The 135,136-nt window shown below is 43.7% G+C and overlaps 2 protein-coding genes across 2 annotated transcripts; one reads left to right on the top strand and one right to left on the bottom strand.

Annotated features, from left to right (window-relative positions):
* The first annotated feature begins 13,635 nt into the window (after positions 1-13,635).
* Positions 13,636-73,074, top strand: VOPP1 (VOPP1 WW domain binding protein). Its single transcript, XM_084283122.1, has 5 exons — positions 13,636-13,807; positions 51,087-51,145; positions 66,558-66,635; positions 68,772-68,908; positions 72,624-73,074. The coding sequence occupies exons 1-5, from the start codon at positions 13,757-13,759 to the stop codon at positions 72,803-72,805; spliced, it is 507 nt and encodes a 168-aa protein (XP_084139248.1). The 5' UTR covers positions 13,636-13,756; the 3' UTR covers positions 72,806-73,074.
* A 6,385-nt stretch (positions 73,075-79,459) lies between these two features.
* On the bottom strand, positions 79,460-109,306 carry LANCL2 (LanC like glutathione S-transferase 2). Its single transcript, XM_084282792.1, has 9 exons — positions 108,936-109,306; positions 99,994-100,111; positions 96,994-97,201; positions 94,716-94,863; positions 93,969-94,115; positions 90,093-90,275; positions 87,591-87,767; positions 84,428-84,500; positions 79,460-82,619 (listed from the first exon to the last, which is right to left on the bottom strand). Exons 1-9 carry the CDS (start codon positions 109,107-109,109, stop codon positions 82,504-82,506), a joined length of 1,344 nt encoding a protein of 447 aa, XP_084138918.1. The 5' UTR covers positions 109,110-109,306; the 3' UTR covers positions 79,460-82,503.
* Positions 109,307-135,136: the final 25,830 nt, after the last annotated feature.

The raw sequence follows: 135,136 nt of genomic DNA, 5'->3' as shown, positions 1-135,136 counted from the left end.
AACACAGCAGCCTTTGAAAGGGGGAAAACTCTGCCAAGAAGCAGGTTTAGGCTAATTCCTGAATACAAATTGAAGCAAATGAAACTTCATAATGCTCTGCTAAGGACAGAAATGGGTCAAACCAGCTCTGTCATTTATGCATCCACAGAAATAAGCAGAGTTGTGAACTGAAAACCATTAAGAAATGGCCACAGTAGCTCTTCTTACAAGTCCTAAACACAGAGCATACAATTAGGTGCCATTACGGTTGATATGGAGGATTTGCCAAAGCTCCAGGTAGGGCCATTCTCCCTAAATGTGTAAAGCACATTACTTACATCATACAATTCAAATCATTGGTTATTCTCACCCCAAATCAAATCCCCTTGAGGTACGCATCAGAATTCCCCATCCTTCTGCATTACCCACCAAGTGCACCCAGGTCCTTGAGCAAAAGCAATTCCACAAATGGGTTTGCCTTTGCCTGAGGCAGGAATAACTGGAACGGGATCTCCAGGGAAATAGTCATAGCACCAGGCCTGAGTCCAAGAACTGTTTGGACAACACTCTCAGATGTATGGTCTGATTTTTGGGTGGTCCTGGGAGGCAGGAGCTGGACAGGAGCCTTGTGTGTTCCTTCCAACTCAAGATATTCTATGATTCTACTCTACAGTGACTTTCCTAACAAGCAAACATTGAGTAATGACTTTGCACAGGCTGTTTTAATTACTAATTTTTCTTTGGTTTTCAACAGAATTTGATTACTGGAAATGTGGTTTTGGTAAATTTATGGTGAAATTTATGTCCAGAGACATGCACGGAGCTTGTTAAACTTCTTTTCCAGGCCAAAACAAAAGTATAAATCAAGACTCTTTATGCAGCAGAAACTTGAGGGGCTGGGAAAATATAGGCTTTAGGCTAAAAGTAGAATAACCTGAAGCTGCTCGAGGCTGAGGATGGGTGGCTGCAGGTGAATGTGTTGGAGCATGAAGCACGAGGAAGGCATGACCTTAAGGGAGAGCAGACTCAGTGTTGCTGCAGTGATAATCAGTTACTACTCAGATTACTCTACAGGCAGCAATCTCTTCTACTTATGCTCAGGAAGCAGTCTTTGTGTACAGCACTGTAATAAGATGAGACTATATGGAGAATTCATCTGCTTGGTTTCATGCAGAAACTTCATCCTTCAGGGAACATCCCTGTAAGGCCCTGAATGGCTAACCACATTCAGGTGAAAAGAGACATCAGTGTTTTTTCATGTATACCTAGACAGTAAAACCATCTCTCTTTGATGACTTTGTTTCCTTGTTAGAGATGAATATTTAACAAGCACAGCGAATACTGTGTGTGGACACTGGGACAAACAGGAATTTTCCCTGAGGTGCACTCATGGGGTTTCTGCATCTTTTCCCTTGAATAATTTGTGTCCCTTGCAAAGACAGGACTACTGCAGGAAATGAATGAATTTTGAAGGTTCACCAGAGCACTGAGCATCTTTCTAATTACTTCACTGCATACAGAATAATTACAGAAAAATAAGGATGAAAGCCCTAGCGAGGCAGAGAGGCCCTTGAGAAATGCCACCAGGCCAAACACCACTGCCATCTCCTCCTTTTTTTCTTATTGACTCTCCTTTCATCTCAGCATTAAGTGCCCTCTTCCTTTAAAGAGCATTTTATCCTAACCCACTCTCCTAATTCTCAGAGCTGCTTGGACTTGTTTATTTTTTGTTGACTGCCTGTAACAGAAGGCTTTAATGCTTCGTTCCTTGTAACCGAGAGCGCTTCATTGAATCTGCTTGCATTGCTGCAAGCAGGTAGGCAATGGTCATCTGGCCCCAAAATGCTAACCTGGCTTCTTCAGCCAGAAGCAAAATAGACTCCACGAGTGAGGGGAGTAAGGTGAAGGAGGAAATGTAAATAAGACATGGTCTGCAGGGGAGAGCTCCTATCTTGCAGTAAACACAAGTGGGAAGAATTCTGCTTCATTTATCTGCAGATTGAGGAAACTTTTTGATATTCTTCTTCCCTGGCAGAAAATGACAGCGCACAAAGCAATCATGTTATTAATTCAGATGAATAGCAGAACACATCCCTGTGTTATATAATTATTTCATTAAAGTGAAGGATCAGTTTAAAACTTCATTAAAATCTAACCAGTAGAAAATAATATGATTCCACTGACATTTGATTTAATTAAAATCTGTAAGTTAGGAATATTAAAATGTGTATGAGCTCTTGAAGGTCTTTGAAAGCAGCATCACCCGGTACCTTGCTCCTGCATGCACCCTGCTTCTTGGACAGCTGCAGGTAGCACACGGGCACGAGGCCTTCTTGGGGTCCCGAGGAAAGCTCAGTGACACCAGCAGTAAAGGTGGCATGCATGCAGTCATTCAAAACATACTTGAATTAGTCAAGCAGGGCTCCGCATTATCAGAATAAGTATTATTTGTTCAATTCAGTCTCGAGAGTCTAAGAACCAAATTGATTCTATGAACTGTGAGAAACAATGGCTGTGAGCCAAAGCCCACTGAAACCAAGAAAAAGATCCCCTGCTGGCTTCAATAGCTTGCTGGATCTCACCCAAAGCGAGTAAATGACATTTTTCTAAAGTGAGTTTCTTTTTCCTGTGGCAGCTTCGCACAATATTTTCTATTGTGGCTACCTTCTTTTGTACACTGCTGTTCTTGTACATGCAATTTCAGACTCTTATTGTTCCCAATACTTTATAATTTTGCGTTGTCAGGATAGTTTTCTCTGTGGTTTCATAGGGTGAATTGACCTAGTTAAAATTAAAGGTTGCCAGCATAAATTAGATTAGGTTGGTCTAGTGATCTGAAAAAGCACTTTAACATGCTGCGTTTGTCTTTATTTCTATGAGTAAGAATGGGTGGATGAAAAGACAGCTATTAGAGCTACTTGGTTTACACCGTTAAAATTACAGGTCTGATAGTATCCTATTAGGATGCAACAAGACAAAGTGATTGGTTATTTCGATTAGAAACACAATAATTTCGCTGTTTTATTTTCAGCTATAATATTTCACATGCCATTTGAAGTGCATGTGAATCAAGTTAGTAATAAAGGAGTACCATTTACTGACAGCAAGCATATCTCTGCATTCTTAAGACCATCTACATTGTAAACCATAAGGTCTGAGATAGAGAGTATCTTATGGCAAAGTTGTTTTTTTTTTTTTTTTTTTTTTTTTTTTTTTTTTTTTTTCTTTCAGAAGGTGGATCTCTTTCTCTCCAAATGTCAGCACGGGTTCTCTCATTCATGAAGTGTGAATACCGCTGACTGGGACGGACTACGCATGTTACCAGCCTCACCTACCAAACAAATATCTCAAGTTTTATTCTTTGTACCCACAGTGTTAATACGTTGAGGATGAGCTGCAATGATGTCTGGCTCAGTGTTTTTACCCTTCCCCTCAAACCTGTTTTTTTTTTTTTTTTTTTTTTTTACAGTAAAAAGTTAGACTACCATCTCCTTTATGAAGAATATTTTCTCCTGTCAGTCCTATTGTTCATGTAAATACCACTCACCACCACTAAAAAGGGAGAAGAGGATAATGGATATTCATCCTGAATGGAGTCCAGAAGCACTTCACCTTGGGAAATGCATCACTCTTTGCAAGCAGAATCCCTGCAAGCATCGAAGAGAACTCTATTAATAGTAATAAATAGATAATAATTAGTAAATAATTGATGCTGACATTGCCACTTACTGCTGTGTATAGCTCTGCTGTGTGCAGAACAAACTGAATGGTAAGCTTCACTGGGAAAAGCTTCAGTGCTTTTTGGCTTCTTGATACCTGGCTGTCTGTCACTCCACTGTCTAATGCGTGGATGTCTGATGGAGCTGTAGGATACCAACACGTCTATATGTAGAAGCAATTCTCTGCAACTCTGTCTGTATCAGAGCATAACTCTCCCTTCTCAAGCAAATTTTTAACACAGCTGCATTGCAAAGTGGCTCTCCTTTGGATCTATTGTTCAGTGTCTGCCATCCCCAGAAAACATTCTTGTTTTAAATCTGTTTTTGGTCCTTTTGTATGCCTTGCTGTTTGCTGCTAAGAATTCAGTCTGTCTGCTAAAAAAATACACCTTGGAATGCTTCTTGGATCAACTGCACGATAGTTTTATTATTTTGGAGGGGCTATGGCTGCAACTATATGTTCTTAAAGATATTGGGACACTTCAAATCTGCTGTTTTCTTCCTTCCTTGTGCATAGTCAGTTGCTGTTTTGGAATGAGAGGGGGTAGAAACAGATGGGATGATTGAGGCTGGAGAGACTTGGGGTGACGAACAGGGAAACATTTTTCTCTGTTTCTTTTCTCTTGAAGGATCTGATGTTTATACCATTCCTGAGTGGCTTTCAGTTTCTCCTCCTCCATGGGGTCTGCACCTTCTTAGGTTTCTACCTCAAATGCTCCACCACTTTATGCTTCTGGGAGGTCTGAATGCCATGCAGCCCCTGCTATCAGACAGAAGCACTGATGAGATACCTGCCCATCATAGCATAGACCATTGGTTAACAGTGGTTGCTACAGAGGGCCATGTTAGCTTACCAACTCTTTGGTGGGACTGGTTTAGTTCCATCCTGGTGTCCCAGCAGTGTTATCCTCCTCTGCCACATCCTGGCCCCTGTGTCCAAAAACCAGCTTTATGTCTGAAGCTGGGCACACATTGCCTGTTCTACATCAGCAACTCTAGAAAATCCATGTCTTCTTTCCTATAATTCAAGGATGCCCTGGAGCGTGTTCATAGCTGGTTTCTCAAGGCTGGGCCAGCTGGAGCAGAGAGCATTACAAGAAATGGGCATGGGAATACGAACACAGATTTTAATGATAGGACTTGAAACTGACTGAGGGCAAGGCAAATACACGCTAACATAAGACAAGTTGCACTGATAAAATCTATTCTAGCTGAAAACAGAGCTGCCTGAAAGTTATTTAACAATGCACAGCACACTGCAGTAGTTTTAGGAGTGCTGGCAAAAAGCATCTTGGATAATAATACCTGTAGTGCAGTTTAGGTAGGTGTGAGATGTTGGCCATGCTGAACAGTATTAGCAGCTTCTTAAGGCCAAGTGAATAATAAATCACTGACTTCAACAGACTTTACTGTTTACCAAGTCCTCACATTTATATTTACACAATGAACTGTACTGACAGAATGCGTCTTGAGTTAGTAGAGCAAACTCCTCTGCTGAAGGAGTTATCTTGATTTTCATGACAAGCAGTATGCACACTTAAAGAAAACCAAGATAGTTTGCTCATGCAGGGCCCTACATGCTTCAGTGCTTGCATGTATACTTGCCTGAGTACTAGTGCCAGGGAGAAATTCTTAGCTCTGGTCTTCAGATTTCCTGAAGAAGGTAGGCCTGACAGTTAGAGATATTCCTTTTAAGGGAAAACAAAGCAAACCAAAACAAAGCAAACAAAAACAAACAAACAAACTGCTATTTGAGCAAACCTAAAACTTTCTTGTCCACAGCCTCTCAGGATCCACTTAGGTAGAAAAAGTGCTGTGTTACATTGTCCTCGAGTGTTGTTTTCATGCTATAAAACTCTGAGACAAGCGTTTGGAAACCCTGCCCAATGGACAAAACCCCCATCCTACATGCTGTATTCTCCATTGACCTTCCTTGACTCATCATCTCTCTTGGAAACTTCCTTACCTATATGACTATACCTCACACAAGCATATGGTAGACCACCCTGTCCAGGGTTTAAACACCAAATCATGACTCTGTTACACCTCCTGCTGTCCATGCCAGCCAGCTTTGCAGATATACCTGCCCTGTATTTTTACCAAAGCTGTGTATCCGGACAACCTTGGCTGGTAGGTAGACATTTTATTACTTGTAGAGCGTCACACATGTGAGAAGGAATGGTTGGTTAATCATCTATCACCATTAACCTTCTGCACCCTGCTGTTGCCCCCGCTGGATTTTCAGGAAGCCAGGAGAGATGCTTGACCCCCTCTTTTGGCTTTGCATGCAACACAGGAGTAGTAGTGGGAAAACATGGGAGGACAGGTGGATAGAGATGCTACTGGGGGTACCACTGAGGCAAATATTCCCTGACTAACAGGGTTGTGTGTGTGAACATATGCAGAGACAGCACATCTCAAAGAAGGTTGATTAAAGGTTAAATAATTTTCCTTTTCATAATGGACCCCATGAGACGCTCAACAGGCCAAGTGAAGAGCATCATTGCTGTTCTTTTTGCAGCCCTACATATTTTCCATTATTAAAACTGTTTTGTTTTACAGATCAGATGCCCCATTAGTATTGTGATGATTTCTTGTCATTCTGACAGCAGTTGCATTTTATCCCTTGTGATTTCTAGAATACATCTAGTGCTGATTTCATTTTTTCAGTCCAGCAACATCATAATTTTCTTTCTATCTGATAGTAATATGAGAAAATTGAGATTGCTGGGGGGATATTAGTTAATAAACACACTGTCTGTAGTTCCCAGACAATTTATACAGTTTTCCATCTGTATGTAATGGGATGTTATTTCTCACATTGAAATAACCAGGCTATCAGGGTAAAGGAGTTCTCAGTGTGCTACATATAGATTCACACTGGGGATAAAAACAAAAACAAAACAAAACAAAAACAAACAAACAAAAAACACAGGAAATTACTACTATTTTAAACGGAGAAGGAAACCCCCTATTTGGCAACTTGATCTTGTTCTTTGACTTAAAGCTGAGATCTAAAACCTGATTCTCCACTTGCATGGGTTTTATATTTATCCCATAGACTTCAGTGGAATTAATCCTAATTTACATTGGTATGAGAGGAATCAAACAAGCAGAGCCTCGTTATTCCCAGCTGTAACCAATGACCTGATAGAGCTTTTTATTCTTTGTCTATGAGGATGCTGTAAGGGTTTAAAGGCTGTGGCACGGACAAAAAGACAAGATAAAGCAAAAATTACATGCTCCAGACTTCTTCACTCCAAGGGGCTTGTCCTCCCCAGCCACAGGGGATAGCTTTGCATTTCCACCCTGCCACTGGGTGCTTGGTATTATTTCCCCTAGGCATCTTCTCTAGTGTGTAGAGAGCTCCCTGAGCGTGTCTGGATATCCAACATGCTCCACACAATGATCAGTTCTAGTTTTCAGTCTTTGTCATCATCCCTTTCTTTGTCCCTGTTTTTTTTTTTAACACATAGGGTGAATAATTATGTTTATAAATCATGTAGTTGCTCTGCAGAAGAACTTAGTGGTGGGCAAAGCAGAGAGCAAGTAGGCACTGACAGTGTCCTTTCTCCATTTGCAGTTTACTGTACTACTTAATAAAGACTCTGGAACAAAATGTGGTTTGTAATATTACATATTTATATTTAAATTACAGCTGGGTTACTAAACAAAAAGTGATGGCTGGCAGAAGCAGTTGGTTCAATACTTGGCTGTAAGGGGAAAAGGGCTCCACCTCTCCTTCTCCTACCTTGCCTCTGTATCACGGGCTTTCACTGTCCCATGGGATAACACAAAATGTGTTTATCTGCCCCATGTCACTACCACTCCACAGCTTGCAGGCCACTAGCAGTATGTGGGTAGACCTCTAAGTACCCACGGAAATTAGTAGCAGGAACATGGAGCCTAAATGTTTCATTGGCCAAGTTTTGTTCCTGTAACAATGCTCTGAGTGAACTTATCCTTCCTTACTCCTTCCACCGAGCAAACATTTGACCTTTTACCATGGACCATAAACAAAGAGTTTGCATTTATAAATGATCCATCTTTCAGGAAACATATATTCCCCTTGAGATCCTGAGTTCCCTAACACAGAGCATTAGTATTTTTGCTGAGAGGATAAACTTCATTCTTCATTGAGAAAACTGAAGAAAAAAGCATTTGATTTGATTGATACCACTCTTCTGGTTGCATTTTATAGTATATTTAATCAATAAACTTCATCCTCCTGAATATTAATGATTATCTTATACTTGGTGCTCCTCAAGATACTGTTTGTTATAGAACTATTTGCTTAATACGATGGACAAATACCCGACTCCACCAAGAGTCTAAAAATCACAGAACGTGAGCAGCTGGACTGCTTTTCTGGAGCCTAGGCATCACAATTTGTACACAATCAGTCACAGAATCACAGAATCACAGAATTTCTAGGTTGGAAGAGACCTCAAGATCATCGAGTCCAACCTCTGACCTAACGCTAACAGTCCCCACTAAACCATATCCCTAAGCTCTACATCTAAACGTCTTTTGAAGACTTCCAGGGATGCTGACTCCACCACTTCCCTGGGCAGCCTGTTCCAATGCCTCACAACCCTTTCAGTGAAGAAGTTCTTCCTAACATCTAACCTAAAACTCCCCTGGCGCAACTTAAGCCCATTCCCCCTCATCCTGTCACCAGGCACGTGGGAGAACAGACCAACCCCCACCTCGCTACAGCCTCCCTTGAGGTACCTAAAAAGAGCGATAAGGTCACCCCTGAGCCTCCTCTTCTCCAGGCTGAACAAGCCCAGCTCCCTCAGCCGCTCCTCGTAGGACTTGTTCTCCAGGCCCCTCACCAGCTTCGTCGCCCTTCTCTGCACCCACTCAAGCACCTTGATGTCCTTCTTGTAGCGAGGGGCCCAAAACTGAACACAGTACTTGAGCTGCGGCCTCACCAGAGCTGAGTACAGGGGGACAATCACCTCCCTAGCCCTGCTGGCCACACTGTTTCTGATACAAGCCAGGATGCTGTTGGCCTTCTTGGCCACCTGAGCACACTGCTGGCTCATATTCAGCTGACTATCCACCATCACTCCCAGGTCCTTCTTTGCCAGGCTGATTTCCAACCACTCATCTCCCAGCCTGTAGCTCTGCTTGGGGTTATTGCACCCCAGGTGCAGGACCCGGCACTTGGCCTTGTTGAACTTCATGCAGTTGACCTCAGCCCATCGGTGCAGCCTATCCAGATCCTCCTGCAGAGCCTTCCTACCCTCAAGCAGATCGACACATGCACCTAACTTGGTGTCATCTGCAAACTTACTGAGGGTGCACTCGATCCCCTCATCCAGATTATTGATAAAGATATTAAAGAGGACCGGCCTCAGCACCAAGCCCTGGGGAATGCCACTAGTGACCGGCCTCCAACTGGACTTGGCTCCATTCACCACGACTCTTTGGGCCCGGCTATCCAGCCAGTTTCTAACCCAATGAAGCGTGCGCCAGTCCAAGCCAAGAGCAGCCAGTTTCATGAGGAGAATGGTGTGGGAGACGGTGTCAAAAGCCTTGCTGAAGTCAAGGTAGACCACATCCACAGCCTTTCCCTCGTCCACCCAGCGTGTCATTTGTCACAGATCAGGTTCGTCAAGCAGGACCTGCTTGATGAACGCAGTCCAGTAGGAAGTCATTTTCTTTCAGTTTATCATTTTTTTTTAATTTCACTAGTTATGGAAAACTGTAGGAATTCTGACCTTTCATGTGCTTTGCAGATGTGAATGACATTGCTGACATTGAATTAAAAAATATACATATTATCTGTGTGTATTGGAACAATAAGATACAAATCAGGTATCTTTTTGTCTGGTGCTGATCAGCTCAGTAATATCTCTCCATATTAAAACTAAGTTGTAGGATGTATAAATATTTGCATTTCAATTTCAAGAAAGGCAGGAATGTCTCCAAAACTCCATGGACTCTTCCTAAAGATGTAAGTATTGAAGATGCAGGCACTGAGGATAACATGTTACCGAATTTGGAGCAGGTTGTTAAAACTTAAACAAGTCCCTGAGTCAGATTTCCTTTTGATTTTCATTTAAAGTTAATCATGATGGGCATTCACTGGTGAAAGTAATTTAAAAAAAAAAAAAAAAAAAAAAAAAGTCTTGATTCTGGGAAGTTGGATTATAATTTAACTAATATTTTGCCAAGAGACTACACCTTTGTGTGAGCTTCTCCCTCTGCTAGACAGTTAGAAAGGCACTTTTTTTTTTTTTCAGAAAATGTCTCACATCTTATAAGATGCATAGGATATTAAAAAAAAATACATAGGTAAACAAAGTGCTTTGAACAAGATATAGAAGCTGCATAAATATGACATGTTTGCCTTGGCGAGTTATTGCTGTATTCATGAATACAATATTTTTTTTCTATCTGTTTTCAAATGAATAACGATAATGCAGTTTCTCAAAAGGAATAAGTGACAATTTAGGAAGGCTGAGACATTTACTGAATATTTTATGTAATTAAAAAGGGCTTTCTTTTACTGAAAAGATAAAGGCTATTTCCATTTAGATAATTGTAAAAGAGAATCTCAAAATATATATGAGGTTTTTCTACACTTAAGTCACAGAGTTTGGAAAACGGACAATAATTTGACTAATTTTAATAGCACATGTGGAGCAGATAATATCAATAGTGGTAATGGTAATACATTCAAAATCATAGATATAAATAATTATTTACAGTTCATGGAAAGAATGAGAATACTGAATTTCTTTATAATAAAATTGTTACCTGCTTCACACACAGCCCTCGTGGAATCAAATATTTCTCAATAGTATTAGGAACAACTGTCCCAAGATGAATGAGAAAATGCTCAATAAAGAACAGTTTATAAGCACCATGTGCTTTAATAATATTCAGTAGTGTTGTTTCAGAAGAAATAAGGTCTAGAAGATACATTCATGCATATGTATTGCAAGTCCACCCTAGTAATTTCTGTACCTGCTATTTTATTTGAAAAAAAAAAAAAGGGAGAGGAGTGACAATCTTAAATATATCATATTCTTTCAAGTTTCAGGAAATACAGACGGCTGAGTAAAAGAAATATGTTAATATTGGTACCTCCACTGAAAGAAGGATGGCAATATTATTAAGGAACACCTAGGAATCCATGGAGGAAAGGGATGTTGTGAATATTCCAGCTGCAGCACAAGCCTTGATCAGATAAAATAAAGCCTCATTAAATTGTCTGCTCATGGAACTAGATTTTGTTTTTATTTTTAAATATTTGTTTCTATGCATAGTTCCTGGGCGCTCAGGAATATTAAGCTGTTTGAACACTGTACCTGAAAAAAGACTGGAAGCAGAATGGGAAATAAGGGGCTGTTTTTCACCCAGGGACCTTGCCTCCAACAAAAGACTTATCTCATTTTCCTGTTCTGTCAAACTGGCACAGCGCACACACCCTGCCTGCCTTGCTGACGAGCTGTAGCGTGGTGGATAGAAAGTGTTCATTAGAGCCCAGACAAGCTCTAAGGGGCTCTGCTGCAACTTGCACTTTTGCTGAGAAAATGCCACATGCTGGGCTAAGTTCATTTGTACTCTAACTCCATTAAAGCTAATGGGCTTTCCCCAGGGATGAAGATGGTTCCTTGAATCTAGGCGGAAATGAAAGAAGACATCACTTAAGGGAGCCAAGATATGACCGAAATGAAATCTGAAACCATTTATGCCTGGGTCAGGAGCTGCTCTTCTTTTTTTCGGTTTATCTCTTGGCCTGGAAAGAATTTTATAGCTTATGATATTCATACCCTTATCTAGGATGGATAATATATGCACAGGGAAGCATATGCTTCCAGACTATGAGGCTTCTTCTTCCTCCAGCCTGCTGCCTCTATCTTACTCTTGCTAATCTTCTCATTGGAAAAAAAAAGAAGAAAGAAAAAAAAACAACCACAGTGTTAATCTTTTTATTTTCTTTCTTGCCCCAGCTGAAACCTTGTTTTTCTAGAAAAAAAAAAAAAAAAAAAAAAAGAATCTCAAGTTTTCTTGGTTATATGTGTTCATAATTAACTGACGTGTACCTAATAGCTGGCTCTTCCCTAGGCATACTTGGTACAGGGCCATCAGCTGAAAGTCCAGGCAGAGCTGGCCTCTTAAGACCATGGTGTCTTAGGGGGCAAAATTCCAGATTCCTCTCCTACCTTTTCTTCATGCCTTTGTGTTTCCAGGGACGTGCTAGAATTTTTGCCAGCAGCAGCAGCATAGGCTCTGTGCACAGCCCCATGTTCAGATTCATCTGGTATCCCTAAATGGGGCAGACTGGTTTCCACATGAAGAGTCGTCCCGAATTGGTGGGTCTCTAGAAGACTTGCCTTATGGGTCATGCAACACAGAATTTAGAGCTGGGAAGGGAGTTTAGCATTAAAGTCTATGCCAGGATAGGGCTCTGAAAACAAGCAATGAACTGTTAGATCTCAGACAGCTGTGTATGTCCTTTTCAAACTTCATACACTGAAATCTTTCTGAAGTGATTCCGGACTTTGTATTTTTATGTTGAGGCAACATGAGCTGACTTACCCTAGATGATACCTAAAACACATTGTTTCTTTCTCTATACCCCAGGTTAAATAAAGTGGGACTTTTAAACTCGACTTTTATAGGGATTTGTGCGTATAGCTCAGCAGTTACCTCATCCAGCCTTTATTGTTGGACAAAGTGATGGCTGTCACATCTCCTTAGGCATCTTCTAGCAAATTCAGTTAGAGATGTGTGTGTTCATCTGAAAAATACCTCGCAGCTTTGGACTGGTTGGCATCAAATAGAGACAAATAAACATCTCAACGGAGATGTGAAAATCAGTGGTCATTCAGGTAAAACTTGTACAGGCTACCTCTGAGTACATAATGTCATACAGTGTGTGGAAATCCCTTAGTGTATATCAGATACCTGTCATACAGACTGTATGACCTGGGCCATGAGAGGACATATGATTAACAGTGCCAGCTGGAAGCCTCGGTGAAGAAGCCTTGCCCCAAAGTTCACTGTATGGAATTAATAACCACCTGATGACATTTCACTGAGCAACTCGGCATCGGGAGGCAGCAAGTTTCCTCCTTGAAGGCTGTGACAATGGGGAAGCGCAGAACGAGATGTGCGTTGCAAGGATGTGCTAATCATTTTTAATGCGCTAGCCCACAACAGGATCGTGGGAGTGTACACCTCCTTCAGAAATGCTGCTGAGAAAGGTCTGCTATTCAGATGGCAGCAGGAGAAGGTGAAGAGTTCCTCCTTCATATCCAGTTTGATATTCTCCCAGGGATTGAGCTAGCTTTCATGTAATGAAGAACCCCTCCGTAAACTCCAGTCCCACCTAAATCTGAAGGACAGCTGCCCCTCCCTGAAGCAGCACCAGGTCTAGCTGTGTAAGGTGCAGAAGGGCTGGGAAAAGGAGGCTCTGAGCACCATGACAAGGTGGCGGTGAAGGAAACATCCAGGACATAATCACCCCGGCCATCTGTCACAGGGTCTGCTGTGGGTGTCAGGGTGCGCCTCAGCTCAAGGCAAGTCCTGAGACCTTTCAGACAAGGTGGCCGGGGGCTGTTGGTAATTAATACAGCGTGTGAATGACCACGACGGGCGCACAGCCCCAAGGCACACCCGCAGGGGCGAAGCCCACCCTCGCAGCTCCGGCTCCCCACCCGCAGGGCAGCGCTGCCCCTTCCTCCTCCTCTTCCTCGGGGACTCTGCCTCGGGGGCTCGGGCTGCTCGCCGGGAGCTGCCCCGCGGGGAAGGGGGCGCCGCCATTTCGCGCTCCGGTCGCCGCCACCCTTCACCGGGGAGGCAGGGGCGAGGGCGAGGGCGGCCACCGCCTCCTCCCGGCCGGGCAGCGGAGCGGAGCGGGGCGGTCCCGGGGCGGGCACCGCCTCTCCCCGCCTCTCCCAGCCCTCAGCCGCCGTGGTGGTGGTGGCGGTGGCGGTGCGGGGCTCCTTTGTGCCGCCCGCCCCTTCCCCGGGCGCCGGGCATGGCGCTGCCCGGGCGTGTGTGAGGCGGCGGGGGCGCGGCGGGGACGGGGCGCCATGAGGCGCCTGCAGCCGGGGGTCGCGCTGCTGCTGTCGCTGCTGTGGGAGGTGAGGCCGGGCAGGGGGCGGCCGCGATGGGCTCCGCGACCCCCGCGGTCCGGGGAGGGAGGCGAGGAGCTTCGCCGGGTGTCGCCGCCGGCAGCGACCTGCCTCCTTCCCGCTGCCGTCTGTGTTTTTGTGGGGTCACCGCGGGGTGGTTCGCCGAGAGCTGGGCTCGGGCAGGGAGCTGCGGGCAGGGGGACGGGGCTGGGGGGTGCTGGCAGCGGTGATCGGGGGCTGGCCCTGCGAGCTGGTGTGTTTCAGGAGGGGTGAGAGTGGAAGGTGGCTTCTTCTTTCTTTCTTTCGTTTTTTATTTTATTTTTTATTTTTTGGAGTGTCATTTTGTGGGCAGAAGGTAGGTGGGAAGGCAGGCACGCAGCGGCGTCGCCTCGGCGTGAGGAGCAGCGTGCGAAACTTCTGGGAGAGCCTTGGCAGCGCGGCTTCGGCGCTTACGGCGAGGAAAACAGCAGCTCACGTTGATCCGAGAGGGGATTTGTGCCACCTAGTTATGTCACAGGGCTGGAAAACTCTTCCCTTTTTTAGCAGGGAGATCCACGGCTGCCCGCTGGCCGGGCGGGGAGCTGGCTCTCCTCCTGCCTTCGAAGCTCAGGCACGCTACCGAGGGCACCGCTGCCCACCCTCGGTCCCCACGGTGGGTTTGCCATCCTGCTCCTGCTGCTGGTCCCTGGCTCCTCCACTTGTTGAGATGGCTCTGGCGATGCTCCTGGGCTTATCCGAGACATGCTCGCAGCTTTATAAAGCCCTCAGTGCTCGCAGGCTGGCCGGCTGCAGGTCTGGGAGGTGCAGCAAGCTGTGTTGCCTCTATGGGGTTTAGGCACAAAATGAATTAATACTTTTAAAAAAAAATCCGAACAAACCCATACATAGAAGCTGGAGTGCTGGCTTGTATAATTACTGTTTTCGGTAATGAATATAATTCATGAATACGGTGTTTACTATATGTTTATGCCACCTACACAGATGAACGATTCCTGGTACGTTGCCCACTATGTCATCCATTATCATCGCATTAAAACGCTCTGATCAGAATTGCCATTTAATGTAAACACACGCAACTCTTTTGAAGTTAATTGGGCTGCATCTCATTACCCCGGCTGTAAACCTGGCCCAGGGCCTGGCCTGCGATCGCTCCTTGACTCTGCCAGAGCTCTTCAGAAAGTACAAATGGCAAAATGTCGATTAATGAAATGGGCGATGGAGTCCCCCAGGGGGGATTATTCATCTCTGCGTGGCCAGGATCAGCGTGATCAGGTGTCTCCACTCGGTGATGTGTGTTCTGTTGAAAAAGATCCTGCCTGCCTGAAAAAGTAATTTGCATAAATCTTCTTTGGATGTAGCCCATGGTGCTGTTATTTAGGCTTTTATACTGATTTTAATGGTGGATTGTTGGTGTTGTGGTTTTTTTTTTTTTATTATTTTTCCCTTTTGATCTAGAATGTTTGTTTTGCCATCTGGCTCTGTGGATTATTTTTTTTTGGAAGTACTTAAGATACCTTTTTAAATGAGATGTAAATAAGAAGTAATACAAATTGTTTTAAGTTGTGCTCTACAGGGGGGAAAAAAAAAGCCCAGAAACAGAACACGGAGAGTTTAAATAACTAATCAGAGACATCTGGCTCTTTAGAAGGTTTCTGGTATTTGAAACTTTTGCTGTGCTCTGTGCTAACTTCTGTATGGGCGATTATCTGAGATTGCACTGTTACTTTTTTTTTTTTTTTTTTTTTTTTAAGTCTATTTGCACCTTCCGCATGATCTTAATTAGTATTTTAGTGTGAGTATATTTTCCGTTCAGCATTTTACAAATGGCTTTCACTATTATCTGAATAATGGGGGGAAAAAGCCACTGAGCTCTTCAGAGCAGCTTGCAGTAGTTTGCTGATGTTTAAAGTTCTCCTTGCTTAAAATACGCAAAATACTCATAAGATGTGCGTGTATTTTCTGTCCAAACGGGTGCTAAAGGCTGCTGTTTCTGCCGGTGAGAGGGTTGAGCTCCTTCAGCAGGAGGTGTACATCCAATTCAGGGCGTGTGGAGAGCTTCTTTGTGACTTGCAGGTTGGACTCCAGCCATGGCGCTGCGCTCCCCTGGGAGGTCATGTTTTGTTTGCTGCTCCTAATTTAAGGGAGAAGACGAGAAAGGGGGGTTGAGGGGAAGGTGCTGGCACACGCTGGTGGCTGATCGCACCAAGGCAACTGAAGGCATCGTTATCAGAGCAGGATTTACGTGTAAGAAACTGCTGGCGCTTGATGCTAGGACACTCGTCCTTCCTCTAGAAGAGCTTGAAATACAGTAATTACGGAAACACACGGACTGCTGTGTTGGCAGGAAAGAGGAATTAATCCAGAGTTTTCTTGTTTTACAACTGTTTTCTACTATAACTACAAAGCCTTTTACAATGCTATTCCTATTTCTCCCCCACCCTCTACAATGGGAGAAATATCCCTAACTCCAAGACCCAGATAACTATGCTCTGAGAAGACGATGCTGTGAGGAGGGAAACCAAAGATGCCATAAGTTTTGCTCACAACTTTGTCATCGTTGTCTGGTTGAATGTGTAAGCTAAAACGAGGAACTCTTGAGATGGATGACTAGATAGGTAATTTCGGTTCTTGCAGGAAGAAATGAATGCTGTTAAATATTCATCCATCTTTCTTCTTCAAATTAATTCAGCTACCTGGAGGTAGCAGTGTGTTACTAACCACAGTTGCCTGAAACTCTGTGTTTCACCAAGAGGCTGGATTTTTGGCAGACCCATAGTGTGTTCAGCATTTGCTGGGACGCTTGCTCAGCCAGCAGTCCTGCTAACTAGTGCAGCATGTAGTTCTTCCTCTGTCAGGACTGTATTTTGTCTCAACTTTGTGTGGGTAGATGGCTCTCAATTTAATGGAGTGATTTGAGGAGTGCCTTCATGACGTCTGTTTGGTAGGCTGGGGGCGTATATCAAGACTTTCTGATTTTATTTCTTCAGACAACCCAAGGCTTGCTCGCATTTGGCTTTAATGAGTGGCATTGTCTTTGGGATGAGAAAAAATAAAACTAAACCAGCCTCTTCCCTCCCCGTATGATTAAACGAGCTTGCTTTCAGCCTGAATGTGGGCACCGTGCTATTTCCTGGTGGGTTGCTTCTCAGAACAAGCGCTTTTTGTTCCTCTCCTGCAGCTGCAGGTGTGCCAGGCTGAGCTGGGAGGCTGACACTGAGCTTGTGGATGGGAAGCTGGGCTGAGCCTTTGAAGCCCAGCAGAGGATGCTGCTGGTGGTAGTCCAGGAGGAGCTGTCGAGTGACTTGTGCTGAGGGCAGCTCGGTTTGTAGCTTGCTGGGTAGCCTTGCTCTTGAGAACTGTCAAATAATTTTAGCCGCCTAAGCTTCTGGTTGGCCTCTGTGGTGTGTCCAAAGCAACCCTGGAACTAGTTTCTGCACGCTCAGCTTCTCATTACTAGAAATTATAACGTGTATGCTGATAGAAATATTGATAATTGGATGGTTGGAAAAAAAATGGCGAGTGTAATTATTATCTTGTTAATTTGTCAGATGGGAGATACTACAAATGAGTCAAGCGCCTTTTTTCCTTAAAGAGCAGAAGAACAGACATGTAATGTGAACAGCAAAATGTTTTAACTTTAAATAACATTCAAGTGCTTGTGACAGTCTGTCGTGTAAGATTTATCCAAGTAAAAAGCAAAGTTGGCCAGCTTCTTCCCAGTTGGGTAACTGCTGTGTGAAGCTTTTTATTATTTTTGTAAGTGGATTTCAACAGGAGAGGTTCTACCATATAAGATAAGCCAAAAGTCTTTGGCTCTTCTGAAGCTTTTTGCCCACCAAGTTTGGATGATGATAAGCACAGCCAGAGCTCTGGAAGTTGTGGGCATCTTCCCAATAATCCTAGCAGGTTCTGATATATACATATAGGTGTTTGTTTGTTTGTTTGTTTGTTTTACATTACCTGTCAGGGCTTCCTTTATGTATGTGCTCCAGGAATGTGTGTACCCCTGCACACCGAGGTTCTCTCTCTGGTGTCCCTCTCCGTGAAAGCCCACTGACGTCGTCCTGCTGATGGAGTGCAGAAGTTTTTAACTCTTATGGGCTTTGGATAAGCAGAAGTGGTGAGAAGCACGATCCTTTCCTCAACCTGTGATGGGAAGAGGCTGCACTAGAGTTTCTGGGGGGGAGTTAGCGTGGACATGCCCGCGTACTCCCTGCTGCTTGCTAGTTTTATTACACAGGGGCTTAGCAGCTTAGGCAATCTTTTATTTTTCCGACTGTCTTGCTGCTGGATGGGAAGTAGCTATTGCTTTGCTGAGTGAAGGCAGGAGAGAATTTAGGATTAATCGTTTCGTGATCCAACTGGTGCTGGCAAGTCTTCCCTGCCTCTTGACAGCAGTGAGATGGGCTGTGGCTTCCAGGCAGGAGGACTGAGCTCTCGGCCCTTTCTCACTTTGCTCCGGCTGCTGAGGAGAAGGATTCGTGTTAGCTGCGGGAAGGGAAGGGAAAGGCAAGGTGTCCGAGTGCCATCTGCATCCTGTAAGGGAAGGCGTGAATAGTTGTGCAGGGGGTTTTTTGGTGCTTTCCTCTCCCCATCAGAAAAAGCATCTATAAAACCGATTTACTTTTTTTTTTTTTTTTCTTTTTTTCTTTTAAAGCAGTCAGAAATGCTTAGCACCTTCTGTCATGCTTTCTCTATAAAAAGAAAGTCCTCTGACGCTCTTGACCGTGGTACTTCCCGCCCAGCTAATGCAGGTGTCTGGACGGATGTGTTAAACTTGACCCAAGCATGCCTTCAGGCTTCAGCTGCTCTTTTAAAACGGTCTTAGCTAAAATCAGTGGAGGGAAAAAAAAAAAAAAAAGGCTTCAAGGAAAAACTCTTGGTTTAATGCAAATTTATTTTGGGTTGCTGCAGTAGGACTGGGTTAGGAAGAACTGGAATAAGTGTGCCCAAATGCAAGTTTGCCCTTCTCATCTGTGTAGGCTGAATGTAGGGACAGGAGCAGAGTGATGCTTGAGCTGATGGTACTGAATTTAAAAAAATAAACCTGATTTCTGGGTCAGCCAAGGTAGCTGCCTGTGTACTCCTAATCTGTCGTGATATCAAGTAAAATCCATCTCAGTCAGACACACTTCAGAAAGCAGTGGCCAGCCTCGTTTTTGAAGGTGCCCCATGGGTTTGTGTCCTCAGCAGCGTACCTGTATCCACAGTGAGTGCCTTTTGCTGAAGGCTTTGTTGAAATCCCATTAGTATTTGTTATGGCAAATAAAAACTCTGTTCTGACTAGCAAGTGGTAAGAATAAAAAACCTATCTAAAAGGATCGTTTTTTTCTTTCCTTGAGTAGTGTCTTTTGGGCAACAAATCTCTGTCTGGAGGCTGGGGTCACAACCCGGAGCTGTAGGTGTGAAAGAGCACATGCAAGACAAGAGAAAGATAAGGTCTCAAACCGTGGATATTGTCACTTCCCTGCCATTTGTGAAGGACTACAAAAGGCGTAGAAGTGTGTATTTTAATGAGAATGATGTGCCTTGACAGGCTTCTTGCATATTAAGTGGAAAAGTTTGCGCTGGGAAGTTAAAAATGTCTTTCTTCTCAAGTGTGCCTTCAGCTTTGTGCTAAATAGGCGCTAACTAAACCTGCCTTTTAAATAACTCGACGAAAAAATCTCTTCCTCTTTCTGTCTGACTCAGCTTTCAGTCTGGCAGAGCTGTCGGGGAGGAATTAGCAAGAAGTGGTTTCTGATCTGTACCTGATGCAGGCTGCGTGTGGCGAGGGCACTTCCCAACCCCGCCACCAGCTGCCTGCTCCTGCCGGGCTGCTTATCAGGCGGCTGGGCTGTGGGGAAATCGCATCAGGAGCTGCAGTCACCAAAAAGAGGATGAGGAAAAATGGAGGTAGTTTTCCTTCGGGCCGGCAGAGGTTTGTGCAGCAGTAGCCATCGCTTGCAAAGTGTTCATTGGAGCTGAAGTGCTCGACCTGGAGCTGATGACCTCCCGGCCCTTTCTGTTCAGCTGAGGGGTTGTGGCTCTAGAGCGTGGCCACGGAAGGTCCCTTGGTCCCTTCTGCTGCAGCAGAAGCTGTGGTTCTGGAGCCCAGCTGGTGAGCGATGGCCAACCCGGCGTTCCTCTGGTGCTCCTTCTCCATCCGATGGGGCTCTCTCATTTGGAGCATCAATTAAAAGCAGGTCTGAAAGAGAAAACCTCGGCTGCGTCCCTTTTACTGATGATGGTGTGATCTGGCCTTAGGATCAAAGTTTAATGACCGTGGAGAAGAGCCGTCCTCTGAGCGTGGTGAAGCATGGCACCAGGCGTGTACCCTGCCCAGGGCCAGGCTGGCTCCAGCCCTGGCTGCTCTCTTGCCCTCTGTAAGCAGTTTTGTTGTTTGTTTTTCCTGCTCATGTAGGAAAGCAGCTCTGTTTACGAATTTTTGCACACCGCCGCTTGTCTGATTTGACAGCCTGTGTGTCCTTGGGAACAATCCCATTTGTTACCTTTCCTGATTGAATCTTTTCCTACTCCCGTGCTGTGGGTAAGAACGAGACAAAAACAAACAAACAACCCCCAGAGGTCTCCTGCCTCTGATGTTGATGGTGTCGCGCAACTTAATAGCTGGCAAGAGTTTTGAGGGTGAATCCGTCCTTCTCAGGTCTCGTGCTGGTGGCATTAGAGGTTAGGACCATACACATCCATACGTGCAGCCCATGCCTGTGTGAGTCTGGCCTTCAGGTATGTCAGGTTAAGGTGAGCACATTTAGCATCATTCGATGCCTCTCTAGTTAGGTGTATTCCTGAAGGAGATGCAAACAGACAGAGAAGGAAGAACTAGATGGTCTTTAAGGTCCCTTCCAACCCACGCCATTGTGTGAACCCTGAAAAGAAAATACTAAGTGAGAGGAATGTAAGTGTGTGGAAGGGTGGCAGGGGTCTCGGTGCTGGCTTTGTCTGGGTGTGTGTATTGGGTGGGAAGACAATGAGACAAAGGCGTGTTTAAGTTGCTTCTAACTTGTGTATTATTTTTTTTCCTGGCATTATTGTCTTAGGTAGGCCAACAAAATTCTCTTGTGTATCCTGGCCTGAGCCTGTATTTCTGCCTTCCTTGATAGGAGAGACTGCTCACCTGAACAGAGGAGTGTAGCAGTTCGTGCCACGCTGCGTGGCGTGCAGTCCGCTCAGTGTGAGCACAGCAGCTTGCAGTTACGGTGCTTGTACTGCTCGGCGACTCCTCGCGGGGAATGACAGTGCAATAGAGCACGTGGTATAATGGTCTCCACCAGAGGAATTGTCCAGGTGGAACTGTTTTTTATTTAATTTGCGATATTTCTGTAAATGAGGAAAGTCAGCACAGGCGCTCCTCGCGGGTGGCTCTAAGCACACTGCTATCTGTCGATGTGAGAACTGGGTAAGGATGAGTCAGGCAAGTGTTTTCTTTCCTTTGTGCTCCTCGAGGGGGAAAATGTATTGCTCATCGCTAAAGATAATTATCTCAGGGCTGGTGCAAGTGAGATCCAGAAATTCACTGTTGGCTGCCTTACAGTCCGAGCTCCCAGCTCAGGGCTGCGCTTCCCCGCTATGTTTGGAGCCAAAGGTTCAAACCAGCACAGGGAAGGTCTAAAACTCCACCTTAATCTGTTCAGTGCCACTAAGTTTGGGGAGATTTCAGTCCAAAGCAGGGGAGGAAACATTCCACTCCGAAAATGATGCTTTCAAGTGGCCAGACAGCTGTCTAGCCTGAAGAGGGGGAGGAAAAGTGGGAGAACAGAGGTGTGAGGAGTCTTAAATCTGCTTCTCTAGGGCTTGCTTTTCTTTTTGAAGCTGACGTGAGCTGTTCCCGTCTCGAGTGCTGTCTTGTCTATCCCAGGCAAATGTCATATCCCTAACAAGAGCCGTGATTTTCAGGGGTTTGAGAAGTGAAGCAGCAGTGCCGAGGACAGCGGCTTGTCCGGAGGTAGCAGCAGCACTGACACGGCAGGCAAACGCGTGTCAGCACCGCCTTGTGTGGGGGACCCGGAGTTTCCCCTGCTCTGCTTTTTGACTACAACAATTCACATCTCCCGTCTGTAACACAGAAGGAATAATAGCATCTGGGATTGAGTAAACCCTCAGAACTGGGTCACCCCTGATTTCGAGGTGGTGTAGGATGACATTAAGCTGCTCCATTCGTTGTCGTAACTCAAACAATGGCACTCTATATTCCCAAGCTTGTGCCCGTGACCCTGCCTAAACCAGCAGCATGTGCCAGGCTGGGGCCAGGAGGTTGCCTACGTGTTGTTTGGGATGGTCTGCGTTTTTGCTAGGGAAACCAGAGAGCAGAGGAGGCAGTTAAGTGCTAAATAATAGCCAAATACCGCTAGTTTCCTAACCCTGAGAAAATGCCAAGGCAGAGACCTTTGGATTTGAGCGTCACTCGAAGGAGGTGAGCTGAGATCAAAGCCTTGATTCTGTTCTGTCTTCTGTTTTCTGTCCCTTTGGTGCTTAGAGAAAGAGGACTTTGTTTTTAGCAGTGCATATACCCTGTTGTCCTGGGGGTTCACAGTTCTGTTTCTGCCCCCAGTGGCAGCAGTCCACAGCTGTAACTACACTCTGACCAATGCCCAGCGCTATGCGCGGTAATGGTAAAATATCCTAGGACCTGGAGATGTGAGATCTGGAGATTGCAACTTGTATTTCATGAAACACCCCATGTTTTCAGCGTGCAGGGCTTAAATGGGCATCTCACTGAAGGTAGCACTTCTGATGCTGGTTCCTTGAAGCACTGGGCAAACATTGGTATATTGGGTCTTGTTGTACCCAATACATGACGACGGTGTGTGTGGATGTCCTGTGTTAGCTAGAAGGCATTGGAGTACTGAAAATGCACCAGGAGATGCGCTGGAGCGTGCCCCAAAGATCTGGGGAGGTGAAGCTGTCCCCGGTGCCCGCCGTGACGCACGCTGTGAGCTCTGTGTGGCAGCAGCCAGCCCGGGTTTTCCTGCCGGCATGGCCGTGGTATAAATCCAAGGGCATTTGGATTAAGTTTATTTTAATTCTGTGGTAATCTTGACCTCCTATTTTTACTAAAGGCCTAATCCTGGGCCCCATCCAAAGCCCATTAAAAGTCAGCGGAGCCGCCCTGCCTGATGGCAGCGAGCGCTCAGCGCCGTGCCACGTCCCCTTGGCCCCGGCATCCTGACAGGCCTGGGATGTGGGCAGGCCCTGCTCCGAGTGTTTTTGGGATCAGTGCGAGCTTGGTGGGTGATACTTGTGCCTTCCCCAGGCCGAGGGCAGGCGTTTGTCCCCTGTTGCCTCTGAAAAGCTCCGTCGACTCGAGTTGGCCCCCGCTGCCGGGGCTCTGCCAGCCGGCTGCCTGCTCCTGCTCCCCGCGCCCGGCTCGCGTTGCGTAAGTGCAGAGCCTGGTACCGATTATATAAAAGAGATTATGTAACCCCGTGGCTCCGCGATCGCTTCTCCGGTGAGCCTAAGAATAGCTGGCGAAGGAGCCTGCCTTCCCTCGCTACCCAGCCGCTGGACAGAGGAGCCCCAAGCGGGCTCCTTGTGGGTGGGAGCAGGCCCGGCAAGGCTGCCTTGGTGTGCAGGCTCCCCAGCTTAGCACTGTCCCGTGCTTCCCAGGCTGTATTATATTTTTTTTTTTTCGTGCTGGTGTCCCCCGTGAGGTATCTGGCACACCAAGGCCTGGCCCGTGCCCAGCTCCCGGTGAGGAGCAAGAAGTCTCCTGGGCTGCTTTGAGGCGACTGAGAGAGCTGCGTGCGCTCCTGCCTGCCTCCCCTGCGCAGGGGGAGGTGACTCACAAAAAAAATCAGATGCAGCCAAGGCTTGGAGAGAGCTCACGTACAGCTAACTGAAATCTAAGGAGGGGGGGACACACAGCTCTTGGGGGGAAAAAGGATGCCGCTCCTTAAAAATCTCTCAGCCCTGAGAAAAGCGCGCGGGGGTAAGCCAAGGATAGCTCAGGAGAAGGCGGCAGGGGGGCGAGAGACTCTGGTGGGGAGAGGAAACGAGCAAAAGGAGTTTTCTTAGCACCAGTGATTCATCTCAGAGCACGGATCCCAGCCCTTAAGATGTTGCCGCAGCTCTTAGCTCGACTGCTGGAGTCTGGGTGGCTGCCCGTTTTATTTCTGGCTTCCCCTACTCTTGGTTTTCTGTGTGTGATTTATTTTTTTTCCCCTGTTCCTCCAGTACACTCTCCTGATGGCATCGTTGTCACCTTTCCTTGTTGCTGCAGCCACATCATCTCTACCTTGAGTTGCTTTATGGGTGCTGTGTCTCCAGCTTGAGCTTCAGGCAGCAGTTTGTCTTCACGCTGCCACGTACACCTATCTCCACCTGCAGTTCTGACCCCATTTCTTTCTCCTTCCAGGCTTGCTCTGGATATTTGTTCCACTCCTCTTGGCTTTGGGTGGCTTCCTTCTCTCCTTGTGCATTACTGATTTCATGATTCTGATGCTGCCAGCAAGCACTTCTACTTTCTTGGCTGCTGAGTCCCCATTTCCTTTTTAAAATTCATCCCCTAGATGTTTTCTCTGCTTTCCCCCTCTTTCTTTTCTAGGATTTCTTCTGTCCCAGCTATGATTCAGCCCTGGCACAACCATGTCCCGTGTGGACTTTGCTTCTCCCACCATTTCTTCACATTCCTCTGCCTGCAGAGGCCTTCTCCCAAGGGTGTACCATCTGCACTTAAGTGCCCCATAAATCCATTTTCAGTGTGCTGCAATTAGGCATTGGATACAGATAGGAAAAAATACTCCTTTCTGCTTGAAAGAAATGTGTATTTCCATCCAGCCCGCTTTGCCTGAATATCTGTTTCTGTGCTTTTTTTTTATATGTTAGTGTCAAGATTTCAGGGTTCAGCGTGATTTCTATCCCTATAATTTTCCTCACAGCACTGGTGACCTCATTACAGAGGGTTGCCCTGTGTGCAGACCCTTTTTCCTTCCTATTTATGCCTCCTCTCTTCAGGAGGGTGTCAGCTGTGGAATATACAGCTGTTGCTGCCATGGCAAAAGAGCATTAGGGGAACGTTGTTAATAAGCATCTGGCTGTTGCATAACGAAGATGGTAACGAGGAAGAGGAGACGGCACGTGCTGCTCGTAAGCTTTCTGTGAACCCCTGCAAAGAACATGACAGACCTGCAGGATTTTTTTTTGCCATGGGTAATAGAAAATTACGTGTGTCAATTCCCAGAATTTGAATGGATTTATCTTCTCTTATCTCAAACTACACCTCTAGGAAAAGATGGCAGTTGGAGAGGTTTTGTGCAAGCGCACGTGAAGGTGTGGGAGAGCTGTTGGAGGAGCTCCTTAAGATGAGAGCTGGTTAACGTGCAGCTGTGCCAACACAGCAAGAACAATCCTAATGGGCTGATACGCAAATGAGGGGTGGTGAGAAGAGGAGGAAGACCAAATTTGCCCACTGGATTAATTCTTTAACACCAGCGAAGCTCTGAAGTTGCTGGAAATTGCATCATATTTATGAGGTACGTCTGTAAAATGCCTGCCTAGGATCAAAGAAAAATGTTATATCCTAGTTACAGTTGAATACAAGGGCTAAAAATATATAAATGCAGCGCGTGCAGGTAGGAAGTGCAGCGTTTGGAGCTGGAGTGAAAGCCGTGCACAAGCTTTTCTTGCCAAACTGTCTGCACTGGCAATGTCAGATCCGGTGTATGTAATGTGATTAATTTTAGTCTGAGCATATGTTCCCCTGTATTCTGGGATTCCAGATGCAGCTCTGATAACGCAGGTCGCTGGTCCTCAGCGGAAAACATGGAAGTGAGCTGGAATGTACCAACCTCAGTGAATCCGGTGGCAGCGCTCTGTGGTGGGGGGAGGATTATTAGTTACTTGGTTTTGGGGATTTCAGCTCTGGTCCTAATCTGCGATGTGTAAACTTCCAAGAAAATCAGCTGGAAAGACATTAAACATCTGAAGGAGGGTCGGTTAAATAGATTGAGTTAACGTTCAGTTAAATAGATTTCCAAAAGCAGGTCCTGCGAAGATGAAAATTAGTAGTGTCTGCAAATATCCCGCTGTCTGGAAGTGCCTGATGGAGCCAAATTAATAACTTGTAAAGAGCTTCCTTTTGAAATGCTCCTGCAGCAAGCTTTTAATAGAATCTAGAGAGGCAGGGAAACAGGGATCCTTTGTAAAAAAAAAAAAAAAAAAAAAGGCTTTCCTTCAAGCAGGAACACTTACAACCTTGCTTCTCCATCCTTAAAGGGACAATTAATGCTGGGTTTTCTGATGCTGCTTAGGGAGAGCTCCACAGCCTTGTTCACAGCAGTAGGAAGGGCACTTGTCATTTCGTTGTCAGCGTGTGCAAATGTTATTCGAGCAGCAGTAATGAGTCCCTGGACATCTCCACGAAGGTGACTGCCTCCCTCATAAGGACTCATAAGGACGTGGGTCTGGAGGAAGGATTGAGACCTAACTGTGAGGCCATCCGTATGAGCAGCCGTGTCTGGGACTGCGTTTGGATCAGCTTGGCATAAAGTGCCTGTGGATCTGTCGTGATGCTCGCAGCTGGTGAGGTGAGGCTGGTGTCCTGCTGGTGTGCAGCTGTGGGGACAGAGGTGGTGCTCCAGCCCCAATGCCTGTTCCTAGGACACAAACCGAAGGTAGCAAAATGAAACCTGTAGCCCTGTATCTGATTTTAATAACCGCAAAAAAAAACCACCACGCTCGCACACAAACACCAAAGCGACATTCCTGTCTCTCTCAGCGCTGTACATTGCTCTGCAGGAGTTATTCTTCATGATTTGGTAGGCTTTTCTGTCAGCTGTATTCATGGTAACTGCTTCTCCAAATACCCATCTTCCAAATGAGATTAAACCTATTTGTAATTTAGGGTATTTCTTCATGCTCTATTCAAATACAAATAATCAAATTAAGAATAAATCGGGCTGTTACGCTTCAGAGGTCTCTGACAGCTAGCATTTAGATTCTGGTTTCCCATAAAAACCTCGCAACTACTTGTAATGACAATAAGTGTGCTTCTTAGGCACCTCTCGCAGGAGGACTTCGTGGCACTCCTGAAACGTGAAATGTGCCGTGTCCTGCCCCAGTCACATCCAGCCAGGTGCGTAGCTGTTGAGCAGGTGGGTGAGTGGGCTGCAAGCAGTGAAAGTGTCACGTGCAGTGTTAGTGGCACAATTAGTAACTTCATATTTTTGACTGCTGGTTTCTGAGCCCAGTGCAGCGTGCGGGAACTTCTTTCACTTCACAGTAAACGCTTGATTTGGGCTGGGTGTAAGCACAGGCTTTGCAGTGCAGAAGGACAGTTTAGCACTTCCTTTTCATGGTCCATTAAACACGGGCAGTTCTGCAAGTCCCCTGCTAGACAGCCTGTAGATGGGATGAATCCTTCCAGGCACTTGAATGGTCTGGAGGAAAACTTCTTGGAATGGGGCTCTTCGCTTTGTGCGAATGCTGAATTGTCACCCTGGTGTTCGTTCAGTGCATCCTGCTAGTACTGAATCTAAGATGAGTAAATGCATCCCATGCATTTTAACCTAGTCTTTTGATTCCAGGATGCCCCATCCCTGTGCATTAGACAGAATTAGATGATCTCTAAGGTTCCTCCCAATCCAAACCACTCTATAACCCTCTGATTTATGTGTCTGGATATTTACCACTGCACTGTACTTGTGTTGTGGTTGTACCTACACTTGACTTAATGATTTTCTGTTGATCTAATCTAGTCTAGACTAGACTATTTGGGTAGAATAAGAACTGGCAAAAAGTCTTCACCTGCATTCCACTTCTTTGGATCTGTGACTAAATGGAGTGAACTTGTCTTTGTAGTGTTGCGTTCGTACACGCTGAAATACCGCAAGAGCTGATGCTCGGGTTTGAGGATTTTTGTTCTTGTGGATTTTTGCTTTTTGTTTTTCATTGCTCTCTGAAAAAAAGCAGTCCCAGGACAAGGCTTTGCAAAATGGGTCAGTGCAGCTGAGAAGTTTCAGTCAAAATGGAAACAACAGCTCATTGAAACAGTTTCAGCTCTTAAAAGGTCAGAATTTGTTTATGTACTTCCGAAAGCTAAGGAATTGAAAGTGTAGGTTTACAGAATGTGGCCAGAGGAGAGTGGAACCCTTTTTCTGAGAAACTTGGCGTTTACCCAGCCTGTGGGAGGTCAGTTGTATTTCTTTTATGTCCTCGGGATGATCTGAATGTTTATCACTCATCTCCTGGAAGAGCTCCTGGCCTGCAGGAGATGGGGTATACTGGAATTAAACTCCTGTTGTTGCCCCTCTTCTCCATGGTATAAAATACAAAGGAAATGCACGTCAAGGCAGGTGTAAAGCTGCTCAGAGGTTTGGATGTCCCCTCAAAGAGGGAGAGCTGTGTTTGCAGTGCTTGCTCCAGTTGCACCATTTCAGAAGTGGGGGTACGTGCAAGTTAAAGGCGGCCACCCAGGGACAGATGTTCGTGGTCAGTGTTAGGTCTTTTGGTTGCTGTTAAACAGCTCTGACTTGAGAAGTGCCTCGGTGGGGGACTTGCAGGTGCTGCTTGGGTCTGTCGGGGCAGGAGGTAATTCTGTCCTTGCTCGTTTTTCTGTGGGATGTCCCACATTTTTTGCTGCTCTCTGTTGGTGGAGATTGGATGCTGGTGCAGATGGGCACGTGGTGCTGCATTTATGGATTTCATGCAAGCATAAATACTGCCAGCAGAAAAACCAGAGATTTCTCCTCAGTTTTCCTGTAACCCGATGGCTCATTCACTTCAAGGAAAGAGAGAGAAGCTCAGGTCTCTCTGGGTGCACGTGTGACCTGAACACAGATTTGTCTCATCCTGGCAGAGCGTGCTGACCAGCTTCGCTGAAAGGGGACAGGCACTACCTCCTTCTTTCTCTTACCTCTGTGTTCTGCAGATGCATCCTTTGGGATGCTTAACAGATGCCAAAACCCCAAAGTTTTCTTTAGAGTAAATAACTAAATTAGGAATGCAAGAAATAATTAGTTTGAGAACCAAAAAATGCAATCATATGCCCAACCCCCTGATACGGGTGGGTTCCTCAGAAGATTCTGTGAAGGTTTCAGATCAAGCTGGCACCATCTGGAGTTTACCTGTCACTACATAATAACTAATTCATATGCTGATATGAAATACTTATATTTACTTAATAGCTCATAAAAAAAAATCTCTCTCCCCTCCTCTTTTTAAGCCAAGAGTGTCTCGCGGTAGGGTTATGGATGCAGTGCGCATCCAGGCAATACTGGAAAGACGGGGAATGTGGTTCAGCGGGGACAGCAGAGAAGGCAGCACCCAGGTTACCTTACCCATCCCTAAAGACCACTCTGAAATGGATCCGTGTAACACCTGGGCGTAGTGTGCTGGTTGGTGGCTTTTCAGTGTGCCAGGTTGCTGCTGGGCTGTTGCGTTCCTGACCTTACTGTGCTCAGTTCCTTCCTGAGGCAGGGACTTTGCGCTGAGAACGGGTTTTGGGCTGTCCTTCCCAAATCAGGATTGATTTAGCACTGACAGCCTGTTGTCAACAGAGGATTAAAGGATTCTCTGTGATGAAATTAATAGCACACACAAAAAAAAAAAAAAAAAAAAAAAAAGAATTTTCAGATGAAACCATGTGCATTAGCAGCATCAAACCAGGCTGAGAAGTTCCTTGTACCAACGCGTAGAATTGGCTCTGCGGGCTTCTTGATGCACACTGCATTTAGGCTCAGAGGAGCCCTTGCATTTTTATTACCCGTAGCCTCCCAGCTTCATGCACATAAATAGCGCTGGGTTGTACAACATCCCTGAAGGCTCCTCTGCTCCACCATCAAGCAGGCGCAGTGCAGGGAGTGTTGAAGCAAGCTTCCTACACATGTGCCTTATGTGTGTGCCTCAAACCTGACCTGGATTGAACAAATCCCAAGTGCAAATGCAGCCCATGCTTCTCACCTCCCCAGCGCCCTGTCCCTCGGTTGAGGCTGTTGGCAAAGCCCATAATGAATCCTGGTGGTGGCGGTCGCTTCTTCTGTTGCACGCAGAAGAGCCCAGTACAGAGATATTTTCCTCTTTTGTTGTATTACAGAACTTCAATGCATCATTTTGCAAGAAAAGAAGCGAGCTTCTCCCATTTAAATCCATGCAGTTCTGATTTGTGATTTTTTTCAAGGAATTTCACTGATATTTTTTTCAAATGAACTCTTACTCAAAGCAAAGTTGAGTGTGATCTCAAAGTCATGAGTTCCCCGTGGTTTTCCAGGTGCTTTCCAAGCTTGTCAGAAGATATTTTAAGTGGAAAAGGCCTCCCAGAGGTTTTGATCTATTTTAAAGCCTGAAATCCTTTTTGTGACTTTATCATGGTGCTTTCATGAAAAGCACCCTCAAATTTCCACTCGGGCTCATCCGTGTGCTCCTCGGGGTGTGCTGCTGTTTGGGACGTGTTGGTTAAAATTAGAGACCTCTGTGAAGCTTCATCGAGCCAGATGAAGTTCACATTAAGTTCTGTGGAGCTCTTGCATGGGAGGGAAGAGCTGCTCCTCCTCGAAGAGCTGTTGTGCTGAATCCTGTGGTCCACGTCTTGCAGGCGCAAGCTCATCCTGGGCTGTTCATGGATTTTAAATCCTCAGGATCACGCGTTATGGGTTCTTCCACTGCAACCATGTAGGGAAAATATGAATGTTTAATGGGGCCGTGTATGGACCTGCCGAAGATGTTTTTGATAGATGAGTTGGTTTGTGCCTCAAACTCTCCATAGGGCCAGAGAGCGTGTATCTGAAATGTTTTGCCTTGTGTGGGTTTTGGGTAATTAATGCTTTATGCTTGCCCCTGAGATATGTGGTTAAAGCTCAATAAAACGGTGATTACGCAGTGATTATACTGAATAGTGAATGTTTCATTTATTTTGTTTGAAATAGGAAATAAAAGGTTACTGCCACGCTGGTTTTATTTTAAAAGACTTTGTCAAGACTGGCACATTCAAAATATTTCCTGTCTTTTAGACTTAATCTGTTGGAAGAATCCCGGTGTTTCTTTGAGCCTTTTTTTTGAGGTGGGTGAGATGTGTGCCTGGCCGTGGTGCTGTGACTTCCTCAGGTGTTGGAGGTGCAGGAAGAGCTACCAGGGGGAGATTTCTCACAAGCGTCTGCTGAAAAGTTGGGATTGCCCTGCGGCTCAAAGCAATGGTTAAAATAAAGCTAATTTTAACCTCCAAGCTTGTGAGGAACTGTAACCAAATAATTGGCCTGAGTCGGGTTCCAGTAGTGCTACTGAGTGTTGGTTGTGACTTTCTCTGCATGTGGTTATTAGCGGCGTAAAGGGCTTTTCAGCGCAGAGCTAAAGACCTGAAACCTTCCTTGCAAAGGCTGTGTTGACTCATGCCTCATAAAGCTTCACTGCTTTTGATAGGCCCGGACAGGAGGTAAAACAGTACGTGTTCACCGCGGAGACTGGGCAGGAGAGGAGCCAGCCTAGCGTCGCTTCCCAAACTCAATGCTCAGAGACCTGCTCGGGTGTGCCTGCAGGGAGAGACGGCCAGGTTTTAGCCTGGAGGACTGGGGATGAGCTCGGCTGCCAGGAGGCAGTCGGCATCCACACACGCTTCTCCAGCAGATGCTCGGCTCACTTCTGTGGGGTGAGCAGCAGAGGGAAGGCTGCTGGTCAGCAGCTGACTCAGAAGAGCTGCACCATGTAAATGTGTGCTTCCTGGCAAAGGCATCTGTACCAAGATGTTGTCCGCCTCGTGGTACAGCACCTCTGAACTGTGCTCTGCTTGCGTGAAGGCATCTGAAGATGCCCTTGAAGTCACAGGCAAATTTGACTGCTTGGTGCTTTTGAGCCTTAATTTGGTGAGCTGAATACAAGAGAGAACCGAGTTAAGTAACTGGAATATATGTTTTTATCTGTGTTATACCAAACAGTCAGACTCCATAGCTTTGCTGTTCTTAACAACCAATGCTTCTGTTACTGTATTTTACATTATGAAATCAAAATTTCTCTGCTGAGGAGCCCGCGTGATGAGTTTTTTTCTAGATGAGCTCTAGGTGTGGGCCTGTAGTAAGTTAGTTCATCAGTATAGAGTTTTTGATAAAAATGCCCAAGATTTAATGTTCCTTGTGGAAAAGCACATGAAGTTGTGTGTTGCTCAGAGGGATGCTGCTTCCCCTGTTTGCCCCTTCTTGTTAACACCAGATATAGGCAGTCTGTTTAGCAAAGCCTTTTGAGATTTGATTTGCCCTTATTTTGCTGGTGAATGACTTCTTTTGTTTGTTTTAAGGAGTACTGTCTTAAGCATATCTGATACCAAGATTCAGAGATCTGTGATTCCTGTCATATAAATTAAAAGCTGATTTATTACCGTAGTTTAGACCTGAGATGGTTGATTGGAAGACGGGAAATGCAAGCATAGAAATCGTGGTTTGAACTTTAGGTCAAATTCCTCTGAGGGTTTGGGTCACAGATATACTTGCTACTTTTCTTTGCATTGAATTGGGAAGCAGCAATCCTCTACTTAGTTTCAACTTCTTTTAAAATTTTTTTCAGTAAATTCAAGAACATCACTTCATAAGGGTTTAAAAAAAAATGAAAGAGAGAAGAGATTAATTGACAGCCTAATGCCAAAATAAAGCCTTGTCTGATGCCATTGGGCCAGAAGATCAGGTAGCAAACCTGTCGGCACAGATGGGATTGCAAAATCACTCTTTCTGGAAGAACACTGTTGGTGAGGACGTGTTGAGATCTACATCCCAAATAAAAATATTTGTGGGCTCGGTAGGCTGATGTGCTTGCTGTGGGCACTCGGTGTTTGATGCTGTGCTTCGAGGCAGGCTTGCAGAAGCAGAGGGGTGTGAATGGTAGCGTTAAGTCTGGATTTAGTGCTAGAAAATAACGTGGTGGCTCATTCCTTATTGCTCCCTGATGTTCGCTCCTTGACGTTGTTACAAGACCTTCCTACTTTGCTGCTAGTTAGGTGAAAACATCAACAGGGGCATTGGAGTGAGACTTTTTGGGTATAGGCCCCGTGCTGCTGTTCTGGTCCTTGATCTTCCTAGTCCAATCTAATCTTCAAATAAATGTGTGACGTCCTCAGTAAGCCTCCTTCGTGTTGCCTGTTTCCCTTACCATTGGGAAAGGCTCTCAGGAAACACTCGCAATCTCCTCCTTGTGCGGGTCCTGCCGTGGGCTCTGTGACGTGAACACAGAACTCGACAGCTGTTGGGCGGATGTCTGGAGACCGTTCACTGCCACGACAAAGGCATATTGCTTCAGTGGTTGCTTTTACGCTTTCTTTCATCTTGCTTTCTGGTCCTTTTTTTGTTTGTGTTGTACTCGGGTAGTCCCTGCTCCAGTTTTGTGTAGCGATTGTGCAACAGAGTCCTGGTTCCTGGTTAGGGCTTCTAGATGCAACAGACGATAAATACGGAATAGTAATTATCCTGACATACTTCTGGTGAATTTATTTCCTTCTGCAGTGCTAAGCACAGTGAGCAGCTGCCTCTACCAGCAGAAACTCCGGAGAACTGACTTCCCCCCGTTCATTTTCCCTTCAGCCCATATGGATTTCTCCTTAGACCTAGGGACAGATGTACTGTACCTGTATAGTTGTGTAACGAGCTGTTGCTTGCTTTTCTACCCTGAATGAATAATGAAATATCCTAAATGATTATAAAAGCTTTAGCACCAGCTTCATTTCATTTTAATAGACCAATAAAAGCAACCGGTGTGCGTGCCGCTGGCTCCAGTACTCCTGCATAAACCATTAGCAAAACAACATTACTGGCTCTGGACAAAGAAAAACAGCGGTGACAAAAACAAGAGTTGGCTCCAAAAAGAAGTCAGCTTAGTGCCAGCGAATCCAGGGACCCACTCTTATGCGTGCTGGCTGCTGTGAACTCTTTGTTTGAGGTTGAGAAGTCAGTGCTTTCTCATAATTCGCTTTAGATTCTGGCTTTTTCCTTTGTCTTCTGTAAATATCCTTTGCAATGTTTCCAGCAATGCTGGCAGCTTCCCAGGAGCCCGAGGAGCTTTTCCAGTTAACTTGCGTGCACGGAGACCTGACAGGTTTCGCATTTTATGCATGAGACCAGCCGATCTGGCCTCTTCTTCTGCTCTGTCCCGCAGTGCTAGCAGCACATCAGGCACAGCGGGCTGGCTTTGGAGGTCGTGAGTCTCCCCACAAGGCCCAAAGGAGACCCAGGCTTTCCCAAAGCCTGTGGTTACCTGTGCCGGTGTCGTGACACCCAGCACTTGAAGCCTTCAGTACTGGGGAACGACAAACACAATCCTGGGAGCATGCTGTTTACCTAAGGTTTGGTAAGTGTGCCTATACAATTGCTATATTGTGTATTCCAAAGCGTACAGAAACTGTAAAGCTACCAATTAACCCTCATCAGGTACAAACTAATGCCATCTGCTTATATATTACCCTCTGGTGTTTTGCTGTGTTTAAGAAACAAAAGCAGGGCTCAGGCTTCGGTACCCGCGTAGTGAGATGCGGGCTGCCTGCCGGCGTGGCTGCACCCCAGGTGCTCTCCTGTGAAGAGTTATATCCTCTTGAATTCAGCAGGTATAATTAAAAGATGTGATTGCTCTTCCCAGGAAAAGCTTTCGGCATTTCAAGCTGCCCTAAGACATGCACAGAGTACGAGCATTCCCAGAAATGGCTGGTCAGCTGGAGCACTTCAAAAATGCAGCATCAGCTCAGACAGGACAGATGCTGGAAGAGAGATGCAGATGACCTCAGGGAGAGCGTGGGGTAGGAGAGAGGATGAAATTACCTCCAAAGAGAGACTTAATAATAATAATAATAATAATAATAATAATAATAATAATAATAATAATAATAATAATTTGCCTCTATCATGTGGTATGTTTTAATTTAGTTGGTTGTGTGTCAGGCACATATGAGGGAATTCAGATTTCTACCTGTCTGTATAACCTGGAAAAGCATTCAGTGCATTAGTGTAGGGTCTTGTCTTTTGTCTCTTCACTTTCACAGAACTGTGTGAGCAGCACGTGTATCATCACCTTGCCTTCTGGTCCAGGTCTTGTTTCTCTGTTAAGATGTTTTGCTGTCCATATGGAACATCTGCTAATCATCTAGTTGGCCGTGGTTGCACGTGTTCTTAAATTCACATTATTCTGTTTTACGTATCTTCAGCAGTAGCTCTTGTTTGGCAGCAGTCTAAGAGTTCAGGATCTGACATCCTGGTTCTTTGTGCTTCCTTTCCTTACGTCTTTTGGCTTACCTTTGTAGTTGTGATCCTTTGAAGAATGCTCGTTCTTTTGTTTCCTATCTCCTGATGTGTGCTGGCTTTAAAGGAGATGTTTCTAGCATATTAAGAATGCCATTACTGCGTTAGCTTGATTTTTGAAGTGGCAGGGTTGTGTGTGTTTTTTTGTTTTGTTTTGTTTTGTTTTTGTAGCGCTGTTTTTGAAATAAGACAGGAATTTCCAAATGATCATCCTTAAACTTTTGGTGCACTGTGGAACTGTTATTTTCAGTAATCTTTGCCATTTAGCTGTCAGTCTCGTGCTGGCTGATCTCCCTGCCAGGATGAGCTGCTGGAGTCAAGGGCTTCTGATCACTTCCATGAACAAGCAGGGACCTTTGTAGCCTGGTGGTTACAAGCAAAACACTCCTTGAAGAGAATTATTAAAAAGTCAACACAGAAACACACCGTGTAAAGCATTCCAACAGTGTCTTGTCCTGCTGCAAAATCCTACTAATGTCAGTAAGTATTTGGGTTCAGAACTGGAGAATTTCTCCTGATGACGTTTCCTTTCTTTTAATTTAAATGAATATATGCATCATGTGTGTTACTGTGGTGATTTTTTTCCCAAAGTACTCTGAGCATGGAGCCATGGTAAAACAGCTGTATGGTGTGGTAGTTTGTATCTTCTTTTTTGTCTTCCCACTCGGAAAAGGAAAACGTAATTAGCCCTTTAGTTGCAATAGCTGGTGTAATGCTATAGTTGCAAGCCCTGCTGGGCTGGGATTGAGGTGTGAAGGAAGCATTCCTGCATCAAGGTTGCCCTTGATCAAGGCTGCTGAGTCCCACTGATGGCACGTGGGCTGGTTCAGACGGGTGCAGAGGCTGCTCGTGCTTGTGCAGGATCTGTTCACATCTGTGTAATGCCGGGTAAGTTCTCATTCTGAAAGCTGTAGCAAGGGGATCATTGGAGCCTGGTGATGGCTGGGTGTACATCTCCTGGTGTGAGATTCTCTGTTTGTGGAGATGTTTTCTATTTTTGCAGCTGATTAGAGGTGCAGGAGGGTGCATACATTAATCACATCTCTAGTATGAAACACAGAAGCTGAAAAAAAATTTACTTTTGTGGTCTAGTCTCCTTCTTTGGCGAAATGTTGAGGTATCTCATATCTTCTCAGGCAGGGATGCACCATGTGGATCCTGTCTGAGTGCAGAGCAGCAGCCCTGGATGGTCAAACCATGGATGCCTGGTCCCTTATCATGGGGGGCTGCAGCCCCAGTGGGTGTGTTGCTTGTTATATGTATTGCCCTGTGATGGGACCAAACGGGCACCGGCCGTGTCTGGAACCATTCTTTATGACTGTTTTTCAGTCTGAACCACATCTCCTTTGCCACCTTAATTATGCCTTGTGCAGTGATGTGTTTGGTGTTACAGAGAGCTCCAAAGCAGCCTCTCCGCTGCGTGCAGTGAGTAGCAGAGCCCTCGCTCACAGAGCGACAGCACCGCTTGCCTTGGCTGGTCAGGAGGAGCCTCACCAGAGGGTTGCTTGTGGAGTTGGGTTGCTTTTCTTTCCCGTCAAAGATCAGAGCTGTCTGAGCGTAGTGGAGAGCCTTGACAATGCTGTCAACTTTGACTGTTATTGTATTTTTTTTCTCCCTGCTTTAAAACTGTTCCTTAGTTGTCATGCTCTAAGTGTTGCTGTAGCAGTGGGCCCTTAACAAGAGGAGATGTTTCCACTAAATGTTACCTGCTGAATGCTGTGGCTGTATGATCTCTCACTGCGCCTCTGTGCATGTGAACGAGGCCAATGAAGCCCAGCAGAAGTAGGTCTATATTTCCAATCAAGTATCCCAATTTCCTTGTTGTTTCTGAGCCTTTAAATTTTACTTCTGTACCTAAGTTCAGATTTTCTTCTGTATTTCATTGCTACTGTTGGGTGGTGTGCGTGAATTTATAAGCATTGTCTGCCTGTGAACTCCGTGGGGTCTCATTTGTAAGTGGGTAAGTGTGAGAAAATGCTTAGCAACTGCAGATAGAAGTGCAAGAGATGCAACTAAACAAGCATTTCTTCAGTGTTTCAAAAGCGGTTTTAGTATTTAGATGTGGTTTTAGTTTTTACATGACCTTTGCAAAGCTTAAGATGCGTGGTTTCTTTCATTTTGGCTCCCTAGCAATACCCAGCACTTTATTACTTTGTTCTGTACTAAACTAGGAAATCCATTATTCCTAACTCTAGGCAAGTTGGTTAAAGACTCTGAGGGCGAAAAGCGAGCAAAGCCTCCCTGTGTAATGCATTTCACATTAGAAACACTCGGTACTTAAAATAGAAAGGAAAAATTAGCTCTTCAGCTGTAAAAATGTTTTCCACATTGTGAATTTTTATTGAGCACATTTTTTTTCCAGCTATCCATATTAGTAAGCCTGCGAGCCTGATCTTATCAACTGCTGAGTTGACGAATGGCTTGAAATGAGAAAGAAAAGGCAGGAAGAAGCATTTTCTGTGCACGTCCAGTGGTCCTCCTGTCCTTTCTCTGGGTGCTGTAAGAGTTTACTTGCCTTTGGCGTTCACGCTAACTAAAATATCTGCCTCCTGTTTGTACAGCATTGTGCCAGGACTGAAACTGGAGCATATTGTTTCATCATTAAATGGGCAATGTTGAATACTTTGGAAATTAACAACAGCTGCAAGTTCTTCAGCTATTTTTATTTGTACTGTGGCTATAATTTTTCTAGTGTGTTTGTGCTGAAGTTAGAAGAGGAAAGGAAAATAGATCCCCCAAGAGGCTGACTTTTTGTTTTTAATTAAAAAAAGGGCCTGCCTAACAAAAGCATCCATAAAACAAACAGCACAGAGGGCAGCATGACAATTTATCCAGCATTGCATGGGCCCCGTAGTTTGCTTGGTGGCATGAATGACTTTGGAGAGGTTGCAGAGCAGCCTGGCATCTTGGCACGTGGTTTGGTAACCAGCATCGTCTGCAGCCAGCCTGCTTCTGGAAAAGGTCTGCTGCTAGGAGCATCTGCCCTAGCCCTTCATGATGATTAACAGCAGCAAGCAATTTTTTGTTTGTTTTATACTCCTAGCCATAAAGATAAGCCCAAATCCATGGCAGCCACGCCACTCAACGATCTTTGCGTGAGGCCCTAAAATCAAGCAAAGAAAGCTTCAGAGGATGATGGTAAAACAGGATTTCTCAAATATCCCTTTTGCAGTCCAGCTACTCGGATCTTTTCCCAGAAGTTGTGTGCTCATGCATCAGGAATGACGATGTGGAGACAGTGCTCTCAAAGGAAAGGTCAGCGTGAATCCATGAAATACTTGCTTCTTCTGGCCCCGGGGGGTTCACATCCCTCCTCTGCCCCTTCCCCTCCAGCACCAGGCAGCTCTCAGAGGGGTATCGGGGAGATGATGTGGGGAGAATGAAGTATCAGAGTTCCCTGTTGGTGCTTTTTGGAGCACCTGAGGTGAATGTTCTTTGCAAGGAGCAAGGATGTTGTCTGGAAGTTTGGGATGTAGCAAGAAACATGGCAGTAAGGTTCACCGAGGAGAAAAGCGAGGTTTTTGCTCAATCTGTGGCCTTTTTAATATTCTGACTGAAGACTTAACGAATGCTGGATGAACGGGAGGAAGCCCATGCTGAAACATTTACCTTTTCTGCAAATCCAAAAAGATGCTTCTTAGAAGCCTTGCTGCTGATCACCAACAGGAACGAGCCATAGGTGCGCTGCTGGTTTATTTGCAAAGCAAATGAGCAAGAAGCGATCTCCTTTAGCTGAGGAGGGCGGGTGGTCCAGTTCTTCTGCCTTTCTCTGTGACCTAACTTACGTTAACACATCCATTTCTCAAGCTGGACATGGTTTTCAGAAGAATGCACGTGACTCTGGGAATTTGTAGCTATTATCTTAGACATATTGAAAATGCGTTGTTACATTTCTGGGTTTGAGTGGAAACGGATGAAGGAGGCAGGTTGTTCTTCTTCACTTTCCTAACGCTGTAGCTGAAACTGCTGCCCGGCACAGAGGAGAGCTGTGGCTGATGGGCAGCACCAGGTGTCTGCTGTGGGGCAAAGACCGAGTCGGTGGGATCTGCTGCTTCTCACCAATCCCTTTCCCAAGACGGCATTGCTGCTATGTATTGGCCCCGCTGCTGCTACATCTCATTTGGAGACTGCCCTTGTGATGTCTCTGGCTGCCATCCTGTTGGATTCTGGCCTTCAATGGGAGTAGCCTCTGGAGAAGTGAAGCCCCAAATTTTATAGGTAGTTCTTTTCTTACCATTTCTTCCTGTTCCCCTAATGGAGGAAAGGAATGAAAGGCTATCTGTTTCACTGGGAGACTGCCATCATTGAAAATACCTGCTAGAAATGAGAACTTGCTCCTTTCTCAAATGCCATTCCAGCCTTTGGTTGTCCTTTCCCTTTCCTTCCCCTATCTGCCTTTTCTTCTGCTTATTCACAGGCCTTTTTTCCACTTCTCATCTTGCCTGCTGTTGCTGACACTTCTCTTGTTCACTTCTCTGCCCTGCCGCTCCTGTTCCACTTCTTCCTCCCATCTGTGAGTTTACATTTATGGCTATGGTGTAAAGGGTTATTTGCCTGCACAAAGCTGTCCTGAAAAAATGTTTAAGAGCCGTGATGCTGCTTCATTTTGTGATGCTGTTTCTCGTCTGAAATAACGCTGTAGTGCGTGGAGGAGCAAAGTGCTCTGTGTCAGCTGGCAGACCTGAAGAGAGGAGCAGCAAGCCAAGATGCATCCCGTGGAAACAGAAGCAATGCCCTTGATACCTCTGGAGTTGCCCAGTGCTTTCTTAGGGATTGAATTTCCTCCTGAAGTTCGGTTTACACAGTGTTGTGACTGCTGGCTAAAGGTGCGAGTGCACCTGTATTTGGTTCTGACCATTTCCATCTGCTAATGTGGGCAGGCACTACTAAAGTCCTCAACACTTTCAGTCCAGCTGAATAATTTTCGAGCTGCTAGGTGTATAAATTAAACATTGATGTCCATATCTCATGCTATTATCCATCCGTAGTGATACCTCCAGGCAGGAGTGCTGAACTTTTTTGGAGTCTAGACTCCATGTTGATGGAGAGCTGATGTCTCATTTATACATCATCTCAGTCTTGCCGTAATCATTTGCAGAATGTCCCTAAGGAAACTTCAAAGACTCTTTGTGAGGAAAATAATCTTAGGGAAGAGATTTGTGCTATCTGTGTAGTCTGTGTGAAAGAGGAGGGAGCTGACTGCAGCACCCCGACGTTTCTGTATGTCTTGTCAAGCATCTTTCCCCACACACAGATGTGTGCCATCAAATGCAAGCAGGAGAGCTTAACATCAGGTGAAACACAGACCACCAGAGTGGTAGCTAGAGGTCTGCTGATGATGGCTAGGGAGCTTGCATCGTAACTGTTGGTAGAGAAAGCTGAAAGCTTGAAGAGGTCCCAAGGAAAATCCCAAGGTGTATGGGGGACAGATGCGTGGGCAAGGAGCGCACAGTGATTGAATGAGAGAAGAGGCATGCCAAAAGTTATCACCATCCAGCATGTGCTTCGTCGAGTTGTGGCGTGGGTGGAGTGTGAGTTACAAAGCAGGATGAGCCAAGGCACGGTTGCTATACAAAGAGTATTTGCAATTTTCTGCTTGCGTGTATCCAGTACCTACGTGAAGCCAGTCGTCTTTGGAACCTGCAGTAAATCCCCCCGACACACACACACTCCTGTTTCTCCCCCATCTCTTTCTTCCAGGGAGTCATTTTAAACGTGGAAAACTTCGGGTGATCACTAACACTGACGAAACAACGCTTTTTTTTTTTTTTTTTTTTTTTTTTTTAAAAAAAAAAAAGCTGGAGTGCTTTTGATTTAAATGAAGAAACTTGTCAACGCTTCTAGTGGATTGTGTTGAAATTTGACAAGCTGGGACATTGGAGATCATTTTTTCATGTAAATCCAGGTTCCTAATAGAAGACAAATAAATATTATGGTCTTCTGTAGGAAGTTACTTCATTTTGAAAAATGTCTTGCCATCAGTAGGCATTGTTACTTGCCAGAAAGAGCAGAGTAGTCTTTCCATGGGAAGCACTCCAAGGACGAACACACCGCGTTTCTTCTGCTGAAATAAGGAGTGAGGTAGAGCTGCTGGGCTGTGTTTGCCCTGGAATCTAATCATCATATACCATCGCTGTGGCAGTGCATTGGTGTCTGTCTAAGTAGCAGTCAGTCTAGAGTCTTAGTTTAATTTAAAAGGCATCGATGTTTCAGTCCACTTGGTGAGTGTGTACCCAAAAGCTGTAATAGAGCATCTCCCTGAGAGCTTGAATTGACTTGTTAAACAAACACAAATTATACCAGGTCAAGCTCTTCTGCTGGTTTTGTTTGAGGAAAGTTTTGCCCAGAGAAAGAGACGTTTGCTGCCAGTCAGCAGGAAATGTAATGAACTGTGTATGAGCAAAGGGAGACTTGATTATTGGTCTTGATGAACCCAAACCCATAAATTCCTTCCAGTGCTCTGGAAGCTGAGTGCCAAAGCAAAAAGCTTTCTGGACTGCAACACGGAGATGACTATTTCAGCATTTTAATAATCAGGCTGACGTAGCCCTGCTCTCTGAGATAGCCTTGCGGACCACACCAACTGCACCTTTGTGTTACGATGTGAGGTGTGGTTTTTTTTTTTGGGGTTGTTTTTTTGGGTTTGTTTGTTTACCTCAAGGTAGCTAGTTTAATGGAGCTGGCCCAAATGAACTAGAGTTTCCTTTAGACTTATGTCTCCAATTCCATTTTGGTTGTTGTGGTCTTCACATGGCTTTAGTATAGATTGGAGCTGCTCCATAAATCACAGATCTGTGCTTTTACCTCGAGAGATCAGGACACCTTGTGAGGATGTGAGCGATGCCATCACGATGGCTAATGGAGCCGTCCGTAGCACCTGGCTGCAGGGCTTACAATTCACCATTAAGCAGGTGGGATTAGGCTAGGGACGAAGCTCCCAAGCAGAGCATCGAAGTAGGTTATTTCTGCTCAAAGAAGAAATGAAAAAAGAAGAAACCTGGGTTCTCACATGCCGAGGTTCCTCAAAAACTGCTTTTCAGATACCAGAATGTTTCCAAGGTAACCTCTTTCATCTCCACTGTATTCAGATGCTCACTTGTTTAATACACACACGGCATATGTAATCTGATTTAAAATGAACAGATGCTCTTAACAATAATATGGCATTAAGCATGATGAGTTTCTGGAATAAGCTCTCGAAAGTGAGAACTCGCCTTGGCCTTGTGTACCTTACAGGGGAACAGCACTCACACAATATTTCATTGCGGCCAATTTCTTCTGTTCCCTGCACTGGGTGCGCAATTGGTCATGGACTCTGTATCTTGTTTCTTGAGTCTGAGGTGTTGCCTTCAGTGGTACATATGTTTTTTTTTAGGATTTTAAGGCACAAAGGATTTTGATCCGGTGTCTGCAGTTTTGAAATAAATATCTCAGAATTGCAAAGGAAAGTCTTAGCTGCATAAACAAACACTTCTTTTGTTTCCAGTGGCTGCGCATAAGAAGGATTTGAGGAAGGTGTGCATCGCTGGATTAAATGTCAGGAATGAAAAATAGGGGTACAAAGAAAGGGGAGCAAGACTGGCTGTCATTATGCAGCTGTGCTCCGTCCTGTCACTCGCTCCCTGCGGGACAAATGAGTGAGTGGGGGATGCATAACACGAGCAGAACAAAGCCTGGGAACTCCCAAATCAGCTGCCCTGTGTCGTGGTGTTGCAACCACCAAAGAAATGTACTCTCCTGTAGCCTTTGATGGGCTTTGATGGGCTGTCATAGTGTAACTAACCAGCGTCTGCAGCTCCGTGCTGTTACTGCCTCAACCTTGTCCGCTCCGCAACTGACGGAGAAAATTGAGTTCTGAATCCATCTTGCCTGACTTGGTCTTTCATTCCTTTGGTTTTACTATTATGGGAGATGAAAGATGCCCCCTGAGGATTGAAGTATGAGGTAATTTAAAGGCTGTTTTCATTCTTGGGACGGTAAATTGTAAGAATGAAATGTGCATGGGAAACAGGCCACTGTGCCGGTTCAGCATGAACCGAAGGGGCTGAATGGTGGCACGGTTTTAGATTTATTTTTAAAAAGGAGAAGGGGTGGGGGGCGGAAGCTAAATCTAAACTTTGTTCTGAGTGAGCTAAATATTCAAAACCGTAGCAGTTCCTGAGAAGAGTGAGTGCCTACGGTTAGGGATGGAGATGAATCAAGCGTCCAGTTCTTCGTCGAAGGAAACCAAGTGTCTTCATGGTGTCTCTTATAGCGTTACCAGTGTTCATGAGGGGCTTTGAAGTAAAATCATTGTATGATTAAATCTTTTTGACTGTAAAAACTAGTATCTGGTTTGTTTTGGTTTTAAGGAGATTGAGGGTGGAAATTGTAAATACCCTCACTCTTGGCATGGTTTTATTCCAATTCCTGACAAATGATCCCTCCCCCCACATCCTCCTTTATGGGTTGTTTTATAAGGTGACTTATGACTTATTCTGTAGCTCAAGAATGCAAATAATAACCTTGCCTTTACTTCTCCTGCACATATAAAAGGAAACATAATAACTGCAGAAGCTAAATTCAATTTTGGAGCTGTGGAACCTGCCCAGTACCATTTGGAATAGATCAACTGCTTCTAGCCGAGCTGGGAAAATGTTACGTCCTTTTCCTTCCAGTGGGAACAGAGAAGGTTACCACTACCCCCTTGAAGCTGCGAGACTCTGCTGGAATGTTGACTTTTTTGTGTTTTTTTTTTTTTGCTTTTCTTAGGTGAAAATGCTTTCAATATGTGGCACGCCTCATGCTTTTTTACACATCCGCCCTTAGACCTCCCTTTGTGCCGCTGGTCCCACCAGTGGGGCTTAGCCCCCAGCCCATTTTTCACGCATGTGCGAGCCCTGCTGTTTCCACGCATGTACAAATAGGAACACAAGTCCTAATCTTCTCTGGTGCTGAGGGTCTCCTGGCACTTTTCCTTGGCATCCCAGTGTAGACCAGGTGGGATATTTCCCACTGAGCGTCCCAACGATGACGGCAAGGGCAGAGGAGTGCTGGGCGCTGTCCGAGGTACTGAGGCCTCTTGCAGGCTCCAAGACACGAGGCTTGCTTTCCCCTTTGCTTTCTCTCTATTTATTTATTTATTTATTTATTTATTTATATTTCCCCCTAGGAGACTGATGAAAGGATTATATTCAATTGAAATTGTAGCATTCGAGGACTGGAGTGCATTTGCAATTTGCTGCATAATGGTGGGAGGGAGGAGAGGGGGGAAAAAAAAGAAGTCAGGCTCCTGAAATGAAATTACATGCGAGGGATATTTGTATTTCTTTTGTGGGAAAGGTTAATAGATCTAAATGTAAAGTAAAGCTTTTTGATGAGAGGCTATCTAATGTGAAACTCTCATTAATCTTTTTTTTTTTTTTTTTTTTTTTAACTCAAAATTAATGCATGTGCTGAGAGCACCAGAAGAACTAACATGAGTTAAATGCTTGTGCTGAAATTTTACTGTAAAGAGCAGAGTGTTTAATTCAAGAAGCAGAGAAGTTGCTTCTATTAAGAACCCTGTGTGAGAACTATTCCCTTCTTTCTAAAGGAACAGGAACAACTCCCTCTGAAAAATACAAAAGTCAATTCTTTGTACTGTGTGTTACATGACTTTGTAAACTTGAGGTTTTGGTGCAACAACTGGGTGTCTGGAATAATATCTGTTCTGTTTAGCATTATGCAGGAGGGAAAGCTTGGTGTGGGATAGAGCCAGCATCCTATTATAGCAAGCTTTTCTTCTGTTTCCTCATTAGCTTAGTAAATAATACCTTAATGCAATCCTGGTTTTTAGTAAGAGTTGCTTTTGCAATACAAAATACAGAAGTATTTGCTGCAGTCAGTGGTGGACTGCCTTGCGAGCTCGGTCTCTTAGAGTAGTTTGGAGATGGGCTACTTTTACCCTCATCTGTTAGCCTCACCAGAGAAAGAAGTAGGGATGAATTTTGATGGATTCAGGCAAGGCTAAAGCAAAATGTATTTTCTGTAGTAAATTGTTTTCACCCTTAGGCTGCACTTTCCCGTTTCAGTATATACCGTCTGTTACTCTAATGGATGATGTTTTGCCCTTTTCTTGGCTATGGAGGAGCAGCATGCTCATCTTGTCTCTGCAAATCCAATCTTTCAAACTCAGCATGCAGAAGTCCCTCTGATTTCAGTGCACCATATCTAATGAGCAGCTTGTACCTTATAATGCTTTCAGCTCTTGTCTAGGCACCGAAATGGATAGCGTTCTGAAAACTGATACAATTGTAAAGGTCAAATCCCATAAAGCATTGTGATTCCTAGCCAATAATGTCCCTTCTGCAACCGATTATTCAGTCTAGGGTTGCACTGTAGACTGCCCCATCTTTTTGTCTGGGCTCCATCAAGCAGTTGTCAGGTACAGGGACCAGGAAAACTGCAGATCATTAGTGCAGGTGGCTGTTGTGACAGAGCCTGGGTGACAGAGGCAAAGCCAGTTGGTTCTCAGATGGTGTGGAGCCAAAGGTCTCATCCTTCCCATTTCCTCGTGGACTGGTTTTGGTCTGGCTGTGTGGAAGGCAGTTCTGGTTGTACGCCGGCGTGGGAAATCCTTTTCCAACGTCGCACATTGTGTGATGCTCAGAAATAATGAGGTCTTATGCCACGTCTTACAGGCTTTTAATTCTTTATCCCTGTTCCTCTGTGGATGAATTAATTATAGCAGAGCTTCAGAGGCTGTAGCCACAAGAATGAGGTTTGGATCAACTGGCGCTCTACTAGTAGCACTAGTCGGCACTCTGCTGCCGAGCACTAGTAGGACAGGAGTTTGCAGCCACTAGTGGGGCCATCCCAGAAAACCAGGAGCCGTTTCTGTCCTGTCAGGATGGCAGGGTCACTCCGTCAAATTCCTGCTTTTTGTCATCTGAATTTACCTCTTTGGGCTCTTGTAATTGTAATCCTTAAGGGCAGTTGTGTGTAGCATCTAGCTTTTTGTCTGGTTAAAAAGAAAGAGCTGCGCCCTCGGTTACTGATGGCCGGTACAGTTTCATTGGCTTTGTGATTGATAGCAGACCCGTGCCTCTTGCAGAATCTGGCTTTGAGCAGATGTCACAAACTCAGCCTGACTGCTTCTTCCGAATACAGATAGCAATCTTCCTACCCCCGCCCTCCCCAGCCATGTCCATCAGCAGCAGGCTCGTTTTTTCATTGCTACCCATAACAAAAATTGATTCTACTTGTATTGGAAAGTATTTACCATCTGCAGAGGGTGCTGGAATTGTTTTTTTTTATATATAATTATTTTTTAAATCCCTAGTAAAAGCACTGGGTGTAAATCCACTGCTCCCTTGATTGCAAAGAGTAATTAATTGATCAGATCTGTTCTCTTTTTATTGTCCTGTGAATGGAAAGATAATGATGTGCAGTGTGGAGGATATTCCTGCTAGATATTTCTGCAAACCCTGCAAAGCATAACTAATGATCTGTATCATACCTTCCGACATTCACTGAGCAGCCTGCCTGCTCTGTCTTCCCCCACACCATGTGCATCCGTATGTACTCCATTTTATGGTGTGATCAGAACCAGTCTTTGGTTAATGTTTCAGTAACTTCTCTTTCTCATTGTTCATACTAGCAGTGGTAACATTTGCAATTTCAATCTGTGGCAGGAAACATGTTTCCTTTCTTAGAGGAAATCTGAGTGAATTTAGAGGCCACAGAAAAGCATGGCTTGCCGTTCACGTTGCTGTAGTCTGTCAGAGAAAACAGGCTACAGGAGAGATCCTGATTTATTTAAAAAGAAAGAAGTTATATGTTTTTTCTCTCCAAATATTCAATCTCAAGGAACGTATTCAAGCATCTGGCTAATTCACATACCATTAATTCTCTAAAGATTACATATGCACACCCAATTAGACCTGCATCATTTATTTAAAAAACGAACATACTCTTGTATTTATATTTTATAGCTGCGCCAAATTGTTAAAGGACATAGAAGGAGGAATTTTATAAGCGAAATGTGCAGAGCTGTTCTCCTAGAAAAGTTGAAAGCCTCCACAGGGTCATAAGTAAGTTTAGTTTAACAACCATAAGCACACTTTTTTGTTGTTAGTGAATAGGTTCGTGGCTTTTTAAGGCATGAACAAACACTTCTAGAAACTCTGAGATGGTTTGGCTTCATACAGGAGCTCTCAGAGTGGGCACCAGCCTTGATGTCTGAGCTCCTATCTCATTAATGTGAGCTATCTCCCCTTTGTTTCTGTTTGCGGACTGGAATTAGTTGCTGCCAGCTGAGGTTTCTTAGCTGCCTCAGGGGTTTGTCTCAAACAACTGCAAGGATGTAATCCTCAAAAGACGGTGAGCATCAGACCCAGTGCTGGTGGCAGACATCTCCTTGTGAGCTCTCCAACAGCTCACGTCCAACCAAGAGCACCTCAATGCCTTGTGCCCCACCAGAAGGACCTGAATGCCTCACCTGCAACTTGAAGCACCTCACCATGTCTCTTGCCACAGGAAAGACCTCGATGTCTCCTGTTCCACAGGAAGGACCTCAACATTGTGCCTTCCACTAGCAACACCACCTCTGATGTTTCAGCAGTAGGACCTCAAGCTCTTGAGTGCCACCAACCAGCCTTGACGCAGGCTGGATTTTCGGGGCATTTATGGCCAGCTGCCTCTTGTGAGGCTGTAGGGTGACAGTGACTCTGTGGTGACATCAGAAGGCTCTTGGGGTGCCCCTGATGGCAGCTCTTGGGGAATTAACATGACTGTTGTGAGAAGATGCTGATGTGAAATGGCTGCTCCATGCTGACAGGAGCAACGTCTGCCAGGCTGGGGTCCAGGCTGGGAGCTTGGCATCAGCCAAGAATATCAGAATTTCATCAGCTATTGACTGCCCAAGGAGGATGGTAGAAACAAGCAGCATCTCCTGCTTACATGAAGTGGTGGTGTTATCATGGAAACGTCACGCAACCACACAATCACAGAATGAGCAGGGTTGGAAGGGGCCTCTGATGGTCATCTCGTCCAATGCCCCTGCCTAGCAGATCACCTGGAGCACACTGAGCAGGATGGCTTCTGGGCAGGTTTTGACTAACTCCAGAGAAGGAGACTCCACAGCCTCTTTGGGCAGCCTGTGCCAGTGCTCTGCCACCCTCACAATACAGAAGTGCCCTCTCATATTCAGCTGGAACCTCCTGTGCTTCAGTTTATGCCCCCTGCCTTTCGTCCTGTCGCTGGGCTCAACTGAAGAGAGACCTGATCCATCCTCTCAACACCCTCCCCTCAGATACTTATTTACATTTTGGGGACAAGACGCTGGAGAGCAGCCCCACAGAGAGGGATCTGGGGGTTGTGGCTGACAGCAAGCTGAATATGAGCCAGCAGTGTGCCCTGGCAGCCAGGAGGGCCAACCCTATCCTGTGGTGCATCAAGCACGGCATTGCTAGTCTGTTGAGGGAGATGATTGTCCCACTCTGCTCTGCGCTGGTGCGGCCTCACCTCGAGTACTGTGTGCAGCTCTGGGCACCACAGTACAAAAAGGACATTAAACTATTGGGGAGTGTCTAGAGGAGGGCGACGAAAATGGTGAAGGGCCTAGAGGAGAAGACGTATGAGGAGTGGCTGAGGGCACTGGGCCTGTTCAGCCTGGAGAAGAGGAGGCCGAGGGGAGGCCTCATCGTGGCCCTCAGCGCTCCCTCATGAGGGGCAGTGAAGGGGCGGGTGCCGATCTGTTCTCTCTGGTGACAGCGATAGGGCCTGAGGGAATGCAGTCAAGCTGCAATAGGGGAGGTTCAGGCTGGATATTTAAAAAAAATCAGAATCAGGATCGTTCTAGGACCCAGAACAAAAATAAAGTCTGTGCACCAAATAATTTTTAGTGTATGTGTCTAAGCCCTGTAAGCTGGAGGGAATAGTTATGTGCAAAACTTTCCTAGGCTAGAGCCTTTTTTTGGATAGCAGTGAGCATATTGGCTGTCTGAAGCAGAAAAGTCAAAATAAATCGAGGCAGAAACAGGATTTTTACAGCTTGGAAGATGTGGGAAGGGAGGAATCTTCCCAGTTCATTTCAGAGCTTGCAAAGTGGATTGAAGTGTGGGGAGGAGGGTGGCAGAACGAGCACTGAATATAAATGCCTCCTTTACGCTTGTAAAGGGTGTGCAGGCTCCACGGGCTCAGAAACGTTGCTGGGAAAACATCAATTAAAATGCTTGAGACTGATGAAGGCTTTAAGGATGTTGAGGTAAACAGTGAATCATATTGGTTCAGGAAGAAAAACATGTAGGAGCGTACGCTGCAAGCTGGACTCCAAAATGAGACTTCCCAAGGGGATGACCTGCAGGTACTGGGGTTTTAGCCAGGGCTTGCTGATTTGCAGAGGAAAAGAGCCAAAGTATTTTGCTCTGTATCTGCAGTGGACCTGCTGAATTTACAATGGATATAGCTTTGTAGGGTGATACCAAGAGAAACTTGCCATACTTCTCATTTTAGAGTATGAGGAAACAGCAGGCTGATGACAGCATTCAGAAGAAAGGTTTCAGAAGTTGGAAGGTTCTGGGGGGGAAGGGGAATAGGGCAAATGTGGAAATAGCTCTCTGAATACCACTTGTTCCAGCAGCTGCTGTGGAGCCCTCCTGCATGCATTGCTGTAGTAGCAGCACGGATTTGAGAAGGGAATGAATGAGGAATGTTTGTCTTGTTTTGTTTTTCCGCAAAGGAAGAAACTCCAGTCCGTTCAACAGAACCTAAAGCTTGTGTATCTTGAGGGCTGGTGTGAGCCCATCTTACGATTAGTGGACAGGCCTGATCACATGCATCAGAAATCTCCTTCTTCCCCCATCCCCATATTGGTCTCAGCAATTTAATCCATAGCAGTTTGTCTTCATGGGCTGTAATTGATCTGTCTGTGATTTAGCTCATCAGATGCTCGTTAAAGAGCTTGCAGCCTTTCTTATTCATGAGGAGTGAGAGTCAGAGATGTAAAAACGCTTTGTCTTTGTCTTAGCTGGATTCATTTAGTATTCTGGGATTCAGGGAGGCTAATAAACTTATATGAGCTATTATTTAAAGGTGAGCTGCCAAGTGAACATGAAGGATGATCCAAGTACTGCTGATGTGCGAGTGCTCCCTGACCTTGGGTGTCAGGTGTGAGCAGCAGAGAGCTGCTGTTCAAATCCCCTGAGATGACGCTTGCTGCTCTGTGGAGGGTGTCCCGGAACACCCAGTCCGAGTGCAACCAGATCATACGGCTTGTGGTGGAGCTTCTGCAGCCACATCTGCAAGGGAGACGGCATTTTATGCTAGCAGTGTCAGCAGGATACGCAGGAATATTCTGTGCCTTGGCTATGTAGTTTGGGCTTGACATCTGGTTTTGTTTTTTAAGCGCCGCTATTGTTCTTCGCTGCTGTCTGTACTCGAGCCGTGCCCGTAATGATGTGCGTTTCCCACACACGCCACGAGAATGCCTGTCACCATCCTTTAACAAGGATATGCTGACAGTCTGCAAGAGAGAACAATGCCCCCGGACTGCAGAAAGCAGTTTCCTTTCCCAGATGCCGTAATGAACGCTTGAAACATTTCCAAGGTGTAGGAAGACGAGCTGGGATCCTAGCATGGGCTCTCTGTTCTGTGCCTTTCCAAGCCTGGCTCCACACGCAGAGAATTCCACGAAGATGAGTAATTCCCTGCAATTAATGAATCCGCTCTGCACTCATACGCCTCGTGTCGTCAAACCCGGCATGCCTTGGAGGTCTCTTAAGTGACTACAGCCCTGATGGGCTCTTAAGTTCTCCAGATCCTGTTAAGACATGAGTTTTGCTGTGCAATTGGATCCCGTATCAGAATCTATTAACCACGGTCATGAACTGTGGTAACCTTTGGGGCCCTGAAGACAAAGCCTGGTGTGAAGGCTCTGAATCCTAACAGGGCACGTTGCAGTTCCAATTAACTGAGTTCCCAGTTCTTGTGTGTGTTAGGATTGTGAAGTCTTTGAGAAAAGACACCTTTTCTAATTGCTCAAAGTTAGGGTATTTATAAGCACTCAGCGGTTGCGTTTAGAATTGCACATTGTCCGATGGAAATATTAATAATATTTCTTTCTTTCTTTGCAGTGTACAGAGGCCAAAAAGCATTGCTGGTATTTTGAAGGATTATATCCTACATATTATATGTAAGTAGTCATTACTTTGCTGTTTGTGTTCTCTAGTGAGCAAGAGATAAGTGGATTCTTTCAGCTCTTAAAATGTTATTTTTTCATTAATGATGTTTCTTCCATAATTTCTTTGAGACCTTTTTTGTGTCTAACTTAAAAAGCAATGATGTAAGAAAGTTTCTTTCCCCAGCTTCCCTATGTATTGTCATGTATTTTCCCTTCCCCCTGTTAAAATAAAAGTAGAGACTTGTTTCCCCAGCCGACCTTCCCAGTTGAAAACAAAGTGTTGGATCTGAAACAGGTCTTATTTCAGGATGCTGAAAGGAAATGTAAGTAGAGCTGTGCGAGGACAGTTCTCCCTTTGTTTTGAACAAGGGCAGGTAAGCAGGCAGAATACCAAGAATGCTTTGAAAATAACTTTGTCCCTGTGGTAATACTGTTGTTTAATTTAGGGACTTGAGAAGATTTGTTATCCGTGGCATAACTGTCCTTTTGATGAGTGGCATCTACATTCACATCAGGCTTGGATGTGAACCAAATGTCAATGAACTGTAGGTGCATGATTGAAGATCTTTCTGAATCGCAGTTTTCTGTTTTAAATTGCCCACAGCGACAATAAAAAGGTGGAGGAAATGTGTGGGTGGGAGGTATTGTTCCTGTGGATTTGGGGGTAGGAAGGAGATAAATGCACTAGGCTTTGCCTCTGGGCTATATAACTTTACAAATGCAAACACCTTTTAAACCTAAGTTGAAAAAAAAAAGGGGGGGGGGGGAGGTGGTGGTGGAGGATTAGGTAGCAGCAACAGGTCATTGCTCCCTGAGCAAACTTTTCCTTGCTTCAGGGTAGGAAATTACTGTAATCCTGATGCTCTGCAGGAACCTTCCTCGCTTTTCTTCTCCACTTTGTCTGCCAGAAGCAGGAGAGAAATGCTAGAGACAAAAAGCAGCCAGGAAGTCAGGCAAGAAAGAAAGCTCACTGAAAGTATGAAACTCCGTGTAGTTTAATCATCTGTGATCTCGAATATTAACTGGTTAGGAAGTGTTTGGGCCGAGAATTTATTGTCTTCTTTTTTCAGGTGACTGAAATGTTGAGAATTACTCATAAATGGTTGGCCAGAACAGATGGGTGAATTTCAATGAGTTAATTTTCTTTGCTGTACTAATAACAGCAGGAGGTTGGTTCCACCTACATTTTATTTTGTTGCAACGTGGGAAAGAAGCTGGGGTGTTATGAAACCCCCCCCCCCCCCCCGTACCTTGACATTCAGGAGTGTGTTATTCATCATCACCTTGGCGTTCTGCTTACGTTTCTGCCCGCGTGTTTTTGCAGGCAGTGTTTGTCTTCCTTGTTAATGCAAAGGGGTAGCTGCTTGGGTGCTGGGTGTCAGCTCGGACTCTTCACGCCACAGGTGCACACAGACCGAGCCCTGAGAAGAAGGGAGTACAAAGGGGATAATCGCTATCTGCAATAGATCTAATGCACACAAGGTTGCTTTTTAATTGGTTTTCATTTGGTAACTCGTTTACTGTTTTCTTTGTGTGCTGAAATGGATTCTCTTGCAGAAAAGCGGCATGTTTATTTTCCAGTTCATCAAAGAGGTTAATTGGAATCGCACACGGCTTTGCACATTGGAAGGAAGAAAGTTGTGAATAAAACTGAGAACTGGGAGAGGGGCTGTGGCGTTGGAGGGGGGTGGTTGTTACAAAGAATTGCTTCCTTTAGAGATTTTTATTTGGTTTGATTTATAATGTGGAGGGAAATCTGTTGGCTGTGTCAGGTCAATCAGAACATGGCTCCTCATAATTGTGTTTGTTGTGGTAGTTGCTACAGAACCCTATTATCTGAGACATTGCATAAATGCGTGGTAATTGCCAGTCTGCTGGACAATGCAAATAAATGGAAGAAGGAAGAGGAAAGGGGTGGGATGTGTACGCTCAGAGATTATTGTGATGGTGATGAGCGTCATATTGATGCCTTTGTTACTATTGTGATTATGGGTTTAAGTGGGGAAGAAGAAACACTAAAGAAAAGCAATTTGGAGATGATAAAGCTCAGAGGGTAGATGAGGTTGACAAGTGAAGAAGTATGAAAGGGAGGGGAGAGTCTATGTGAGTGTAGAGGAGCTCTGAAGTTTTAAAAGGGGGAAGAGGCATGCTCCAAAACTGTAAGAAAGTCCTTAATCTCTGCAATGCCTGGAGTTTCCTGCTTTGTTATGTTTGCAATTTCACATCCTACTGGATAGGATCGCTCACTGCTTCCTAGCTGTGCTGCTTTTCAACACCTGCATGGCAAAGGAGATGCACAACAGCAGTCTTGGTATTTTAGGGCGAATTCCCATTGCTTTGGCATTTCTTTGACCGTTCATGGAGTTAATTCAATTTGTTAGTCCCCCAGAAAGTACTTCATTTTAGCAGATTAAAGTCAATGTTGAATCAGCTTGGTACAGTTTCTGGCGAATGCTGGTGAAATGGGAGGGAAGGCGGGAGCATTATGCATTTTGTGGGGGAGGACGCATGAAAAGGATCTCCACCATTAGCATATGGTGGTTAGATGTTAAATCATCTGAAGCTGGTGCATCTAATGTGTAACTGCATCTTGAGTGTTTCCTCTGTGCAAACCTAGATCTGGAATGTGCTGTAGGGAAGTGGGTTTTATTTTATCTTACGGGCTGCTGCTCCAGAAAATGATAAGAAGCAGATATATTTAGTCACCCAGGTTCATAATAGATTCTATTCCATTTTATCTCTGGTTTTGTAACAGAAGTTTTTTCCACCCAGTTAACATATGTAGTCTGTCCTTTGGTCTCGAGACTATCTTGGGAGACTTATGACACCCAGCAGTGCAGTCCTTAATGATTTCCCTGTGGTTTCAGGCCCGTGCTGACAGTATGTCATGTCTCTCTTGGAGACACTTTGTATTCAGACGAATAGATTAGCTTGTCAGCTCGGAAATAGGAAGTCCTGTGTGGGTTCAGAGATCTCCTGTGGTAGACTTGGGGCAAGGCCTCCCCGGACTGGCATGTCAGCGTGCCATATCTCTTCTGGGGAGGCATTTCTTCCTAGAAGGCTCCTCTTTTCTTAAACTTGCGCAAAGTAACAGAAATCCGAGGTGGCCTCTCATATGAAATGGTTGTGAACTTCTGATAAAAGTTAAGTGGCGGAATAGCTGAGATAATCTTCCCTGTAAAGCCTCCACTTCAGCTATCCAAAGCCAGAGATAAGGTTGTTTCTGCTAAGCAAAAGGAGCGTGATAAGAAATCAGAACGCTAAAATAAGTGTCCTGGACAGACAGCTAGATTGGGGACAAAATTTGCAGACAACTGTCTTTTCTGTAACTGGAGTGTTTGGTTTCTATTGTGTGTGTGTGTGTGTGTTTTTAATTCAGCATGTCTTCTACTGTAATTATTTTGAAAAGAAAACGCTGTTGCAAGTGTTGCTCAAAACCTTGAAATGTGTTGATTATATTTTCTATACTAAAAGCTGAGGCAGAGGTGGAAGTCTCTATTATAGAAGTGATCATACATCTATCTCTCTGTCTAAGTAGCTAATGGTATTGATACTCCTTTAATATTTTTCCAGTGGCCATAATTGTTGGAGCCTTCATAAATGAGTGATAAGCTATAGTTTAATGTGTTTGTTTTTTGTTTTTCCAGATAGATTTTTATTTCTTCAGGCAATTATGGGGAATTATGAGGATAATTTTCCCAAGTTTTCTAATGCTGCTGTGTGAATCTGTTAACTTAAGGTATAGCTTATTTCAGGCTGGAAGCCTTCATGAAAGTGTGCCAGGATTTTTAGAGACACACTGCAGCTTGGCTGTTGATACAGAGAATTTCCAAGAGAACTCTTAATTTACTTCTTTAACCTAACCAACTAGTTGCCCGAGTCATGAGATGCTGTCAGTTGGTTACTTCTCTCTTGCTTCAGCAAAATGTTTATTTCTGTGGTCAGGGAAAATAAGTAAACACAAATTAAACTGGGCAAGGAATTAGTCATTGAATTCTAATTTTTGTCCTTTGGAAAAGAAGACAGTCAAATTATCCATGACTGTGCTGAACGAATGAGATCCTACGCCTTGTTTGGATGCACAAGAAGCAGTTCAGAACAGGCTTGTCTCTGATTCTCGACAAGGATCATCGTCCTACCCGCACTTAAACTAGCTCAGCCTTGTTCTAGATGTAGTTGAAGTGCTGGCAGTTGGCAGAGGAGACCGTCGAGATACTTCTCCGACTTGACACAGCGAATAATGACACAGAACGCAGCACAGCGAGTGCATGAGATTGCCAAATCTTCTCCTCTGGATACAAAGGCCAGCAGCGTTGAAGATACATTCACTGATGAGGAGTAGTTTGATTAGAATAATTACGAATATGTATCTTACTGCAGGGTGAAGTGTGCTCCAGGTATGACTGACCAATCCCTCAGGGCTTTTCTGTTTATTTTTCCTCCTGTTGTTAGCTACCATCACATCTAATGAAGTGATAAAATCCAGATGCTGGAACCTGCATGTTTCTAATCCTTTCCTTTCCAGACGCTGTGGCATATTTATAAAGCAGCACAAATGTTTTTGAGTGTGAGTGGTAAGCACATGTTCAGGGGAATGGAAATACAGCGGGTTAGTGAAGTAGGCCCCCACAGTCAGGGGGATTGGCTGACTTAAAGGGAGAACAGGATTGTGATGTTATCCAGCACTGAGTTAGCATTATTTCAGATCATCCCGGTGAATTATTGTGTGCTGAAGTTTTTAACGATGTGATATTGTAAGAGAAGTAGTGAGGAAAGGAGAATAACTCTGCCCAAGAGATTTGGAGAGTAATTCAGATGGGAAGGGCTCTCAGGGGATCTCCAGTCCAGCCTCAGAAACAGTGTCAGCCATGAGGCCAGACTAGGTTGCCCTGGGCTTCATCCAGTTGGGGCTTGGGAAAACCTCCAAGGAAAGCGAGAGCACAGCCTCTCTGGGCAGTACACTCTGTTGCCTGCCTGTCCTCATGGTGAATAAGTGTGTTTTTTTTGTGTGTGTTTCCCACATATTAAGTCAGACCCTCCTTTGTGTACATTCATCCTCTGCTGTTGTCCCACCCTTCACCGCCAGGACAAGCCTGAGGCCATCTTCTCTTATTGCTGCTGTGGCACACTGCTGGCTTGTGTTTAGCTTGCTAGGTGCCGTGATCCCCTTGGGCCTTTCCAGTAGATCTGCCCCACAACCTGCAGGATGTTCATCCTTCCCACGGGCAAGGCTTTTGTGTTTGTCTTTGCTCATTTTCATGAGGTTCCTGTCAAGTCATTCCTCCAGTTAGTCCGAGTCTTGGAGTGGCAGCCCTGCCCTTGAGCTCACTGCCTGATCCTCCCCAAGTTTGGTGTCATCTTGTGGGCTTGGTGAGAGCACCAAATCGCCAATTACAGCGACACACTTGTCAACAGAACAAGTCCAGGCCTCTGTGCTACCATCAGGGGTTACTGCATCTTCTCCAGGGGGAGTGGGGCCCATAGGCCACTGTTCTCTGAAGTGTGGGAGGCCTTGCTAAGGTCAAAGTAAGAGACATCTGCTCTCTGGCTTGTCTACAGATACCATTGTTTTACCCTAGAAGGCCTTTAGGCTTGTCAGGTGTGATTTACCCTTGGTAAATTTACCTATGATGACTGCTTTCAGTCACTTTATTCTCCTTCCTATGCCCAAAAACATGTATCAGGAGGACTCAGTCCCTTTTTTTTTTTTTTAATTTATTTTTTTGCCAGCAGCTGAAATGAGTCTGGCTGCTTTATGGTCCTCCAGATCATACTTTTGACCTGTTTTTTTCCTTCCACTGCTAGTGTAGGAACAGGAGCTCTTCTTGCTGTTCTTGTTGTCCCTTGCAAGTATCAGTTTTAGGTGAGGCTTGGCTTTCCAAATATCATCCCAGCTTGTGCATGTGATGTTTCCTAAACTCCTTTGGAGCCTGCACCTGGTTCCACCTCTTGAATACTGACTTTTTGCGTTGGATGAGCTCTGCCATGTGCTTGCTGTGTAAGTATGTTTTGGCTGGTTGTTGGTGTGCTGTTACATGGAAGACCTCCAGAAAAGAACAAAAAAGAACAACAACAACAACAACAACAACAAAAAGTGAAGAACAGAAGGGGAGTGTCATCTTGTAACCTAATTCCTGTTATCCGATGCAGGACCTGAATTCATGTTAAAAGCCTGTGCAGACAGAAATACAGTATTTTTAGACTAATATGTTGCTGCCATGGCAGGTAGTTTACTGCATATAGCTTACAGCTGCACATGTACACAATTATGTTAACTATCTATTTAATATTTCATTTGGAATTATTTAAGAATTTATAAATCTAAAAAATGAATGCATTGAACATAAATAATCTTTGCAAGCGTATGTTCTGCAGTGTATAGGATCAGTCCATTCTTTTTCATATTTTAGAGAAGAAAGCTGATTGTATTTTTTTCCCTGTGGCTTTTGAAATAAATTTCTTGTGTATTTCCACGTAATTCTCTTCTTCTGCTGATTAAATTTTGTTGTATTTATCACACAGTTGTATTCATCTGGGTTTTGAATGTAAGCCCTTAGTCACTTGGTGGCCAGTCTGTAACAATAGTTCTGTATTTACCAAGAGCCTGGAAAATGTTCCAGGTGGAAACAATAGACAAGTTCTCTCTCACCCTTACTCTGAGAGCTCAGGAAGCAATTCCTCTGTCAAAGTGTGTACAGGAGGACGGGGAAAAACCCACCATCCAGACAGGGGCTGTGTTGCTTTATGGGCGTTACGTTCTGTGCTCCGCATCCTGTTGTGTTTACTGCTTTTAATTAAGTTGGCTTTCCTGATGATACGCTTAGCTTTCCAATTGCAATTACAGCTGCACGAAATGTCAGCAGGTGTGTGCTTAGGGCAGTAATCTAGCTGTTGATTTATTCTTCCATTTGATTGGGAAGCAGCATGGGAGGGAGAGGGGACGCAGCGTAGCAGTTTTTTGCACGATTCCAGGCATCTCGAATGGCTGGCACAGTACAGAAACAGAGACCTGGATTTGGGCCAGGGCTACCAATTTAGCAGCTACAGGAAGGGCCTGTTTGTATACGTAGTTCAACTCAGGAATGAAAGTGTGTGGATTGTCTGAAGCAAAGCAGCAGGAACTATCAGGCCATCTACATGTATATAAAGGCAACAGACCCCCACCACCGTTGCTCAGCCCTGTGTGGTCTTAAACAGTAATGATGCAAAACACCACTGCTAGCTTCAATTGTCCATGTCCTTACACTTCTCACTTCAAATAAGGCGCTGGATTCCCTTGATGTTGACAAATCTGTGGATGTTACAGTCCTGAGCACCGTAATCACCCACCTACTGGATAGAAGCCTTGGATTTTCTTTGATGGATCAGTTGTCCCGTGCACAACCTAGGGTGAGTCAGGCTACCAGATTTCCAAAAAGGTTAGCTTGTAAGAGTGGCTCCTGCTGAGGGGTGAGGAATTTAATATCGCTGCCTTCACAGGCAGTCAAGCAGGTGACTGACCAAATTTGAGATGTGAAGGTCTCGTCTTGTCTCACTCAGAGCTGGAGGTTTACCACGTGTAGGCAGCTTATTCTGAGAGGAAAAAAAAAAAAAGAGAGAGGAAGGAGGGAAAGGAGGCAGTCTGTCTCTTTGTGAATACTCCTCTGGGAGAGGTGAGGCCTGAAATCAGAGTGCCTTAGGTGGAGCAGGAAATGCAGTCCTACTCCCTTGTACTTCCACAGTTGTGACTTATCCTGAGTGAGCCTCTGTTTCCAGCTGGAGCTGTTTGGCTTGAAATGTTCCCCAGAGCACTAACTCTTCCATGTCCCAGGAGGAACCCTAATGCACGGTGGAGAGGCAATTTCTCCTGGCTCCCCTGCGCCAAGGAGCACTGGACCCTAAAGTCATCGCGACGTTTCTAACCCTTTCTGGACAGGGAGAGGTTGGATGAAAAGTTTGAAAGACTCGATAGCACCTAACTGCTGGCCATTAGCACCTACGTCCTTCCCCGTGCTTGATCCTGTGGTGGCTTGTCAAAGCAGAAGGGTTGGCTCTGCCCTTTGTTGGAGTTTAACACCGATACAAATTCCTGGACACCCGTCACCCTCTGCCAGGAGATTGCTTGTAATCTCCTGAAGCAGATAAGGGATTAGGTGCAATAAGGGCTGCTGGCCCACTGGGAGAAGTTGGAGATTTGAAGAACTAATGGTGTGCTTAATATGGGGCCTGATGGTTAACTATGAGCCCTTCTGGTTCCTGCTGGTATGAGAAATTTACATGTCCAGCTTCAGAAAATTAAAACCTGTCATGGTACAGTTTATCTGTGTCTTCCTTTGGCTAGAACCTTAAATTAGGCTGTTTCTCTGCTTTGTTCTGCTGCAGAAAGGCCTGCAGCCTTGTTAAAACTCAGGTGCTTGAGGTGCTGTCTGCTGCCACTGGTGGATAAAGCCCAGAGCCACAGTAGGAGCAGAGAAAATGGCTAGATGTGTGTGGGGGGGCCAGAAAGCCAGGAGACTTTCAACCTTTACAGACAACAAAAAGAAAATCCCTCTGCAGGGTGGCTTTCCTCTTGGGGTCTAAGAGGAGAGAGCTGAGGATATGCCAAGCCATTGGGTAGCAGAAGGTTGGTGGTGTGGCTGGTTTGGTAGGAGCAGCTGAGCAAATACTTCTCAGCTCATAGGAAGTAGGGAAGGTTTTACTGTATTCTGCTTGAGTTCTTGCACAGAGATAGTGTTTTATAAGCTCTTCACCTAAAGAAGTGAGAAATAACTCATTTTTCATCTGCTGCCTGCTCTTGTTTTTCATGTTTGTGTGAAAGACAGGGGTCAAGTATCTTGTCTCATTGTGGGAGATTTTAATTGTGCCAAAGCAGACAGAAATCTAATCTGAGCAAATATCAGTTCTGTCTCTGTTATTTCTACCCAGTAGAAGAAGATTACCTGAAAGCCCCTTTCCTTCTTTTTGCCTTAACATTTTAACTAGTTAAGAGCTGGGTGATTTCAGGTACCTGTTTACTCTATCTCGAGTGCCCCCCTGGTTACCAGCAGCAGTTTTTTACTTCAAGTGCAGATGTTCCCCTGAGGTCCCAGCTGCATTTCATCTATGAAGCAGTTACATTCCTTATAATTATATTAGCCAAAATCAGACCGACATATTAAAATATGCTGTTCTTACATGCACTCAGAGATCACCTTTGCTATGTGTAAGAAGAGAAACACAAGAGTGATTTACCCAAGCAAAGCCAATGGCTGACAGAAAGGTAACCAGATTGTTGCACTCAGCTACTGAACCAGTGATTTTCAATCTGTTTCAATTTCTTGGGCCCTAAATCTTATCAGGAAGGGTGCATGCCTTTGCATAGCAAATGTAGGTGTGGTTGCGGTAGGCTTGCTTCTGCGGTTTACTGTGATCCCTCTGAAAGTTTTGGTTCTCCTCAACATTAGGTGGTAAGATAAAGACCTTTTTAATAGATCACTCCTAGTCAAAGGTATCTTATTTGTAGCATGAGTGTAAGCACGCTCAACATGGATGGTTTTGGGTGCTGAGAGCCTGTGACTACAGGTAACTATGACGAGGTTGTCTCCTTCCTCAAAATTAGCCAAATTAAAATTATGCCAGGGAGACAACCAGCTCTAAGACTGAGGCTGGAAAGCAGATGTTGTCCATCACTTCGCTCTACCAGCCAAAGACTTTGCACTTGCTGCTGTTCCTCAAGCATTTTGGTGGATGGCAGTGGAGGGATATGGCATTCACATTGTGGCATCTTTCTGGAAAGAGATTAAACCACTTTGGGACTTGCTGCGAAAAGTTACTTGGGTGAGACTCCTGAATTGGAGTCTGTATTTTCAGGAGCGTACTCAACAATTTCCATGCTCAGTGGGGGCTGCTATAGCAAAAATGGATTCCTTGAGATAACCTCTCCACCATATGTGTAATGCTAAGCTCCTTCACTTGTCTGGTCTTTAGTCAATAACCTGGGTTTTCATTTCCATAGTTGTACAGGCAGCGGCTTTGTTTTGAAAACATTAAAAAACAAACAAACAAAAAACAACACACACTTCTTTTCCTGTCGTTGAACAAATAAATACGTATGCATACTTCAGCTGTCTGCCTTCATTTGTTTAACAGTAGCAGACCTGATTTGAAGGCCCAGCATAGGGTCTGCATGGAGGTGACCCAGTCTCAGTGGCTTATCCCTTCCAGTTCTTATGAACACTTGTGGATCTCCTTCTGGTGTTTTGCCTATGCCAGTATTAGGACCACAGCTGGGACTTTCTTAGCTTCATCTGATGCTACTAGACGTGTCCCACAAATCTTTCTCTTATGTTCTTAATTTCAGTCTCTTGCTACGCCCTCTGTTACTTATATTTAACTCTTGGTTCTAGCAAGGGGTCATAAATGATGCAGCAATCATTTAACTTATCACTGGCATGCAGCCTTTTTTGGAATCACAGTCAGGCTTGTCTACAGGATGCAAGTTAGAAATCATGCAGTTTACTGTATTTAAAGGACTTAATGGTTGTGGGTTTTTCGTGGTTTTCTTTCACCCTTCCTTCCTCTCTCCCTGTGTCTAGAGCAGGCTTTCTGCCACCACATGTGGATTAACAATTTATATTTTGTTATATGCTTCCAAAAGATATTGCTAGTCAAACGTCTTTAATGTTAAATCAGATTTTGGCACAATATGATGCAAATAGTTTAGAGAGGAAAACTAGGAATGTTACAGCTTGCATTTTAAAGGGATAGTGTTGATGGGGAATAAGTTAGACCACTACGACCATACAGTCTACTAAAGACTGTAATCCGTGTTTACCTCTTTAATTTATCCAGTTTTCATCAAGTGCTGTTCAGGGAATTGCTTTTAGATGCAGTTCTTTCCTTCAGCAGCTCTGCTAAGAAGGGACTTGTTTGGTTATGTAGATGCACGTATAAATGAAAAAATAGCTTCTGGATTGTTAAATCAAGCAGTGGTTATCTGCAGAACACGTGCAAGTACAGGATTTAGTTTTGGGGCTTGGGTCATACCCTATACCCTTCACGTGAAATTTCATGCTTTGCTTGTCCGTTAAGGAATGAAGTTTGGCGTCATGATTTAAGTGAAAACACATGTAAAAAGGTTGTTGCTGTGATCTTACAGAGTGTAACTTTGATCCCTGACACAGCAGTTCCTCAGTGTGCTAGTAATGCACGCAGTTAGACGTGGAGATGCATTCATTTCACTCCACTGAATTATGAATGAAAAGATGTACCTTCTAAATCATAAATCACGGTGCGGGCAGTTTCTAAAAAAGAGAACATATGCTTGGTGAAGTTGCAGATTAGCAAAGCAACTAGTGGATCATGTCTTATCCTACATAATGGATTAAATTTTGATCTACGATGCAGGCATCGCCCTGGGGAAATGCAGATCTTGGATCATTGTTTATGTGTGAAAGCGGGAAATTGGCTTTAAAGTAGTCTTCTGTAGGGGATGAACTCAGTCCAGTTTAGATTGATCGTATAGCTCATTCCTCAAGAATGCAATTCTGTCATAACCAATGTGTCCAGTTTAAGGAAGACAGAGACAAACGTGACAAATATTCTTTTAATTCCAAGCAACTCTTCTGCTTGTTTGTTTGTTTTCGAGTAAAATTGCCCCAAAGCAAAATTTTAATCCAGCATGAAAGGCAGACAGACGTTCCAGGGGGCTGTAACTGTTGGGACTGCTGTGCAGAAGGTATACCAGCACTAGGCACAACCAGTCCTTCACTGTTAAGCAGAGTCAACGCACAAGGGTAATTTAAAGGACATGCATATCAATTCAATAAATATATGTGTGTGTGCTTCATTGTGTTTTTTTCCGAGTGAAAGTCTTAATTCAGCTGGGATTTGCTGTCAGGCAGTAAGAGATAGTACATCAAAGATTGATTATGCTTAAGCTTGTTTGTTGCTCCATTAATAAGCTGATTTTATTGTCTTCTTTTGTCTGCAAATAATAATGGCTTTTATAAGTAAGTTAATTTTGTTGTAATTAGGATCAATGTTGGCAGAAGTTGTGTTGTTTTTTCGTAGCTCATTGAACGAAGAACAAAAGGCGAGCAGAGCTTTCGAACGGTGCCCGAGCAGTGGTAGCAGCAAATGGCCGCTTGTTCTGCCAGTCTGTTTGAGCAGCTGCTACCAACTGGTGGAAAATACAGACAGCCAGCACATTGTGATCGTGGTACCATCGATTGCGGACTCCTACATACCTGTGTTCATACTCACAGACTCAAAACATCAAGCACTTGCTTGCCGTTATAGGTAAAAAGCGAGTGTTACTTCTGTCAGATCTCAAAGAGATTTCCCTTGAGTCATGACACTGGTTTAGCTTCACAGATCAACCCAGGAAACACAATGCTTAGCCTTGGATGAGTTGCCTTGGAAAGCGTATTGGCTATTACAAAATGGGCTTACTCTAAACACAGCCATAGGGAGAGACTCCTCTATCTTTTGCATCTCATTTTCAACCATTTGAAAATGCAGTCATCTGTGTAGGAGACAAAATTCCTTTTTGATGGCCTGTTTGTTTGCCATTCAGTGGTCTCCAGAGCTTCATAAACATTCAGCAGTTGAGCCTTTCTGCCTTCCAGCTGGTACCTCCCTCTTCTTTTGCAGGAAGAAAATTGAAGACATTGACACTTTAAAAATGGTGCTGACTTATAGCCTAGATAATTTAGAGATTAAGAGTGAAAAGTCAATTCAGGTACTACACTCATGCTATTTTTAATATTCATTGTTGGAACGACCATAATTACAGATTTTTAAAATAGCCTTTTCCCATCCCTTCTTGCTCTAGAGAAAACAGATGCAAAATAAGCAAGGTAGGGGGAGGGGAGGAGTATGTGTCGTCTCCCAGACTCTGGATTTTAGTTGAAGTCTAATAAAAGCAAAGCTCTTGGGGCTTGGCTTGATCTGGAAAATTATTTTTGGGGCTTTCAAGTTAGACAGAAGAGCATCTGCTCCCTGTCCCTTGAGGTGCTGTGGTGAGGTGCGTGTGTGGAGGCTGAGGTGCAGAGTGCTCACATGCCCTAAACCCTTCGATTTTGGGGTCTCAGTTGTCTGAAGAAGGGCTACAAGAGGGCAGTCCCCTGGTGATTCTGGGAGCTCATTCCCTGTCTTTCACAGATCAGAAGAGCATGGCTCACTCTTTTGAAATGCGGAGTGTCAGGAATCGGTGAGAAGTGTTTTTAGATACCAGCACAGCTGCCCCACACAGTAGACCTCCAGCTCCATCCTTCTGGCAGGATTTACAGGCCGTTTCCCCTGCTTTTCTGGCCCAAAGCGCCTTGAAAGTCCTTGCTCTGCAGCATCAGCAAAAGGGCAAGTGCTCAGTGGTGTGGATTAACAGCTGTTGGTGTGGTTAAGAGCGTCAGGGTTACCGTCACCGCTGTTTTAGCAGGAGGCAGGGGCTGCCCCGCCATTTTGTAAGGCCCGATCCTGTCAGCGCACTGAGGGCTTGTCTTCACAGCTCCCGCTGGGACCATCTGTGTGGGGAGCATGGCAGAAGGCTTCATTTCTGCGCCCAGTTCAGGCTCTAAGTTAATGTTGCCTTGCAAAGTCTTGTTGGTAGTTTTCCGATATCTGGTAGTTTTCAGTATGAGCAGTTGTTAGGGTCCTGGCGAACTTCAAAGAAGAAATGTTGGCAATTGGGATGCTTTTTGGTTCAGGGACAGCAAAGTGGGTGTTTTCTTCTCTGGTATTAGCAGGTTACTGTGCTCAAATGCCAAACTGGGTGTCTGAACATAAGAGTGGACCTCGCTGTGCTGACCAAAGTATCAGATCCTTAGGCTTACTGGAAGAAATCCTGCCTGCCTGGCATCAGAAGATTATGTATCCGTAGATCCTCCTCCTCTGCCCCAATTACAGGCTGAAGCCTGTGAGACTTGATGAATTTTCTGAGTGGAGGTGTGTTAATTGAGCATGTAACTGTGTAAATGTCTGTACGATTACCCAACTGTTTTTTTAGCTTTGCATACGAGTATGGGAGCACAGTTATCTAGTTGGGCAAATTTTCCCAAACCTGGATGCTTAATGAAATGTGTTCATTGAACATACAGACGTAACCACCCTTAAAAAGATCGATCCAGTTGTGATACCCATCTCTTTTCCTTTGGTGTGTGGATAATCTGAATATTTTCATCCAAGTCTGTCGCATCCCATGGTTTCTGTGTTATCTCTGTCCCTTATCCTGCTAAACATGCAGCACGTTTCCTTGGTTTGGAAATGGCAATTACCATAGAAATTTTTCAGAGGTGGCTGCTGTTAACCTGTGTGCTGGCTCTGGTGTGAGTGAAGCTGTGCCTTGTGCTTGCAGTGGCTGGTGCTATAGTATTTTTTAAAGCTGTTCCATTCCGTATGAAATATTAATTTGCAATGCCTTGTTGGAGGAAAGCCTACTGAAATAATGGGAGTTGTTGGCAGCTGCAGTCTGCTGCAACTTCTGGAAACCAAAAAAATGCCTTTAAAATGGCTAATAATGGTACACTTGAAGTTTTTTTTCTGCACTTGGTGTTTTCTGTGTTTGAATGCTGCCAATGTGCGAAGAATGAGTGATCTGGCACTTTTTGACTTTGTAATTCTCATCTGTTACAGTGAATAAAACCCCAAATGATTCATGTTTGATGTATGCAGCATTCATTTACTGTGAAACAAAACGCAGTAATACCACTTTTCTTTGTAGCATGCCCTGTTATATAGAATTAAATGCTAAAATCAGGCTTTTGGAGGCAGCTTTGAAAGAAATGTATAGGAAGGCAATTTCAATAACACGTACAAAGCCTCTGGGTTGTGGTAGCGCCGTGCCATGGATATATACACGTGAGTGACAACCTTATCCAGCCACATGTAGTTTGCTGTTAGCAGTTCAGCTGGACTTCTCTCCTGGTGGTAGCCCTGAGATCCTACACGGGGTGGTAGTCCCAGCGAGCATGTCTACGTGGCAGTTGAGGAGTAAGGACCGTGGTACAAGTGTAGTGCACAGTGATGGTTCAATCCGATTCTTTCTTATTCCTACAGCCTCCTGGACCAGGAGCAACTCCAGGAAAATGGACAGGGTGCAAGAGCAGATCAGGCAGGGGTTACTGGCTGAGATGTTAGCTCCTTCACAGCCCTAAATAAGCAGTGGTGCCTGTCCTTAGCAAGAGCCCCAGCTGTGCTTTGTGCCAGCAGGGCAGCAGTTGCAGGTTTTGCCTCCCAGGCTCGCAGTGATGTTGTAAATAAAGCTTCTGGCAGGGGGGCTAGCAGCATCTGAGTCAGGGACTCCTCTCTGCTCGTGTTTAAGCTCCGTAGAGTTAATTTAAAACAACTGAATTTGCTGGAAGTTTTATGTTGAGTTTATATTCCCTTCCCCTGTCTGATCTGGTGCTGTTTGTTTTGCTCTGAGTGACAGCCACTCCCCTAACATCCTTTTCTCTTTTTTCCTGTGCAGATGTCGCTCCTATGAGGATTGCTGTGGTTCAAGATGCTGTGTAAGAGCTCTCTCTATCCAGCGACTATGGTATTTTTGGTAGGTCACAGCTAAATTTTGATTTTAATGTTCCCAGTGTTCTCCTGTTGTGTTTGTAGGACATGAATCAGGGTATTGCCAGCCCCAGTATTTTAAAATAGTTACAAGTACGTGGTAATGTGTATGTGTGTGCATAAATGCAAGGACTTTATTTTTTTGCTTATGGAGTCCTCTTGATGCCCCCAGTAATAATAAAGAAGTGTTTATCTGATAAGCAGTGAGAAAATACTGGAAAAGGAGGCTACTTGTTTCAGGTTGGCCTTTCCTGTTTCTGCATCCTGTTGGGCTGTCCAGGCAGGGGTCTCGTATTTGTCCTTACACCCATCCCAGCTCCTTCCAAATGGCAGCATTTGTCCAGTTTTGTTGGGCACTGAGTTTTAAAAGGGAATTTCATAAGGAGAGTTGTGTGCTTATGCAGGGTTTAAGAAAGTCTTGCCTGATGAATTGAGGCTTCAATTAAAAGGAAAGAGTAGTACATTTATGGCTGTGAGGATTTTACTGGAGATGACAGCAAGGGAGAAGAAGGCAGAAAGATTTGAGCTTGTGAAATCAGCAGCTCAGTAATCTGGATAAAGCTTAAACTAATCACTTTTATATGCATAATGAAAAAATAAGGTAAATTCTTTGTAGAGAGGAATTTAAGAAAACACCTGAATAAAACCTTCTCATTACAGTAGAGGGAAAGCACAAGCTCTCAGAGAAAACCTGGCTTTAGGAATTTTTATATAGAATTTGAAGACTGCTTAAAAAAAAGCCTTCAAAATTGAAATGAATAACCACTGAAAAACAGAAGCCTGATATAATACAGAGATTTCCCAAAGCAGACTGTGGGATTTCGGTGTGCAATCCTTAGTGATATAACTGAGGAGTTCTGCATCTGAATCCCTAGAGTGACGTCGTAAATCTCTGCTTTTTCTGTTCAGAGCAAATCCTTTGCAGGAATGCAGCCAAAAAGGAACGCATTAATTTTGGCTCAGGGAAACAGGACCTCATTCTGCTCTTGTGTCCACTGTAGAAACAAGAACAGAATTTGACCCTTTGCATAAAATATCTCCCACTGTCACGCAGTGTCACAGTTCCTCTCAGGCCTCTGGGAGTGCTCCAGAGGAGATAAGTGTGGCGTGTAGGCTTGCCTGCGGCCAACTTAGGCAGAAAAAATAAATACAAAAATGCTCTTCTTGCCTCCAACCTTTCCAAAAGAGTGCAGTTTTATTGTTTTCCAGAAAAGGGCCCTGAGAATAAAGGAAATGAGGTGGCAATGAAAGTCGAAGACCCATTTAGGTTTACTGGAACTTGCCTCAGTCACTACCGCATCAGATAACTAATCAGAAAAAGATAGGGAAAGTCACTGAATTAAAGTACTCTTAAGAACAAAATCTCCTGATGTGCCCTTGCTGCATACGCCTGTTTTCACAGCATCAGGGCAGGAGAATGATGAGGAAGCCGTGGTCAGGTTGGAAAAGGAGCTGAGGAGAACTGAAGCAAAACAATGTCCTTTTCTTTAGCAATGTCTATGCTGTCTGGGAAGCACAAAACAAAACCTGTGGTTTTCACTGCTCGATGCTTTGGTCTTCTTTCTTGAACTGAAATGTCAGTTACCCTGTTTCCCATGGGAGACAAAATTACAGTGTTACTCATTTAGGAACATCTAAGAATCTTCTTTTAGGAGCAGCTGCAGGGTAACATTCCTGCTCCTACAGCAGACCTCCCCACCCCAAACCTACTGGCCAGCCTGGGTGCTGTGAGAGTTAAGAGGTGGGTCCAAGATGCGCAGTTTGTGTCTGTACAGACGTGGAATTTCACTTTAACTATCCAGTAACAAAGGCCAGATATAAACCTGAACATCCCAAAAGGTCAAGGGCGTTTCAGGTTCAGATTTGTGTTTTTTATGCCAGCAAAGGTTAAACAGTAATATAAAATGCAAGAAATGTCCACAGTATGTCCAAAAGTACCCCAAGATGTGGTGATCTCAAATGCCATAGGTCTGCTCCCTACAGCCAAGCTGTGCAACCTAAATGATTGTGTGATTTAAGAAACCCAGAGGTTGATGGCTGACAGGCGGCACTCTGCTTTGTTCGGTGAACAAACTCTGTTGGAATGCAGGTAGGTTTTGACCTCCTTCCTCTCTTTGCCTAGGTTCCTTTTGATGATGGGAGTTTTGTTCTGCTGTGGAGCTGGTTTCTTTATCCGAAGGCGGATGTACCCTCCTCCACTAGTAGAAGAACCTACTTTTAATGTGTCTTACACCAGACAACCAGTCAACACTGCATCAGGTCAGAGACTGCTCGCTTAACAAATTCCATTAATATCTCACATTTGCCAAGGCATTAGAAATAGCATGGGTTGGTTTTTGTTCATTTGTTTGTTTGTTTTCCTCTGGGAGTGGGTGGGTGGGTTTGCTTTTTGAAAACTGGGGGATTTGGGCAAGGAATTGCCCAGCACTAAACCACTCGGCCACCTCCTCTGATGAATGAAGTTCTGCCTTCCAAAAGGCATCGTGCAGCAGCGGTGTGCAACAGTATTTTGAAGCCCAGGATAACGGGACTTTCAGTTCCCTCCCATTACGGTTCCTAGCATCTTTACAGCAGCATACCCATGAATGGGATGGCAAGTGCTCACTTTGCAGTGTAGACAAGATGACAGGTAGCCAAAATCAGCAGTGACATTTTCTTCATACGAGGAATATGAAAAAAGAGTTTTAAATATAGTTAGTAACATTTGGCAGGGGTGAAGGAAAGCCCAATGTTATTCTTCTGTGGTCTGGCAGTATTGCAAGTCTCTTTTTGATTTGCCTTCCATGTTCTGTGCGAGGTTTTTTGTGGCAACGTTCTGCCTTTGTCAGTGCGATTGCTCGCTGGTCAGTTGTGGCTGTGAGCAGCAGGAGGACCTGTACAGGGCTGGCTTCTCTGGCAGGACTCTTTCTAAGCTTCTTAGGTCTTACCCTCTGGCTGTTAGGGAGCCCCGCTTGGCAGAATCCTGCAGAGTTAAGACCCAGCTGTAAGCAGAAGACGTCTGTACCTGGTGGGAGCATTTAAATCCAGCTGCCTCCAGCTGGAAGATGCGCAGTGCTGAGGTTACGCCTGAATGCACCTTCAGGTGCTTGCCTTTTCCCAGTCTCAGCAAGGCCAAGCCAAGACATCTTTAACCACTCTCCTGATGGCAAAAGACAGTGCTCACACTTGCCTGTGAAAGCACACATATGCAGGCTTGCTCGGTACAATGGCACTTTTCCTCCTGGGCTGTCATTTTGTCACAAGATATATTAGAGCGAGCTGAAGCCAGAGGATAACAACCTTTTCTGACAAGTTTTTGGGAACTGGCAATTTGTTTTTGTTTCACACTGCCTTGGAAGTGGAAATACAAGTGAGTATTTTGCACTGAAGAGGGAGATCTCTCTGGAAATTTGCTGCCTCTAACTTCTTTGTTAAAAATCATTTTCTGATCCGTTCCATCTCTGTGCCACACCAGACAACCTCCTTAGAAAAGTGTCACAGAAACCATTTTAGCGAGCTGTGACTATGACCACTGTACAGAGGTGGAGCATTCAGGCTCTCCCCTCCATCATGTGTGCTGTTGGACACGCGCATGCCTTGTACAGATTTTTGCAATGCTCTTCCTTGCATTCCTAAGTGTGTGCGCACAGACATGCACCTCTCCCTCTCTGTCACAGGTCTAAATGGGTAAAGAGATGTTACAGACACAAACTATCACTCTAATCATTTTTATTTTTTTTTTTAAATCCCAAGTTTTTGTTTTGTTTTGTTTTTGGAAAGCATCCATTCAGCATCTGTTTTTCTGCTTTCCACGCGTTTCCCCAGAGAGTATTTATTTTTCAGCAGTGGAGGTTTGGAGGCGGGGAACGAAACTAACTAAGGGATATTTTTAAGCCTGAAAAATAACTCCAAGATTATGTAAACAAGGAGCATCTTTGGCTGGATTGGTGAATGCCAGATTTAATTTTAGAACATGTTTTTGGTTTTTTATGACACCTCATGGAATACAAATTGTGGGCAAACATAAAATAAGCACCAGACCTTTGGTAGCTTGCTTGTGCCACCTACTTCCAGATTGCTGTTGCCGTTTCTTAAAGCTTTGGGATCTGAGCTAAGCCCACCAAAACTTTTTTTTGTACTTGTTTTGCTGAACTTGGAGGCAGCCTCTCAGCAATCCCAAGTGCTTTCCCTGCTCCTCGCTTTCTGTCCTGCCTTTCCTGAATTCCTGCACCACCTTGCTGTCTCTGCTGTGATCCGGTACTGCGTGTGCCCTAGTTCATGGCTTCCTCTTTGGGTTTGTGTGCTCTGAGGGACAGCTGGTGGTGCAGAAATGCAGTGAAAACGCTGGGTTTGAAAACACCAGTTTTTCTTAAAAAACAACCAAACAAAAACAAACAGAACAAACAAACCAGAGTGCAGCAAGCTAGCTACCTTACCTCTTTTTTCTTTTTTCTCCCTGTGCACCTGGAAACTGCAGAGCTGAGCAGGATTTCAGTTTTAAACAAAAAAGCTTAAGAAAAAGTGCTCTGTGCTAAGAGGATGCACAGACTCTGGAGAAGGAGGACGTGGGTCCTTTTCCCAGCCTGGCTCTCCTGCAGCTGCGTGCCAACGCCGGGTGGAAGCAGGACAGGGGTTTCTCATCTCCACAGCAAAGGAAGAGAGGCTGTGGAGCAGCCTTTTTTGCTCACATAGGCAAAAGGAAAAAAATCCTTCTTGTTAAGAAGGAAATAACTGTATTCACGATCTGCTTTCTGTCCTCTTTGCTGATAAGCATCCAAAAAAACACTCCTGAGCCAGACTCCAGGCTCTGGGATTAGCTGCATCTGTGGGCATTATGGCTGGGACAATCTGATCTTAACATTGTACGGGTGCATTTTCGGATGCGCTACGTAAGTCCCTCCTGAATGCTTAAAGTACTGAAGGATGCCTAAAGCTTCGAGATGCTGTGCTCCTTCTGTGGCAATACCGAGTCCTAGAGTCAGCAAGTCATGAAGATGAAGGATTGAGTTGAAAATCCCTTAGAGGCTGTTTCATTATAGGAAAGAGACAGACTACTACCGAAAGAAGAAAGTGCATTGCTCAGTCATAATATATAGATATACACTTCCAGTCCAGCCTTATTTAAAGAGACAGAGAGGAAGAAAGGGAAACCAATTAGCATATTGAGATAGAGGCGCTCTGTGACTTTAATTGCCAAAATTACATTCGGTAGTCGTCCACTGGACAGTGTGATGTCTGAGGAGGGTTACGTGCCATTTCCATCACTCCTCACGGCAGCGCCCTCTGTTACTCCTCATGTGTCACGATGAAGGAATTTAGTGTTTGATTGTAAGTTTCCGCTCCTTGTCCCTGCAGGCTCCGCTGTCGTTTCCTAAATTTAATCTGTGCTGAACAACATTGTCCCATTTTGTTAGCCAGCCGTAATTGGCTTCAGCTCAGACTGCTGCTTTGTACGTGTTTGCTCCTTAGCCACATCCTGCCTTAGGGGGAAATGGGCCAGTTTGAGATGTGCTCTGACGTACAGGAGAACCCAGGATGTTAGAAAATTATCTCTGAAGACCTCTTTGTCTCAGAAAACTTTCCACCTGAGTCGGGAGGTGCAACGGGAGCCCCCTTTTGGTCCATCTGAGAGTCCTTTCTGTAGGCATGACGGCTTTCTCTCTGGAGAACCAAGCCGGGCTCCCTTTCAAATGGCATTTTGCTGGGGCAGCGGTGCCCTTCGCTTCACCGAGTTCTTTCCAGGGCTTGCAAAATTGAACCTTTTTGGTGAAATCTCGAGACGTCAATGTAGTCCTGCCAGTCTGGGTCCTCCCTGGAATGGGAGAAGCATGGCTCCGTGTCCTTGGTCTGGTGAACACTTGGAGAAGGCTTCTGTGAGCGCGCAGAGCACAGCTGCATGGTCTCTCCTGTGTCTCTCCTGCCCCCAGAGGAGCATGACTGCTGCCTGACGTTGCTGCTGCTGCTGACACCTTTTCTCTCCCTTTCTTTCTTCCAGGGTCACAACAGCCTGGAGTGCCGTACTACACAGATCCAGGTGGACCTGTGATGAATCCCATGGCTATGGCTTTCCACGTCCAGCCCAACTCCCCACAGGGAAACCCGGTTTACCCGCCCCCACCTTCCTACTGCAACACACCGCCTCCCCCCTACGAGCAGGTGGTGAAATCCTCCACGTGAGGACTCTGTGGCGCTCTGACCTGACTGTGTGAGAAGAAGGTGCCACTGCAGAATGACCGAGATGGTGGGCATCTGCCCTTTTGAACACTTGCTAGTTCTCCGCGTCCTCTCTCCCTCCCTCCCCTGCACCTTCCCTCATTAAAGTTACTTGCAAAGGGGTGATTTTTAATTATTTTTTTTTTTCAGTAGAAGTGAATTTTTTCTTTGTCTTCAAAATGAGAGAAGTTGTCTTTGTAATGCTTTTAATGGAAACCTATATTTAAAACCTGTATGTCTTTCTCTTTTATTTATTGTTTGTTTCAACCACGTGTATAAGCGCATCGTGGCAGGCTACCGGTCGCAGCTCTTTATGCAACCTCAGAGCGATGTGCACTCTCTCAGCACAGCAGAAATGCCCTCACCTAAGGGAATCTACAGAGAAAGCGAGTAGACAGAGAAAAATCAGGGCAATGCTTTTACCAGAAATGTGACCACCGTCTTTTTGGTTCGTGGTTTTCTTGTCAAACTTGGTTCTGATGCACAGCAGAGAGGCGCTGGGGCACCACGGTTGGCCAAGTCACGGCAGCAGCTTTGCCAAGTGCCCTAGGGAAGAGACCTTCACTACTTGAAATGGGGCATCCGAAAACGAAGGACCAGGAGCCGCCTGGTTCTTGGCCGCCACCTGGACTCTGCCTGCATGAGCTGCGTCCTGGCTGCCCTTGTTTTGCCAAAGGTGAGACTGTGTGAGACGGCTGGTGGCCTAAACAGGGGTGGTGAGGGGAGTGTGAGAACCTCTGAACTGCTGCTGCTTCTGCCTCTAGACTAAATGGTTAGAAGTAATGAAATGCATACAAAGATTTTTGTCCATAATTTGGAGAACAATTACAATAAGAGGGAATGGGAGCACATTTCCCTTTGAAATTGATGGGAATTTTGTCACTGAGAAGTAATACTTTTTATCATGGTCTGGCTGCTGCCACAAAGAGTACAAAGAAGAGCTGTCACGCCCGGGTGACGGATTTGTAAAATGCTCTCCTCTCTAGGATAAATAAATAACTTTTTGGGACTAAGAGCAGTTCCTTAACCTGATGCACAAATGGTTTGATTTTGCGTTAGCTCTTTGTGTGCTTTGCTTTGTTTCCCAATTTGTCATCTCGTGCTTGTGGCCGACTATCTGAGTGACCACAAGTCGACACCTTTGAAGAAACAGATTCCCTTTTCCTGTGAGGGCTTTGAGACCCATCTCCGGCCAGGGCACAGAGGTCACCGAGGTAATTTGGAGTCATTCAAAGACCTGTGTTGCTCAGGGAGCAAGGGTTTTATTGCGCTGCTAGGGCTTGCCAGTGGCTTGTATTTGTTCGTAGGCAGAAAGGTAGGTTTGTGGAACTGACAGGAAAGAGCATCCCTTTCGTCATAAACGTGAGTATCTAACAGAAAAACACTACGGGACACTGTGCTTCTGGGTGCTGGTGGTGCTGGTAGCGGTCCTCTGGAGCAGAGCGAACCTCTGAAGAGCTCGTTCCGGCAGAACTTGGGTGAAATTGTCACTGAAGTCACTGTGACAGGGGAGGGAAAACAAGTAGTTTGCAACCTGCTCTACTAAGTGCATAAGGATGGGGGATTCTTGGGTGGCCTCAGAGATCTTCAAAGCTTTGCTGAGCTGATTCCTCACCAAGAGGGACTCCAGGGAAATCAGAGCCAATGCGAGGGGCAGATCTGCGCTCTGAGTTTGCCCTTGCGTTACAATCCTCACAGGGTTCACCCAGACCATATCCTACTAGTTTTGCTTAAGTTCATCATACGATTAAAATTTTTTGAATAATTTTACCTTATGCTGCAAAATACCCCTGCGTGTGGTGAGACAGTGCGCTTTCTGCTGTGCTAGCGGGATTCCTGTGCTCTGTTCCAGGAAGAAGTTTGCCCGGTCTCTTGCTTATTGTTACAGAGAGTGCTTTATGGATTACAATTCAGCCATCCGCTTTCTAAGACTATTTCATTGTTCTCTTTCCCTGCACTTCCAAATGAAGAAATGCAGGCAGGCTGGGTGAGCCTTCTGACTGGAAAGTTATTAACAGGGAACCTGGGAAGGACAAAAATCTGAGTTTCCCAGAGTTGATGGGAGCAAATGGTGTACCTAGAGCCAAATATTGGATAACCTTTCTGTCATTGCAGGTGTTTCGATAGGCAGAGCTGTTTTCCAGTCACTTGGCTCTCTCATTTGAAGTTGTGAAATAGGGAAATGGCTTCTCGTATCAAATGCCAGTTTCTCCTGTAAACACCTGGAGACAGCTGCCTGACAAGTGAACGCTTTGATTTTCTTAGCTAATATCAGGGTTTTCTGCACGAACTTCATCGTGCATGGGAGGATGAGAAGGAATGGGCAGAGTTGTGAGTTCCCCTCTCCTATCGCAGTGCTGCTCAGAGAGCTCTTGGGCTCGCCTTGCCTCATCCCTGCTATACTGCAGGCTGGAGAACCTCCTCTGCTCACCCTTGCGTTGAACCCAAGGCAATGCAGAAACACTTTTCAGATACGTTTTGATAGTAAAATGCTTTCCCTTTCTGCATCATAAGGGATGAAGCATTCGCTTCTACATCTGCAGTGTAGGCTCAGTGGACACTTAAGGTAGGAAAAGGTACATTTTGTACGTAAGGTCCATCACATAGTTATAAATTTTTCTTCAAAATATAAAGCTCTGTATGTCACTAGGGTTGTGTAGACTCTCTCTATATTTTAAATCCAACATTTCATGTTCTGTCAGTAGAATGACAACAGACTTGCGATGTTAGCAGATACTGAGTTGTTTTATATCATTACATGTACCTCTGAGAATAGATGTCTTCTTGATAACGTGGAGTAGAAACCTTTTATAGTGATTTCTGATGCTGTGCATTGAAGTTCCACTCCTGGTGAAGTTTTCCTGAAGCCTGGTTGCTCTATTTGTGAGCGCTGGTGGATGACACTACCTGTTAGAAGATACACACTCCTCTTCCAGCAGAACTGCTTGGTCTTCTCTTGAAAGCCAGGACCAGTGTGGGCATCCCTGTGAATTACTTGCAGGCTGTTCACATGCCTTTCCTCTCGCTGCTTTGCCTTTGGAAGTGTTTAGGTTTCCTCTTATCCCCCTTTCCCTTATCTTTTATATATGTTAGGTCGAAAAATGGTGAAGGAGAAAGAAGGGAGAAGCCCTGTAACTTTTTGTAGGCTCATATCAACAATGTGAAGTGGCTCAGGTACGTGTATTGCATGCTTAGCAAACAAAGCTGGGTTGGTGGGCTGCAGCAGAGCTTTGCCTTTCTACAGTCCAGGCTTCTACTGCTCTGAAAACTTGTGCAGGTTTTCCTTTGAAACGGTTTTGTTTGTTTGTTTGCTCTTTCCAAGTAAGTTTAGATGTTGCAATACCTCTAACCATTTTCACTGCTCTTTCCTGAGGTGTATTTTTAAGGCTCTTTATATTAACGAGCAGATTAAAAGCATCATCTCTCGTGTAGCAAGCAGGAGAGGAGGCAGGGCTAATTCTTCACGAACGCGACCTCGATGCTGTGATCACTGAGTGCAGCTCGTGCCCCCAGGTATGGTCACCTGTTTCTCTTGGCACCATTTCTTAGGCTCTGAGCAGGGAGGAGCCGTCTCCTCACCCACCCAGCAAAGCTCCTTGACCTCGGGAGTTTAAAAAAAACCCTGTGTCCTGTATCAGTTGGCTTGGTTGGAAAAATGGGCTCTGTGGTGGATGTGTGTGTACAGGGGGTCTGCTCCCCTGGGATTAGCTCCTTTCTTGAGCATCTTTCAGGTCATTACTTTGGGCCAGGTTTGGCTACAGGCACCTGGGGTTTTGTTTTGGATTAAGTTTAATGGATGAGCTGCCTGATGACTGCTAAGGGTAGCACTTGGGGCAGGCTCCTCCCCGCTCTAGAAATGTGCTCTTTGGCAGAAGAGACCTTCTTAGGCTGTGGTTTAGGGAGCAAGCTGGAGGGCACGGAGGGTCTGTAGGCATCCTGTGCCTCCCCTCGCCTCTGTCGTGATGGATGCAGGCAGCACCAGGGAGCTGGTTGTGCACTGCCTGCCCCTGCACTGCAGGCCAAGCGCTCACTGCTCAGTTTGGGCAGAAAACCAACCCCAATTCTGTCCTCTAGAGGACAGGATTTTCTTCAGGATATTTTCCCCTTTTGTTTGTGCTGCACATCTCCACAGCAGGAGGCTGATGCCTCGCTCATTTCTCCCATCAGAAGAAAGCCAGCCCCGAGTGCTCCTTTCAGCAGACAGGCTGAAGCTCCCCCTTCAGCCTCTGTCGACACTGGACAAACTTCTTCAGGCTGACGCTGAAGGTAAGGGCTGGCTGTGGCCAGAGCACCTCGGGGCTGATGAGGAGCAAGGCAAGGCTTAACATTTACGCTGCTGCTCTCAGGCAGCAATTCCCCTTCCACTCTGCTCACATCCTCCTCCCACATCCCCCAAAAAGCTTAATAATAATTAAGCTGCTGGATAATATCCTCCACCCTTCTGGCACTATGTCTGCTATTCTTCTGATTTATATCAGCACAAGCAAGTGGCAAAAAACCACAGCCACTCATATATGAGAGCAGTTGTTATGCTTTCTGGTCACTGTCTGGAGACAAAATAAGGAGTCGCTGGTGAAGTGCAGCAGGTGAAATGCAGTGAGTGCTGTGCAGACCTGGCTCACTGCTTTAGGGAGTCACTCACTCCTCATCACCAGCAGTCAGCGCAGCAGCTGAGTGGCCACTGAAGCTCCTTGACCTGTGGGATTATTTGTGCATACCTGTGCATGCATTCATGCCTCTCCTCTCACCCTCCTCCTTCCTGGTGTGACTGAGCACCTCGTCGCTGGCAGAAGGGCAAACTTCACCTACAGCACAATGCAGCCGCTTCCTTCTGGCCCAATAATTAGCAAGCTGACTAATCAGTTGTGCTGCAAATAGGACCTGGTTTGACAAGGATGGCACCAACCCTGCCCTTTCTGTTTGGGCTCCCACCAGCCCCTGCCTTGCAGCTGTTCCTGCCTCATTATCACATCAGGAAAACGATAACATGACAAGCTTTTTTGTTTTGGGGGTGGTGTTTTGCTCTTTTCTTTCTTTTAAGCCCTATGACAGTTTACGCTGCTGTGAAAACAAACAGCTGGGACTACATCTTTTTCCAACAAAGTCCCAGCCTGTGTGGTACACAAAGGAGCAAAGAAGGTATTGCTCTTTCTTCCCTGCGTACAGCAAGTAAACAGATGGCTCGGCTTTACATGCATACACACAAGCAGCCACGTTTTGGCAGACACCTTGCCAGATAGTGGATTATCTAACACTTCTGTTTTATCTATCTGAAACACATCGCTGCTAATCCACGGGGTAAAAGAACTGGCCAGGATCTTCGCCAGCCCTGTGGCTGTGGGAGCCCTCCCCCCTGATGCCCTGTAGGGGATCCTACAGTCTGTATGTGATGAGAGGGAAGCTACTAGAGACAGCATGCAAGGGAAGAGCCAGCACAAGGCAATTACTCTAAAGCAATTAGTAAATAATAATGCTATTATTTACTAATAAAACTAGGAGATGTGCAACTGGCAGCCACTGTCCCAAGCTGCTGGGTGCAGCAAGGGAAAAGGGACGTGTCTGGAGACAGCAGAGGCACAGGCACAAGCAGCCCTCAGCCCCTTGACTGCACCTGTGTGTTGTTTTGGCTCTGTGCAGTGCAGAAAGTCACAGGGATAGGTGTGTTTTTCTACCTCCTGCTGCCTAGCCCTCGCTCATCTCATAGCTTGCAGGTGTGTTTACAGCTGTGGACGAGCAGCAGTGGCTGAGCTCCGGTCACTGATGCTCCCTGCGTGCAAACTGTGGTCGCTCTGCTGTGCGGGCTGGGCTCCTGCGCCTGCAGATCAACGTGAAACAAATGAAAGCAAATGGGCAGAAAGTGAGCGATTTGGCCAGGAGAAGCAGACTGCTGTGTCAAACCACCCTGACACGACGTGGCTCAGGCAGCACACTGCTGCTTAGCTAGTACTTGAGGCACAGCAGAAAGGTTTCCTCCCACCTCTCCTACCTTACTCTTTACTGCCTGAAAACAGCACTTTGGTGGTTGAGAACTACACTCTGAGTGTGTGGAAGGCTTCTCTAATATTCCTAGTAATAGCTTCCTCCAGAGGAAGGAAAATAAATTTGTACAGATCAGGCCTCTACCTACTGATCAGAAATAATGCTATTAGATAGAGAACAAAAGAAAAAGCAGTCGCTCTCAGTGGGAAGGAGGGCTATAAAGTGGCTTTCTGAAACAGAAATACTGTTGTACATATACTGCAGTGCACTTCAATTTTAATTCTGTTAAATCCTACCGAGAGAAAAACCTCAACCTGTCTTAAAGCTGGAAAGAAGATGTTAGTCAGCTGAACAGAGAGATTTCATGTATGTGCTCTTAAAATCAGTCCCAAGTAAAGCTGCAGCTGCAAACCATTCAATGGGACCTGTCTGACAAGGGAGGAAAGCAAACGTTGCACGCAGGTACTACGCAATCCAGACTAAAATCACCCACGAGAAATGACAGCAAAGAGGCCTTCAGCAGTAGAAAAAAGTGAAGGTTGAAAAAGATTTGCCCATAGTCTGGCGTCTCCATTCTGTCCTGCAGGACTATGAAACCAGGAGGCAACTCAGCAATCCCAGCAGGGGAACAACTCTCAAACACCACAGTGCGGGAGGGAAGGAAGGTGCACAGCACCAAAAAATAACTGCACACAGATTACCACCACACAACTTGATCTTTACTAATAAAGCCAAAGAACGAAACATCAGCATTTTTCTTCTTTTTCTGCCTAAAGAGCATCTCCATTTTTAACATTACTGCTTTTTTGCACCAGATGGACTACTACACACGGACAAAGCAAACCAGGGAATATTAAGACAGTTTCCACATTTTAGTTTGATGTGATTTCTGAAAACAGTGTCTTGGTGAAATGCATTTTTTCACTCATTCGCACAATGTTTTAATGGGCCACCTGTGTATCACAAAGCTGTAACAAACAGAGAGGAGGAGCCACGGGGAAAGTCATGTCAGGAAGACAAGGCAGACGCAGTCGTAAGCTTCCTGATGTGAGACATTTCCAGGCTTACTCAATTCCAGGGTGATTCTGCGGAGAAGGACGGTGCTGGGCCTCACCCCAGCCAAAGGCTGGCTATAGTACAGAAAGAGCTAGCGCTGGATTTGCTCATTACATCCACTGGTGCACTCAAGCACCTCCAGGATCTGCTCAGTATTAAACAGTTTTAAGGGTGCATGTACCTATACATACTTTTTTTTTAAAAGCCAGACTAAATTTTAATTCTCCTTGGGTTCCAGCTAGCCAAAATTACCTCCTGCAAGTGTCAGTCCAAGCTCTACCAGGATGGCTGGTGGCTTCTGTGTTTGCAGGAGGGCCTTGCGGACCTGCCAAAGGGATGCACCCTTCCTTCTTAACCCACCTGGCATGTTCTGCATTTGCAGAGAGGAAGGAAAAAGGAGTGGGGATGCAGAACAGAAATTCAGGGCTGCCTTCTGCCTCCACGTCTGCTTTTGTTAGGATTTCTGAGACGTTACCCTGGGCCAGGTTCCTCCATGGACACAAGGAAACAGCTACCAGGAGGAGCAGTAAGCCACAGGATGAAGAAAGAAATACAGCGTTAGACCTCAGCACGCTTGCCAGGGCAGAATACCTCATTTGAGCTGGCCTCTGCTGGCATGCTCTGGGCATTACCTCCCGTAACCAATCCCTCCTGTTCCGCTCTGATCCCACCACTTTCTGCCTCTCTGCTCAGGTGCATTTCACCACAGCTGCTCGCTGTGCAGCTCCCTTCCTTTCCACTGCCTTTCAGCAGTTTCCCTCCTGCTTGGCTGCACAGATGCAGCTGGGTTCAGTGCCCCCCACCAACTCCTACCCTTTGCCAGAGGGGTGGAAAAATCCCTCCCCTGCTCCATGATTTGCTTGACAAATCAGCGGAGGAGCTACACCATGACTTTTACGCTCTCCCAGCACTGGAACTGTTGCTACTGCAACAGCAGAACCAAATCCTGAAAATATTATTAGCATCCCAATGGCTTTGGCAACAGATACAATGAAGCTCAAGGAAGTCAGCTGCTACCTGCCAGAGTTTTATGCAGGTGCAACAAAGCATGTCCAAGCCTGACCGCGAGCACTGGCACTCAGCATGTGTCCCACAGGTCACGTATGTGCACCTGAAAGGTCAGAGTCTCAGCCACCTGTCACATCCGTACCTGGTGTAAGTCCCAATTAAAATAAGCAGCTGGACTGACACAACACAGGAGGGTCTGGGGGGGAAGGCAAGAGGGTGCAGAGGGAGAGTGACAACAGAGCTTGAGCGAGTGAGAGAGTGCTCTGCTTACTTACCTTTCTCAAACAGCACACGTACTTATTACCTGGAAAGCATGAAGATGCTGTAAGTGCACTTACAGCATGCTCCGCTCCTCCTCCCGGACTGATACGAGCAGGTGGAGGCAGAACTGAGCACTGCCTTGCCGGCAGAGAGAGAGGACCCACTGCTTCACAACGCCAGCACAGCGCGGGGGGAAGCAAAGCACTATCAGCACAGTCAAAAACGAAGGGCAAAGGGCATTTTCTGTCTTGCTTTTAAGTTGAAATAACTTCAATTACAGCTTCTAGCAATGGCTTACATATTGCTCATTAATCTTCTGCAGCCTCCACAAGCAGCTGGTATTTATTGCTCCTGTCATATTACATGGGCTAAATGCAACGGGGCTGGGAAAGGAATGGGAGGGCCCAGAACAAATCACCTCCTTGGTTCAGGAACAAGTTACCATCCTGAGCTATCCGCGTGAGAAACAGCCCTGACTTCCCCCTCTCCTTCTACACTGTGTGCTGCTTGAAAGAGGTGTATTACAAACCCATGCACATGAGTGGGGAAGCACAGATAACTCTGCCTGCAGTTTGTTCAGCTCACGCCATGCAGAGCATCTCCTTGTGCTAAGGGCCTACCACGCTAATCAGGTGCAGGCAGCTGCTCTTTCAGGTTTTCAACAACAACAAAAAAAAAGCAACAAAAATCCCTCCCAAATCAGTGGCAGAAGAAAATTCAGGCCCCCTCCAACCTGACACGCTCCTGAAAATCATCACACCACTTCACCAGGTAAAGCTGATCTCCATCGCCTCAGCTTCTAGGGACCATGGAGAAAAATGCAGAAAACTATGAACACAAAACAATTTCTTCATCGTTTTGAAGCTGCCAGCTCACCAGTGAAGCTGGGCTGTGTCTTACAGTGAACTCTCTGGCGTGAAGTGGAGCTCGCTGGCTAGCCACACTGCAGAAAGCAACACTGCTGTTAGGGGTCAGCGACGGTGCTGTTGTGTTGCATGCACGAAGGTACAGGACAGAGCTTCACACAAAGAACAGCTCTCTGCTAACAACAAAAGACTCGAATCAACAGACAACACCAATAAACATGCAGAGCATGTCGAAGACCCGGAGAAGACAAATACAACGAAAGAGAGAAAGTTCAAAACTTGACTTCTCTTGTCCTACGTGTGAAGGTGTCACTAACAGAACTTAGAGGTGGCTTCTCTCATTCATGCGCTAATGACTTCGCGGTCCCTTGGGGCAGGGGAAGTGAGAAACGGGGTTTATCCATCCGTCAGCTAGGGTCGAGTTGGTTCAGTATCAGAGGCACTAAACAGTCTTGTCTCTTTTGGCATCAAGTTTACTTGTAAAAGAATCTTTTAGCTGTCCTGCTCCACTTTGTTTTCTCTCCTTTGAGGACCAAGTTCGAACGCTGGAAACCTGGAAGTCTCCGGTACTGCAATATCTGAGAGGAAGTGAATAGCTCCAGCCATTCCTAAAATATAATGAGAAAGAGATTTTTGTGCATCCTGGACATGAAAATAGCATAGTTGACAACAAAGGCAATCGCATCTGTTTGAACTTAGCACCTTGTGAGGTCTTTTTTGAACTGGTGAACTTAGGGCCGCTAGAAAGGGATGCTCACCTGTAGTTTGCCTAGGAAATCAAGTTTCATTTTAAAAAGATGGAGGCAATAGCAGAGTTCTCTCTGCTGCTGTTGTTTCAGAGGCACAACTTCAAGGCTACTTCAATTACAAAAAAGTAAATGCCAATTTGGACTGTCTCATAATTTCAGCAGCTCTCCCTGATCATTTCACTGGTTAAAAAAAAACAAAGGCAAAATTTATTACTGCTGTGATGTACTGATTCATTCGCTCATTATTAATAAAGAGGGCATCCAGACTCTGCACCAGCACCATCTCATAAAACTCATAGGGCGACAAACTACTAGGGTGAGCTACCCTACAGAAAGACAGCATGCAAATGAAAGCTCACTTTTATGATCACACTAAGATCCTACTGCATCAGCAGCTGAGCACTTACAAAGAAAGGAGCTTTCCTTAAATACAGGCATCTGACAGAAATGAAGTGATTATGACAGTTCCATAAGAACCACGTGCAACTTCCCATTAAAATGTGCATGGATGCGCATATGTGCTGAAATGGACAACTTCAAGCACACTTTTGGCAAACAAAATTCAGATTTTTTTGTTTTAGATTTGAGGCTTCTAGATCTTTCGAAAAAAAAACACTGACATGAAAAACTAAAATAAAATCTGTGTCAGCATTAAAGCACAAATCACCCTGACTACCGTTGGAATTACTGCACCTCAACAAATTCCAAAGCTCTTGTACTACAGACTCTGTGTCTGTTTTTTTCTTCTATAAATGCATACAAGGGATATCTTACAAAGAATATGAATCTTTGTACTTTTTCTTTCTCATAAACATTAACAAAGTAACTCTGTATTTGGATATTTTTTTTTGTATTTGCATATAACTACTTATAAGTACTGCTCTTTTGCATTTATACCTCAGGTTGGTTTACCTGTACAATAATCCTACTTAATCTGCTGTAAATTCACGTATTTGTGATAGATGGCACACTAGGCTCCTGCTCTCAGAGCAGCAGCACTATTTGAAATCCTGCTTGTTCTATGTATGATTCCTTGCTACTGCGTTTCTAGAACATCAGGATGAGATAGGACATAGAAAATAAACTACAAATGAAAATATACAAAGCTCTAGGAAAGGATTTAGGAACACCTTTAAACTTACAGAAAGGCCCGTAAGAACTCTGCGTTTCTCTTTTTGTTCTGGTGATCTTGGCTCATATTATAAAATAGCTTTTTCTTGTGTTACTATTTCAGCAGCAAAGGTCCAGTTCCTTCAGGCCAGTAATTGCTCTGAGACCCCCTGCCCATGGCTGCTCCTCTCTCCTGTCCCTCTTGGACAACACCCCCAACACAGAAGTGTTGCCTGGACTTTCATTTGGTTTAAACTGAGAGGCCATCAGCACAGCAGAATTTTATTTAAGAATGACAGTGCCACTCGCTTTACACTGCAAACTGGTGAAATGCAACCAGAAGGGAAAGTTTTGACAGGAGGTAGGGGATGCTTTTTTTTTTTTTTTTTTTTTTTTTAATCCTTTGGAGGAGGGAAGTGCTGGCATTTTTTTGGTTTTCTTTTTGTAATAGTAAAGGAACTACCCAAGATTTTTGAACTCCCAAGCACGTACCAAAACTGCAAGGTATCCTTTCTATCCTATACAACACAACACCATCTGCAATACCATCATCTTACCTTCAAAGAGAGAATAAGGTCTGTCAGGAATACGACATCCGTGTGCACCATATTCCAAACACCATTCGGCAAACTGTGGAAGACATAAAATATTTGCTCATTTATTTTAAACTTAAGACTGCTAAACACAAGCTTAAATACCTGCATGAGGAGGCACTTTAATAGCTACTAAATGTAAAATAGTGTAAGCAGAGAAACAATGCAGGAATCACCATTCAAGATTAATTTGTCTCACTTCATCCGTGACATGGCTGCAATTATTTTTTAGGATATGTATTTCCACAGCAGGAGTTTCAGCTCCACAACAACATAATTAGTTGGGTTGTACTTAATTCTGATTTAAAAAAAAAAAAAAGAAAAAAAAGAAAAAAAACAATCCCACTACACATCAATGAAGAGCTCTGCAAGAACAGCTATGAACAGTTTCAAGGGCAGAAATTTTCTAATACCGTAACATTAGTTCCTATCTGTGTTGGCACTTAATTTATCTACCTCCTAAGGACTTGAGAGTTATTAACTGCGTTTGTTTTCTTCCACTTCCATGCGCTGATTTAGAGTATTAAATCTCCAGCTGCCATTACTTAGCTTTATCTATTTTCTCTCCCTAAGCCTCACAAAAAATCGTTATAAATACAGTTAGACAATTATGGTGGTCAATATTTTGTTGCAGAGGATGGAATACCTTTTAAAAACAAGTTAACAATGTCTTTCTCGTATTTGATCAGCACTGCTGCAGTAGCCACTACACATACCTTACTTACAAACCCCATCTGGATCAATTTAAGAGCAACAATCCATTTCTCCTTTATGGCTCCCCAGAGCAGACACGGGGCCCACATGTTCCCCTGGCATTTCTGTGCCTGGAAGCAAACTGCTGCTTATGCAAAATACGGTGCTAAAAGTACAAGAGTCCTGCAGAGCAAAGAACCAAGAGAACTCTCCTTGCTTCCCCTGTGATTTTGGGAGCCTGCTACAGAACACAGCTCATCATACTCACTAGAGGGTGCTCAGGCTCCACGGTTGGAGCTATGTGATATATGAATAGGCTCCCAGAACCATCAGCTGTTGAACAGGAGGATGAAGAGTGGTATCTTGCCCCTTCCCAGCCTTCCCCCACTCCCTCTGTTCTCTTTAAGTATTTACTGGATTTCATCACTTGGGACGTGAGTGTGTGTCCACGTGAGAATGTCTTGAGGAAACCCAGCAATGAACTCACAAACACAAACATTGTGGTCCACGGTTATTGAGCAATGATGAAGTATTTTGGGCCCCCCTATAGATCTTCAAACCAAACTTGTAGCCTTCTCTGTTACGTGAGGACAGAACGTGTCTATGGCATGTTTCTGAACTACAATCAATTCTTGCAACATCCACATCTTATTGCATAATAGCCTTTATAATTATTATTGCCAGCCTGGGAACTTCAACAGAAATTACAAAAATGCATCCCCAGGCTACTAAACGAATCATTGTTTATAAATCCTTAGCTTTGGTAAACCTTGTAGATCCAATAAACCATATTAATGTCTTTGTTAAACCAAGGAAAAAGAAATCTCTTCTAGTACAAAGACATCTGCCATTATTTGTCACACAGGCTGAACAAGCTTGCCATTGAGAAACAGCCTTTCAGACCTCTGAACGTTTGTCTTGAAATAAGGAAAAAAAAATTAAAAAAAAATAAAAAAATGAGGGGCTTGGATGCTCTCTGGAGCCCAGGATGCCAGCAGCACGTTTGTTTCCCTGGATGCTCTGTCTCAAGCATGGTTGTTTCCCTGCATGCCCTGTCTCAGAAAGAAAAGATTTCAAGAATGCCAAAGATAAACAAACTCCTTTGCCCATTTCAAGATTTTCCCTGCAAGAGCTTAGGGGGCCTGACTGAACACTGCAGGTGCTAAAATGCAGAATGGCAACAAGTGTGTTGCCAGACCCGACTGTGCTCGGCACTTCCAGCAAACAGCCTTTGGCTCACTGCCACATGTTCCTCCTCAAAGGAATTTCAGGTATCTAACTGAATGTCCTCCTTCTTTGGCTCTGATCCGGGTATGCTTGCTTTCCTCTAGCTTTGTACAGAGCTACAGGGTTCCCCCAGGCAAGAAATGCAGCGTGAGCAGGAGTTGCTAATGCTGCACAGAGCCCCAGGAAATGTATGGAAGTGGAGGATGACAGGGAGAGCCCAACTGTAGTGCTGAAAGCAATGCCTGCTTGGTAGCGTGGCTCACACGTCAGCAGAGGATCAGTTCACACACAACAAGGTCACACATTTGCCATGGCAGTATTAGGGGCTTATGGCATTCTCCAGGACGCGTGTATGCATACATGTGTCCCCACAGATTGACGCACATGTAAACATAAGGTGACAGGAACAGCCACTTTGTAAAGCTCTGCTGATGGTGGACAGGCTAACAGTAGAGGTGAATGCAATAGCTTTACACGTGACTCATCTGAGAACACCTTGAAAGCAACTCATCAAATTTCCCACTGCTCTACCTTTAGATAGACCTTAGTTGAGTAGCTATGTATGCAGCATGAAACCCACTATCAGTGAATTAAGTAGAAAACAAAACAAAACCAAAAACCAGGAAACAGAGGCAGAGAAAGCCTTCTCTTTTGTCAATTGCTAGCACAGTGAGAGCTGATAGCAGAACCTGGATGCTCCCAATGGAAAAATTTTGACTGCGTCTTTCTCTGCAATTTGTATTAATGAAAAAAACCTAAGTGAGCAATTTAATAACTGCAATTCAGAGCTCTGAAAGCCCCAAACAGACACTAGTCTGAAAACAAATAATTACAAAGGACTACTAACAGTATCGCTGGAGGAGCTGAGGATGACAGTGGATCTCTCAATGGAATAATTAGCACCATGTAACATTCATCTCTTGTTGTTCAGGCAGGCTGATTCTCCGACTCTATTTACAGCACAGCAAAGTGCGTTTGTGTGTTTTTTCAACCATTCTTTGCACTAAGATGCGAGTGCCCACATACACAGCTGAAGTCGTCTACCCAAAGGTGTGAGTTATGGGGAGCATGTGGTGGTGCACTCTCGTCCCCCCGAGACAGCTCCACACGTAGCCTGATCACTCTATTTACTGCACAGGCACGAAATGGAAGTGCATGAAACACATGAAGGGGACGAGTGACTTTGCTGGGATCCTGCAGAGCTCACCTTGCAAGCTCGGTAGAGGTACTTTTTGTCCTGAGTTAGGTTATAGAGAGACAAGAAGGAGTAGCCATTGCCAGCAGTACCATGGCAGATCCCGTAGCCTTTTCTCAGTAAACCTCTCTGCCAGATGACGTCGCTACACTCCATGGCATCTTTCAAGTACTTATCCTCTTTAAAAGTCTGTGGAACAAAAACAGAAAATAAACATATAAATTGAAGTATTAATGATTACAAGGTGATCCTGGACCTGGAAGATGTTTTGCTACGGAGGTGGAGTTTTTCATATATAGTTTATTTTGGATTTTAAGACTCCAACCATCATAGACTTGCTTTTCTTCCAAGTTGTTTCTCATTTCTCTGTGGAAAAAGAAAATGTTCTCAGAACCAGGACTCTGATATCAAGTCGTTTAAATGCATGGCCCTTTTCCAAGAAAACCTGAAGTCTAGTAACTACTTACACCCTGAGAAGCAATTTTACCCACTAATTTTACAAACTTCCTTATGCAAGGATTTTGAGATGTTTAGGTGTCTAGCCTAGGGTTCTTGTTTGAAAGCCTAGATCTAGAAGGACTTAAAATGCAAGCCTTACAATCTAACAGGCCTGCATAGAGGTGTCTGTAAAAATACAGGTCTGTATAAACTCAAGTTTTTCTTTCTGAAATTAGTAAAAACAAAAAAACCCTTAAGTTCGAGGTCCTTGGTTCCACAGCCTGTAATCTATTTGCAGGGTACATGATCCTTTTTCGCTTCTCCCCTCTATTTCCCAACCACTACATAATTTGATTTGAAATACAGAAAAGTAATTATTGACTCCAAGAAATGTAACAGAATAGTGGCCATCAAATCTGGTCCTAAAGGGCCAGTTCCTGATCTTTCTGATTAATTCCTGCTGGTTACTCACTATCTGCCTTCAATTCCATGTCGAAAAATGCACGAGAATCTGTCTTTGCATAGACAGAGCTCTTTCCTCTATCCCAAGTACAAGTAGGAACAATCCATTACCTTGACTAGTATTTATATTGGAAATACTCATGAGGTACTGGCCAGCTGGACAAAGGACCAATTTTACAAAATACATTGCAACTGAAGTGCATTTTAGATGCACAGAGAGTCCATTGAGGCAGCAGAAAAAAACAAAAACACCAAAGCGAACAGCACCACTGACTTCTGTTTTTGTAAGACCTCTCTGTGCTCCCCTTTGCCTAGGTCACACCACAGATCAACAAGACAAAGAAAGTAACTGATGCACTGCTATAGACACAGTCCTTTGGAGATGGCCTCCTCTTCACAGATGCGACTTAATGAAGTAACAGAAGCAATTAACGTGCAGGATTCCTAAATCCACAAGCTTGATAAAGAAAGTCCCTCTCTATGAATAGGGTTTGCCAGCTACTCAGTTGTAAAGCTTCAAACGAAGGCCTGGCAACAGCATTTGATTTCCAGGACAAACGCTGCTGTCTGCTATCACAAGTCCCTGTGCTTGGTGTGAAAGCACAGCTAGAAAAACCTGCTCCAATTTTTCTTGTAACTTTCTCAAAAAGCAGATTAAGGAGAAAAAGAAAACCGTCATACGTCCCATCACCTTAAACATAAAAAGAGAACAGAAAGGAGGCTGCTAAGCAGAACTTGGTCCTCTCCCTCTTATCTCTTGGAAAAGATTTTCTGCTGGGGAAAGCATTGCACTGGGAAAGAAGTGAAAAAAAGGACTGCAGTATTAAGTCAGCCTCCTACCACAGTCCCAAGGAAAAGCAATTGCGATTGTTGCTGCATTCAGCAGCACTCTAAGAGATTTATAGTTCACTTTTCAGGTAGCAGCACAAGTAATTATTCCATAAACCAAACCTGTTTTTCATCAGCCCACCCTGAGGCCGACCAGGGAATCTGCCAAGGAGGGCTGTCAAGAGAAGGAATTAATTTGCATAAATGTAATTAAATGGCACGCTTTCAAATGTTATGCAAATAAAAAGTGCACAACTCCAAAGAGATAGCAAACCTATTTAAGGATGGAGAGGAGCAAACAGTAGCTCACAGTAGCTCGGAGGTTATATTTATGCCCTGTAAGGGGCCTGCAGTCTTTGTTCTGACAAAGTTCTCCAGTACTGTATCTTAATAATGGAGTAATTTATGGAAGACATTCTTTAGCAAGACACATGAACCTTCATTTTTTAAAACCAACATAATTCTTAGAGCACCTAGGATAAAGTTTCAAAGAATTTAGGTCAATGTTCTCAGAACCAGGACTCTGATATCAAGTCGTTTAAATGCATGGCCCTTTTCCAAGAAAACCTGAAGTCTAGTAACTACTTACACCCTGAGAAGCAATTTTACCCACTAATTTTACAAACTTCCTTATGCAAGGATTTTGAGATGTTTAGGTGTCTAGCCTAGGGTTCTTGTTTGAAAGCCTAGATCTAGAAGGACTTAAAATGCAAGCCTTACAATCTAACAGGACTGCATAGAGGTGTCTGTAAAAATACAGGTCTGTATAAACACTGAATGATTCACCTTATAAGCTTGCATGAGCATGTGGATGACTCCAGGGGCACCGTGGCACCAGTGAACCAATCTGTCAGTCTCGTTGCTCAGTGAGGATGGGTAGTTCCCAGATCGGAATTTTTTATGACGAACATAGTCAATGCTCGGCTTCACCAGCTCTGTCAGGGTCTCCTGATCCACGTTTGCAATTGGCTGAAGACAACACAGAAAGAAGAAACAAAACCACAGGAGTAGTAACAAATCACGTACCAACACTTCATTACGTGTCCTATTTTCAAGTACCCTACATATGTGCTCTATATCCCAAATACTTTCTGTCACTTCACACAGATTTAATTAATGTCTGCTCGCAATACCCTTATGAAGAGTGTGTTACAGCAGCTGTAGAGACAAAGAAACTGGGGCACCAAGTTGCTACCCGCCTTACTTGAGGTGACACAGAAAGACTTGGGAAGAACTGAGAACAGAACGCAGACCCCAAGGCTCCCAGGCCTCCACCTTCATATAGAGAAAGCACATCAGGAGAAAGGCAGTTTTATAAATTAGCTGCTTATAATACATTCTTAAAACACACCTGGTTAAACGTTTTAAAAATAGCTAGTGTAGACAAACCTGTCCTATTTCCCAATAAATGAAGAAGAGTGTAGGTAGTGGCATACCTAGCGAAGTTTTATAAAGTTTTCCATCGTAAACAAAACTCCCTGAAGCTATGGACTATAAATCAGCATTTCTAATGTCAAAAGCAACAGCTACTTCGCAAAGTGACTAAATGTCTTTGCTCTACACACTTATGCTTAGATTGCTCTTCTCAGTTTTTCTTTTCCATTTCTTCTATTTAGCTTATGTCCTTTCCAAGAGGCAAATACATCCATCAAACTGTGCACTCCCTGCAATTAAAAGTTTAGAATCTGTGTATCTGTTGGGTTCTTAGTTGATATTCCTTCCTCTAACAGCCTTTTTCACAGTATTTTCATAACAAAGCTCTCTATTTTTACACAGCCTACAGGATTTATGGAATTCCAGCACACCGTGGGAACAACTGCAGAAATTGGAGACTACAGAAACTAATAACTGAGCTTTTTAGCTTTTTTTTTTTTTTATAACTTTGCTAATTATGTCTTACAATTTTACTGTTTCCTACCAGCTCCAGCACATTTACATTCAATGGGTGAGCATGCTGCTACCATTCACAGTCCTACAGCTAAATGAAGGAATATTTTCAATAGCTGCATTTTTTGTAACCTGAAACAGCCAGAAGCCTCTACTTTACCTCAGCTTGGAAATCTCTGCTGAGCTCCTACCCACTGGCTCCCTAGAGCAAACTCCACCTCTGCACTCTTCTGAGTGGAGCAGTCACCTTCACGCTGCTAACTGGAAGTAGATCTGAATATAGATCAGCTTTTCATGAAGAACATCTTCATCAGCCCTCACACAGACACTGACCTCCGCGTTATGAAAAGGTCCCTGTTTCAGGAGTCTCATTTCACAGGGGAAACCTGCAGCAGAAAGCAAAGGCAGGCACCAGCAATAACTGCTATTCAGTGTTGAGCTGTGCAAGGCAAGCATAGCCCAGGGCTTCACTGAGCTTGTGCTCGTCCTTGGGAGGTAAATCCAAGAAGAGCAAAGATCTTTACACACCTTCCTTCTCTACTTGTGCTTCCACGAAGACCTCAGCACAAGTGTGTCCCTTCTCCTAAACTGCTGAGGTTTTCAGCACTGAAGTGTCAAGAGCAATCAAATAACCTAGTGGTGTGCGTCCTGACTATCTGGCCAGGAGCAATGATAGACAGACATCTTTGTCTCGGTGTTAGTGAAAGAGGCTAGGGCTAGAGACTCCCTTGCTAGAGTATCAGAATATCCCCCTCTGCATCCTGGAGGAATAATTTAACACTGTTGAGCTCTTATTCTTCCAGCAGTCTTCTGCAAGCAGATTCTGCAATACGTGTCCCCTCATAAAGGTGTTAAATAGAAATGATCGGTGGCTTTCACATCTCTGCTGCTATGCTGGACGCCTTCTTTGTTATCAAACAACCACCCAACAAACCATCTCGTGAATTCTTTGCTGAAAATACAGAGTAATGGCGTAGGAGGGGTGGGGGGAAGGATGGACTCCAGTGTGCCATCTTCTGCAGCAGATGACTCAACCCTGTATGACTCACAATGTTTAATGTACAGTGAAAAGACAGTAATCTAATGCTGCATAAACAATGGCTTTGTGGTAATTCGGAAAAGCAGCAATTATATGTAAAGGAAAAGATATTTACGATTTTCCCATGTAGACAGAGTAGCTTCTGCTTAAACCAAAAAGCACTGCACAACTATTTCTGGTATCAACCTCGAATAGCAAATGAAGGATGGAGCATTTAAAGAGACTTCTTTAAAGGAACAGAAGTTCCTCAGAAAAATCTAGTGAGGAAAAAAGGAAGCCACAGAAGACAAGGTAACTGGAAGGGTGTGGACCACCCTGTCAAAGGCATCAGGAAGTGAAGATAAGGACATAGTAAATCAGAGCATCCTGAGGCCCCAGTCAGATGGTCACTGCAGAAAACAGCTGTAGTGATGTTAAGACATGGACCCCAGGCAGCAGAGCAGTAGCTACTTCCACAGCAAAGTCAGCTGCTTTAGCCTGAGCTACTGGTGGAAGTGGCGTGAGCTAATCTGAAACAGATGGGGAAAAGTCACCACATCTTTTGCAAATGAGGAATGGCTGACAGAAGTGGCAACAGCTAATACCATCTCAGTCACTTCTGCAATGAACATTTGTACACACCTCTAGGCTGTGAGGAGAGGATGTACTTTCTTTCCACTTGCCTGAAGGAAAGTAATTTCTGCATGAGCTGGTAAGAAAATTACCGTTAACAAAGGTACACAGACTGGCGGCACCTTTCAAAACCAGAGAAAGGTATGATACAGATTTTGCAGCTCTGTGGCCATCTTCTGTAATGAAACATAAGGCTCTGTTTTCAGATTGTACAGCATTAGAAAACATGTACAGGTCTGTTTTGAAAAACATCATAATCTGATTTGAGAATCTCAGAGCAGGGAGGGAATGGATTTAAGTGTTCGAAAACGGAGGCATACAAAAGAGAAGAATCTCAGAACAGGAAGAGGAGAGCAGGTGTCATAAACACAATCAGGAACATTAGATTTTTCAAGCAGAGAAGGGGAAAAGAAGGAATACGAGAGTATAAAAGTAAGAATAGCATATTGAAGATGAATGCGTGATTAAGGACAGTTTTTCCAGGAACTTCAAAATAATGAGGGGGAAAAAAAATCACAGGGGAAAAGATGAAGGACATGGAAGGCAGAAGGATAAAAGGCATCAGTGATACACTCACTGAAAAACAGAAAATACATGAAAATAGGACTAATGGGTGGTGATTAAATTAATATTTAGCTAGCCTGACTGTAGGCATCAGATTACTTCTGATGGGTATGAAGATGAGGATGAGGGAAGACACCTGACTTTCTTGAGGATAGGAAACTTCAGCTTCTAGACCTCTGGGGCTCTGAAATGCAACTCACTCATATTCACAAGCAGATGGTATAAAATACTGTGGGACAAGGATGTACATCTTCATCATGCAAACAGAACACCCTGCTGACAGACTGGAGTAAGCTGCAGAGAGCTGAGCCCTCAGCTGGAGGCCTGGCAGCAACGTTAGAGGAACCATGGCGCTGAACACAAGGATATGTGAGTTGTCCTCTGCTACTGGGGCCTTGGCTAGCATCTCTGCACAGTTCTGGGCTGCAGTCTGACCCCCAACTGCGAGCCTCTGACCTACCACAACCTTGCACTGCTTGTGCATGAAAGCTGAAGAGATCTTCTGATGCAAAACAAGACATGACTGGAGTTTTGTCCCAGCCCGCAGAAGACACTCTTACCTGCATAAGCATGTAGTAGATCCCAGCCACCCCGTGGGCCGCTCCAACATATTGCTTCCTGTGCCACTGATACAAGAGAGGGCAACGCTCTGTTTTACGCTCCTCCTTTGAGAAGTTCTTCCCCGACTCGATAATGGCATCTATTACCTAAGAAGGAAAACACACTTCTTCCATCTCGCTTGCTTTGATTCAGAGAGTTTTGTTTTGTCATGGCTAAAATCACACAGCAAACAACAATTGGACTGTGATATTCAATTCCTTTGAATATGAGTATTGAGGTAGAAAGGGAGTTTCTCCTGAATGACAGAATCACCTGTATTTTTAGGAAGAGAAATTGAATATTAGATACTACTTATCACTCTTTTCCAGGCCTATTTTCTCTGGTTCTGGATCTGCAGAACAGTCATGCACCTTCCCCACACTAAGTTCTCCTCTTTTCACTTAAAACACTTCCACACTTCTGTGTTAAGGTTTCCCATAACAATTTCTCACCCTCAAGTGCTCCACCACTTTCATGTTAGATGCATTTAAATGGCCAGCTGTGGACCCACCTGCATTGGCCTCTGTTTCAGTCCCAACCGGGCAAGAGGAAAGGGGTAACAGAGTGGAAGGAAGGATGAGACTGAGCCTGCAGTTGTAGGTTCCTCTCCTCTGCAGCCTCCCCCTCTTAATCCCTTGAATTACATGAAGGTGTGATTCCAGTTCAGCTGCACTGATGCTGTGGCACGTGAGAGAGAAGCGTCCTACCTCTTTGATAACAGACTGTGGGACAGTGTCCGGACCAATTTCAGTATTCAGGTACAGCAAGGCATACAGGTATCCTGCTCTGCCGTAAAGCAGCTCATCTGGAAGCTCAGCATCTGTGCTTGTGACTGTCCTTTGGAGCTGCAACAACCTGCATCAGACAAAAATGGTAGAAGAGAGAGATAGAGCATGTTCTCTAGAGACTGTACCAGACTATGCACTGCGTAAGCCATCAAACCAGAAGCAGGAGGAGTGCCAAAGCCCCGTAACTTCCATTGTGTCATCCCCAGCCGAACTGGCTGCCAGCTTTACACACAGAAGGATCTGAATTAATCAAAAGTGCCGCTTAAACTATAAAAGTAGCTACACGTTAATGGGAAGAATGATGAAAGCTTCCTGCAGCCTGGTATTTCACCTCAACAAGGACCCTTAATTTGAGGTGTTTGAGAGAGAAAAACGCTCAGCATTCCCCTCTTTAGACACACATTGTTCCACATGCTTAAAAGATAGATTTAGAAAGGGCATTGCTATTATGCAGAAGTGTTTTGCTTGCATTTAGTAGTGGGGGGGAAAAAAACACACTTGAGCTGGCCACTGCGACTCTCGTTTGTTCCAAAGAGACTCCCTGCTATTACTCCACCCGTCTACATTAGAATTGAGGAGGAGCAGAGAAATTGTTTTCCTGCCCATTCCCTGGACCTGTCTCTTCCTATCTTTTCTGATGAAACTGGAAATTAGATGAAACCACAGAGATGGCCAGATTTTAAATTTGGGGAGGGAGGAAGACAATCTGGATTAAGAGCAAATTCAATTCCCAGATCCCCCCCAGGAGCTATTACTTGACAGAAATGTTAGCATTAGCATCATGCTGGAGCAAAACCACTGACTCCAATGTCCTATTTAGACCATCACTACTTAATATCAGGGAAAAGGCATTCACAAAAAGAGAGCTTTGTATTATCACTCCTTTTTTGGAACTACTCTTTGGACTCGGAATTAAATTACTTTCTTTTAAAATGTCCTCTGTTAAGTTTTATTATTCAAATTTTATTATTCAAATCATCCTACAACCAGACAGCTACAAAGTAAAAAGTTAGAAATGCAATCATATATTATACTGATATCCATAATGTACCCCTCAGATCATGTTCTGAATGCATTCGTAAACAACAACAAAAAAAGGGAAGAATAAAAGGGAGCAAATAATCAAACTAACCTCCTTTTTCAGTCCTCCTCCTGGAAATGACTTTCCAAGCAGAGGTGATTCTAGAAGATTTACTGCTAATCTCATTCTGCTGTACTCATGCTTCATGCCTTACAGCAACCATGCTTCCCTAGCTGCATCCAAAGTGTCATGCCCAAGATAATGCCAGTTCTAAAAGCAAAAAACAAACCTTCCACCCATTTCAAGACTGAAATACTTGCTCAGGAGCAGCAACTGATATTAATCAGACTAGGACTCTAGACCAGAAAGAGATCAATTATATACCCAACTGGAGATACTATTTGCAGGATAGCCTGCAAATTCTGGCTGTGCAAGGTATGCTGGTAGACTGTTACCAGGTGCATTGCTGATGTTGAATGCAAACCCCAGAGGGCTTCAGTGATTACAGTCCTTGACTGGCTAGCAGTCATCTACACACCAGGAAAAGGACAGCCAGTTCTCTAAGGAAGCTCTACCTCCAAGTGGGATTTCTCAAGACATTTGTTACATTTAGACTACTTTGAAAAGGAGATGGAGTATTTTCCGGCTACCCTTCATATGATCTGACCTCATTAGCGTCCTTGCCTGTGACAGTTTAGCAAATACCTCTTTTTTCTTTTTTTTTTTTTTTTTTGATTAAATCTTTGGTACATATCAAATATCCTATGTTTCTGCCTGGGTGTTTCCCTGCAGCGTACATGTTTTGTTGTGTGTCTGTAATTAAGTCCCGTGCTGTCCAGGAAGCATCACATCCTGTACAAGCTGCTGCTGACAGGTGTATCACTTTTGTTAAATGTCACTTTACTATGACAAAGTCAGAACGTGCATGCACTACAGATATGCCCATGCCATCCTGTTCTTATAGCAAGAGAAGACTCGCTAACCCGCTAATCACCAATCAAGCGTAAGCCAGCTTTCATAGTAATAGAGCCTATTCTGTATTCTGCTGAAGATACATCAGGGGAAAAAGTGCCTCCACTTTTTAAACCTGTCTTCCACAACTTCACTGGCTAATTTTACTGAATTAATGCACTCTATAAAAGAAGGACATGGCTTTTTCCACGACCAACCACTCACCTGGCAACACATTCTTTAGATTCACTGTCATTTTTCAGCTTGTGATAAACCACTGCACCCACTGCCAGTGGCCCCGCATCACCACAGAGAAAAGTAACCCTTCTGCCATTCAGGTTGCGAAGGATTCTCTTCACATAATCCAGAGATCGCTGCAAATGGCTCTGGTTTTTTGTGACACGGTACAGTTGGAGATATAAGAGGGCAATGCCTGGAAAAAAAACACATGAATAAGAGAGACTCATTTACTTTTCCTTCTGAGTACATCACGCCCCCATCTTTAGTGCCTCTGAACTAGTAATTCAAATATGAAGAGGTATTTGGTCAATTAAAGGATGTCAGCTTAGATCCTAACTTACGCAAAAGGAAGGCATCAGTCTATCTTAATTACATTTCTGTTTCAATTGTGACAACCATATAAATGTATTAGACTGAAGCCCAATGGTAGACTCACACTTTGCAGAGAATGAAGAACGCTCATGAGACAAGCACTAAAGTTTGGTGAAGAAATCACCACGGATGAAGAATTTTAGGCTAACAAGCATGCATACAACCAAGTACACTTGGTTTAAAATACTCATCTATCACACAGTAGAAATGACTTATTTCCCATTTGATTTTTAAAAGGGTCTTTTGATGAGTTCTTGGCTTCAACTTGCCAAGTTCTTTATTGCAAAACACTTAGAACGGTTATAAGATTATGAGCTTCTACAATTTAAGCTAGCTTGTAAAAACCATAAGGCAAACACATGCTAGGAAAATGCTGGAAGGTTCAATCAAGCTTCACTCCATTATGCTCATTATACAGTTTTCCTTGAAAACAAAACAAAACCCAACCCAATGGCAACGATGTAGATTTAAGAAAGTGAAACAAATGCATCTAAGAAGCTGTTTGTTGGCCAACTGCACATACACAAGCAAAAAAAAAAATTACTTCTTGACCACAAATTCCTCTTTCTTCTGAGCAGGCAGAGCATTCTTCTGTGCCATAGCTAAAGTGGGGAGCAAGCCAGAACCACTTAGCTCCACAGAAAGACTTTCTGAGGAATATGAGAAGAATGGCACCACAAGAGTGGTGGAGCAGCCTAAAATGTTCTCCAGATCAGCCTTGAACAGGCTTTTACAGATGGCTCCAAGAGGTCTGCTGCTGAGCTTGGTTAGGTCGATTCAGTGGCACAGAAGCTTGTGGTCTACTTATCATTACTGCCAAAGCAGCAACAAGAAAATGTTGCCTCTGAGGCTGCTGGCCTGTCTGGGATTTCCACAACTCTTTTTTATCTTGCAACAGCTGTGCGGATACTTGGGTTTGATCGAGGGGTGGTCAAAAGGTAGCCCTGAGGCCCAGCTCATCCAACCCTTCCTGGTGCAAAACCCTCGAAGCAGCTCCTCCAACACTTCTGGCATGTACAAACAGTACTTGCATAAGCAAGATGGACTCTAACATGGGCTTTAACAACACACACTTCAAGATTTTAAAAGATGCTTCATAAAATACAAGCCAATACTCAGGACTGTTCACTGCCAGCCAGGTTCGTCTAGACTTGGTACCTAACAAGCACGACAGTTCTTTTCAGCACTGCTTTTACTTTCTGATTTGCACACTCAAGTAAACTGCTGCAAGAAGTTTGAGAGGAAGTATTTAAAAATCTAGATCATTTAAGTATTTTTATTCAGAGTTAACTCCAGAGAAGCCTTGAAAGAAGTTTACAGCATGGAGTAATGTCGGTTATCCTTCTGCAGGATGGAAAAACACCACTCTCATTAGGCTGCGTTGCTTGTTCATCTATCTTCTCGTTTCAGCTAATGATGGCTGTGTTACTTTTAGCTTATGACTCATTTTCAGCACGCTCTGCTTCATCGGCTGCGACTTGTGTTGTCAGTCACGGTGTCAGAGCGCGGCTCCCCGGGAGCCGATTTGCAGTGTCGCTGCCAGGATGCCCACCCCTTCAGCTCCTCTGCACCCGCTCGCTTTTAGACCTTGAAACGCATCTATCGCTTCAATCTGAGTTGTCCAAAACTTCCCCACCCACCCGCCCACCACACCATCTGCGCTGAAATATCAAGAAGAAAGAAAGTGAAGACATTTTACACTTCCACTGCCAGAACTGAGGCTAAGCACGGGCAAAGCCTGTTTTTTTTTTTTCGAGGCTGCTCCCCCCCTCCCTGACACAAGGATAACAGACCAGATCTGCTCATGGCACTTTTCAAATACGCTGTGCTAAAAGCAGAAGTATGTCTGAAGCGTGAGCTAGACAGAGCAGGAATAGAATATGCCATTGTAAGTAGCAGAGTGGCACTTAGGAGGCCAAGATGGAAAAGCGTTTTGGCAGCTTGAAGAGCAGTGTCTGTGTCAGGCTTGACAACTGCAGGCTCTGCCTAAAGGATCAGAGGGCTCATTCACACTTGGACAGCATCTGTAATGCTGATGCAAAGCTCCAGGAATCACGGTGCCTTGTGATAACCAGCACATGCCTGTTTATCTTCATATACATCACAAATCTTGCAACTCTACCTCCATACTCCTCCTCCTTGCACACTCATTTTACCTTTTTTGTACAGACAGAACAAGCAGAACTAACCCATACTGCAGGTTTTAAGGCATCTGGGCACAGAGCACCCTCTCCTCAATGATTAGAGGATTATCATTAGAGAACTGCTAACTAACTGTAAGTCAGTTGAACAAAAAAATAATAAATTTTAAGAAATCCTTAAAAAAAAAAAAAAAAAGAAAAAAAGAGGTAACCCAAAAGAAATAGCCTTAAAAAATCCACTCCTTTTGCAGGACACAGATCTCAATATACAAAAGCATATTATCTCTCTGTAATGAGATCCCTTGTCCACTGAAGTCAGTGAAAGTCATTCCCAGACAACAGTGACCAAGGTTCCAGAGTTAAAACAACTCATATAAATGACTGTATCATAGTACTTCTGCTGCTCCCTTATCTGAAGCTCCTTCAATGAAAACACAACATTTATGAAACATTCACATTCCAGCTTTCTCACCAGTCCAGCCAGTGTAGGCAGAGCAGTCATGTGGATCTGCTGTCTTCAGCCCTTCCTCCATTTGCTGCAGCAGGTCCTTGATTTTGGTCTGGATCCGTTTTGTGAACTGAGCGCTGACCTGAAAGAAGGAAAGGAGAAAAGGGAGTGAGCCAGGAAAGGAATGAATCCAAGAAGCCAGCTGCTCCACTTCTTTGTTTGAGGAAAAAAATACTATCTGCAGCAATCAGCAGTGTCAAGGAAACAGCTAAAGAAAAATAGATGCTCATATTTGAGACAGCCAAGGCAAGATCAAACCATCAACTTAAATGATGTGCTTAATCACATCACCCATGATGTATCCACATTTTCTTTTTAAATCCAAGGCTCTGTTTGATTTCCCAGTCTGCGACCACCAGGCAAGTCATCTAAGAGCCATAAAATGCCCTTCCTCTTGCTCCTTGATCTCTCCTCTCACCAAAACACTATTAGGATTGGCATACTTTATCATGAGAGGAGGTTGTTAAAAGCAGCAAACTATTTAAGAATGACTACCTAAAAGAATAAGCTAGACACAAAGAAGATGGATAAAAGCAGCTTGGCAGCTTCAGCTCATCTATTTTGCCTTCAGCATGAAGCTGAGGAAACAAACCTTTGATCTTATTCATTGCTTGCTTTTACTTTTGAGCAAGAAAAGTTTACAGATACTATGTATGAAATATTACACAGGAGACTATATCACTGCCACCATTTCCTCTCTTATTAAACCTAAGATGCTTTACTGACTATTCCCTTAAGACTACGGGACATGGAAATAGTCAATTAACTAGAATTTATTGCCCTAATAACTACCACAGGAAAGCGTGTTCAAGAAGTTCCTTTACAGGACGAGGTTACATTTGCAGTGGGAACATCTAGGAAAACACTCAAGAATGTATTATCATAAACATATATTATAAATTATATGACTTACTGATAAACTTTTAACTCAAATATAGAGTTTTTAATAAGTAGAGCCTGAAAAAGAGGAAAAAAAACCCCACCCCTTCCCTTCCTGGGCTATAAGAAAAGCTTTATCATTATTGGATATTTGCATCACTCTGAAGATGTACAAAAACTTCATGACACCAAGAAATATTTCCTGAATTTTCTTTCTCTACCCTCTACAGAAACACCTAAGCATACAACAGTTGGCATTCATGTCTTAGTTATGCAGGCAGGAGCAGGTAGAAGGAAACTTGCTAGCAACATGAGAGCTAGCAGAGCTCCCCCACCTCCCAAACTGAGTCCCAACACAATGGTCTCAGCATCCAGAAAAACGGCACGATGCAGTTTGGCTGCTTGTCAGCTCGCGTTGAGCACCCACTACTGCTTTCTGAACAGTGCTCCACCTCCATCCACCACTTGCTGCCTCGGTCTGCTCCCAAGCACCAGCTAGAACGAGTTGGATTTGCGAAGGCTTGGTTTAGCATTCAGCCCATCTGCAGCCACAGTTTCCCACTAGAGGAGAAACTAGCTCATTAGGAAGGCAAGCTCTTGTTTGATTACAGCACATCCCAACGGGGAAGGGTTCAGTCAAAAGGCAGATCCCAAATGCTGCTCTGCAACCAATGACTCAAAGCACTCTTGTTCGGAGTGCAACTTCAAATAGCAAGCAGTGAATTCAAACATCCACTTGATAGATTTGGAAATAGGAAAGATAGCAGGGATCGTACAGGTCCTCTGAAACACTCAGAAATCTCTAGGGCCCAAATCCATGTTATGACGGCAAGATAAGGAGGGAGAGGGAAGTTGTGCCATTATAACTCATGTCACACACTTACCCCTCTCACCTGCCCTAAGGATGAACAAGAGCTCCCTTGACCTTCCTGGTAACTCCAAAAGCAGGAAACAAACACGGTGAGCACCTGGCATGTGCTCTTTGGCCTTACTGTGGCATTCAGCACCTTTTTGCTAGGAAACCATACCGTGCACACACAGCGTCATCCCCTCAAGCCTCTTAGCCAGTTCAGCGAAGTCTCAGCACAGAGCAAAACCTCTCCCGAGCGCAGGGCATCTCTCCTCCCCCAGACAGCCGTGCCACGGCATATGGCAAAGCAGCATGAGGAAATCAGCACAAATGCACCCAGGCTCACTACTCAGTCTGTCCAACAAGAGTGAACAAAGACGGGGTTTGTGTACCTACTGCACATCTCGTGCAGGCTTTTTGTTCTGACAAGACACCTGCTGCTACTCAATCAGGTTATTTTTCTTTTTTTAATCAAACTACTTAGAGGCAGAAGGAGAGGACTAGGATATCGGGACACCTGGGTTCTGCTTTGTTTGAAACCTCAGTCCCACAGAAGTTGTACAGCTCAGGCTGGCACCTCCCTCTCTAAAATGGGATCTGCAACTTACCTATCTTGATTCAGCACTTGGAAAAGGGAAGATGAAAGGATTTTTTTTATATTACAATTATAATCGTTTATCAGCCCAAACAAAGCTACTCCCAAGCTTGTGCCAGTGTGAATAGATCACACGTGGCAGCAAAGTTTTCCCCAGCTACCTACGCCTCCACCACTGCTTGCATTTTTTATCTTTTCTTTTTGCTCTGAAGCTCTAACAACAGAGCACTGTCGCTGTTCATCTGGTAGGATTCCATTGTAAGCTTTTAACAGATGCTTACGTGTCACAGAACAAATTAATTACACAAAGAACTGAATGTTGAAAGGTGGGTTTTTAAGATTTACAAACCTCCTTCAAGGAATCTTATGGCAGCATTACAGCTGAGCACGAAGCGCACTAGCTCGTGTTGAGCACAAATTGACTTTCACGAGGAGCATATTCGTTTCAGGAGGATGATTCCAGCTGGCATTCGGCCTTTTCTGCCGCTGACTCTTGTTGGGAGAAACAAAAACCAGGATAGCTGGCCTCTGATATCCTGTATGACACTTACTCCTGGTTCACAACAGACTGGGTGATAACAGGGGCAGAAGAGTTTCTTTAACAAGTAGAAACATCTCTCTCCAGGAATTCAATGTTATTCCTCCGCTGCTGAAGGAAGAACAAGCACTACCACCCCAACCACTGCTCAAGTTTTAGATCAACAAAAACACAAAACATGAGCACTAATCCCCAGTAATACCCATCACAACCCTGAGCCACATTGCTTATGGTAACAAGAAAGGCTCGTTATCAGCATGAAACAAAAGCACTGCAGAAAAATACAAACATGTTGGTGTCGCAAATTAATTGTTTTGTGATTTATTTGAACCACATCATTGTTTCCATTGCAGCGAGGCAGCATGCCAACCTACATCCCAATGCAAAGCCTTCTGAAGCCAACAAAGAATGTAAGGAATGTAGGTATATAAAACCCCACTCAGCTTTGGCACTAATGACAGTCTCCAAATTTTGCTGTCCTTGTCAGCATTATTACCTCCTTCCCCTATTTGCTTTCTTCCATTTGCAAAGTTCCTAAAAAGAACTTAAGTGATCTTTTCTGTAAACCCATCTCAAAAATTACACACACACACACACCAGGATGTGAATAAAAATCCCCTAAAAAATGTCACTTGCAGTTGACATCAGAATAACGTACCAATTCTTACTGAACCACCTCCCCATTATGATCACATCCAGCTTTGCAGCTGCGATTTTCCAAGCAAGCAGCACCAAGAGCAGATGAGGAAACACACGGCTGCAATGTATGCAGCTTGTACTACAATTTCAGAAAGGGAAGAGAAGTCTGGAACTTAAAAGTCTTATGAGTTTTAAAAGCATGCACATTTGGACTAGATATCACTCTGCTTACGTTAAGTCTGACAGTGCAACTGTGAGAGCTCATGGCACTCCTTTTGTGCACAGAAATCAGTAATACTCTGGTCTGACAGATGCAGGGCGAGTTATTTCGTTTGCTTTTTTCAAAGACACTTTTAGATGCTGATATATTTTTCAAAAACACCTCTCAGTATTTATTTGCATCGTGCCACATCTATGCCAAGTAACTTGTGCAGACGCGTAGCAAGACACAGAACTGAGCTCAGCTTCCTAACGAGTTGCCAATACATGTTTTTCTTGCCACCAGTGGCTCCCAAAACCACTGCCTTTCTACTAATATATATATTTTTTTATCATTAGCTGTTTCATTTTGCTCAGTTGCTTTTTGTAGGACCGATGCTATGTGCAAGAGTAGACTGAAGAAGGAGGTGACTTGATAACACAGGAGATGCGAGATGGTCTCAGGAGAAGAAGAGATGGTCTACGGGCAGGGTGCTACCTCCTGAACAAGCAAAACACTCCTGGCTAACCTGATCTGAATGGAGATGAAACAGAAGAGGCATTTCAGAGAGAAGTGACATTAATGTTGGTGATGTGTAGGACAGGAGACAAAATGGTGCTGGGCTGCCTTTCAGGCGAGGAGCATTTCACAAGGAAGAAAATAGAGCTCCAGCAAGGATTCATTCAAAAACCAAACTGATACAGAAGACTACACAAGGGGCACAACAGTCACTGATAAGGGAGAGTGGGGAAAAAAAAATAAAAAGTCAGAGCGGTACTGAAACGTGAAATCCTGGCATTGCTGAAATCAACGGGAACTTTGCCACTGCCTGTAAGGGAGCCAGCTTTCGCACACTGTGTTTCGCACAGGTTTCTTGACATGGGATGAAATCTCATACTCACCTCCACGGGGCTCCTGCAAGAGCAGCCCCGAAGGAATGCCAGCAGGATCCCATGTTCCGCTGGGGAGCGGCCTGCCTTTTTGCACGGAAAACCAAGTTTCGCTTTCTTTTTAACCCAAAACAAGCAACTGCTACAGCTCCGAGAGCAACTCTCCTGCTCTGAAAATACCAGATACCAAGAATTCTCCTCATCCAATCCCTGAAACAGTTCAGCACAGGTCCCTGCTGTTTCTCAATTAGGTTCTTCCAGAAATAAATGCCAGTTCTGCAAAACCACATGCTGAAAAATTACTTGAAATGCTGCTGTCTGTAGAACACATTGCTCTGTTTTTTCAGTGATCTGGCATCTAGTTCCATAAATGTGATAGTAAGGAAAAAAAAGAAAAAATAGGGGATGGAGAAAAAGAAAAACAATAGCTGTAGGCAAACAACAGCCTTGCCTTCTTGATAGACATGCCTTCTTGAAGGCACAGAGATCAAAAACTATTGTGTGTAATAAATCCTGCAAGTAGGATTTACATTTACTCACTACACAGATGTCTTCACCCTCACTGGGACATTTTTAGGTGGTCCACAAGCTGGAAAAAAGCTAAAACCTTTCCCAATACTGCCTAAATTATTTTGATACATAGACAGCAGGTATATTCCACGTAATGAACCTGACAGTACATCGATGTTGTGTGGTCAGACCCAAATACTGTATATATTAAAGTTTCGTTTATCTTCACGCACACACACAAAAGGGTGTATTATTACACTTGCTTGTGCAACTAGCCAGAGTAACAACTCGTTAACAAACAGGTCTGCGAGATAAAACTAGAAACTGGTAAAGACTGGATAGATGTGAGACAACTTAATCAGATGTTTTTGAGGTAGTAATGCACAATGAAGTGCAATAAAAGGGATTCTCACGTTGAATTTTGACTAAGAGTCCCAAGAAGAAAAGCAAACTTTCCTTAAACAGGAATGTGATTATTACATGATTAATGTATATATTAATATATGTATTTGTAGTCTCTATTAAAATAGCACACACTTGACATGGGATGCCAGAAAATGGTGAGAAGAGTGGCAATCTCAGAGAATGCAGATCCCACAACAAGAAGGTGGGAAGAAACATTTATTGGCTCTAGAGGTTTGATTTTGCCTGTGTTGCAACAAATGTTATGATTCCCATTAGTGTAAGTGGTTGCAGAGTCAGTCCCACAACAGAGAGAGCTTGGTGCTCTCAGCGTGACAACTGAAAGGCCCAGAGAGGCCTTCCAACAAATGCAGCGTGCTGTGGAGTAGGATTTTGTTTTTATTGGAAATTTTACAAGAGGATGGAGACTGAAAAGCCAGAGAAATGAATGATCAGAACAGGTTATTGAGAAAACACCAGGAAACTGAGCACCACTCAATCACCCAAAAGATAACCTAAGGAAATATTCCCTATCCCCAGTAAGCAATAGCTTTTCCCAGAAAGCGTCGTGAGCTTTAAAACAGGCTCCCTGCAAAACCTCATTGTATAGGTTTGTCAAAAAACACAACCTTTTACTAATATTCTTAAACCTTATGACAAGTGAGGAAAAAAAAAAAAAAGCTTATTAAGAAGGAACTGGCCTTAAAAGGAGTTACTGTTTGGGCTTCCTAGTGACCTAGGATGAAGTCTGAATGAAATTTCAATGCTGTCCAAGACCACCCCTGTGATTTCAGAACAAATCCAGACCATTTTCAATTGAGGACAAGGGTGTGATAAAGTCTTGATGTCAGGGGTGCTCTTCTTGCACTTACATGGCACCTGTACCAGGTTGCCTGGGCACTGGTTTGCTTCCACCTTCCCCTGGGTGACCAGGTAAGACAGCCTGCAGGCAGACTGGAAGTGGCTCCCAAATCCCCTCTGAGCAGGCTAGGGACGTAGGCAGAGAGCCATGCTGGCTCAGAGGACGGTGCATAATCTGAGGCTGCTGCTGGTGGGCCACCCAAGGAGTCAGGACAGACCTGTCCTCAAACAAACCCCTCACCAGCGAGCCTTCCCCACCATTCCCCTTCCCAGGAAACCCACAACAGCTCTGAAGCCCTCTGCTACAAAAAACATTTTGATAAATGGCTTCTGAGTAAGGACAACTGGCCACCAGCCCTGCTTTGCACAAGCCTGTGCAGCCTTACCCACCCGCAGTCCCCAGCCCACAGCTAAAGGGCGACACAACACCCACAAGTCTTGACATTAACTGAAGGCGAAGGTTGCTTCTGCTCCAGTTCAGCTGGAAAGGGAAAGCAAAGCACAATGCTGCTCACAAGAATTACTCTTTGGGTCCCAGACTGCAGGGACCCATACCCTAATGTTGTAGTATTATAATACCCTGTAATTAAGAACAGGTGGGTTTATAACTAGACTTACCTAGGATGCAAGGAAAATATCAGAACATCTGCTTTTCAAATATTAATGCCTTCCCCAATAAGCACTTACAACACATTAAAAATTAAATGAACCTTAAAAGACAAACTGATTTTCCCCAGGAAGTAGGGAATATGCTTTGTTCTGAGTTTATGGCTATTTATTTCTCTACCTGCCCCCGACTATTTACATTATTTTTTAAACTTTTGGACCACTCTGACATCTATAGGTACTTTTCCAGGCTAAAGTATCTCTATGGGGTCCGTATCAAAATAAAAAGAGTTACAGGATATATGTGTATTTAATTGAAAGAGTCGTTATTACTGCAACTACTCTCAAGATGGCAAATCAGCAGGCCAAAGCCTTGGTTGCTCTTCTGCTGTTCCCATGCACCCCGGCTTCCTGCACCATACCTCATGCATCCAAGCAGCACGCACACACCTCCACATGCAGCACCCTGTCCCAATTGTCTCACGTTTCAGACAACAATCTGAAGAGCTTCTCGTCCTTTTATTTTATTTAGAAATTTTCGATGGCAACCATGGAAGCTTATGAAATCAAATGGAGGGATTAATAATGCATCGCCTTCCATGACAACAGCAGAACCCCGCATCCTTCTGGCTGTCATTACGTGAGTCACTCAATTCTCACCATCACACAGAGCAGCAGATGGGAGGGAAAAAAAAAAAAAAAAAAAAGACGCAATGCACTGAGGGCTTCTGAAAGCCACTTTAATTTTTAAGAAACCTGTGCTACTGTGTGGAGCAGTTTACAGAACACACTCCCTACCCTGTGTAAAGTCCTTTTACCTTCACAGGGCCTTTAGGCAGGCTAAGATGTTTCTCTGACAGCACTGGAGCCTGTTAAATGCAAAAAGCAAAGCAAAGCAAAACAAAACAAAAAAGAGCATCTTAAAATACTCATCAAGAAGTCTCAAAAAAGTCAGGATGGCATCAGGACTGACAATATGCAAACACTACCAACAGTACAACTACACATGAATAGTGACATACTGATAGCCACGATCTAACTCTGTAATACATAGGACAATTCCTCAGATTCTGCAGATGCAGAAAGAAAAGAAAACGTAGGCACGGATCTGCCTTCTCCAGTGAAACGTACAGTTGCAAAAAATCAGAGTAAGCCTACTGAAAGTTGCTGTAGTTGCGCTGCTTTAATGCAGTATAGAAGATGGGTTGTTGTTGTGTTTTTGGTTTTTTTTCCACAGGAGCTTCACACCTTTGTACACAGCAAAGCCCTCCCCTCCCCCTTCACACTTCAACTCATCATCATACGTGCTTGTTTGTTTTTTTTTTATATATATACTAACCCAGATACAAATAAATAAATAAACCATAACTGTCTTTTGGGAAAAAAAAAAAAGAAAAAAAAAAAAAGTTTGAAATCAACACCGAGCATGCTACCTGGGATTTCTGTAAAAACAATTCAGATTTTACTTCCGCATCTACCCTTGCTTTTTAAACCTTTTCCAGTGCCAAGTTCTTCTGACAGCTGCGGTGAGGTCTAGCAGACCCCCAAAGCTCTCCTTTTTGTGCACCTGGCTTAGCCACACACAACTTTATGAACTTCAGTCCCTGCTCCTACTTCAGAGACCTTTAACTGCCTCACCCTGACCCCGAGCGAGGAGTCCTGCTCATTTTTGTGATGCTCAGCACTACGCTGCTTCACGAGGCTACTCTGACAGCCGTGCATCACCACGGATCCCCAAGCTGCAAGTAAGTCGAGGTGAAGTTGGCTTTGCTCCCTGCCCATGTGCACGCCCAGCAGTGTCACCATGCGGTGCTTCCCCTGGCAGGAGGATGATGCAGCACGGAGCGGCTGCTCGGGGCTCTGCAGGCAGCGAGGAGATCCGCGCTGTGTGTGGCTCTCTCTCCGTCCCCACTGTGGCTCCAGCCCCGCCGCCTCACCTTGCCGTCGGTGCCGAAGGGCAGGGGCTCGTCCCCCGGCGCCGCCTTGTCCCGCGGGGCGCCCTCCGCCGCCGGCGGCTGGTAGTCGGCGTAGGGGTTGGCGAAAGCCCGCTCCTCCATCTCCGCCTCGCCGCCCAGCTGCAGCTTCAGCCGCTTGGACATGCTCTCTCCCATCTCAGCCCGCCCGGGCTCCTCATCGTCCCCCGCCGGGGGCTGTGGCAGCGGAGCGGGGCTCCCTGCGGCTCCGGCCGGCCGGCCCCCGGCCGCGGCTCATGTCAGAGCAGCAGCAGGACGAGGGGGAAGGCCGGCCCCAGCAGCAGGCAGCACGCCAGCACCGCCCTCGCCCGCCTCATCCGCAGCCTCCGAGCCCCGGCCCCGGCCGGAGGAGGAGGAAGAGGAGGACGAGAAGGAGGAGGAGGAAGGGGCCGTCTCCTTCCCTCGTCCCTCCCTCGGCTCGCCACGTCCCTGTCGCCGTGGTGACCGCGCACAGCGCCCTGCCTGCAGCAGGCTCCTCCCCGAGGCCAGGCCGGGTTCAAAACAAAACAAAACAAAACAAAGCCAAGCCAGGCCGTGTTCAAAACAAAGCGCCAAATAAATAATAAAATAAAATGGAAACGCCCGAGGGGGTGCGCTCCGCTGCTCGGTGTGCCCCCAGCCCCGGCGGTTCTCCACAGGCGTCCCCAGGAGAGCTGGCTGTCCCATTAAATATTTACTCTGAGCCGTGCCATCGCTTTTGTGCACTTGTAGCTCAGCCAGACAGTAAACTATTAATTCAAGACCTGGACACTGCAGATTTATTGATCTTTAGTGTTATGCACTGAGTAATTCTATTGCTATCAAACTACGTATTCAGCGTGTAAGATTAAATGTAGGTGAAGCCTGTCCCGGCATTGGCTTCAACGTAGAGTTGTTTGTAGAGCTATACATGTGAATAGAAGGCACATGTCCATTGTCTTGTGGCAAGATACATTTATTCATTTATTTTTAGAAATTGAACTGATGACAAAACAAAAATTCTAAATAGCTTGTCTTACCCTGTAAATGAAAGTAACCATCAACTAAAAAATTACACAATCATCTATAAAATAGCCTGTTCTGTAACCATTTAAAAAACAAACAAACAAACAACAAAAAGAACACTCTTTGTATGTTTTCCTCTCTAAGATCTTTTGTGCTGTGTTGCTGAGCCTGAAAGCGTAAACACAAAACCGTTAAAAAATAAAATGAAATCTTTGTAGATATTTTGCTAGGCAAAGAGCTTGTTTTCATCTTAAATGGTGTCCTGCTCTCAGCAAAGACCAGCTGTGTCAGTGCAAGCTAGTATGTTCCTGTGACTGAGATTAAAATTGAGCCTTTAGTACAGATGTGTGTGGCTTCTACTTTCTTACACATTCCACAAAAGATGGGAATGTAAAGGCCAAATCATGCCAGCTGGTATCTGCTCAGTGCCTGCAGATGAGAAGTGAAGGATGCTCCACAGCACTGTACAAGAGCAGGTTCGCTGCTCCAACACCCTGTTGTGCCTGTGGACCTGAGATTTCTGAGGAACTTCTCTATCTATGCTCACCATTATTCACACCATTATTTGAATTTGTTGTAACAATGTTTTTTGTTTAGTCTTAAATATACAAGACCTTCTTTTGTTCTTAGCAGGTGGGGTATAGTTCAAAAGACTTGATATTTTTTCTTTTCAATTGGTGATTTATTTATTTTTTTATTATTATTATTTAGCCTTGAAGCTACAATAATAGAGAGCTCCACTGCCTCAGTAGGAATCATGGATAAAGGCAGAAGAAAAAGGCTGGACATGTTTTAAGCAAGAATACATTCACGTCTCTCATCTGTAACAGTAAAGAGCAAGAGGTCTTGCCTACTGAAATCATTATTTCATGGTTACTTCCATTCAGAACACATCTCAGTGCTACTGAAAGCGGTGAACCCTCATCCTTTCTTCCTACTCGTGCTATGCACTCCTGTAATCTGCCGACTGCAGCCTTGGCAAACATGCAGCCCTGCAGCAAGCTGTTCTAGCCAAACACTGGCCTTTTCCTTTCAGTCATGTAGGTAAAATTGCAATGGATGTTTTACTAAGACCTGATACCTGCTTCAAGATCAATTTCTTCATGTAAATCATTAGAAGTTTTACTTAATGGATAATTGGGCCAATTGTCCTTTACACAGGAGGAATTCACAAGTCCCTCTTTGCTCTCCCTTCCTGTAACCCGCCTTGCATTCTTGAATGTCTGATACTGTGCTCTTGATGGGACCAGTGCCAGTTTTTGAAACAGTAAAATAAAGTATCTGTTTCTTTTTGGGCCAGGACTAAACAATCGTAATCCGCTCATAAGCCATTAATGATGCTGTGGTTTCCCACATATTTTGCTGTTTGATTCCCAGTGTACTTAGTAAATTATCGTAACTAACAAGGGGGGAAAGAGCATTGTATATCACAAAGTCAAACCTCCCAGAGCCAGCACACAGCTGCCCTTCACACTGTGCCCCATGAGAGCTACAGAATCTGCAGCTTACACAATCAGCATGAACAACCATAAGGAATCTCTGAAGCACTAGCTGTGACACGTTTAATGGTCCCTTCAGCAGCTGGGTTCATTCTTATTACACTCTAACAGCTATCATTTATTCTTGTGTGCAATGCCTCCAGATACGTGCAAGCAACAGCCCTGTCTGTATTTTGTTTGGTGGAGATAGGGTGATGAGCATTGTGACTTCAGCACCCATTGTAAACTACCTTGTAAATTCTGGGAAACCAATGTACCAGCTGGCATTAATCTCATTTTATTTCTAAATATAGATCGATGAGATTCAGCTGAAATTATCTGAGAGAAGTAAGATCTTCAAGAATGAACAAACACTGCTAAAGTGCTACATGAATAATAGAGGGCCAGGCTGGGTGCTGCTTTCTTCATTAGGTAACTGTGGAAAACAAGGCAGGGCCTCTTCTCATCTTGCCAGCGTGTCAGTGGAGATGGGGCAGTTTACACCTGCTGCAAATCATGGATCATACATTTATTTGTCATGAAAACTGTACTCTTTCATACTGACCTTAGCTTCCTCTCTACTCTTCAGACTGCACTTTGTCCATGCTGCAGCCATTGTGTTCTACAGAAACCCTTTTTCTCCTCTGGCACTACAACAGGCCTATAATAGCATACAAGGACTTCCTATTTGCCTCTTCACCATTACTATCCCTTAGCTGTATATCTTCATTTATTTATTTATTTATTTATTTATTTATTTATTTATTTCTCTTTTTGTTTTATTCTCCACGGCTGTCTAGTACCATATTCTGCAATTAAATTATTTGAAACTGGTAGGCCTAATAAACTATGGTGAACTGCTTTTTGTAATGAACACAATGTTATGAAATAAAATCTGCAGGATCAGGCTTTGCATTTTGCTTGCAAAAGACTCTCAGACTTTGGACCAAATTCAGCCCTGTATTTCAGATTCAGGTGGAGTATGACAGTTCACGAGAACAAATGGTTTTGTGTGATATGCTATATCATTCTGCTTTCTGGTAGCAGCAAATTTCTGTGGCTGCTCTAAGTAACTGATCTCTCTTGCAGCATATTTTTGCTATTTAAGATCTCAAAGATTTCTGTGAATCTGTTAAGGCACTGTGCTACTTAACTACCAAATAAATATTTTAATAATAAATCCATCTTATATAGTTTTTTATTATTATTATTTTCTGTTCTTATCTTTGGTCTTGTAGCAGAAAAAGCACTGTCATCAAGTCTGTTGCACTTCTGTTTTGGTGAGAGCACACTAATCAATGGTAAGCCTGAGCAGCAATTGTTGCTCTTCAGCCTGTTTTTAAAGAATGGATTTTGTCACAATCAAACATTTCAGTTCCTTATCCCCTTAATCTTAGTGGTTCTTGTTTTTTCACATCCTGAGGAATAGAACTAATAATGAAATTATGCAAAGATGCCTGTGAATGTTCTCATATGTCTTTACTAACTGTCTATGATGAAAATTGACACTCACTACTATTTAAACTTATCCTTTATAATCTTTGGCAGAGCATTAATTTTTCAGAGGAGCTAATTCTAAGCCTAACAAGGTTTGTAAACCCAGGGAAAGAACAGTCCAGTTAGTAAAAAAGCAACTGCAACTCTCCCAAGTGCAAGAAGCATAACAAACAGAGGTGAAATATGTTTTCTGTTAGGCTACCTGTGCCTGGCCGGTATCTATACATAAAGCAACAGTACAAGTGCTGGATGAGAGGATTCCTGTTGTCTAAGGAAACTGTTTCAAGTTGGATTCTAAAATATCTGACTTTATCTCTGTTACATCTATTTTCTTTTTTCTTCTGGTATTCATTGAATGACACGATCATAATGTGGCTTAAAAAGCAGGCCTAGTCACTACCTATAAGAATAGGTGAAAGAATCAGGCCCAGAGATTCACCAGAATTAATGGGCTTGGTGCTGTGATTCACTGAATAATCTTAGTCCTGTTCACGCAGAGGGAGATTAGAGAGGTTTATGTTCTTCAAAATGGGCTTCACAGCTTTAGGTTCTATCTTCAGTGGTTTTCACCACACCAGGACAGAGAGGAATAATGGAGTTTTTTAGGGGACCAAACATGCAAAACACAAGCACCTTCAAGCAAAGTAGCTTTATAACTTCTATAGGATGAGAAAGAACTGCAACAGTACAGGAAGGGAGAAGACAAATAAGGGGAGGCAAAGGAATGTGTGGTTGACAAGACAGAGAAAGAAAAAACATCAAGGTCCAGTGAAGTGCCATGCTGCTCCTACTAAAGGAAATGGGGGAAGATTTTATCTCTACCCTGACACTGAAAGTACAATTGTAGTTCAGATAAGTATGTGTCAAGATAATACAACGTGGATAACAGTAGTAGTGAAACTACAAGAAATTCTCCAACCACCACTGCCTGCTGTGGGCAGACATCAGCCTTCAGACCCATCAAAACAAGGCTGAGAGGGAGGACAAGCAAACTTCTTATCCACCTTCTGGCTGCAAGAGGTCTGTGCTGACATATTTGTTTGTCCAGATGTTAAAAATCACCACCAATAAGAGTTGAGCACTGCAGGCATTCATCTCTGCTGTTATTCCCATGAGCTGATTACTCCCTGTGTCTAACTCCTTTGCTGCAGTTTCAGGCCAGTGCTGTTCATCTTACTCTCAGGGATGTAGAGAAGAGTTTACACCATAATTCATTCCTCTCTGCAGCCTTGCTAATAAATTGTAGCCAGCACAACAACCTCAACACAGTGTGGGTATGTGGGTCATAGTGCAAGGAATGAAATGGGCCCTGTGTCTGAAAAACACCTCACTCCTTCCCACTGTCCCCCACCTTTGTAGAAAGATATTTTGAATCCCTTGTCTGCTGTTCATTTGATGATTATTGTTTTGTCCAGATAGCTGTGTTACAGCTTCCTTTGTTTACGTGCAGCTCTCTTCCAGAAGGGCCCTGAAGATACCTGTCTTGCCACCAGCAGTAAAAAAAAATCTGCCAGGTCAAGCATTTAACTAGAGACCTGTATCGTAAAAGCAGAATGAAGGTGAAAGAAGAGCCAAACGTACTCATGTGTCTCAGCTGATTTCCACTAATTGCTCTGAGAGCCCTTGGGACTACAGCTTTTGTAAAAGTATAGGAAGTCTCATTTTCTGCCATATGTTATAGACTTGTTCCTGCAAGCTGTGGAGAGCTTTTTTTTTGATGAGCGTATTATTTTCAGAAGCCTGGATGAGAAACCAATTTACAAAGACATTGTTGGAGCATTCAACACTCAGCAGGATTCTGCCCTTCTCATGTGTACCACTCGTGTATTTTACTAGATGCTGCCTGATACTGTGAAGAGCACCTGACAGTGCTCTTTACAACCCTTACTGCATGCTACGTGCCCCAGTCTTAGTCACAGAAGCAGGAACTGCCTCATCCGGTACCTTAGGTCCAAGCCTGAGCTAAAATCATAGCATGAAGAGCTGGGCTAAAACATATGGAGATAGATGGGTGTCAACAAAATAATAATCACGTCCCCCTGTTACGGTTGCTTCTTTATGCCGTTAGCCTCTCCCTTCCTGGGATTTCTGCATCTTGAGGTTGGGAAGAGACAGAGAGAGAAAAGAGGCAGCTTTTTTTTTTTTTTTTTTTCCCCTGTTTATTTGTTGTTTTGTTTTGTTTTTGTTTTCATTAACAACTGAAATGCATCAGGTCCATGCTAACCAAAAATGCATTCTGCCAAATGTGCTTGACAGATCCCATCTTTTGAATTCTTCTTGCAACCTGTCCCCAAGTTCTTATTTGCATCTCTGTTTTGTCAGGAAGTATGTGGAAAAATTCAGGGTTCCTAAAATTAAGATGACTAGATTTGTGGAAAGGTAATCAACTGTAACAACAGTAATTTTCCTTTAGCTAGATAAGCAACAAAGAGCAAAGAAAGAGTCCTATTTTTTTTTTTTTTGTTTTGTTTTGTTTTGTTTTTAATAGCTTAAGGAGAAGGCTAAGAGTATTAAGGAGATTAAGGGTAATCTAGGTCTAGTGAGAAGCAAAATGAGTATTTTGGCTGTTTTCAGTAACATGGAGGTTATAGAATGTGGCAGTGAAAGCAGGGTAATGGGAACAAGTGAAGGAGAACAAATTACCACATGCTGGGTAGGGGTTGCAGCAACACAAATTATTTAATACCCAGCTTGACTGGGATCATAAGAGCTGGCAAATGTAGCTACAATTCCCTCAGTGATGTTTATTTGTGCAGTTATAAAATCAGGCAGCACTGTGTGGTTGGTGAATGGCACATATAGGACCTGTTTAATGAAAAGAAAAATAATGAGGCACGCCATTACCAACTATTAGTATGACCTCAGTGGGATGCAAAGATTCAGAAGAAATGTTGAAGAGAAGATTAAAAGGGGAGAGAGACATAAATGGAAATGGAAGAAATACAATGTGGTTTGTTATACATAGTTCACACAGGAGGAACTTGCCACTGTTCTTTGATTAGACAACTGGTTCTGTAGCTGAGGCACGTACAGTGGCTATCACTCAACTGTACAGTTGCAGTAGCATAACAGGTAATTTTCCATGTAGCCCAGGAGCAGATTAATGCAATTATTGTACTGTAAGCGAGGATCTGGCAAAAAGGGAGGAAGAATGTGTTCTTGTTGAGGATGCATGGGCTAGAGAACAGTAAATGGGGTTGATAATGGAGTGGGTTTTTGACTGATCCTAATGGACATTTGTATTAGCAATGTTTATACAGAAAATAAGGAAAAACAAAAACAAAAACATTTAACTTTGATGATGGAAGGACGATTGACACAGAGAAGGATCAGAATTTTGTAGTAGAGCTGGTAGCCATAAATGTGTGGTTGGTAGTTTCAGTAATGATAAGGGTATACTGACCACAATGCAAGGTCATAATTACTCTGTCTGCAGTAGAGATTGTCAGGCATGCTTAAAAAGAAAAAAAAAAAATCCATTAAAATTGGAGCAAATGCAGAGAATGGGAATGGAGAGTCTGTTTTATGCAGAAAGCCTAGACCACTCTGGCTTTTTTAGCAGAACAAAAGCTGAAATGGTGTGTAGTTCCTCTCCATGAATACCAGAGAGGTATAAATATAGATTTGCACCTATACAAGGGAGGAGACAGAATGATTAAGGACAATATTTGCAACTGAACAAAATGGTTATATGTTGCCTATGACTTAACTATCAGAGAGGGAAGGTTTTGGAGCAGACTTTCAGTGAGGCTTTTTACAAAGACTTTGATGAACATCTTGAAAAAATGCTATAATGTGGTTATTGTGAACCAAGATTCTCATAGTCCTGTGCCTAGGAGGTGTGAAAGAGCTTCTACTTAACTGTAGATAGGTTTTATTAACTTGTGATTAAAAGGACTTTTAGACTTTTTTTTGCCCTTCATAAACTTTCTGGTGAGGAAGGTGAACTGGCAAGTGAGATGGTTGTAATAATCACTGAGGTCCTAAGTGAGATTTCCTTCAGCAAGCTTTTGAAGTCTAATTGACAATAACAGTTCTGCACATTTGTTGTTTATGTGGGGATGGAGAGCAGGCACCTAAACCTGCTTAAAATTCTGCCAGGGGACTGACAGGCCAAATCCCTGGGCTGACAGATAAGAGAGAGTAAAGTTAGGAAAGGAAACTTCTAGGCAGTTTTCCATTTTGTGACTTGAAGGGCTATTTCAGTCTGAAGTGAATTCCCCATTCAAGTGGTTTCCTGATGTGTTTATATTTCTGTACCTCTCTCCTGGTATTTAACTGTACAAATATTTCTGTCATCCAGCACTGGACTTCCAGGTCTAACAGTGAATGAGAAGACAGCTGAAATATGAAAATGGTGCCCTCCTGGGTGTGATCTAAAAGAGGCTATTAATACTGCCTTATTTAGATTGTACAGATTAGGAAGATATGGGAGTGTGCTCTCCTTTTTCCCTCAAATATTCTTGTTTTGAACTGCATTTTGGTTCACGGAATAAAGGAATGACTTGGTTATTGTATAGTCTCTCCATCGCTGTTGGGCTGGGTGCAATTCTCGATAAGGTTGAATACCACCAATGTAGATATTTCTGCAGCTAGGAAGGGATGATGTAGGTGCCAAGCAGAAGTAATACAGTACAGAACTTCATAAGCTTGAATAATGTGAGTAGTAATTGCTAGCACCTTAGAAAATCTAATTTCTGCTGGCACAGTTGCATTGACTGGTTTAGATTTCCTTAACTAACAAACCAGATTAACACTTCTTTGCACATGTGTTTTGCAATTTGGTTGCAACATCACTTCAGAATTAAGCAGATCACTTCTGCATATTTCTGGAGTAATGCTAACCATCGAGTAGTACAATATTGTTGTATCCATGCTTAAACAGGGCATGCTTTGCAGGCTTTTTCATATGTCTTATTTGATTCCAAGGACTAAGGGGGAGGAAATGGTTGCAAAACTATTGATCATTGTTTACTATTTTAAGAAAAGGACAGCATGAGAGAAGCAAAATGAAGATAATGGGCTTCAGTTAAGCTGACTTTGATAAACTTGGGGAATTTGTAAGTAGATTCTCTTGGGAAAGTAGTTTAAGGATAAAGGAGTGCAGGAGAGATGGCAATTACTGAAAGGAGCTGTATTTAAGGCAAAACATCCAATTATTGTGCTATGAAGGAGAAAGGAATCAGTGTAAGAAGCAGGAATAGCTGCAACAGAAGCTCTTTAAAGTCTCAGATATTAAAACTGGAATTATTTACAAATCAGGATAAAGCTGACTAGAAGAAAGGTAGACCAAGGGTTTGTGGTTGAGTCCAGGATGATTAAATGACAAAATGACTTACTGAGGGTGATAAAAATTAATGTGAAAAGATTCTATGAGCACTTACAAGAGAAAAAAAAAAAAAAGTTCAAGCCTATTCCTTAATAGGGGAGGATTGGAAATAATAAACCACGATGAGGATAAGATATTCAATGACATCTTTTCTTCAGGCATGACATAGAGGTAAATCATTAACAAATGCCGAAAGCAACTAGGTTGTTTACAAGAGCATGGATGCATGAGTCTGAGTAGGGAAAGAAAAGGTTAGAAAATATTTAATGTGTTACATATATTAGTTACAGTGGAATTTACCCTGGAATATCTAAGAAATTTAAGAAATATCTGAACAGTTGGCACTTGTTGGTAATAGGAAAGGAGAAAGTTCTCTAGGAAAGAAACAAAACCACAGAAGCCATCCTTAAAAAGAAGAAAAAGAAGGTTCAGGGAGCTAACAAGCAGTCAGTCTATCTCCGTTAGCCCAAAAGATATACAAGACTAAATTATTAAAGAACCAATTTATAAGTACCTAGAGAATAATAAGGTAATAAAAACAGCTAGAGTAGATTTGTCAAGAATAAATCATGTCAAACTAACCTCATTTCCTTCTTTGACAGGATAATTGTTCTCATGGATAAGAGAGCAGCAGCAGATAAGTCTTGACTCTAATAAGGCTTTTGGCATGGTGCTGCCTTGCATTCTCTTAAGGAAACAAGAGAAATGTGTGCCTACCCAGAGTCATGATACAGTGAGCACACACACTTGCATGGTTGGATGTTAAACTGGGAAGGAATTAAAAGCAGGGGTTTGCAGAAATCATATTTCTACTCGGTATTTTAATTAAGAATTCAAATAATGAAACACACAAGTTTCCAGCAAGCTAGGAGGGATTACAAGCTCCTTGTGATACAGGATCAGAAGTCAGAGCTATATTAATAATTAGCACAAAAGACCCAAAACCAACAAGGGAAATCTAATAAAGTCAAATTCAAAGTCGAATTCCCTTGGGAAAGGGAAATTACAGAATCAGTTATAAAAGAGGGGATAAATAGATGCGATGGCTCTAATGGTGCATGAATGAAATTGTCATAATATGATACCGTTACAAAAATAAACAAAGCTCTTGCTGTGCAGTGCTGACAGAAGTGTTGTAGGTAACATATGCAAGGTAATTATTCTTCCCTGCTTGGCCCTGGGAAGCTGACATTGGCTCTGAACACATTTTGGGACACCACATTTTCTGAAGTGTTGCCAAATTGCAAGGTGTACAGAGGAAGGTGATCAAAAACGTAGGAGGCAAAGAGAATACGACCAGAAGCCAATATCCAAAGACATGACTTGTGAGTAAAGATTGAAATAAATGGTTATGCTTGGTTTAGGAAAAAGAAAACTAAAGGTAAGATGTACTAATAATCCCGTATGCAAAGACCTGTTAAAGAGAAAGGTGGTAATTTACTCTCAAAGAGATTTGCAAACAGATTATGACAAACTCAATGAATTTGTGTTGTACATATTTTGGGACTTACTATTAGGAAGTATCTGTGGTGCAGTGCCTAAATATGCTAGATAGAGGAGGGCTGTTTATGGCAGGGTTTTAAGATCAAGCTAGACAAATTATTAGACATGTCCTAAGTCTAATAGCCCTATCTTTCACATAGGAGGAAGGTCAATGTGATCCCAGGAGGTCTGTAGCATGCTTTCATTACCATTATTCTATTAAATTAAGACCAGGAACACAGCAGGGTTGACTGTTATTATCTTTGCAGATAATTTTCAGTTCCAAGTTTCAAATATACAAGGGTATTATAAGGCCTCTTTTGTTTTATATGGATGTTAGACAATCACAAGTAAGAAAGGAATGTGATTAAATTTAACTGATTTAAATTTGGGGCCAGTTAAAGAATAATGATATGTGGAGGAGAAGATATAATTAAGGAACTGTAGGAGGTCTGTGAAGAATTAACTATGGTGTATATAATGAAATCCCAATAATTTCCACAGGCAGAGCTGGTAGCCTGGCTGGTAGAAATCAGCCTGAATGAGCAGACCCTGAAAGAATAGTGTTTGATATTGTGGAAGACAAAATGGAGGATAAGACCAAAATTTTACGGTGAAAGACCAACCATACAAGAAACTGAAAGGGAAGGAGGGCAGGCTGTAGGAGTCATGAAGATCTCAAGAACCAGAAGCAATAGCAGAGAAATGTTTAATTCCCATATCCACTCTGTATAATGTTAGCCAGGGCAGAGACAGTAAAGGCTTCCAAAGTTATAATTTACTCATTTGCGTTATTCAATGATGTGGTCTAGTGCAGTGGCCACTGGAGAGCTAGGATCTTAATCTTCTTGGGAAGCTGGGACTGTAAAGGATAAATATTAATCATAGAATCACAGAATGGTTTGGGTTGGGAGGGACCTTAAAGCTCATCTAGTTCCAACCCCCCTGCCACAGGCAGGGATGCCACCCACTAGACGAGGTTGCCCAAAAACCCATCCAACCTGGCCTTGAACACTTCCACGGATGGGGCATCCACAGCTTCTCTGGGCAGCCTGTTCCAATGCCTCATAGTGAATTTCTTCCTAACATCTAATCTAAATCTTCTCTCTTAAATCTTCTCTGTATTTGTGCTTGGGATTGTCCTGGCCCAGATGTGGCAGCTCTCCTGTAGGGACAGGAGCCTTATGATGTCCTCATCAAACAAGAGTCATGGGGCTGAGCCTGGGCTCCATGCCTCCTTTTGTGTGGGGAAGGCAGGTGGAGACCCCCAACACAAGAAGGGGGTTGGGGTCAGGGGGCAAATGGAGCTGTCCCATGGGGCAAAAGGTTTCCCGTTTCCAATTAATAACCAACATATTGTCCCTGTTGCATCCTCAATCTTGATGTCTGATAGGAAAAGACCTTACATGGTTACCACTCTTTAGCAGAAACCCCAGCATATACTGTGTAAGACTGTGATATGCCATTTAGAAAAGGCACAGAGTAGGAGGGAAAGAAGAAACTGTACTGAGGAAAGTGTGTCTCCTGAGAAAGCTTCAGATGCAAAGAGAATTAAGTTTGAATGAATTCTGGCTTTTATACCACGTTAATCTCCTGGCTATTAAACTGGAATCATTATCCTCAAACACCAATGACTGCAAATGCTGTTCTTACCCGTTGGAGCACATGTATGGGTGTACACACTCATTCACCTGAACCTCAGAGGAACTGCAACGTAGTGGACAAGTAGGATTGGGTGAGGGAGATAACAGACATTAGCAGATAAAATACTTAAATTCTTTGTTCTTAAGTGTATTCCTGTTATTGAGAAAGAACAAAAAAACATAGGGATTTTTCTGCATTTCACTGAGGCCTGAAGAACGCCTGAAATGATTTGTAGTATGAACTGATTTGTAGTATGTCTACTCTCTGGTTTACAGTCATTCCGGAAACCTGTTTTTTTTTTGTCTGGCTGGGGATGAAATAGTGCTGGACCAGGAGACATGGTGACTTATAAGTCTTATATGTGTCCACTTGACTTTTGAAATAAGCCGCAAGGTCAGCAACTTTGCTTTCTAATGCCTGAGGCTTTGAAGCAATCTTTTATCTCGTACCTATTAGGAGTTTAACAAGGGGGCAAGGTTGGGTGGTGTTGCTTAGAGGAAATAACAGCAAAACTTTGCCCCTGTCAAGAAAGAAGACATGGTGTCTTAAGTAGTTGAAGACTAGGTTAGCTCTTTTGCTACTTATGCCTCAGAAGATATCACTGACCATCAACAATAAAACAGATAAGGCCTAATATATGCAGGGCATTTTTTAACTCTAGGAAGTGAAGGATTTCTGCATGGTATTCAACTTAGTGTATTACAGATAAGCCTTTCCCTGTTAATAAGTAAGAGAAAATTAAGTAAAAGGCTTCATAATCTGTGACTTCAAGCACCCCAGCAGAGAAGAGTTAACATGCAATGATGCAATGTCTATTTTCTGTATCAAGAACGTTTGTTATTCCACTTCTTGACAGTGTGGCAGCCTATGCTGTAACTAGTTAAGCTCACATTTTCTCAGAGAAGGTAGAGATTTTAGTCAATACCCAGTATTGTATTGTTGAGAGAACATGATCTCTTATCCTCCCCATATCAGGAGCTATTGCACTGAACAGATGTTACCCTAAGTACTCTCTTAAACAGTTTAAATGTCCCTATTTATCTAAAAATAAAGTGAGCATCTTTTGCTCAATTTGTAATGAAAAGGATGCTGTCAAATTGCAAACCCAGAAAAACTTATTCTGGTATCTAAGAACTGAGTGTGATTTGTGTTTTTCTCACTTAATAGTCATCACCAGTGATAAATCTTGCCTTTAACTTGTAGAGTCTTTTCGGATGGGATTTAATTAAACAATTCTCATGATGAAAAGCAAAGCAAGTCAGAATCTGGTTTGTGCTTTTGTAGCTGTATAACACTCATAGAGCTCATGCAAGTAAGATTTGAACAACAGGTATTTTTATCTTGAAGTCAGCATAGATTATTCTGAATATATGCATGTATAAGACCAGATGAATATCAAAGTAATGCCTTATAGCTGCTTTACTGATTTCACTGACAGTGAAAGTATTGTGAGAAAAAATTGGGAAGACTCAGAAGTTTTAGTGTATTTTGATGTAGTAATATATTTTTCTTTACTACTTTATTCTCTATGTTTTCTCAATTCATCTCTGAGATTTGGATTTCTATGGCTGAAGAGGACCTTTGTGTATCAGTCTTTCTAAGCAACGCAAACCAAAGAGCATCGCACAGCAATTTCTGCATCTAGCTGAGAATTTAACTTTAATTAAGGTGTATGTTAGAAAGACATCCTGGCTTGCTTTTCTCTCTGTTATAAATTGATCTCCTCTGTCTTTACCCATTTTTATTTTTTTTTTAGTGCTTCAGTATAACAACAGAAATATCTTTTATTGAAATGCATATATATTATTCCTCTTCTAAATAAAAGATGCATTAACTTTATGATAGTTAGGATGTACATTTTACACATCTTAATGGCATTAATTAATTCCACACTTCAGCCAGACAGCAGTCCCAACAGAGAGCCACATGGATGCTACCATCTCATCCAGGGTCAAAGCTCAATGGCATTAGTTTAACACGAAATGCAGCTTGTTTTGCTGCGGCCTGGTCTTTCATTAAACATACAGATAAAAAGACCATAGATGTTTTGTACTTGTGACACTTTCAGAATGTGCAGTATCAAGTAAAATAGGGAAAATGGACATTCCTCAAACAATCTGAATTTTTAGTGAAAAGATTAAAATTAATTGTAATCCTTCCTTTATTAAATATGTCGTGTTTAGAGGAAACATTATTTCTTAACAATACCAAACAGCTCTCAGTGCTTCCTAAGCAGAGTTCACCGGCTGCTAAAGCAGGCTACAGTTAATACCATTCCCAAATTTTTCTTTGTGTTCAGTGGAGATTCACTCCTGTGCTATTTCGGTTCTACTGGCAACATCAGTGATGTGGTATTTTATGCCTGCTGCCTCCTGGCTTGTCAATGTTGTGTTTGTTTTTTTTTTTTACTCTTGGTATCTGTGTTGAGTTTGCACTGCTTAAATGACCCGTCTTTGTTCTTTTTTCTCTGCCTGAAAAATGGAATGCTTCCCTCTTTTTCAGTTGATCAAGCCTTAGAAACCAGCTGCCTCAGGTATTTTGAGTCTCTCTTGAATTTAACCTTGTTTGTCAGGATTCTTGCCAAGTGCTTCAGGATGCAAAAGAATCATAGGCACATCATCTGGGAATAGATTTTATGTTCAATGCCAAACTGAATTGACTCACTAGTTATATAGGGTACTAGGGAATATGCATATTCACTACATCTTCTTTCAAGCCAAGAGTTCATGTAAGTACAGGAGGAGAAAAACTTAAGATTTATAGATTAATAGAATTGTCAGATATATTCCACTTGCCAGACTTTATTTATTTATTTATTTACATCCAGTACTCAAGTGCATGTTTTCTAATACCTAACGTTTTTACTGTCACCATACTGAATGGCAGTATCGTGTTCACACTATTTGATCACAGCATGTTTTGTAGTTCAGCGTGCTTTTGTTCTGAGCATTTTCTAACGTAAAGATGAGTGAAGATCTGAGTACGTAAAGACCTGAGTTTGGTTGCAAATCTTGCCAAAGCTCAATTGTATCACTTAGACACAGTCCATAATAGCATTAGTCAGAAGTCATGCAATTTCCCAGGGGTCCTTGAGAAACACTTTGTCACAAGGAAGTAAAATGCCCTTTTTTTTCTGAGATTACTGCCGTTCAGTTGTGTGGTGTTACTTTTATACAAAACAACATACAATCTGCTGGACAGATGTCTTAACATAGAGCAATTCTTTTTTTTTTTTTTTTTTTCTCCCCAAATATACCTATCCAGTAATCCTCATTTTTCTTAAATTTCACATACTCATATCCTTGCACCAGTATTTGCTGTAGCATTTGAACTTTTCAGCCACATCCATTTTCTTACCATGAATACTAAGTCTTTACCTTAATGAAGGTGATGGTTGGTGTTTGGATACCATGGGAGAACTAGAACATCAAGAGAGTTATTGGGAGTATCCTAAGCAGCAATGTGTGATGAAGGACCTATTTTACATTTTGCACAGCAGTGTTCACAGGGGACATCTCTGAATCAGCACCTACTTTGATGACATGCTGGAAGTCTCTCTTTATCTTGCAAGGGATGAAGGTTTCCCAACGGTCCCCAGTGCCCTGACAGTATCCATCTGATTTCACAGCCCAGGGAATGTTGCATCCAGTTGGGTGCAGTGAATGGTTTCTGATGCGTGCAGCTTACCGACACAGAAGAATCTGTGGGCATAAAAATCAGTTTCTCTTGCCATTTCTAAAAGTAGAGCTGCTGAGAAAAGCCTAGTTCAGTGGCTTTTTTTTTCAGGACTGTTAAAAGTGCAAGATTATTTTTACTTACAAAATTCCTTTCTATCACCTCTGATACAACATTCCTCTTCCAAACAGCTGAGCTATTTTTGCTGGAACTTTCAACAAAAATAAGCATTTTTGGCAGACACCAGGAAAAAAAAAAAAAAGTACAGAAAAAGTACACCCTAAAAAGAGAAAAACTGTGGCCTACTGAAGACACTAGGGAATTCTTGCATAATCTGATTTAAAGCAGCCACTGTGACTCCCATTCCAATTACTGTTCTTCTTCTACAAATCAAGGATAACCAATGTAGAATTAAACCACATGGGAAGCAGAATAAATCACAGTCATCAGGCTGCAGAGTGCTTCATTAAGTCAGGTAAGCTATCAGCTTTCCATGCAGAAAAAAAAAAAAAAAAAAAAACAAAAAAAAAAACAGCCCTGAGGGGACAATATAGTATCAGCATAATAAATTTGGTGGCTGACAGGATAGAGACAGGTACAGGCTTTGGTTGTGAGATCTTGCTGCTCAGCAGGGCGCACACTCCGTGTCAGATCTTGCCTTCCTAAGAATATAGGGCATGGAAGGGTCATGAAGCTGAAGAGCCAGCAGGTGGCTTGCAGAGTGAAGGAAAGGTTGGAAGAGGGTAAACAGTCCCATAAAGTGTAGATGGTGATTATGGACTAAACAGCAAGTAGACTGAGAATGTGAAGGGGAAAAAAAAAAGAAAAACCCAAAAAGGAAGGAAGGAAGGTAGGTCAAGGAAGTCTTCCAGGACTTTACCAGATTCCACGACTATTTCCTAGAATAGAAGATCAGATCTGCCTACATGATGATTCGATCCAGCATTTTGATGATGCCACCATTTTCATCCAACAATTAAAATGAATCCATCTACACACTTGACCTATGTCAATCAACTGTCAGAAGACAGCTTTCAGCAAACCCCAATTCAAAGCAGTCAAGCACCAATAGTTCAGAAATTCCTAGTCCCCTACTAATTCTGTGGGTTTTCCAGATCTCTCTATGAGTATTTATAGTCTTTTCTATCCCTGTTGTTGAATATAAACAGATGGAAGGTTTAAAAAAATAAAAAGAAAATGTGTGGTTTCTAGGTATTGGTAAATGCCTGGATAGACTGACCTCAAGAGATTATAGAAGTAAGCTCTTAAGAAGCTTATCTAATCTCATCTACTATTGAACCTTTATTTTTCAGAATTAGCACCAGTCTATTTTTTTTCCTGAAATTGTTTGCTTTTTAAGTGGGCTGTCTTTGTGATACAACGGTGGGTGTAGCTGTGTGTGTATCCTGATGATACACCTACACAACAGGAAACATGTAATGCTTGTGATAGCATTTGTATGATAACAAAATGTTTGATCACTTGGAGGAAAAAGTGGGGATGGGGCTCTGAGCTTTGATGTACTTTGCTCCTTGTCACAGTGTAGGAATCAACGTAATCTTTGGTACAATACCAAACTTTCTGACACAATAGCTTTGCAGTTTTGAAACACCAGATCAAAACCTATGTGGATTTATTCAAGGCCTGAAAGTTTTAAATGGAGTACATCAAGGGCAGGAATTTTGACTTAAATATCCCCAGATGCCCAACTGGTATAAATTAGCACTGTCAAATTCCAGGCTAAGCCTGTAAGTCAGGGGAAAAGGTCCCAGTGTGGAAAAGAACTTCTCACAGGAATATGTGCTGGTAGTCTGGGAGTTTCTGTAGTCCCACAGAGCTTTCAAGAAGGAAGGGATTATGTGGGTTTACAAGAGGTAAGGAGGTGCCCTTCAGCCAGTGCAATGTGAACTTGAGCTCTCTTTGAATTTTCTTATCCTGGAAGTTTCCCTTAAAACTGAGGAAAGCCTTTGTACAATTCAAACAAACGGTGGTTATGTAACTCAAATAAAAGATGTGAAGGTTGCCTTGTGTGAAGCTGAGACAAAAGTGTCAGTGCATACTTTTCAGAAAGTGCATATAATGAACTTTGAGGTTCCTCTGTGCAGGCATGCATAAAGGCTTTCATCTCTATCAAAAGATGTACACTTCTTTCTGCAAGAAAGTTAAAGAGAAAAATCCCATTGATAAAAGTCCTTTTGGTGTTTTAGTGTGTCTTGCAACCATTTCCACATGACAAAACTGAAAAGGTCATACCCCATTTGGACAACTCTGCTTTGTTTTCAGTGCTGTTAGCAAACCATGACTGAAGGTTTTTTTTCTAATGTTTCCAATTACTCACCTCCAACGTTATGGATATAGTTTTAATTCTGCACAATTTCCCTTGACTAAAACAACTGAAACTGGTAAAAATTGCAAATAAATAAATAAAAAAGCAAATCCTGCTGCTCTCATTTAATTGTCAGTGATGCCTGCTAGCAATAATTTTGTCAGTCTTTAATGGTAGTCTCCACAGAAGCCCCAAAACTGAAGACATCTATAGATTCTACCATGGCAGAGCCTTTAAAAACTGCATTTGAAGTGAACTAAATAATATTGTCCCCAGCAAAGCTGTATGATACTAAGGTAGTCACAACTGCATCAGACAACAGAATCTAAGAGAAAGTAAAAAGTCACCTAGAATTTAGTTCAGAGAAGGAAGAAAACACTCCTATGAACAGATTATTCAGTATTTGTTTTTAGGTAGATTCTCAAACCCCATTGTAGCCAGTGATGGAAATCTGAACTCTATAACCACTTTTCTAAAACAGCTTAAGAAGGTTTATGAAGTGTTAAGGAAAAGTTTCCATAAATGAGTAAAAATGACATTTTGAAAACAGTGAGAGTCAGATGGTAACCACTGCTAGGAAACTGTCTGAATTTGTGTATGTGTGCGTACTTTGAAGAATTGGGTTCTAAGTGATCTGGTTATTTAAAATCCCATTTTAGAAGAGACCTGCCTACTTAAAAGTCTATTCCTCTGAACTTCCACAAAAGGAGTCACATTATGCTATACAGTGTTTTTGATGTCCATAAGTCTAAGAGGAAATATATAAACAAATATAGATTTTACTATATTTTTAACTTGTGGATTTTAATTATCAGCTAGTGAGTAGAACTCAGCTTTCATAATATGCACAAGCGATTAATGCTCTTATCACCAGCTTGGCAGCAAAACCCACTGCAGTAAGACTTTTGGGGACAGACTAGCTTAGGCTTCTAGATGAGCCACAAACTTGCCTCCCCATACTTAAAACCTTTGAGGAGCAAATGGATAGATACCCAGGAAAACAAAAACAAAAAACTGAGAATAGTAACTGCAGTGGGACAGAAGAACCTACTTGTGCATAAAGGCTTGCCTATGAAAACAAGGATAATGGTCTAAACTGCCAATTTATACTCATTCCAGCCTTGCTTGTGCAAATGTTGCATACTTATATTACACCAGGAACAGTTTCCCTGAGCTTCTGTGGCACTACTTTAAAAAGCTAAGGATATATGCATGGCTTTGCAGACCCACATAGAGAAATTCACTCCAGCAGAGCAGGCAGATGTGCCATTAGTTATGCTTTAAAGACTTAAGTGGGACATAAATGATGCATATTTTCTTACACAGGTTGTGTACACAGAAATACATTCCAATAGCATTGTTAATGCTATTTGAAGTATTTTTAGAAATGCTTTGCATTCAGTGGTTAGTAAAAAAAAAAATTATCTGTGCTTCAATTGACATCTTAAAGGAATATTTAGAAACTTTACTACCGTTTTCCCTGAGGCCCTTCCCACGATAGCTGTAATACTGAGACATAGCAGGTTAATTAGTGAATATTTGTAAAAGACTTTGAAGATGAAAAGCTTTTTTTCCCCCCTTTTTTCTTTCTCTCTCTCTTTTTTTTTTTTTTCCTTTATGCTAAACATGCTGGCGGTTATGAAGGTAGGTTTTCTTATATCTTTGTTTTGCATGCTGCACTGAAGTGGTTTGCTATGAGTCCAGTTTATTGTCAGATTTTCAGAGGCAATTTTACCAGCTCCACTTTGTGAGTGTACCGTCTGCCTTTTGTTATGCTAATGCCTCTCTCATGGGTTTACACTACCAAGGGTGCCAGGTGATGCAGGAGGAAGCCAGGCTCAAGTGCAAAGTTACACACCACCAGCAACCACCACTGTGGACCAAACTGCAACACCACCCTGTTTGTAACATTAACGCCCATCAGAGTTTCCCCTTGACTTCACAAAACATGACCTTGCAACCTAGGAAGTGAAGCTTGTTGAACAAGATCTGTGTGAATAACTCTTGTTGAAAATTTCAACCCACACTGATGTTCCTTCTAGACAACCTGCTCTAGGTGGCCCTTCTTGAGTGGGGGGCTGGAACAGATGTCCTCCAGAGGTTCCATCCAACCTCAACCATTCTGTGATTCTGTTCTGCTTAGCATAATACTGTCTGTTGTGAGATAGAAAAGATGTGACAACAGTTTTGCCATTGGCAAGTTAGACAAAAACCTTCCTTCCATATACCTCCATACAAAATAACTATATTTAGGGTAAAGAATCAAGTACTAAACAACATGCATTACAGTGTCTTCTCTTCATTTGAACACAAGGGCTCAGCAATAACAGCAGGAATCAAGTCTAATTCTCAGAACTTTCTGCTGTTTTAATCAAGATACTAGCCTTTCCCTTCATTACACTCACCAGGCCCTTCTATATCAACCATGTAAGCTTGCACAGGACCTGAAGCATGTAACAAGGCAAACAGCAGTCTCCATCACACAAAATGGATTATATTTTTATATTTAATAAAGTAGCTAATACTATTCTGCCAGCAATCTAGATAAGCATAATTTATTAAACTTTCACTATGTGAGGCCACATTGTTGTGTTGGAAAACTTTATACCTAATAGAAGTAGGTTTGTGAAACAGGTTGTATAGGTACAAATATGTTTGGGGGCATTTACACATTTGAATATGTTTATAGCTAAGACTAGAGTTTTCCTTGAGAAGATGCAAATAGAAATTATTAGACTTCATCTTAGTCACTGCCAGTTCCGTGGCTGGTTGTTGCTTCATTTGCCAGCCCTGGTTCTGCATATGCTGAAATGAGTCTTCCCTATAAAAAGCAGCTATGACAGAAAAAGATCATTAAGAAAAGCATCAGTGTTGCTAAGAACCTTTGTGTTGAGATGGAACAATGCACAGAATAAAAATTTCTAAAGATATATACTTCCTCTCAATGAAAAACAACACATTTCCCCAGTGAAGACCGAATTCACAGCTGAGCAGCCTTTTTAGCCCAACCTGTATTAAAACACTAATTGTATGGTAATATGATGTTGAAGTGAAATGGTATAATTCTATCTTTTTATTGAAATTATATTATACATTATCACTGCAAGTTTATTGAACACTGATTTCTCACCATCTGTGGGAAAGTAGTCACTGTCTATATATTTATGTTTTCAATAAAAAAAGAGTGTCCCTATTATATGTCTCAAGGTAAATATTGTAGTTAACTTAATAGAGGATAAGCCATAAGGTCATAAACTGATGTAAAGCACCATTGGCTCAGTGGATTTAAGTCAGCAGGGCTCCAATTGGATCCCATTGCTTTATACTACCTGGAGAGCTGAAGCAGCCACAGCAATAGGGAATAATTTTTCTGCTTGGTGAATGAGAGTAAATCACCAAAAGCGTTTCAAGTATGGCTGGAGCCAGGCTTGCCCTATAGTTTCCATCAGTATTGTTAAAATTCTGTCTGTGTCATCAGATCAAAGGTCAGTTTGGCAAAATGTCATTCTTCTCCCAGTGGCTAAAATGTAGTGTTAAAGGAATGTGTGAAAAGGAGGACATGTATCCTCCTGGGATGATGCAGTTTGCAATAAACCTAGTTATTGATTTCCTGGTAGCAGCTGGGTAATATTTTGGTGCTTCTTTGTGTGAGAAAGCATAAATTCATGTTGTGGTCATTAGAGTAGTTTGGAATAGATGTTAATAATTAATAGCAGTCTTTCCACCCAAGAAAATTTTCTGGGTAAACATTTTGAATGATAACTTCAATACTCAGTAACCCAGCATTCAGGATGAAGTGTCATATATGAATGCTTTAAACACTCTTTGAGGTAATATCTTCTCTATGTAAGCAGCTTATAGGCTTGCAAAATAGTTAATTGCATCCTTCAAGAGACTATATATGTGCTTAATGCCCTTTTCTACCTGCTGAACAAACCTCTTTGCAAGAAGTTGGGTAGACCTGTGTGGTGGCAGGAGTTGGACTTAACGATCCTTATGGGTCCCTTCCAACTTGGGATATTCTATGATTCTAAGTTAGACCCGAAGACCACATATTCAGCATCTCTTTGCAAAAGTCACACTCAGTAAAGGGGTTTGTTTTCCAAGCAAAGTCTGATAGATTTCCATTCTCCTCTGATGAAGAAACAAGTCCAAAAAATAAATAATAAAATCTGAAGAGTACTCAAACAGTGACCAAATTCTGATAGAAAATTTGAAAGAAAAAAAAAACACCCCACTTTTCTTTAAAACACCAGTTTCTCCCTCCCCACCAAGTCTGTTAAAGAGCTTCTGACTTGTCTTCTCTCATCCTTCCTCCAAGTTCTCTCTCCCTCCTTAAGAAGGATGCTCTTCTTCCATCCTGACAACTCTTATGCAGCTACACGAAAACCTATTTTCTCCCTCCCTATCAGACGAACCCACATCAGCCTGGTTTGCATTTCTTTATCTCATTTTCCTGTTGTACTATACATTTTCCTACCTTCTAGGGTTGTTGTGAACCTAAATTTTTGTTGCCTACTGTGAAGCAGCCAGTGTCACCATGGAGGTCTCTGCAGGATTACTTTGGGTTGTCTGAATGTGCCACTTCTACTCTCCTGTCTCTTGACACTCGCTTCCCTTTGTAACCAGCTTGCTGAAAATCCTCCAGGCTATCCCCATTGCCAGCATCTCAACGGGCCCATCTCTTGCTACATAATGATTTACGCTTCCCAGGGACCATTGTCCCTTTGGGAGAGGTGCCCAATTGGTCTGAACCAGCTTTTACTGAAGGAAAGCATCAGAGAAGCCACTGTAATTAGCACTCTAACAAGGGTGCATACAAAGATGAATTTGGCCTCAGTGATACCTCTAATAACTGTTGTTTAATCACATATAGATCACAGTTTCTCCCAGGAATTGCTTGCTGCCTGCCTTTTTGTATTGATTTCAAAAGCCCATTGCCTCACCACCAGGTAACTAGGAAGGTATATCTTGATGCTGCCTGCTACCTGGTGGGATAACGTTCCCTTGGCACACACAGACTTCCTTAGCAGGGGTATCAGCCCACTTGCTTGCTCTTCAAATGATTGTCGAAATATAACAAGCATGGTTTTGCCATACATCAGAGATATGAAAACTGGGAGAAAGCAGTCCACCTTTTGGGAGGAACACAGATCCATGGTCTCTTACTTATCACTTACGGAGATGTACCTCACAGATCTGTGTGCTGCCCTCTGCAAATACAAAAGCTCCCTAAGAACCCCATTTTTGGAATAAAAGCATTTTGTTACTTTTGCTCACCTACACAGCTGATGTGTGATGGGAATTAAGATTGTTCACTTAACACTTGACCTGAGAAAAATTCAGAGCCTTACCTGCTTATAACTCAATTTCAACATGCTTATTTACAACAAAACACAGATTATCCAGATTTTTAGGCAAATCTCCATTGTGTTCTGAACCAATAAAACATGTAATAGAAAAAAAATTGTATTGCAAGACAGGGGATAATATAATAATTTTTGAAAATATATGGAAGTTTTTACTTTGGAAGGATTACATAAGACCATGACTTTTCACCAAATATATGTTTATTTACTTTGCAACATGCCAAATGTATGCTGGAATCTCCTCAAATGAAGAAGAAAGCCTGAAGAAAGACTACTTCCCACCAGTAGTTTAAAAATCACAAGCCAAAAATGAACCTAATTTCCTTTGTCCTGACATAGCCTGTCTACCTGCATTATTTTAACTCTTCACAGCATTATCTGCACAACATAGCTTCTCTTGCATGACACGAAAAATAACGGAGTGCTACAGAAATGGAGTACTTCACAGGAACACGCACAAGAGCTTTTGGGGGCAGAAGGACGTACACTTGTCACCAAGGAGTACAGTCATGTCCTTGGGACACACATTGCCATGTCAGATGTCAGATCTCTTGTGCATGTAATTGCATTGCATATCCACTGAAACTAAGCCATCAGAGAGAAGGATTTATTTTCCATCGGATCAGTGCAGCAACCCTTTACAGCAGCAGCCCATACTTAGCCTGGATTAAATGTAGCGTGAACCTGTACTCTGAATGGACTGGAAAATAAATTGCCCATGCAAGCTATTTTTCATTTTTTTATTTTCTTTCTGCTCTGTTTGCTTGGAGACAGATACTAAAGCTATATATTTGTGTACGGTTTCTTTCTCTTCCAAGAGAGGGCACTGTTAGCCTTCCTTCCACTGCTTTCAACAGCAACGGTCATTGCAGCACCAGCATGCTTGCTGGGCACGAAGCACCAAGCGCAGGCCCCAGAGCCCATGCAGACTTCACAAGCTTTCTGTCTAAAAATCTCCGATAGTTTTATTTCTACAATCCCCAAACGGTGGGGCTGTCCACGGGGGACAGGCTGGGAGGACCTCACCACCCTGCTGTGCAAGAGCTGCCTCACTGTTATGTTTCCGTCGAGCCCAGCACGGTTGGGCCTGGCGTGGCTCTGTCTCCATGAGCAGTGGAAGAGGTCACACGTTGCTGTATTTTTTATCCACCATCACTAAATTCACAAACAACTCCAGTGCTTTTGATGATTCAACGACTAGACAGAAACTGATACAGCCAGCTGTGACTCCTGTTAACTGCACTTTGACTTGTTAAGAGTGCCAGTACAAATACAGCTACATGAAATGTCTGTGAGGGAAAAACAGCCATCTCCTGTATCATCATAGCTCCCACCTGAGAGGGATGGAGACCTGTGAAGTTTACTGCAACCCATATCTGTCTTCATAAGGAACAAATAAGAAGGAAAAAACAACCAACAAAAGAAAACCCAGCTCATACAATACTAGATACAGAAGGCAAATAAATCACTACTTCTGAGCTGGTTTAGTTTCACAGGGCTGTAACTCACCGAAAGCAGCAGCCTCTAGGGTTAACACATGCATTAAATGATGTTCCTTCTGCTTTCTTCATAAAGCAAGAGGTTTTAAAGCAAAAGGCTTTCTGAAATAGGAGCTCTGGTGTTAAACACTGCACAGATGGTGCTTATTAGAGAGATTTCAGTTCCCAGCGAACAATTTAAAGCACCACCTAATCTCTATCTAACTCCAGCTCCCCTCCTCAAAAAAGAGCAGCAATAATCTACATTTTGGGTCTGGGGGCTTACTGCTGAGTGTATGTACTTCCAGGTGGGCTCCAAGTGGGCCACCTTGACCCACAGGGAGGAAGCCCAACCACCCCACCAAGCACCCTGCACAGGATGTGTCCCTTGGTGCCTGCAGTCCCTGTGGCATTGCTCTTGGTGGGTCTGCCATGAGTCTGCCTCAGGTGGGCACCAACATTTGATCAGAGCCCATCTCTGCCAACAAACATAATGCAATTTCAAGGAGGCTGAGCTGGTGGATTAGTAAGCGCCAGCCTTGATGCCACATGGAGAAATGTTCTTCTGCTGGTGAGCCCTTGGCATGAGCTGCGTGGCTGCCACCAGTGTTGGGACAGAAAACCTGGCCACACAGACAGGATGGCTTGGTCCAGCTCTCCCATCTTCAGCGATGGACTGCACATGTAGGTCTGTCCTGGGCGCTGCAGTAGGTGGTCTGGCTGTGGCTGTGGGCCTCCTCAGAGTGTGTCAGCTCTTACTGGCTACCCTGGAAATTTCTTACATGATCTGATGCAATTGTTGCTTGTTCAAATGAGTTCCCTAAAGGTTTGCTTTGCTCTATCCCAGCCTGAGTTTAGGAGTAGTAAAGGGCATGGCTTGATCAGTGCTGCTGAGGATAATGA

Source organism: Netta rufina (assembly GCF_964035555.1).
Source record: "Netta rufina genome assembly, chromosome: 2".
Taxonomy (NCBI): domain Eukaryota; kingdom Metazoa; phylum Chordata; class Aves; order Anseriformes; family Anatidae; genus Netta; species Netta rufina.
Note: the sequence above shows the minus strand (reverse complement) of the source record. Positions and strands in the feature narration are given on the sequence as shown.

Bases quoted from the DNA above. Each gene is read 5' to 3' on its own strand.
- VOPP1 (XM_084283122.1), top strand. From the start codon at position 13,757: ATGAGGCGCCTGCAGCCGGGGGTCGCGCTGCTGCTGTCGCTGCTGTGG. The intron at 51,146-66,557 runs GTAAGTAGTCAT...TTTCCTGTGCAG, and splicing joins TTATATCCTACATATTATAT to ATGTCGCTCCTATGAGGATT. The intron at 66,636-68,771 runs GTAGGTCACAGC...CTCTTTGCCTAG, and splicing joins CAGCGACTATGGTATTTTTG to GTTCCTTTTGATGATGGGAG.
- LANCL2 (XM_084282792.1), bottom strand. From the start codon at position 109,109: ATGGGAGAGAGCATGTCCAAGCGGCTGAAGCTGCAGCTGGGCGGCGAG. The intron at 97,202-99,993 runs GTGAGAAAGCTG...TTTTTTTTCCAG, and splicing joins TGCCTACACTGGCTGGACTG to GCATTGCCCTCTTATATCTC. The intron at 84,501-87,590 runs GTGAGCTCTGCA...TGTCTTCCACAG, and splicing joins ACCTCTACCGAGCTTGCAAG to TTTGCCGAATGGTGTTTGGA.